Source organism: Loxodonta africana, chromosome 6 (genome assembly GCF_030014295.1).
Source record: "Loxodonta africana isolate mLoxAfr1 chromosome 6, mLoxAfr1.hap2, whole genome shotgun sequence".
Classification (NCBI taxonomy): Eukaryota; Metazoa; Chordata; class Mammalia; order Proboscidea; family Elephantidae; genus Loxodonta; species Loxodonta africana.
The window spans coordinates 2,314,018-2,454,417 of record NC_087347.1 but is presented as its reverse complement, the minus strand read 5'-3'; the positions used below and the strand labels follow the sequence as shown (position 1 = coordinate 2,454,417).

At 56.8% G+C, this 140,400-nt stretch overlaps 3 protein-coding genes across 4 annotated transcripts; 2 read left to right on the top strand and 1 right to left on the bottom strand.

Annotated features, from left to right (window-relative positions):
• Positions 1 to 29,013: 29,013 nt before the first annotated feature.
• Positions 29,014 to 59,334, top strand: GPC1 (glypican 1). The gene is made up of 9 exons (XM_064286418.1): positions 29,014 to 29,296; positions 51,488 to 51,646; positions 53,964 to 54,355; positions 54,900 to 55,065; positions 55,713 to 55,843; positions 55,938 to 56,057; positions 56,167 to 56,300; positions 56,713 to 56,888; positions 57,278 to 59,334. The coding sequence occupies exons 1-9, from the start codon at positions 29,131 to 29,133 to the stop codon at positions 57,508 to 57,510; spliced, it is 1,677 nt and encodes a 558-aa protein (XP_064142488.1). The 5' UTR covers positions 29,014 to 29,130; the 3' UTR covers positions 57,511 to 59,334.
• A 12,850-nt stretch (positions 59,335 to 72,184) lies between these two features.
• Positions 72,185 to 114,384, bottom strand: ANKMY1 (ankyrin repeat and MYND domain containing 1). The gene is made up of 18 exons (XM_064287380.1): positions 113,885 to 114,384; positions 113,118 to 113,261; positions 106,543 to 107,015; positions 104,323 to 104,539; positions 103,061 to 103,352; positions 100,912 to 101,021; positions 100,600 to 100,692; positions 98,446 to 98,948; positions 95,661 to 95,832; positions 91,424 to 91,564; positions 89,571 to 89,711; positions 88,740 to 88,847; positions 88,136 to 88,267; positions 83,830 to 83,943; positions 83,204 to 83,369; positions 82,419 to 82,497; positions 76,107 to 76,267; positions 72,185 to 72,207 (listed from the first exon to the last, which is right to left on the bottom strand). Exons 1-18 carry the CDS (start codon positions 114,050 to 114,052, stop codon positions 72,185 to 72,187), a joined length of 3,237 nt encoding a protein of 1,078 aa, XP_064143450.1. The 5' UTR covers positions 114,053 to 114,384.
• Positions 114,385 to 128,425: 14,041 nt separating this feature from the next.
• RNPEPL1 (arginyl aminopeptidase like 1) lies at positions 128,426 to 138,742 on the top strand. 2 transcript variants are annotated; one of them, XM_064286411.1, is made up of 11 exons: positions 128,426 to 128,974; positions 132,091 to 132,231; positions 132,667 to 132,818; positions 133,318 to 133,434; positions 134,239 to 134,474; positions 134,656 to 134,769; positions 135,051 to 135,163; positions 135,547 to 135,655; positions 136,428 to 136,658; positions 136,867 to 137,009; positions 137,735 to 138,742. In XM_064286411.1, exons 1-11 carry the CDS (start codon positions 128,441 to 128,443, stop codon positions 138,011 to 138,013), a joined length of 2,169 nt encoding a protein of 722 aa, XP_064142481.1. In that variant the 5' UTR covers positions 128,426 to 128,440; the 3' UTR covers positions 138,014 to 138,742. The 2 variants fall into 2 exon arrangements, with proteins under 2 accessions (XP_064142481.1, XP_064142480.1); XM_064286410.1 differs by having other exon boundaries at positions 132,652 to 132,818.
• The last annotated feature ends 1,658 nt before the right edge of the window (positions 138,743 to 140,400 follow it).

Genomic DNA, 140,400 nt, shown 5'->3' with positions numbered 1-140,400 from the left:
CAAAAGAGACGGATAGATTTACGGGGCTGGCAAGTCCAAAGAATCCCTGGTGTTGCAGCAGTTAAAGCACTCAGCTGCTAACTGAAATGTTGGCGGTTTGAACCCACCAGCTGCTCTGCAGGAGAAAGATGGTACAGTCTGCTTCTGTAAAGATTTGCAGCCTTTGTCTTGGGTATCTAGTGCTACTATAACAGAAATACCACAAGTGGATGGCTTTAACAAAGAGAAATTTATTCTCTCACAGTCCAGTAGGCTACAAGTCCAAACTCAGGATGCTGGCTCCAGGGGAAGACTTTTTCTCTCTGTCGGCTCTGGAGGAAGGTCTTTCTCGTCAATCTTCCCCTGGACTAGGAGCATCTCTGCACAGGAACCCCAGGTCTAAGCACTCTGCTCCCGGTGCTTCTTTCTTGGTGGTATGAGGTCCCCAGCTCTCTGCTGGCTTCCCTTTTCTTTTACCTCTTGAGAGATAAAAAGGTGATGCAGGCCACGCCCCAGGGAAACTCCCTTTACATTGGATCAGGAAAGTGACCTGGGTAAGGGTGTTTTAATCCTACCTTAATCCCCTTTAACATGAAATTACAATCACAAAAGGGAGGACAACCACACAGTACTGAGGATCATGGCCCAGCCAAACTGATACACACTTTTCTTGGGGGATGTGATTCAATCCTTGACAGCCTTGGAAGCCCTATGGGGCAGTTCTGCCTCTCCTATAGGACCATTGCGAATTGGAATTGACTTGACGGCAATGGATTTGGTTTGGTTTTTGGCAAATCCAAAATCCATAAGTCAGGCAACAGGTTGGAAATGCCAGCAGTCTGTACCCAAAATCTGGAGGCCCACTGGAGACTCCAGCAGGATATCTATGTTACAACCTTCAGGGAGAATCCTTCTCCCTTCCAGAAACCTCAGTTTTTGCTCTTAATTGCTTCCACTGATTGGATCAGGACCACCCACATTATCAAGGATAATCTGTTTTACTTCAAGTCAGCTGCTTACCAATGTCAATCACAGCTACCAAACAGCTTCACAGCTGCATCTGGACCAGTGCTGGACCACACGCCGGACCCTGTAGCCCAGCCCTGCTGACACATCAGATTCGACCTCACAGTTGCCAGGGCTTCTGGGCCTTTCCAGAGGACTGAGCCAGGAAGTGCATGGGTTTGAAAAAGAAAATAAATGAGTCTATCCTGATATCCGCAACTCAAAGTTGGTATTACAGAATTCTTACGTTACTTCTTCTAGACTTGAATCTCTTGTCTTTCACGCTAATAATCCTATTCGACAACATAAATACAAACGGGTACACACCTATGGGAGTTTAGATAATAATATACCACCCACAACACTTGGACGGCTGTAAGGCTGCTTACCCTCAGAAAATCCGATAATTTTGAACCACAGACAAATGTAACCTTAGCATTCCAACCAGAATATTCAAACTCCAGCATGTCTGAAAATCATGGGATAATGAAGCCTCAGTATTCTCAACTCCTGAATTTTGAGATATTGATGAGTCATGGGACTTTAAAAGAGCTGAGTCATGTGATCTCAGCCGGCTAAATCATAAATCTGACTATTCTTGCGTCATCCCAGCTTCACCTGCTGAGCCATGAGGACTCCAATCCCAGAATCCCGGAAATGGAGTCTTCTGACAGAGGAGACTCTTCCAGGGCCCTCAGAGCCTGACGCAACCCTCTCACTCTGGCTGGTTTGGCAGTGTCACTGCCCACCGGCACCCAGCCAGGCTGCTCTCCAGCCATGGGCCCAGGGCGCCATGTCCACTCTGAACACAGGGAAGCCTTTCTGGGGCGCAGTGCCCGGGGGGATGAGGCCATTCCATCCAGGGGAGAATGCAGAGGGTGAGTTCTGGAAGGCCAGGGGCAGTACCCTCCCTAGCATGCCTTCTACCTCTCTCTGGGGGGTCCTGGCCGCTCTTGGAGGACCTCACCTGCCAGCCCCCTCACCAGCACACAGGCGGGGTCCTCCAAAGGAGAGAAGCCACGTCCAAGGCACTCAGACCCGCAACCGAGTCTCAGAGTCAGAGCAGGCCCTGGTGCACAGGGCAGTGTCATGGATTGAATTGTGTTTCCTAGAATATGTGTCAGCTTGGCTAGGCCATAGTTCCCATTACGGTGTGGTTGTTTGTCCTCCATTTTGTGATCTGATGTAATTATCCTATGTGTTGTAAATCCTACCTCTATGATGTTAATGGAGCCCTGGTGACCCAGTGGTTAAGAGCTCAGCTGCTGAACAAAAGTTCAGTAGTTCTAATCCACCAGCTACTCCTTAGAAACCCTATGGGGCAGTTCTACTCTGTCCTATAGGGTTGCTATGAGACGGAATCGACTCGATTTTTATGTTAATGAGTCAGGATTGGAGGCAGTTATGTTCATGAGCCAGGACACAGTCTACAGGGTTAGGTTGTATTTTGAGCCTATCCCTTTCGAGATATAAGAGAGAGAAGTGAGCAGAGAGGAGAGGGACCTCATACCACCAAGAAAAAAGAGCCAGGAGCAGAGAGTGTCTTTTGGACCTGGGGTGCCTACTCTGAGAAGCTCCTCAAGCAGGGAAGACTGATGACAAGGACCTTCCCCCAGAAATGACAGAGACAGAAGGCCTTCCCCTGGAGCTGGCGGCCTGAATTCTGACTTCTAGCCTACTAGACTGTGAGAGAAGAAATCTATTTGTTAAAACCACCCACTTGTGATATTTCTGTTATAACAGCACTAGATAACTAAGAGAGATGGCGTTTAACAAAACGCTGGGCCTGGCCTCCCCAACATATGCACAGGGAAACTGAGGCTCACGGAAGTGGAGGTGGGACTCACCCAGATCACCTGGCAGAGGTGGTCGGGTTACAATTTGGAAGCAAGTATCCTGCCGCCCCACCTGAGTGAGGTGGCCAGTAGGGCAGCCTTAAGTGCTCACCACGTGGCGGCAGCAAAAGGGTGTGGGTAGAAGATAGAAGACTCAAAAGCCAGACCCCTGGGGGGCTGGCATGGGCCAAGAAAGGCTTGGATTGGGGACAACATGAAGACAGGTTGTGCCCACCCAGGTTACCAAGGGTCGGGCAGCTCTGGACTCTGGAGGGTGACCCAGGTGCAGGACATGCCAGATGGGCATTTTGGGGGGCCTCCCTGACTGCAGAGTCCCTGGGTGGTACAACAAGTTAACACCTTCAGCTGCTAACCGAAAGTTTGGAGGTTCGAGTCCACCAGAAACATCTCAGAAGAAAGACCTGGCAATCTACTTCTTAAAAATCAGTCACTGAAAACCCGACGGAGCACAGCTCTGCTATAACACACGCTGGGTCCCCAGGAGTCAGAGTCGGCTCCACGGGAACTGGTTCTCTCTGGCTGCAGCATGGGGAGGACTGGAGGCAGGGCCCATCAGGAGGCTGAGCGCTGATCAGACTGAGAGGGGCGAGGGGTAAACTGAGGCAGGAATTGGGCTGGACATGAGGAAAGCCGCAAAAGCAGGACCTGGCTGTCTTGGTGGCTGGTGGAGCTTGAGGGCTGTTAAGGGGCTCCTATGTTACTCTTCTGGTGGCTGGCCTGAGCAGCAGGGGTGGGGGCCACAGGACGAAGATGTCATCTGGGTTCCTGAGATGTTGGCTTCAGGCCCCGAGGGGCGTCCAGGAGAAATCCTGGAGATGTGTGGGCAGGAGGGGTGGTGTGGGGTCCTTGGCACTTGGCTGTCCTGAGGGATGTGGGGGGGGGGGTGCTGCCCAGGAGAGGGAGCCCTGAGGGACCAGGAGCCACCAGGCCCAGGCCTGCCTTGTGCCTGCGGTGGGCAGAGGGGCTGCAGGGACCTTGGCAGGGTGGACAGGGACTAGGTTCTAGAGGAGAGAGCCGGGAGGCTGGAGAAACGTCATTCACCAGGAAGGTAAAACGAGTCTGTCTCTGAAGGCCCAGGACAAGCTGAGCCCGAGCTAGTGGGGGACCTTCCGGAGGTTTCTGTCTGACTGCCGCCGTCCACCAGAGCTCCCAGGGCGTGTTCAGTTCTTTGCTCATGGCCTTCATCTGATCCGAAGCCACATGGCTGGGTCGGACACAGATGAATACCCCCCAGGCAATGTCTACAAAATTAGAAACAGCCACATAAAAAGCCAAAAACCTAAGATGTTTGGTCACACTGACTCTATTCTTAAAGACTGGAGCCTGATGTCTCGTAGACAGAACGTATTTTATCCTGATGTTTGGTCTTGAAGAGCTTAACAGATTTCCTCCTAAAATCACAGTGCCTAATACACCCCAATACCAGAGAGTCAGCCATGGTGGACAGGCTCCAGCACAGCTTCCAGTCTCACACAGGAGGAAGTAAGGCCTGGCAATCCACTGGCCAATGAAAACCCTACGGATCACAGAATATTTTCCAAGACAATATTCTGACTTTGGGCGCGTCATCAGGAGGACAGATTGCTGGAGAAGGGCATCGTGTTTGGTAAAGAGGAGGGCCAGCGCAGGCAAGAGAGACCCTTGGTGAGATGGATTGACCCAGTGGCCACAACAATGGACCCATGCTTACCAACTTACCCATCATCGTGAAGACGGGGCAGGAGGGCAGCTCTGCAAGGGGTTCAAGGTGTAGGGAGGGCTGCGAGGGAGGGACGCTGGGCGGTGGCATTTCCTGCTCACTTCAAAGGGCGGAAAACAAAGGCTGGGCTGTCAGGGGCGGAGTGAGGACCCACTCCTGGATCCCAGGCTGAGCTGCTCAACAGACAGGCAGGACTAGGCCCGTCCCAGGCCCTAGACAGCGGCCTCGTGGGGACTGGTAGTGGTCCCCAGCAAGGCGCAGAGCAGCTTGTGGGTTGGGGAGCGAAGGGGAGGAGCCAGGTATCTGTCCCAGTGACTAGTGAAGCCTGGGACCCTACCTGGGACCCTACCCACTGTCCACACCCTTCTCCCCTCCTCCAGCCTCAGTTTCCCAGTCTGAGCATCAAGGGCAGCGGGACAGGGGTCCTTGAGACTAGAGAAGTGTCTGGATCGGGGAGAAGAAGCCTGAAGCGCTGGGACAGTGTCCAGGCCCGTCCCTGCAGCTGCTGCACCTGCCCCCACCCACTCACAGGGCCCACGGCCCACAGGCAGGGCGTCGGAGCCTGCCCAGACAGGGCCCGGCCCACAGGACAGGGACTAGACATCAAAGAGGCCACTGCCGCCCGGGGGCCCTGCCCTCGCTCCATGAGGCAGGCTGCAGCTGGTCCCCAACCACACACAGCCCAGTCCACTTGGCCCAGAGGCGACAGGCCCCAGCAAGGGGCTCTGTCCTAGGGGGACGCTGCCAGCTTCAGGGAGGGGGCACATGTGCCAGCATGAGTTGCACAAGGATCACAGTCACACGCCTGCAGGGGTTCCAGGGAGGGGCAGTGTGTCACACGTGCACCTGCTGTGGGAGGCGGACGTGGCCCCCGGCCCTGACCAAGAGCCAGCACACACCCAAGCTCACGTGGAACAAACATAGGCCTGCAGACTGCACTCAGCCCACTGGTGTTCCGGGGGTCTCTGACACTCCTGTGGGGGAGCCCTGTTCCTTGTGGAAAGGGCCTGAGGCTGGCTGGGGTCACCGCAGTCAGACAAGGGTGAGTCTCTGGCCTTCTTACTCCCCACAACAAGGCAGTTACCCAACCCGTCCGTGGTGGGCAGGCCTGACACAGCACCTGCCTTCTGGCCAGGGGCTCCCCTAGGGGAGGAAAGTGGAGGGGATGAGGGCAGGGACACTGGAGGGGGAGGGCGATGCTGGGCAGTAGTACTGCCTCAACACCTTGGTTGCCAGACCCAGAACCCCATGGGGACGTAGTGGGCACTTGATGACAAGGAGGCTGAGACCAGGACTCTGAACAGTGTTACAGGTCTTTGACTCTGCAATTCCACCCCAGGGGACCCCCAGGACGTCAGCACAGTGTCCCCTACAACACAGGGCAAGGGTGCCCTCAGCAGACCTATTTGTAATGCCCTGTGTTTGGCAGAAGAGTGGCCCCCAAAGAGGTCCACGTCGTCCTCCCTGGAAACTGTGAGCAATAGCTTACGTGGCAAAGGATCTCCTCAGATGTGGTTACGTGAGGATGTTGATTCGGGAGATTGTCCTGGATTACCTGTAGACCCAGCGCCATCACAGGGCCCTTGTAAGGGAGGCAGGGGGTCAGAGAGAAGACACCTTGCCTGCAGAGGCAGAGGTCTGAGAGCCGAAAGCACTCGCCACAGGCCCAGGAGTGTGGGGCCACCAGAAGCTGGACGAGGCAGGAAGGCCTTCTCCCCTGACCCCCAGGAAAAGCCAGTCCACTGGCACTGTGATGGTGAGCCTGACCCAGGCCAGATTTGTGGCCCCCAGGATTGTGAGAGAGTACATGTGTGCTGTTTGAAGCCAGTAATTTGGTGATACGTTCTTATAGCAGCCACGGGGACTTATACAGCAGCCTCCATGGGAAGGAGGAGGAAGGCAGAGGGGCTGCCATCCTCTGAGGAGCCGCTCAGCATCCACTGAACGGGGGGTCTCAGGCATGGTACCCAGCCGCCTGCTTCTGCTGAAATAAAGCAATAATCAATTCCTGCGCCTCCCTGCCGGGTCAGGGGCAGGAGAGACTCCTTCTTTTTGGCCTCTGACCTGGGCCAAGTTTGAGAAGCTACAAAATGCAGGCATCACAGCACTGAAAGCCTACCCCTGCACCAGCGTTGACTCAAGGTGACCTTCTGTGCAACAGAACAAAACGGCACCCAGTCCTGCACCATCTTCGTGATCGCCGGCGTGTTCAAGTCCATGGTTTCTGCCGCTGCGTCAATCTGTCTCACTGGGGATTTCCCTCGTTTTCGCCGACCCTCTGCTTTGCCAACCGTGACGTCCTTTTTTAACAACTGGTCTTTCCTGATGACGTCCCTACACCATTAACCCGTTGCTGTTGAGTCAATTCCAAATCACAGCAACCCTGTAGGGGGTAGTAGGAATACCTCATGGGGTTTCCTAGGCTATAATCTTTACGGGAGCAGGTCACCAGGTCTTTCTCCCTAGGAGCGGCTGCTGGGTTCCAAACACCGACCTTTTGGCCAGCAGCCGAGCACTTAACCATTTCGCCACCGTTAACGGGGTTTAAATTTGGGGGACAAGGACGGGTGGGGGAGAATTACGAGACTTACTTTCTCCATATTGTTTGACTTTTCAACAAATTATTAGAGAAAGCAATATAAGATTTGTTTGAAAAACTACTTTGAGTCCATTTCCCTTAAAGTTGCGATTTGAGTACCACTTGATTCATTTTAAACAAAAGTGAGCATGCGTCGTGCACGTTAAAATGATGACCAACAGGTGCTGAGGGTGTGTTTACCCTTTTTCTTTTTTTGCCATTTTTAATGGCTTGATTGATACATAATTTACGTACCATAAAGAGAACCCATTTAAAGTGTACAATTCAATGGTTTTTAGCATGTTTACAGAGTTGTACAACTGTCCTCATAATCTAATTTTAGCACATTTTCATCACCCCATAAAGAAACTCCATGCAAATGACCAGTCACTCCCGTCATTCCCCAGCCCACCCCAGCCCTAGGCAACCACTAACTTACTTTCTGTCTCTGTAGATTTGCCCGTTCTGGGCATTTCATATAAAGGGAATCGCGCAAGATGTGGCCTTTGGTGTCTTCCTTCTTCGACTAAGCGTTGTGTTTTCAAGGTCCATCCATGACACGGCCTGTGCCAGACCTTCGTTCCTCTTTACGGTCAAGTAACACCCCAATGTACCAATTACCTCCTTTGGTTTATGCAGTAACTGGTGGAGACGGTGAGTTTACATCGACTTGGCTGAGCCACGACACTCAGCTGCCCGGCCAGCGCTCGACGAGATGTTGCTGTGAAGGTATATAAGTGTCATTAGCATCACCTTGGTTGGGCCTTGGAAACCCCGGTGGTGCAGTGGTTAAGGGTTGGCTGCTAACCAAAAGGTTGGCAGTTCAAATCCAGCAGGCGCTCCTTGGAAACTCTATCGGGCAGTTCTACTCTGTCTTATAGGGTCTCTATGAGTCAGAATCTATTCTGCGGCAATGGGTTTTTTTGTTTGTTTGTTTTAGCTGGGCCTTAAGGAAGATTACCCTCCATAGGGTGGGCCTTGTCCAATCAGTCGAAGGCCTTAAGAGCAAACACTGAGGCTTCCCAAAGGAGAGGAGTTCTGCCTCAAGGCTGACACAGACATCCCGCCAGTTTCCATCTGGCCCAGCCCGCAGATTTCACACACAGACTGCTGGAGCTGTCTGATCTCTGGGTTTTGGATTTGTCAGCCCCCCACAGCTCCGTGGGCCAATTCTTTAAAATCAATAGAGACAGAGAGGCAACACGCAGTGGGAGGTCCCTGCACTTTCCCTCCCATCCCTGCTGCGCCCTGGTTGTCAGATGGGGGAGCAGGTGGGAAGGGGCCAGGCCAGGCCTGTGGGCTAAGGGAGGGTCTGGAACAGCTGCACCCACCCTGGAGCATGCTGTCAGCTGGGGCTGGAGCCCAGGAATCCAGGCCGAGCCAGGGGCTGGGCAATTTATAAAGGACTTCAGAAGAATATGCCCCGGCCCAAGAGGCCCCATGCAGGAATGCCGGGTCTACTTTCCAGGAGCCCCAGATGCATCACGGCAAGCGGGCTCCCCATCCATCCGGGGGAGGCTCACCATCCATCTAGGGAGGCGCCTGCAGCTGCTCCCTGGGGGTGGAGGCAAGCTAGGCCCAGATAGGCCTCCCCAGGAACAGGAGCAGCTCCTCCGTAGTCAGGAGGGACACCTTGGCTGGTCAAGGATCCTTCTACTATGGCTGCTACTGGACCTTCTCCCAGCCCAGGGCTGTTTGTGGTGCCACCAGGACCAGTGCTGGACTGGACACCAGGATCCCTCTCCTGGCCAAGGTCAACTCTGGCCTGCACCTTGGCCCACCAGCAGCACCTACGAGGTCCCATGACTGCACTGTCACTGTGGTCCCTGGTTCTAGGCCCAGCCGCAGATGGCTTAGTGCCCAGGTCCTGATGGAGAGTCTGGCCTATTCCCTGATCCTGGTCCCTCCCGTTACCCAGGAGTGGCCCTCACTCCCCCCATGACCCTCACTCCCTCACCACGGCCCTCATTCCCCTCATGGCACTTACTTCCCGCCATGGCCTTACTCCTCACCTTGGCCCTCACTCCCCCCATGGCCCTTACTCTCCCCGCAACGGCCCTCATTCTCCTCATGGCCCTCACTCCCCCCATGGCTCTTACTCCCCCTCATGGCCCTCACTCCCTGCCATGGCCCTCACTCTCCCCTCCATGGCCCTCACTCCCCCCATGGCCCTCACTCCCCCCCATGGCCTTCACTCTCCCCATGGCCTTCATTCTCTCCCCATGGCCCTCATTCCCCTCATGGCCCTCACTTGCCCCCATGGCCCTCGCTCTTCCCATGACCCTCACTCTCCCCATGGCCCTCACTCCCCGCATTGCCCTCACTCTCCCCATGGCCCTCACTCCCCCCGCATGGTCCTCGCTCCCTCCCCCCATGGCCCTTACTGCCCTCCAGGGCCCCCACATCCCCTCCATGGCCCTCACTCCCCCGATGTGGTCCTCACTTCTCTCTCCTGAGCATGGGGAGGCTCTCCCATGGCCCCTCCAGAAGGTAGGCCCATTGCCTCTCTACCCTCATGTTTCCAAGGACCACAGACCATCCTGAAAGCCCAACTTCCCTGCCCTGTGTACACGAGGCCCAAGGCCTGGCAGCCCTGCTCAAGTGACCCCAGCATGCTCCCGAGGCTTGGCAGGCTCCTCCCACACAGCACCAGGTCCAGAGGTGGGTCGAGGTCAGGGAGTTTTGCCCACTGCCCACTGGGGCACTGAGAGGGGCCAGAGCATGGGGGGCACCAGGCAGAGATCGGCCGTTACAGGAGATGAGCACCCCCCTCTGCTCCCAAGAGCCTCAGTTTGGTCTATTCTGTAGACTGGAGACTGGCTCTTATAAGTTTTGTTTTTTTTTTTAATTAAGCGCTCACTGCTGTGTGAGAATTTCACAGTCAAGGTGCCTGATTCATATTAGATGTCCAGCCTATGTCTGAGCCTCAACTCCATCTTAAACCCCAGTGCCGTCAGTCGGCTCCAACTCATAGAGACCCTATAGGACAGAGTAGAACTGCTCTGTAGGGTTTCCAAGGAGCAGCTGGTGGATTTCAACTGCTGGGTTTTTGGTTAGCAGCCAATCTTTAACCATTGTGCCACTCTATCTTCAAAAAAAAAAACAACCCATTGCTGTCTAGACAATTCCAACTCATAGTGACCCTAAGGGACAGAGTAGAACTGCCCCATATGGCTTCCAAGGAGCGCCTAGCAAATTCGAACTGCTGACCTTTCAGTTAGCAGCTGCTTAACCACTACACCACCAGAGTTTCCAAAAAGCTGTGTCTTAGCTTCTCCTTATTCCCACTGCAACTGTCAAACCCTTAGAGGGACTTAAGTACATAACAAAGGAAATGTTTTTCTCTGTGGTTAAACCAAAGATATGCAAAGAATGTTCCTAAGGGAGGGTCTTGACACAAGACCCTTATCAGAAATACCTTTGGCAGGCCTCAGGAAATGTTTTAAGATGATAACCTTATGGCCTCCTGCCCCGGCCCCCTGAGAACACCCTTTTATTCGTGTATTTAAACTAATCAATCCAAATAGCCCGCCCTCACATTCCCAGCCAGTGACTATACAGGGTCCGCTTCAAGTTGTTCCGCCTCTTGCTTACGTAATCTTGCGATTTCCAATCAGAATACCGTATTTTAGGTCGTAAACACGTGTCTGTGACCCCACCACTGTGGAGCTTTCGTTTCACTTTATGAGACCAGGTGTGTCCCTGTTTTGAACTGTCTTGAGCCTTCAAGAAATCTCTTTGCCTTTATTTTTATGCGTTCTTACATGATGACCTGCTAACGCTAACATTTGAAAAGCACAGAACCACACTTCACCAATGTCCAAAAGGCAGAGCAGAGGCCAGGAGCTGGTAAAGGTCTGATCCCAGGGACCTGGCTTCCCTTCTCGCCACATGGCCTCCAAGGGTCCCGAGGTCGTGGCAGCCACTCCACCTCTCCCTGACCCCACCTGTCACGTGGGGGCAATGCTGGCCTGGGCTGTGGGGAGGCAGACGTGAGGACCACCCTGCACAGAGGACCAGGCAGGGAGCTCCCGGCAGCCCAGCTTCCTCCCACCAGATTGGTTCCTGGCAGAGGAGTCCCACCTCTGTCATCTTGTAGGTGGGTCCATGGAGCCTCACTCCCTGCTTCTCCTCTCTTCTCAAGGTCTGGAGGGGTCAGAGAGCTGTGGCCTCTCAGCAACCCAGGTGGTTTCCCTGAGGCTGCATAGCTCACGTGCAGCATCCATCCGGACTCTCAGGAGCAGTGTCTGCTGTGGTCCCCCCTGCAGACCTTTGGGGACGGGGCCTTGTCCTTGGGGATGCAGAGCTGGGTCCTCCATGCTGCCCTGGGGGCAAGCCGACCAGCTGCGCCCAAGACACCCAGGCCCTTTGAGCCCAGCACCAGTAATTTCGGGTCAGCTCTCCCATGACCTCTTTGCTTCCTGACTCCCTCACCCAGGACCCTGGGGGGTTCAGAGAGTACCTGAGGATGAAAAGTGAGAAATGGAGCCTGTTACCAGTGGTCAGGGTGGTGGACACCCCTGCCCCTATGCCTCCGGCAGGCTCCTCTCTGCCCCCACCCCAGGATAGTCCCGGGGGACCATCAGGAGGCTTGCCCTCAGATGTCCCCTCTAACTCCCACCTGAACGTGTCCATGGGTAGACAGGGTGGGGGGGATGTGGGCTGCTGACCCCTGGGGCTGGGGTTCCTTAGCCATGAACTGGGGTGGCAGAGGTCAGGGGGTCCTATCTGGCTGCCTCCCAAGGCTGTAGCTGAGGCCCCTGGGGAGCTGGTTCCAGGCTCTGCCCCCTCCTCGGGCCCCCACAGGGCTGTGTCTGCCAGCCTTGCCTCTTCAGCTAAATCAAAGGCCTTTTAGATTTTAGGCAAAAAATCTTGTGATTTTTTTTTTTTCCAAATAGTTTGGGCTTGGCGAATCCCAAGTCACACTTTGCCAAGCCCTCCTTCCTCCTATAATTTAAAGGCGAAAAAAAACAAGAGACGAAACCACCGTGCATTTCAAGTGAAAGTAAATCTGTAGGCCACCAATTCTGCCACCGTCATCAAAGTTCACGGTGGGGGACCCCCGCCACCCGCCCGCCCGCGCCTCCCAGAACTTTTTTTGGAGGTTTATTTTATTTTCAGTCTGTAAGGGAGGGGAGACCCTGCATGGAGCTGGGACACCCCCAGCCCACCTCTGTTACAGGTGAGTCTGCGAGGGCCTCCTGGTCCGCTGAGGCCGCCTGCCCCACTCCCTCGCTGTGCAAACCGGGCCTTCACATCATCCAGCAAACACCAGGCTGAGGAGGCCGCGAAGGGTTTGCACAGGTCTCTCAGGGCACAGAGGGCAGGGACCTCCTTGTTATGTATTGAATTGTATCCCCCCCCAAAATACCTGCTGAATTCTGGCCCTGGTACCTGTGGCTGTGGCCCTCTTTGGAAATAAGGTTTTTCTTTTATGTTAATGAGGTCTTACTGAAGCAGTGCGGGTCCTAACCCTAATCCCTTCCGCTTAGAACAAGAGCAGAACAGGCAGAGCAGGGCACATGGGATCAATGCAGGCAGAGGACTGGCAGGAGCCCTGGGGAACTCCTGGCCTACCAGCAAGGAAAGCTGCAGACTCCCAGCCCCAGAACTGTAAGGACATAAATTTCTGTTCTTTAAAGCCACCACTGTGGTGTTTGTGCTACAGCAGGAGATAGCTGGTGGCCAGGAGCACAGAGATGGCCTTGGGGACATGGCTGACGCTTGACCTGGGTTTTTGCCTTGTGGGGAGAGTCCCCAGGAGAGCTGGAGGGTCAGTGGACGGGGGTGAAAGGAAGGCCCCCAGGAAGCAGGCCCGGCATGGTGGGGCTCCGAGGGAAGGAACCTCTGCTGTTCCTCTGGGCAGGTGGGCAGGCGGGAGCCTCCGGCGACCTGCCTGCCGTCTGTCCCCCAGCATGTGCTGAGTGGGTTCCGCTCGGGTCTGTGTGCTGAACATTAGTGGTTGTCCACGGCCTCAGAGGAGGACCTGCCTGCCTGTGCAGGGCCCCACGCCGTCTGCAAATGGGCGCCACACCCTGGGGGCCGAGAAGCCACAGCTGAGAGTGATCACAGGCCTTCAACCCCGTTCCCGGGGCTGCAGCCAAGCGCCAGCCATTTCGAGCAGCGGTTTCTTCAAAGATGAAGGGGAAGGGGCGGGCTTCTCACACCCCCACGTGTCCTACTCTGTGGAGTGCCCAAAAGCACAGCCATGGTTCACGGGGAGTGGGGGGCGAGGCTGGGTCTGCTGCGTACCCGGCCCATGAGACCCCCAGCCCCCAGTCTCACACCCCCTACACCCCCAGACCTCGGGCTGCACCCCCTCTGGCCCCCCAAAGTGCAATCCTCCAAATGATCGGCTGTAAAAGCATTGTGGGAAGAGGGGCTACAGACCCCGGATTGCAGCTGGGAGGGAGGTGAGTGGGGTGGGGGAAATGAACCCCACAGGCAGCCCTCTACATGTCCGCTCATCCAAGAGATGCCCCTTTCCAAGCAGTCAGGACATGGAGTGCCACCCAGAGTGCCTCACCCACCACCAGGTGACCCTGGGAAGCCACAGCATCAGAATCCTAAGGCGGGATGGCCCAGTCTGTGGGACTGGACAAGGCCAACACAAGGAGACCAATCAGGCTGTGGGAATGCTGAGGATGGGCAGGCAGGAGGGCACCAGGCTGAAGGCGCACAGGCCAGCAGAGGCTGGCTGGGCAGACCACGCCCCACAGGTGCCCTCAGGACAGGAAGTCCAGGAGAGCTGTCGGCCCACCCCCATGGGACAGAGAGCAAGGGGATGGACGGTGTGTCTCAGTTATCCAGTGCTGCTGTAACAGAAATACCACAAGTGGATGGCTTTAACAAAGAGAAATTTTATCTCTCACAGTGTGGGAAGCTAGAAGTCCAAATTCAGGGTACCAGTTCCAGGAGAAGGCCTTCCCTCTCTGTCAGCTCTGGGGGAAGGTCCTTGTCATCAATCTTCCCCAGTCAAGTTGTTTCTCAGCACAGGGATCCTGGGTCCAAGGGACACGCCATTATCCTGGCTCTTGTTTCTTGGTGGCATGAGGTCCCCATTGTGGCAGCCACTGTGTCAATCCATCTCGTCGAGGGTCTTCCTCTTTTTCGCTGACCCTCTACTTTACCAAGCATGACGTCCTTCTCCAGGGACTGGTCCCTCCTGATAACATGCCCAAAGTATGTGAGACGAAGTCTTAACCCCTGCTTCCAAGGAGCACTCTGGCCATATTTCTTCCAAGACAGACTCTTTCATTCTTTTGGCAGTCCATGGTATATTCAATATTCTTCCCCAACACTGTAATTCAAAGGCATCAATTCTTCTGCGGTCTTCCTTATTCATTGTCCAGCTTTCACATGCATATGATGTGATTGAAAATACCACGGCTTCGGTCAGGTGAACCTTAGTCCTCAAGGTGACATCTTTGCTTAACACTTTAAAGAGGTCTTTTGTGGACCTCTGGTGGCACAGTGGTTAATCATTAGGCTGCTAACCAAAAGGTCAGCAGTTCAAATCCACCAAATGCTCCTTGAAACCCTATGGGACAGAGTAGAGGTGCTCACCTACCCTCCAGGCCCCACCACTGCCACTGCCCCCAGGGACGTGGACATCTGCCCTGAGCCGAGGGGGCGGTCGGGGTATAAGGAGTCTGACATGCATGTCAGGTAAGCTGCAGAGGAACCTGGCAGGAGAGGCAGGTGGGGCTGACACAGAGAGCACCCCAGCCCAGGACCACCAGCTCCCCACGGGCAGAGGAAGCAGTAGCCAGGCTCTGTGGGCTCCAGGGGGCGAAGGGAGGCAAGCAGGGCCAGGAGACCAGCCCAGGCTCTCCACAAAGGAGACATTTCTAATCATGGGGGTGAGGCCCTCAGGGAAGGGGGGTGTGCACACAGGGCTGGAGGCCCCAGGGACTGGCATGTGGAGGACACTGACCCCAGGCTGTCTGTGAAGGGGAGCCCTAGAGAGGTGGAGTGAGTAGGTGGGTATTTCCAGCACGGTGGTAGGCTGTTGGGGTGGCGTTGTGTAATGGGGCATCTTTCCTGGTTGCCATCTCTGGCCTCTCATGAGCTGAGTGTCCGGGACCATAACCGTTACAGAAAAGCCTCCTGGCAAAACCGCCAACCGGCAGCCAAGGGCACGTGCCCCTCCCCTCTCAACAGCCATGCACCCTTCACAGAGACTGCTGGGTCCATCCTCAGGGTGCTGGCTCCGCTCTCCATTACCAGCTCCTCCTGGGGTCCTCTCCAGCCTGGGGTCCTCCTGGCTCCGCCTTCTATGTCAGGGCTCACCAGGCTCCAGGTGGGCCCCTTGCCCCTCAGCCTCACTGGGAGGCAAAGGCCACTCCTGACACTGGTCACACTCTGCCTGCAGGCTTCTGCTCAGGATCCTCCTTCTGCGGGCACAATCTCCTCCCGTCCCCCACCCCCATCACCTTAGCATCTCATCCTCCGCATCTCGGCCCCCCTGGCAGAGGCGCCCCCCCGCCTCAGCTCTCTGAACGTCACCCACAACAGCATGGGGAGGGCTACGAGTGCCTCTTCCTTCTGGGTGCACAGCTGGACACATCTCTCTGGAAACTCCCCGTGGCCTTTCCCCTAAGCCCCAGCCACTAGGCTGCAAGCAGACATGACGTGAGCCCCTCCCTGGCTTATCCCAACGGCCCACACCCACGCCTCTCTTCTCGTTTCCCGCCTGCTAGCAGATTGTGGAGGAAGCTGAGGCAGGAGGAGGACAGAGTCACCAACGGAAGTGACTACCACCACTGAGGAGCACTCCTGTTGGCCCTCACACCACTCGCCGTGGCCTCCCACCCTAACACCAGCACCGGTCATATTGGGTGGTAATCATCCACCCACTTGTCTGACTCCCCCGCTTCTTTAGTTATCTAGTGCTTCTATAACAGAAATACCACAAGTGGATGGCTTTAACAAAGAGAAATTTATTCTCTCACAGTCTAGGAGGCTACAAGTTCCAATTCAGAGCATAACTCCAGGGGAAGTTTTTCTCTTCTCTGTCAGCCCTGGAGGAAATCCTTGTCATCAATCTTCCCTGGTCGAGGAGTTTCTCAGCACAGGAACATGGGGTCCAAAGGACACGCTATTCTCCTGGCTCTTGTTTCTTGGTGGTATGAGGTCCCCTTGTCTCTTTGCCCTCTTCTCTTTTATATCTCAAAAGAGATTGACTTAAAATACAATGTAATCCTGTAGATTGAGTGGTACCTCATTAAAATAACTGCCACTAATTCCACCTCATTAACATCTTAGAGGTAGGATTTACAGCACAGAGGAAACTCATGTCAGATGACAAAATGGTGGATAATCACAATCCTGGAAACCATGGCCTATCTGATTTGACACATATTTTGGGGGGATGCAATTCAGTCCATGACACCTGCTATCCTAAAACCCCTAGGGCAGACGCCTGGTCACCTCCACATTCCTGGTGCCTGGCACGTAAGGAGTAGGTGCTCATTGGGTATTTATGACATAGATGATTAGGCACATTTTTGTGGCTGGCTGGAGATGTCCTGTTCCTCACCTTTATCAATGGAAATCCAGGCTGCCCCAGGTCAGACACCCACTCAGCAGCTGAGAGACCAGGTCCCTCTCCCCATTTGCTCCCAGGCTCAGATAAAGGCAAATAAAAGCAAAAGTAACTTTGCAATGTGAAGTTTCAAGGTGGAACATTTGGAAGAAATCACCAGGACAGAGTCAAAGGCCAGGTAATTGTCCTACCTCCTCAAATGGGTCCACACCCTACCTACACAGTAGCTCTTAGCCTTACTGTCCATTTGGTGGTTTTTTTTTTTTGAGTGGATCAGCCACCTAAGTTACATGTTTTTATAAGATCTTCCTCAAAATTCTCCTTCCCCAGCGTCCTGTTAATTTATCTCTTCTTGGAATGGTGGGTCATCTCCGTTCACACAGAACAAGGGTCTACTGCATGGTTTAAAGTCAGAAAAGGTGTGTGTCAGGGTTGTATTCTTTCACCATACCTATTCAATCTGTATGCTGAGCAAATAATCCGAGAAGTTGGACTATATGAAGAAGAATGGGGCATCAGGATTGGACGGAGACTCATTAACAATCTGCCTAATACAGATGACACAACCTTGCTTGCTGAAAGTGAAGAGGACTTGAAACACTTACTGATGAAGATCAAAGACCACAGCCTTCAGTATAGATTACACCTCAACATAAAGAAAACAAAAATCCTCACAACTGGACTAATAAGCAACATCACGATAAACGGAGAAAAGTTGGAGGTTGTCAAGGGTTTCATTTTACTTGGATCCACAATCAACACCCATGGAAGCAGCAGCCAAGAAATCAAAAGACGCATTGCACTGGGCAAATCAGCTGCAAAAGACCTCTTTAAAGTGTTGAAAAGCAAAGATGTCACCTTGAGGACTAAAGTGCGCCTGACCTAAGCCATGGTGTTTTCAATCACCTCATATGCATGGGAAAGCTGGACAATGAATAAAGAAGACTGAAGAACTGATGCCTTTGAATTGTGGTGTTGGCAAAGAATATTGAATACACCACGGACTGCCAAAAGGATGAACAAATCTGTCTTGGAAGAAGTACAACCAGAATGCTCCTTGGAAGCAAAAATGGCAAGACTACGTCTCACATATTTTGGACATGTTGTCAGGAGGAATCAGTGCCTGCAGAAGGACATCATGCTTGGTAAAGTAGAAGGTCAGCGAAAAAGAGGAAGACCTTCAACCAGATGGATTGACACAGTGGCTGCAATAATGGGCTCAAGCATAACGACGATTGTGACGATGGTGCAGGCCCAGGCAGTGTTTCACTCTATGGTACATAGAGTCACTGTGAGTCGGAACTGACTCGACGGCACCTAACAACAGCAATAACACATACATATGTATGTATGTATATGTACATATTTATATATTTGTGTGCATATATGTATATGAGATATATATTTATAGTCATAGAGACTCCTAGTGACTGTAGGACAGAGTGGAACTGCCCCATAGGGTTTTCAAGGTTGTCATTTTTATGGGCGCAGGCTGCCACATCTTTCTCCTGTGGAGTGGCTGGTGGCCTCAAACTGCCGAACTTTTGGTTAGCAGCTGAGTGCTTTAACTACTGCACCACAAGGGCTCCTCAATATAAGGTCGTTATGATTTGGAATCGACTCAACAATAGGTTTGGTTTCAGTATATACATACATATATATATATATATATATACACATAGTTGTTGTTGTTGTTGTGGTTCTGTTAATTCAGCTCCAAATCATAGCAACCCTGTGCACAACAGAACAAAACACTGCCCGGTCCTGTGCCATCCTCACAATTGCTGCTACATTTGAGCCCATCGTTGTAGCCACTGTGTCAACACATGTTGTTGACGGTCTTCCTCTTTTGCTGACCCTCTACTTTACCAAGCATGATATCCTTCTCCAGGGACTGATCCCTCCTGACAACATGTCCAAAGTATGTGAGACATAGGCTCACCATCCTTGCTTTTAAGGAGCATTCCGGTTGTACTTCTTCCAAGACAGATTTGTTCATTCTTTTGGTAGCCCATGGTATATTCAATATTCGTTGCCAAGACCACAATTCAAAGGCGTCAATTCTTCTTCAGTGTTCCTTAATTCATTGTCCAGCTTTCACATGCATATAAGGTAATCAAAAATACCATGGCTTAGGTCAGGTGCACCTTAGTCCTCAAGGTGACATCTTTGCTTTTCAACACTTGAAAGAGGTCTTTTGCAGCAGATTTGCCCAATGCAATGCGTCTTTTGATTTCTTGACTGCTGCTTCCATGGCTGTTGATTGTGGATCCAAGTAAAATGAAATCCTTGACAACTTCAATCTTTTCTCCGTTTTTCATGATGTTGCTCATTGGTCCACTTGTGAGGGTTTTTGTTTTCTTTATGTTGAGGTGTAATCCATACTGAAGGCTGTGGTCTTTGACCTTCATTAGTAAGTGCTTCAAGCCCTCTTCACTTTCAGCAAGCAAGGTTGTGTCATCTGCATAATGCAGGTTGTTAATGAGTCTTCCTCCAATCCTGACGCCCTGTTCTTCTTCATATAGTCCAGCTTCTTGAATTATTTGTTCAGCATACAGATTGAATAGGTGTGGTGAAAGGATACAACCCTGACGCACACCTTTTCTGACTTTAAACCATGCAGTATCCCCTTGTTCTGTTCAAATGACTGCTTCTTGATCCATGTATTGATTCCTTATGAGTACAATTAAGTGTTCTGGAATCCCCATTCTCTGCAACGTTATCCATAATTTGTTACTATCTGCACAGTCGAACTTCTTAACATAGTCAATAAAACACAGGTAAGTATCTTTGGTATTCTCTGCTTTCAGCAGGACCCATCTGACATCAATGATATCCCTCATTCCACGTCCTCTTCCAAATCTGGCCTGAATTTTTGGCAGTTCCCTGTTGATATACTGCTGCAGCCGCTTTTGAACGATCTTCAGCAAAATTTCACTTGCGCATGATATTAATGATATTGTTTGATAATTTCTGCATTCAGTTGGATCACCTTTCTTGGGAAGGGCATAAATATGGATCTCTTCCAGTTGGTGGGCCAGGTAGCTGTCTTTCAAATTTCTTGGCATAGACTAGTGAGCACATCCAGCGCTGCATTCGTTTGTTGAAACATCTCAGTTGCTATTCCATCAATTCCCGTAGGCTTGTTTTTCACCAATGCCTTCAGTGCAGCTTGGACTTCTTCCTTCAGGACCATGGGTTCCTGATCATACATTACCTCCTAAAATGGTTGAAGGTCAATCAATTCTTTCTGGTATAGTGACTCTGTGTATTCCTTCCATCTTCTTTTGATGCTTCCTGTGCTGTTTAATATTTTCCCCATAGAATCCTTCAGTATTGCAACTCAAGGCTTGAATTTTTTCTTCAGTTCTTTCAGCTTGAGAAATGACGAGTATGTTCTTCCCTTTTGGTTTTCTACCTCCAGGTCTTTGCACGTGTCATCATAATACTTTACTTTGTCTTCTGGAGCCACCCTTTGAAGTCCTCCGTTCATCTCTTTTACTTCATCATTTTTTCCTTTTGCTTTAGCTACTCAATGTTCAAGAGCAAGTCGCAGAGTCTTTTCTGACATTCACTTAGGTCTTTTCTTTCTTTCCTGTCTTTTTAATGACCTTTTGCTTTCTTCATGTATGATGTCCTTGATGCCATTCTACAACTCGTCTGGTCTCTGGTCACTAGTGTTCAACGTATCAAATCTATTCTTGAGAAGGTCATCAAATTCAGATGGGTTATCCTCAAGATCATACTTTGTCTCTCTATGACTTGCTCCAATTTTCTTCAATTTCAAGTTGAACTTGCATATGAGTAATTGATGGTCTGACCCGCAGTCAGCCCCTGGCCTTGTTCTGACTGATGATTTTGAGCTTTTCCATTGTCTCTTCCCACAGATGTAGTTGATCTGATTCCTGTGTATTCCATCTGATGAGGTCCACATGTATAGTCACCATTTATGTTGGTGAGAAAAGTATTTGCAATGAAGAAGTCTTTGGTCTTGCGAAATTCAATTATATGATCTCTGGCATTGTTTCTATCACCAAGGCTATATTTTCCAACTACTGCTCCTTCTTCTTTGTTTCCAACTTCTGTATCCCAATCACCGGTAATTATCAGTGCATCTGATTGCATGTTCGATCAATTTCAGACTGCAGAAGTTGGTAAAAATCTTCCGTTTCTTCATTTTTGGCCTTAGTGGTTGGTGCGTAACTTTGACTAATAGTGGTATTAACTGGTTTTCCTTGTAGGCATATGAATATTATCTTATCACTGATGGCGTTATACTTCAGGATAGATCTTGAAATGTTCTTTTTTACGACGAATGCAACATCATTCTTCTTCAAGTTGTCATTCCTGGCATAGTAGACCATATGATTTTCTGATTCAAAATGGCCAATGGCAGTCCATTTCAGCTCACCAAAGCCTAGCGTATCAATGTTTATGCTTCCATTTCATTTTTGACAATTTCTCATTTTCCTAGATTCATACTTCATACATTCCACATTCCAATTATTAATGGATACTTGCAGCCATTTCTTCTCATTCTGAGTTGTGCCACATCAGCAAATGGAGGTATTGAAAGCTTGACTCCATCCACACCATTTAGGTAGACTCCACTTTGAGGAGGCAGCTCTTCCCCAGTGGTCTTTTACGTGCCTTCCAACCTGAGGGGCTCATTTTCCGGCACCATATCAGACAATGTTCTGCTGCTATTCATAAAGTTTTCACCATATGTGTGTGTGTGTGTGTATATATATATATATATATATATATACCAAACTCACTGCCATTGAGTCGATTCCAACTCACAGTGACACCACAGGACAGAGTAGAACTGCCCCATTGGGTTTCCAAGGAGCAGCTGGTGGACTGGAACTGCCAACCTTTTGGTTCCCAGCCAAGCTCTTAACCACTGTGCCACCAGGGCACTCTCTCTCTCTCTCTCTCTCTCTCTCTATATATATATATATAAAATATATAAACCTAAAATTTCAAAGGCCTAGGTGATAAAAATTGTACAACTTTACTGAAAAGCAATGGAAGAGCTGAACAAAGGGAGAGATTTGAAATACCCAGAATTCCTGGATCTGAAAACTCCATTCTGAGAAAACAGCATTCTCCCAGGACTAAGCTATAAATCTAGGGCAATGCTCATCCATTATTTACAGGACCTGTCAGGTTGCATCCAAGGTTCACAGGGAGGAGAACATTTGAATGAATAGCCAAGAAATGTTGAAAAACCAGGGATTAGATGTCCTGTAAGACTCCAGTATCTGAGGCAGTGTAGTGCTGGCCCAGGAAGGACGAGGGTCCAGAAGTCGACCCTGCTGGTCAGGAGGTGCATTTACTGGCATTTGACATAACTGGAGAGAGGGAGAGAAGATATTTGCAACATAGACTCCAGAAAAAGTGTCTGATCTTTGATCCATAAACAGCTCCTCAAAAATCAATACAAAAAAGACCAATAGAGAAGAAGAAAAATGCAACGGACTTGATAAATAGATCATAGAGAAACCTAACGTTGCTGGTGCATACAGGAAAAGATGCTCAACTTCTCTATCACTGGAGAATGGACGGGAACCAGCCTCTGGCCTCGTGTGAGCTTCCAGAGCTGCTGTAACAAAGGACCACTAACCAGGCGAGCTGTAGGGACAGAGGCTTGTTCTCTCACAGTTCGGAGGCTGGGAGTCTGGATTCAGAGTGTCAACAGGGCCATGCTCTCTTCTTCTGCTCTAGGGGGAGATCCTTCCTTGTCTCTAGGCTTCTGGTGGCCCCAAGGGTCCTCAGCTTGTGGCGGCAGCACCACTGCCTCTCTGCACCCTGCCCCCCACCTCACGTGCTGGCTGGGAAGTGCTCCTCACCAGGTGGAGAAAGACGGTCACGGGAATGCAGGCAGGGCCCAGGGCGGAATCCCTCCAATCCAGGTGCCAGGCATGCAGACTGGAACAGCTCTCAGAGGGGCTGTCTGCCAAAGCCCCTCCCCCAGGGCGCAGCCTCACCCTGCCGGTGTGGGTGGCAAAGGGGCTCTGAGAGCCCACTCCTTGCTGGCCCTGGATAAGAAGGCATGCTGAAGCTCCAGATGATCAAAGGGCCATGGGCAGAGCCAGGCAGGCTGCCAGAGAGGTTTGCCTTGAACTTGATGGCCTGAGGCAGGGGGCTTGCAGGGAGGTGGGAGGGTGGGGACAAGGTGGGACCACCCTGTGGGTTTTCTTGCTCCTGTAAACTCCATGCTCTGTGTCGCACCTCCTTCTGCCCCTGCCCTGAGGGGCAGCCCAGATTTAGGGATGAGGGGCAGTCTGCTTCTCAGACTTGGATCCTCGGGAACTGGCGTCCCATCCCAGTGTAGTCCCTGGAGGGGGATCTTGGGCTGAGGGTCCCCTGAGAGTGGGGGACCTGCCACCTGGAATGAGGGACCCCCAGATGTGCTTTCGTGAGGTGTCACGTCGAGAGGCAGGCACTTGGAGTACATGGGTGGGACCCACAAAGCAAAGCCAACGCTGGCCCAGGCCCCTCCTCCACCGGGCACTCTGAGCGACTCTGAGACCTCAGACTTCTGACCTCCTGGGACCCTGACTACCACTTATAGAAACACCTCTGGCTCTGTCCATGGAGATGGCCACCCTGCCCAGCCACTGAGGGTGGCCTGCCCCTCCTGGGATCATATTTCCCTCCATCAGTCACACCCTGTGGCACGTGCTTCCTCCCTCGGCTATTGCCCAAGGAGCCCCCGCCCCAGTGCAGAGGCTGCCGGACCCTGTGTCCTCTGCTGCCCCCAGGGCCCCATACCACCTCCCAGCCCCCTACCCACCTAGGCTCTGGACCACTGCTGTGTGTCTGCACCAGCCACCCATGCACCTACCTGCCCCAGGCAGGCCCTTGTCACCAGCAGGGCACAGGCGAGCACACTACTGTGCGTGGAGGAGCCTTTTTACCTGCCCAGGCTGCTCGGAAGCTTGCTTTCAGAGGGACCGAACGCCCAGCATCAAGCTGAACAGTTGGTCAGTCCTGTGAACCTGTCAGCCCCCAGCACCTCGGGGAAGGTAGGCCAGCTCCGAAGAAGCTGCCCAAAGAAAAGCTGATTCCCCTGACATCGAGGACCATCCCCTGGGTCTTTGGAGCAGAGTCGGGACCAGCACCCCCAGGCCGCCCCAGAGGCAGGGAGCACAAGGGGCCCTGCGCCAGCCGCATGTGCCTCGGGGAGCCAGGGTCACTCCTCCAGGAGACACCCACACCCCTTCAGTGGGCTAGGGCAGCCTCTGTCCTGGCCCCTTCCAGCCAGCCCCCTTCTGCCTGGTGCCTCATGGGTGTCAGGCTGGCCACACACCCCTCACCCAGGACAGGCCCAGAGTTTGACTTCTTAAGTATCTGCTCACTCGCTGACTCATCCCTTCATTCCAAGATCACACATTTAGGCCCTGGGTATCTGCATAGGCGAGGACACAGAAACGGGTGTGGGGGGTGGGCTTGGTGGCTGGGCAGGTGGTCTGTAGCATGTCCCATCCTCAGATCCACCACTGTGCTGTGGGCCAACCCCAGGGGCTCCTGCTGGCCATGACCACCTTGACTCCCTGTCTGGCCTGCGCCTGGCTACCTAAGACTGGATATGGAGTCCTGTCTGCTGGTGGGGGGCTCATGGGCAACATGTGGAGGGGGCGGGTGGGGTGCTGGGCCCTTTTTTCACATCACAGCTGACAATGCCAGGCTCTGAGGAGCAGCACCCAGCAGGCTCTACCCCCCACCCCCAGCTGCTACCCCAGCCCCAGCTCTCCAAGCTGCAGGCTACATGGGCCACACCGCACCCTGCCCTGGGCAGTCCAAGACTAGACCTGGTGTCAGGCTGCAATGGTGAATAGGGTGGGCCCGGCAGAGGCTGGGGGGCCCCAGATCTGTGTCTTGGGAGCAGTGAGGTCCCGGGGTCTGCACTCAGGTGGTGCTGTGGCTCAGCTTTTCCCCACATATGATCAGGGTACATCACCTCTCCCAGGAGCTGTAACCTATAAACCATCCTCCCCGGGGGCAGGGAAGGTATGCTCTGCGGGTGCGGGGAAATGGGAGAGAAGGTAGGGAAGAACTCGGGGAGGGGGGGTGTCGACTACTCCCACGGTGGGTGAAAGTTTTCTCCCTGCCCCAACCAGCCCTGTCACCTGCACCCCTCAACTGAGCTCCCCTGAGCCCCTAGCAGCCACTGAGCCAACGACTCCTCTACTATGCCCAAGAGGCCAGCCACCCCACACCTCACCACGAGGCCTTTCTGGAGTCAGGTGACTTCCCAGCTGGCTCCCTCGCTGCCCCTCGGTCTCAAGCCCTGACTGGTTCCTCCCTGGTAGAACCAAGACCCCCTGCCTCTGAGGGTGACCACAGGAGCTGGGTCCCATGCTCAGTCACAGTGGCACCAGCAGCTCCACATGTGGCCTGGGCCAGACACAAACCGAGGCAGTGATGGTTCAGTGGTAGAATTCTCGCCTCCCACGCAGGAGACCTGTGTTCAACTCCCCGGTGAGTCGGTTATCTGGTGCTGCTATAACATAAACACCACAAGTGGACAGCTTTAATAAACAGAAGTGCGTTCTCTCACAGCCTGGAAGACTAGCATTCCAAGTTCAGGATGCCAGCTCTAGGTGAAGGCTTTCTGTCTCTCTCGCTTGTGGGGGAAGGTCCTTGTCATCAATCTTCCCCGGTCAACGAGCTTCTCAGTATAGGGACCCCAGGTCCAAAGGACATGCTATTCTCCTGGCTCTTGTTTCTTGGTGGAATGAGGTCCCCACATCTCTCTGCTCGCTCTTCTCTTTTATATCTCAAAAGGTGTTGGCTTAAGATACGACCTGATCTTGTAGATTGCATCCTGCCTCCTTAATGTAACTGCCGCGAATCCCACCCCGTAAACATCACAGAGGCAGGATTTACCACACACAGGAAAATCACATCGGATAACAAAACGGTGGACAACCACACGGACTAGCCAAGTCGACACACATATTTTTGGGGGACACAATTCAATCCATAACACCTGCCAATACAGCTCATACGCAGCCATCACGTCTGCCCGTTGCTATGATGCTGAACAGATTTCAGTGGGGTTTCTAAAATAAGATGGGCTAGGAAGAAAAGTCTGGTGATCTGCTTCTGAAAATCAATCAACGAAAGCCTCACGGATCACAACAGCCTGATCTACAACCGGTCGATCACGTGAATGGTGCAGGACCAGGCAGTATTTCAATCAGTTGTGCAAGGGGTCTTCAGGAGTCAACTCAACGGTAGCTCACAACAATGATGACAACACGTACTAAGTGCTGTTTTTAGCTCCTCTTGGTAGATTCTCAAGGGAAGTAGGAGCAGGTAGGGAGGGAGGGAAACCGAGCCTCAGTCTTTGCCCACGGTTATACCTCCGCTGGTGAGTGGTGGTGCAGGATTGGAACTCAGGGCCTGGGCCTCCCTTTATTTGGGGCAGGGTCGGTAAGCGAGACTTCCCAGTGCTTGGAGACAGTGCCTTCACTATCTGTTTAAGTTCTTTGTTCAAGTCAGACGTTCCCTGTTCAAGTCAGGCATCTGTCACTTCCAGTCACAGGCCAGACCAAGGCCAACTGGAAGAAAAGCAGCACCCGAGGTGGAGGTGCAGACACACCCTGGCCTCCCCCAGGGAAGCCTGCGGCCATCCTGAGCCCCAGGCACCTGCTCCTCTCTCAGCCCATCCAACCCAACCCCTCCTTCCACCGCCTCATCCAGGCTGAGGCTGAGCTCCTAGAGGCCACCCACCACGAAGGTGACCAGAAAAGGGATGCACAGCGAAAGGCTGTCAGACCTTGGGCAGAGGGCACCGTGGGTGCAAAAGGCGTGGCTGTAGGCTGCACCCTGGGGTGCTGCACCCTGGGGTGCTGCGCTGTCCACATGTGCTGTCCGTGCTTTGGCTTGCAGCTGTCCTGGACGAGGGCTGCTCCCAACTCACCAGCCCCACTTGGCTCACAGCAGCGAGCGCTCAGAGCTAGGTAGGACCAAGGGCTCTCTCTGGGGAAGGGCTTGCCTGGGGGTCTTGGAACCCCTGAGCCGGGAGGGCATGTAGAGACTTCTTTGGGGGAGCTCCATCCTCCACGTGGGAGGCTCTGGCCCTCACATCCCAGACCCTGCCGTGGGGCCCCTCACACAACAGTTCTGGACACCTTGCCGTTGCTGCTGCCCCTGGGATGGGCTGGACGTCTGCAGACTCTCACAGCAGGGCTGGACGGAGGGGACGCACAGCAACAGTGACGGTGACGAGAATGAAAGCAGAAGCAGCAGACTGCCCACCTCCAGCCAGGCTTAACCGAGTCCAGGCTCCTGGGAGCATGCCCTGCTCACCACACAGACAGGGGTGAAAGCCCCAGCCAGTGCCCCCAACCCTAGCGGTGGCCTCAGCAGATCTTCAAGGAGGACGCGGGGTGAGCAGATGCAAGGGGGTGTCCAGGAGGCTGAGATGGCACCAGGCCGGGCATGAAGGAGCAGGCCCTCATGCACAGCAAGGGGTGAGTCACACAGCAGGGGAGCCAGGGGAGGCTCACCCATTGGATCGGCTCCCCAGTCTCCTCCATGAATGACTCACACCGCTCTGTGAGGGGAGCAGCCACTCCGGAGGCAGGGCAAGAGACCCCAGGGAGCAGCGGGAGTCCCAGGAGGCAGCAAGGGATACCCAGTGGGCAGCAGGAGACTCAGGCCCCTCTGTGGCTGCTGCATCGATGGCTGAGCCCAGGGCAGAGGGGACGAGCCACCCTCCAGCTCACAGCCGTGCACAGCAACAGATGAGAGGCACAGGGATGGGCAAGGGATGCTGGCACCACCCTGGAGGGCCTGTCCTACAGCTCTCACCCTCCACTGCCAGGTGAGACAAACCAGCTGCTGTTGAGGACTCTGACTCAGGGCAACCCATGTAGCAGAATAGAACCGTGCTCCATGGGGTTTCCAACGGCTGATTCTTTCATTAGATCACCAGGCCTTTCTACCGAGGCTCCAATCTCTTGGGTTAGCAGTTGAGTGTGTCAGTCATTTGTGTCACCTAGAGGCTCCCAGATGAGACCAAACAAAAAAATCCAAACCCGCTGCTGTGAAGTCGATTCTGACTCATAGGACCCTATAGGACAGAGTAGAACTACCCCACAGAGTTTCCAAGGAGTGGCTGGTGGATTCGAACTGCTGACCTTTTGGTTGGCAGCAGAGCACTTAACCACTGCACGACGAGGGCTCCCAGATGAGACCATGACCTGTAAATTGCACTCCACATGGTGGGTGTCTGTCTTTCGGTCCTCTGCCAGGATGCGGACTTACTCGCTTCTTCCCCATTTCCACCCTCAAGCATCTGGGGCCCGAAGGTGCACGGCCTGGCCCAAGCTCTGGTGGTCTTTGGGGCTGCGCCCACCCGGGAGGGGAGGGGGTAAGGGCAGGAGGTGGGGTGTAGACTCCGGGGCAAAGGCGCTGAGTCTCGCCCCTTCCACAGCCCACAGCCCCGCCCCACTCCCTTCGCCCACGTGCACCAGCAGCTTCGCTCAGCCCCTCTCCTGCGTTCTCACCAATGCCACGGTGCCTGCACTGCCAGCTTGCCTTCGGGCCGGTTCCTGCCTCCTCCCGAGGTCGCCTGCCACCGCCCCGCACCCGAGCCAACACACGTTTCTGCACGCCACTTTTGTTTCTGGAGCATCCGGTGGAAGGGACCAAACCCCCGCCGGCGATTTCCAACAATGAAGAGTCGTTGTTGCCTCCACAGCGCTGGGGGGTGGGGGCTAGGCCTTTGGCCAGGTCCCCCTGTGCACCCCCACTCTCCTGCACAGAAGCAATAGGTGGGACCTGGAGCCCCGAGGGCGCCCGGACAGGGCGTGGGCGCGGAGGGGTGTTACAGGGGTGCCGGAGGCGTGGACGGCGGGAGGACCGGCCGCTGCGGGGCGCGGGCGAGGCCAGCTGCCACAGTGCGGTTGGCGGCAGGAGTAGGCAAGGGAGAGGGAAAGATGCCGATTTAGGCTGGGGGCGGGGAAGCCCCCGATTGGTGGCCGGAAGGCGTGATGTCACGTCCGGCGGGGGAAGCCCTGCCTCAGCACCCCTTGCCACCACCCCCGCAGGTGGCGCCCCGCCCTGGGCGTGGGGGGCGCGCCCTGGGGACCCCGGCTGATCTGGGCCCACGAGCCGCCGGCCTCCTGCCCAGCCCGAGAAAGCTGCCGGGTCGCGGGCCGGAGAGAGTCCCGGCTCGGCGCGAGGGGAGGTGCGCCCCGCGCCCCAAGACCGCGCCCGCCGCCCCGCCCGCCCCGCCCCTCCCAGCGCCGAGGGGCCGGGCCGCCGGGGGAGGGCCGACCGGGACCGCGCGCCGCGCTCTGGGCGCCGGACCAACGCCGGACCTCGCGCCCCGCGCCGCCGCCGGCTTTGTTGTCGCCGCCGCTTCGACGCGCGGGCCGCGCTAGCCGGGACCTTGGCGCTGCCCTTCGCGGGAGCCGGGAGAGGCGCGGGGCGCCGGACCGCCATGGAGCGCTCGGCCCGCGGCTGGTGGCTGCTGTGCGCGGCCGCCGCGCTCGTCGCCTGCGCCCGCGGGGACCCAGCCAGCAAGAGCCGGAGCTGCAGCGAAGTCCGCCAGATCTACGGCGCCAAGGGCTTTAGCCTGAGCGACGTGCCGCAGGCGGAGATCTCGGGTGAGTGCGGCGCCGGGCCCGGCCGCCCTGCGCCTCCGTGCGTCCCCCGCTCTGCCCGAAGCGTCCACTCGCCCCGGCCTGGAGTCCCGCCTCCCGCCCCGGGCTCCGGGGACCCTGCGCCTCCGCTCGCTGGCACCCATGGGTCGTCTCCTCGGCTCCGCGTGTTCGGCCCAGCTCCTTCCCCCACGGGGCGTCACCGCTCGGGGCGCTCCTCCGGGCCACTGCTTGGCCCTTGCGCCGCGTCGGGCGTAAGTCCGAGCCCCACTGCGCCGGCCGCCCACGCCGTGGGCTGATCTGAGCGCGGGGCTGCGGAGCGCTGCTGACGGTGGCCGCGGGCCGGGGACTCATAAGGGGCTGGGGGGCCTCTCTGGGAGGCGCCTCTGGTTGCGCCCCGGGGATTCCCGCCGGGTCCCCACCGAAGGCAGACTCATTGGGTTTTATAAGAGGACCACCCCATGCCTGGCGGAAGTGCAGACCCCAGGGAGGTAGGAGCGAGCTGTGCATTTCGTAGGGAGAAGCGAGACCTCCACCACTGTGAGCGGGATTCCTCTGGGTACTTGTGCCCGCGCGCCCCCCGCCTGCGCACCGGCCCTCCGCCCGCCCTGCACTCTGGCCACCAGGCGAGGGGAGTCCAGCTGCAGGTGGTGGGCGCCCTGGATCCGCCCAGGCCGTGTCATTTCTTTGTAAGAGCGCGCAGCGGCCCTCCCGGCAGTGGCCTCGGCCCTGCGGCCTCCGCAGTGCTATCCATATCTTCCTCACAAGCCCCTGAGGAGCTGTGGGGCAGAAGTGGGTGTGAGAGGGAACGGTGGGGTGCCCCAGTAACCCGTATCTTTGGTATCCCAGACCGCAAGCCTCACCCTCAAACTGCGAACGTGTTGGAAGAGGGCAGGTCTGTGCAGGATGCCTGCACCACAGTGGGCCAGAGCAGATAGACTAGAGGTTTGCTGGGGGTTTCCCCCAAACTGGGGCGGGCAGGTGAAGGGTCCACTGACGTGGTGCCAAGGGAATTGTGACTAAGAAAAGTGCATCGGTGTGGGGTAGGGCCTTGGCCCTGCCTTGCCAGGGGCAGGTGGCGGAGCTTGGCTCTGGACTCCTGCCCCTGGACTCTGCCCGTGAAGTGACAGAACCCACAGACAGCTGCCCTGGGAGAGTCCCTGAGCCCCCGTCCCAGCCTGAGGTTCCAGCCCGGTGACAATGTGACCTGTTGGGGAGTGTAGTCTTGTCAGTCTCCTTGGGGCCCCTCATATGCCCAGCCTGTCCCCTCAGTAGGAGGCTGGGCCCACGGAGGCCACTTAGAGGTGTGAGCCCAGCTCTAGAATGGGGATCCAGGGGCCCCATCACAGCCTCCTCAGGGCAGGCCTTCCTGTGTCCTGCCCTTGCTGATGTACTGTGCCCAGGTCTGTTGGGGCTGCCCTGCCACACTGAGGTGAACTAGGGGCTGGAGGCCTGGGGCTAGCACAGGCCTTGCAAACATCCTGTCCTGGTTCTGCAGCACCCGCGCCCCACCTCTGCCCCCTCCCACTCACACAGAGAGGCTTTGACCTGCATGGCTGCCATTTAGTGTGTGCCCCTTTCAGGACACCAGGGTATCAGGGTGTCCTCCCGGGAGCCTTTCCATCCCACCCCCAGCACTTTTCCCACCAGCCCTTGGCACCACTTCACTCTCTGCCCTTGCACCCCCAGCAACCCTCCCACCCCTCTGCCCTTGCACCCCTGGTACACATCAGGCACCCCTCCTACTTCTCTGTCCTTGCACCCCAATACACCCACAGCACCCCTCCCACTTCTCTGTCCTTGCACCCCAATATACCCACAGCACCCCTCCCACCTCTCCTTGCACCCCGATACACCCACGGCACCCCTCCCACCTCACTGTCCTTGCACCCCATTACACCCACAGCACCCCTCCCACTTCTCTGTCCTTGCACCCCACTATACCCACAGCACCCCTCCCACCTCTCTCTCCTTGCACCCCGATACACCCACGGCACCCCTCCCACCTCTTTGCCCTTGCACCCCCAGTTCACCCACAGCACCTCTCCCACCCCTCTGTCCTTGCACACCCGATTCACCCTAAGCCTGGCCTGCAACCACAGGTATCTATACCCCGTTAGACAAGGGTTTTGGGCAACTAATTTTTTTTTACCCAGGATGAGGAGAGTCGGCTGGGCAGGTGGTCAGGGAGCAGGGGAAGGCAGAGTACATTGGCACCTGAGTGAGTGACGGGGAGCGTGGCCATAGCACTTGTCCCCACAGTGCCCTGGGCACGGCCCGCTGCAGCCAGGGCAGGCACCGCCCTCCCCAGGACTTCAAGGCCATGACTGCTGTCTGAGCAGGGTCATTGCCATCCCTGCCCTGCCCCGACAGCGCCTCTGCCCAAGTGCCCAGGGACTTTCAGGGTGCTCCTCCAGCCCCCCATTGCTGTACCCCACCATGTCCCCAGAACTTAAGAGCACCGTACAGGGCTCAGGATGCTGAGGAGGGTGCCGTGTGGGGCAAGGCAAGCAGGGTTATCTCCTTCTGGGATGGCAACGGTCATAGGGGACCCAGCCCAGGTCCCCTCCCACTTGGCACTGCTTGGCTGGCCTCCGCGTTCGGTGCGCCCTCTGGTGGCATTGCGGCTCATGTCAGCTGGGAGTGCCTGATCCTTTCCCAGCCCATCCAGCTCAACCCCTGGACTGGACCAGGCAGAGATTCCGCTGGGGCTCCGTGGGGCCCAGGACTCCTGGTGCTCGGAGGCAGGGAGGGCGGCCTCGAGTGCAGAGCCTTTGCCCATAAAAGAGGTGCAGACACACTGGACCGCCATTCGAATCTTCATCTAGTGGTCTGGACAGCCCAGCCAGGTGGCAACGACAATTGCTGTCCCATTTTACATATGGGGAAGCAGGCCTGGGGAGGCCACTCCGCCCCGTGCAGGCCACTGCACAGAGGGACGCCACACGGGGGGAGGGGGCATTGCTCTGGCAGAGGGGCGCTTTGCAGAAGTAAGGCTCTGAATAGAATCACAGGCTGCACCTGGGCAGGGCTGGTCAGACGGCGGCTCACACCGAGTCCTGCACACCTGCAGCGGGTTTTCACCTCTGCTGGAAACGTGGCTTCTGGCACAGGTGTTTTCTGAGCACCTGCAGCATGGCCTCCTGGCAGCCTGCTGTGCCTTCCCAACACACTGGGGCTTCGCATTTTTCCGTTTGCTCATTCCCTGAGTCCCAGGCACAGGGACAGCGTCTGTCTGTTTGCTCGTCCTTGGGACCCGGGCGCAGGGACAGCATCTGTTTGCTCATCTCTGGGTCCTGGGAGCAGAGATAGTATCTGCCCAGTGCTCTGTGATGTCGCAGAGTCCGCCCAGCTGTGGTACAAGCAGGCCCTCAGTAACCACGTGAGGAGCACGTCCTGCCAGTCTGCTGCAGCCGTCCTGGGCGGTGTGTGAGGCTCGGGCGGGTCTCTAGGGGAGACAGGCCTGGGGCAAGGAGGAGGGTTTGGAGCACCAGCCCTCAGGGCTGGAGGTCAGAGGGAGGCGTGCGACTGTCGGTACGAGCAGAGCTGACACCCCCGCCCCAGTGTCCCGTGGTGCCAGTGGCCATGGAGCTGGAAAGAGGCCCCACCTGTGGGTGGTGAACAACTGTTCTCAGGCAGGGTCCTCCCGAGTCCTGTAAAGGAGCATCTTGGCTGGGCCGAGAGCACTGCAGCATCTTCCCCTCAGCCGTGGTCAGCTCCCAGGCCAGAAGGTTATGTTGACCCTCCGGCTCACAGGGTCCAGCCCCTCAGGTGGGCCCCGTGGCTCTGCATGGGTCCCCAGTGTGGCCCAGGCCCTCCAGCCATGCAGCCTCCCTGTCCCCACACTGTACGAGGAGGCAGTGGTTTCGTCGTCCCCAGTGCAAGGGCCAGTTTCGTCCTGCAGGTGGGGGCACAGGAGGGGGACCCAGGGGAGCCACCTGTGTGAGGCAGTGTCCTGGGCCCCTTGCTGGAGTGCGATCTGCCATGGTGGACGGGACATCTCTTCCAAGCAGCGGGGTCCTCCCTGGGCTGGGGCCAAGTGCCTTGACACCCCACTCCACTGCTGCATGCTTCTGTTTTCCACGCGTGACCTGGGAGGGTGACGTGCCAGCACAGGCCCTGCAGGCAGAGAGCCTGGGACTCAGTCTCTCCTCTCCCGCCGCCCCGCAAAGCCGTAATTGAGAGCCTTCCTCATAGTGAACCAATACCCATTACCGTCTATTAATGGCACTGGGTAAGGGGCTCTTGGTAGACCCGTTTTGCAGATGAGTAAACCCTGGGCAGTAGAATCTGGAAGTCTGTCTGTTTGAAGCCTGTGGTGCTCACTGGTGCCCAGTAAGGCTGGGCCAGGCTGATCTGTTCCAGCCAAGTGTTCTGGAAGCCTTGTGCCATTTCCAGCTCTCTCGGGAGTCCCTGGCTATGGAGAGCTACTCCCAAGCACGCAGGAAGTGAATCAGGTGGCTGGGTGTGCCCCTGCCCTTCCCCACCCTGAGGGCCCTGGGTAAGGCCCCCATGGTGGGAGGCTGGCACACACACTGGGCCAAGTCTCCCAGACACTGCTGCCAGGCTGAGGTAGGAGACAAGGCGGATGGCCTGTGTAAATTACCGCCCACCGTGTCCTGGCTGGGAACCATGACACTCATGAGGTGTCAGCAGTGGGATGGCCCAGGTGGGGCCAGGCCGGAGAGTGCTCTGTCCAGGGTCACAGGGAGTCTGTACGGCGGACCCTTCTCCCCAGACTGGCCCCTGGAGTGTCTCAAATCGAGACTCAGGGCCTGTGTTGGGGTGAGGACAAGGGCCAGGCCTCCGTGGGGCCCTCCCAGTGCTAATCCACATCTGGTCAGCACAGCACTGTGGGGTGCATGGGGTCCATGGGGGCGAGGAAACAGTCCAGAGGGTGAGGGTCTCTGGGCTGACTGCCTGTCCCGGCCCTACTCGAGCCCGCGGTAGCCTTTCCTGCCAGCGTTTGTCTGGGAACGGGCCTGGGCAGGTGCTATGGGTGCTGGGAGGCCCGAGGGGGTGCAGTGAGGGAGGAGTTGGGGCCTCGGGGAGACACAGCCCTGCTGTGCCACAGCTCTCCTCTTGCAGCTCCACCCACATTCAGGCTAAAAGCACAGATTGAAGTTGGGCCCGAGCACCTGGCCGCCAGGTGTGGTGGGAGGGCTGGCTCTCCCCCGAGGCATGGCCCCTGTACCAGGAGAAGCACCTAGCTGACTTGTCATCCCCCAGGGTGTGGGGACCAGGTCCAATCTCCAGCCTCCTCAGGACTGGGCCGTCAGTGGGTGCCGGGGAAGCTCCAGGTGTGCAGGACACACACCTGTCCTTCCGGATTGGGCTCCAGGGGCTGGGGTCCTGCGTGGGTTTAGGAGCCTCTACACCATTGGTCCCCTCTGTCCCCTTCTCTGCCGATGGTCTCAGCTCCATCTCCCACTGGCCCTGGCTGGCTGCCTTCGAGCACACACCCCCTCCCTCCAGCACCAACTGCCCGGCTTTCTCAGGGCCTTTTACTGGATAGAGGTGGGCAGTGAGGGGGGCAGCCCCAAGACCCTGGACATGGCTCCTGGCTGGGAGCGCCATGACTCGTGGGTAGGTCTGAGGGACCTCCCAGCAGGGGACGCAGTGTGGGGGGAAGGGTGCCAGACCCTTCAGGTGACTTTCAGTACAGTGACGCTGAGGGGCTCGAATGGGGTGGGGTCTGGGGAGCAGTGGAGGCGGTTCAGGGTTGCTGCCAGCAGCTGTTTCCTGGCACCGTGCCCTGTCAAGGAGCTTGCTGCTCATTTCAACGCTCCCTGAGTCCCGAGGCTTGGCGGGGTGTCAGGGCAGCCCCGGAGGCTCCACTATGCCTGCTCTCGCTGCATGCTGGCCTCGGTCCCTGGGGCCCCAGGCTCTGCCCTCCAAACCACAGTGTCTGCATCCCAGAGAAGGGAGCTGGCTCGGCGCTGGCAGGGGCAGCTTGAGGACTGGCCCTGGGGATGAGGCTGGGACTGCCCGTATGTGCCATGGTGAGGACCACGCAGCAGGGCACTGGCCCCAAGATAGGCATGCCAGTATGCTGTGGGGAGGAGGGTCTGCAGTGGGGGGCCCAGGACACTGCAGGTGGACAGGGTGGGAACAACCCTGGGCCTGGGGCAGACGAGAGGAAGTGATTAGGGCCAGCTGATAGGGGGGACCCTACAGGCAGCCCTGCTCTGGGCCCTGCACCTCGCCCTCCTTCACACCTGCCCCGATGCCCCAGGAACTGAGCTTGGCCTCGTCAACTGCCCCCAGCATGCAGTGGCCCAGTGCCCAGAGGTCCCTCTGAACTCCCAAAACGGGTAGGACCAGGGCCCTAAGGGTAGCCTGGGCACCAATTGGTCCAACTGCTTAGTTTACACAGGGGGGAAATGGAGTCCCAGAGAGGGTATTAGAGAGAGCCAAGGCTGGGGGCCTTCTCCTGGCATGGCTCTGTCCCCATCACCTCGCTGCCCTGGCCAGGCACTGCCACCCACCTGCTGAGTGCGTCTAGCTCTCTCTGGCCCAAGTGAGCCACGTTTCGGATGTAGACATTGGTATGGCTCCATCTGCTAAGGAGGAGGGCGGGACCATTGGAGCCAGCACACTTGGGGCCTTGGTGGAGTATCCCTGTGGACTTGACCCCATAGGCACCGGGACACATGGCCCAGAGTGCAGGAGTGAGGTTGGGCCTGAGGACAGAGAGCTGGAGACGAGGCCAGGGATACTGACCTCCCATAGGTGCAAAGAGGAGAGAGAGATGGCTGAGGAGGCCCAGGGGGCCCAGGAAAAGGGGGTGGGGGTGTCAGCACAGCACAGCACAGCCCTCTGCTCAGCCCAGCATCAGGGCCACACGGGGACATGGGCTGGGAGAACAAGGGTCAGACCCAGCCCAGCCTCCACCCAGGCCCAGCCACTCAGCCACACCCAGGGCTTCACAAGGTTGGAGCAGGTTCTGCTGGTGGCACCAGACACTTGTGCCTGCTGCCCTGTCTCCTCGTGAGGGACAAGGGAGAGCTGGCCAGGCCAGGTGACACAAGACCTTCCTCCTTCTTTCTGTCCATCTATCCATGCATCTACCCATTCGTCATTCATCTCTCGTCCATCCTTTTGTCCATCTGTCCATCCTTTAGTCCATCCATCTCCCATCCATTCATCCACCAGCCATCCGCCCATCCATTTATCCATGCATCCTCCCTTCCACCTTTCCATCATCCATCCATTCATCTTCCCATCCATCGTTCATCTGTCATCCGTCCACCAATCCATTCGTCTATCCATCTGTCTGTCCATCTAGCTATCCTTCTGTCCATCCGTCATCAGTCCATCCATCCATTCATCTGTCCATTCATCCATTCCTTCCATCCACCCATGTGTCCATCTATCTGTCATCAGTCCATCCATCCAGTCATCCATCTATTCATCCTTACTTCCATCCGTCCATCTATCCATCCGTCTATCCATCCACCCTTTTTTCCTTCCAGCCATTCATCTGTCCATCCATCCATATGTCTATCCATCCATCATCCATCCACCCACTCACTATGTGCTCTTCCTGCTTCTGGTTTCTGGGTACAAGGATGAAAAGCTGCAGCCCCGTTCCCCACGAGTTCACTGTCAAGGGAGAAATTTAGCTGGGGCCGCCCTGCCCTCTCAAATCCAGCCACCTGGGGCTGGGCAGGCAACTTCTGTACCCAGGGCCTCGCCACTCCACCTGGTCAGCTCCAGGACAATGAGCATGGGCTGTGCTTTGCCCATAGCCTCCGAGGACCAGTACTGCGTGGCTTCCTTCTCGGTGAGCTGCTGAGGTCCAGGACAGGTGTCCCTGTGGTCATCCCAGCCCCCCGACGGGGGTGTTTCATGGGCTCACCCCCAGCACCAGCATCAGCGGGCAGATTGGCAGCCTGTGCGCATAGTTGAAAGATGTCTGCAGACACCAAGGACAGCAGCCTGAGCGCGTGGAGGAGCTGAGGCTGGTGGGGGTTGTTGAATAGTCAGTGACTGACCATATGGGGGGTCAAAAGGCATGCTTGGTGTCAGGGGCCACTGTGGCCAAACATGCCATCCCCGGGGGTGAGCCGTGTGCGACATATGAATGTGTCCTCAACGGCAGCCCCCACTCAGGAGCACATCCCCCACCTGTGACCATTTGCAGACCCTGGGGACAAAGCTGACGCCACCTGCTGCCGGTGTTGGCTCAGGTGTTCAGTCCTTGTTGTCATGGAGCTCGGGACACACCGGACCAACAGACTCTTTTAAAGGGATGAGGCTCTCAAGGGACTCAGCCCACCTTCCTGATCCCACCCCCTAGCCTGGAGAACTGCCCATGGGACACTTGGTGGCAGCTGCATGTCCTGCCTGCCTGCCAGTGGACTGGTTCATTTCATTCCTAGGACAGGCACCCTGAGATCCAGAGGTGGACAAGACACTGTGGTGGCCTCAAGAAGCCTCCCCATCCTGTGGTGGGGGGCTAGGGACAATGGGAGGGGGTCACAGGTCAGACTCACACTGCTTGCCGAAATCCCCTCCCTGGGGGGTAAGGTGGCTGCTCTCAACCAGGAGCAATTGCCCCCAGGGGCACTTTTGAATGTCACATGACTGGGGGGCTCCTAGAGTTTGGTGAGTACAAGACCCTCCTGAACAGCAAGGGGGCCCCCAGAGACACCAGCAGCACCCCCACGAGAAACACTTGAACTGAGGTTCCAGGCAGAACTGCACCAGGGCTGAGGGCACCCCTCTGGTTTGGGGGCCGGGAAAGGACTGATTGTAGAAGGACAGGTGGGCTGGGGGTAAACACAGGTGTGAGGTTGTTCAAGCCTGGGAGTTCTTGCTCGGGGTCCACGGAAAAGGCCCAGGGCTAGAACTTGGGCAGTTGATGCGCTTAAATGAGGAGGAAACAACACCCCATCCTTGCTGCCCTCCAGCTGGGGTTTGGCAGTTCCCGTTACTGGAAGCAAGGCTGCAGCGTGTTAGAGTTTCCGCCACGTGGTCACCAACAGCAGTCACTGACATTGCCCTCATTCCCTGCAAACGGAACAGGGTGCACGCGTATCGTTTACATTCACCAAACCTGGGAGTTCCAGCCGATGCCAGACCTGCTGCCAGGCCTTGTAAAGTGATACGTTTGTAAGAAGCACGCCGGAGTCGGTTCATGGCGTTGTGACCACCAGTGTGCCACAGAGGTTCGCTTTGTAACCCTCTGCGTGATCTTGCGCTTAAAACCAACGTTAGCCCAATCGGGGTCTGTGGTCAGGACCTCCTGCTCTGGCAAAGAGGTGGTAGACCTGGTGTATCCCACCCAGGAGTCCCCTCTGTGGCCTGAGGGCCTGGGCAGGGGAAGCCGGGAGGATCTCCACAAACCTCGGGCTGAGCTAGGAGCCTGGCCACCCACATACAGGTACAAATGGGGGGGACACTGAAAGATGTAACCAGCTAACTGCCATGGAGTCACCTCTGACGCATGGCGACTCAGTGTGTGCCAGTCAAAATGCACTCCATAAGGTTTCCAGTAGCTGATTTTTCAAAAGTAGATTGCCAGGCCTTTCTTCCGAGGCTGGTTTTGACTAGCAGCCCAGTGTGGGAACCGTTCGCACCCACCTAGTCATTCCACAGGTGTCCACCATGCCTGCCAGGCACTGGGCCTAGGTGCTGAAACAGCAGCGGACAGAACCAAAAACCAGCTGCCACCCAGTCCATGGTGACCCCACGTGCCCCAGAGCAGAAGTGCATGCCATAGAGTTTCTAATGGCAGGTTTTTTTTAAGTGGATCAGTAGGCCTTTCTCCCAAGGTGTCTCTGGGGGAACTTGAACCGCCAACTTCTTCAGGACTCCTAGTGAGCAGATCACTGCCCCTGAACAGCGTGCCTCAGGGATCACAAAGGATGGATGCAGTCAGCGCAGAGGCTGGTGTCAGGGCTCACATCGACTTTGACGTGGCTTGGCTACAGTGATCAAGTGTTAGTTTTGTGATTTAAAAATAGAGACAAATAGGATGCGTGAGTGTAAACATACTGATGTCATCTATAGTCGTGCCGTACGAGTAATGCCAGACACCTGGCCATAAAGACCCTCACCTGGGGATCGAGACCAGAGCCCCGGCGGCTCTGCCCACTGTTGGGCCACATCTTGCTTCTTCTTGGTGCCATCAAGTTTGCACGGCGTTCCTCCACTCCCAGCCCCCGTGTGTCCTCACAGACTCTTGTCTCAGGCTGGCCCTCTCCTGACCCGAGGAGCCAGGCGCTGCTGTCTAAGAGACTTTGGGGGTTTGCCCCCTGAGGCCAAGGGGTCCTGGAACGTCGGGGATGGCTTATGAGAGGAGGCACATGGGAAGGGCAGGGTGGGTAGGTTCCCACATCTGCACGTGGCACCGGAGAAGGGGGAAGAGCAGGTGGGCCGGTCTCTGGAGAGATGGAGAGGCCAGGAGGAGGCCCTGACTGGGAGCGCTGCTCTCGTCCGCCAAAGGGTGGACACAACCCCGTGTCCATCACAGGTGATGGGGAAACACATTGTGGCCCTCCCACACCGTGGAGTATTGCCCAGTGTGGAGAAGAACAAAGCCCTGATAACATGGTACAACACACGAAGTCAGTGTTTCACGAAAGCACAAACATCACGTGACCCCACTTCTGTGGAGAGTCTAGAACGGGCAAGTGCCAAGACAGAAGCAGATTAGTGGTGACTGGGGGCGGAGCGCTGAGAAGACCACTGAGTCTGTATGAGGACCAGGCTCCAGCTCCCTGGCCTTGGGGTGGATTGGGGTAGGGGGGACATGACCTCTGGGCCAGGGTTTCTCCATCCGTGAGGGGGATGAAGAGAACATCCATGAGGTGTGATGGCCAGCTTGGCGTCTGTGAGGCCCCCGGCCCGGGCCTGGCCCCCAGGGCTGCTCAGTAGGGAGGGACTCGCCCTGATGTGACATGGGGGTGGAGCTGGGCTGGCTCACCCTGACACAGGGAAGCAGGGGTGGGGGCCGTCCACGGGGCATCGAACTGCATCCTGGTTGGGCCAGGGGGCAGTGAGGCTGCAGAGCGGGCTTGAGCTCAGAGCAGAGGGCATCTGGCAGGACCCCAAAGCAGGGACAGGCATGACCTGCAGTCGACCTTGTGCGAGGGTGGGTGCCTTAGAGCGCTGCACCCCTGTTTCTCCTTGGAACAGAGGTTGTGTGGCAGGCACTGTCCCGGTCACCAGGGTGCAGCCAGGGCCCTGCCCTCGGAAGCTTCCGTCTGGTGGGGCTGGTCAGCAGTCAGGGCAAGATGCCAGGAATTGAGGGTGCGGCTCAGGAGGGGTCAGTGAGGCCACTCCAGGGAGGGAAAGTTGGGCAGAGGCTGCACGAAGTGAGTTGGTGGGGGGTTGCTGTCACAGTGACCACTGGGCCCTGAGGGCACATCCTGCCAGGGCCAGAGGGTGAGGCCACACCTTGGCCAAGGGCACATCTTCTTGGAGACAGTGGCCATTTCAGCACCGGTCATCTTAGGGGAGAAGGGGGTCCTCAGGAAACCCTGCCCTGTGGACCTGGCCAAACCACCAGGCCCAGTCCCACGGCCCGCTGGCTGGCCGTGTGGCCCCGGGCCTCTGGTGCCTGTTCCTGAGGAGAGAGCAGTAAGGCCTGCCTCACAGTGGTTCACAGGCAACTGGGATGCTCAGCACAGCGTTATGGTGAGGGTGGGGCAGTCCCTTGGGGAGGGGGCCCTGCCCTTCCTCAAGTCTGGTCTCCAGAAGGTTGTCAGTGGGCGAGGGTGCCCCCTTATGGAAGGAAGGCAAGCTTGCAATGTCCAGGCTGAGGACCCCCCAGGGCCAGGTTTAGGGAGATCCAGGCTGTAGGGGGAGCCTGAGTACCACCCCTCCGCTGTCACAAAGTGAGGTATGGGTGTGCCCTGGTTATGGGAAGTCAGGGGTATTATAGGAGGGGCCAGGTACCCTGAGCCGCAAGGCCACCCTGGAAGGTACAACAAGGGAGCACTCCCAGGGCACTCGGACAGGGCCACACTGTGCAGGCCAGGGCCAGGATATGGGGACAGGGCCACGCTGTGCAGGCCAGGGCCAGGACGTGAGGATGGGGCCACCCTGTGCCGGCCAGGGCCAGGATGCGGGGACGGGGCCACGCTTTGCAGGCCAGGGTGGGCTCTCCCAGCCAGCCTGAGAGCGGGCAGCTGACCTGTATGACGGCAGACGGTGGAGTCCCTGGGTACTGCAGACCTCGCAGAGGTGGGTGAAGACAGAGACCAGTGCCTGTGAGGGCCCTGCTCCTGGTCAGCCTGCACTGGGCCATATCTGGGCAGCCCGAGTTGGAAGGGGCCTCTCCTTATCCAGGTCGTCTGGGGCCTGCCACTGTCCCCCTGGCCCCTCCAGGGACAGCTGACCCATTGCATTGCTGCCAGCCCCAGGGACCTGGCTGTGTCTGCCTGTTGGCCCCACCCCAGCCTCTGCCCAGAGCAGCCATGTTGGGCCTAGGGCCAAGCTATCTCCCAGCCCAGTCTATACTGGGCAGAGCTGAGCCGTGGCCCGGTGTCTGGTGAGCGGACTTCCTGGCTCCTTGGAGACCCAGCTTGCACATCTGGGACACTGGGTGAACATCATCAGGGAACAGGATGGTCCTCACATTCCCACCTGCTCCAGGCCCTATATTTGAGGAGCAGGCAGGCAGGCAAACCATGAGGCCACCTGCTGACTCACAGAGGCTGGGAGCCCTCTGTGCCCGGTGGGGCCTTTGGGGGCCCTTGCAGGTGGCGGGTTTGTGCTACTGGCAGGAGGGGGGATGGGGCAGGGGTCCCCCACCTGGAGCTGGTTGTGGCTTGCTGGCCCCTCAGGTGTCAACAGAAACAGTGCCAGCCAGCTGGGGTTGGTCTGTCCCTCCTTTTCCAGGCTAGGCCTCACCTTTGTACCTAGGTCCCCTGTGCTTGCTGGCAGGGCCCCAGATGCCCCCCGCACTGGCCAAGCCTGGCCTCTCATCTCCTGTTTAGTGAAGGCAGCCTCTTGGGCCAGGAGAATTGAAGCATTTGGCAGCAGGCCTGAGACATCAGCAAGTCAATGAACCTCTCTGAGCCTCAGTCTTCCCAAATGGGGATGATTGTATCTACTTAGTAATTGAGACTGCACTTGTAAATTTCAATCCATGGAGGGGGTCCACTGCTTCTCCCAGGATGCTGACACCCCGTTTCTCCTCCTGCTGCTGGTCTGGGCAGGGTTGAGGCTCCCAAGCCAGGGAGCCACAGAGAGGAATGTGTGTGTGTATGTGTGTGTGTGTACGCATGAGGAGGCCTCTCTCGCCTCAGGCCTCTCCCTGACCCCACACAGGGATGCCAGATTCGGCAATAAAAATACAGGACACCAGGTTAAATGGGAATTCAAGACACACAACGACATAATTTTTTAGCATGAGATGTCCCAGGTATTTTAATTTCAGATAACAACAAATAACTTTTAGCATAAGTATGCCCCAAATATTGAGTACACGTGCATCCCAAGTCATTTTCCAGGAGAGAATAAATTCTGAAATTCAGACGTTCTGGGTGTCCTGTTCTGGACCTGGCAGCCCGTGGGGTGCCCCAGGGGTGTCCTGTTCTGGACCTGGCAGCCCGCGGGGTGCCCCAGGGGTGCCCTGTTCTGGACCTGGCAGCCCGTGGGGTGCCCCAGGGGTGCCCTGTTCTGGACCTGGCAGCCTGCGGGGTGCCCCAGGCTGGGCTCAGGCTCTCGGCTCACCCACACCTGCTGCTTTGGGTGGAGAGGCACTGCCTGGCGGCTGAGCCGAGTCAGCAAGGCCCCAGAGAGACCTTTGCCAGGTGGGCAGGTAGTGCCTGCAGCCCGAGTGGTGAGCATGCCCACTCCTGCCCCAGCCTCTGCCCTCCTGCTGAGGGGTTCCCTGGGGAGCAGAGTCAGGGCGGCCGTGTGGTGAGAGAGGCAGGGGAGGGAGGTTGTGGTCCGTGTGGCTGCAGCTGGCTTGGCCTGTGTCCCTTGCCGCCACACCTGGCACAGTGGCCTCCGGCACAGGTCCCCTTAGTGCCCCGTCAGCAAGCAGCTGTGGTGCCTGTGATTTAGGGCATGTAGGGGACTTGGCCCCTGGATCAGCACCGAGCAAGCGCTCAATCGTATCAGGAGTGGGGACCTTGTGGGCATGATGCCCCCCAAGCCCACCCGTCTCCTTGTCCTGCACACTACTGGCTTCCCAGGGGAGCCAAGGCCCTGGCTCCTCTCGCCAGCTGTGATGGCCTTGGGTCTTGTTTCCTTGAATTCTGAGGCCAGACAGCGCCTCTCCTGTGGCTCTGTACCTGTGGATTTATTCAGCACAAGGCCTGGCCTGGGGGCTGGGCAGACAGGTGAAAGGAGGGCTTGGAGACCACCAGGTAGGAGGAGGGAGGACAGTAAACAGGAGCTTGGGGAAGTCCCCCGAGAGGTCAGCCACTGGGCAGGTGCTGTGGCCTGGACTGGTTCCTGGATGGGGGCTGGGAAAGGCAGGGGCTGGGTGCCAGGCAGCCTAGACACAGGGTCACAGGAGCCGCAGACCCAAACCCAGGGCCTCTCCCAACTGCACTTTGTTTCACAGCACGGTAGGGGCTGGAACCCTAAGGTAGGCTGACAGCTTGGGTGGAGGGGCAGCCAGAAGGAGCCGGGCCCTCTGACCAGCGCGCTGAGCAGCACACATCCATCAGGCCCCTCTGCCAAGCCGCACCCCCAAACCCGATACTAGTGGCCAGGATGGCCTGCCCAAGGGGCCCCTGAAGCAGGGACCAGGCTGCAGAGAGCAGCTGTTGATTGGCTTCTGCATGTCACCTTGTAAGCCGTATGCCCTTTAGGTTTTTTGTTAAAGAGCCCCGTTCAGCAGGGCTGGGCGTTGCTGCGGCCGAAAGGGCATGGGGGACACAGGACCACAGCACTGTCTTGGCCCATTGAGGGGAGTCTGGAGCCACCCTGTGCAGAGGGTGTGGTGCAGGGCCTCCACAGCAGGGATCTAGGGTTACCGTGCTGGCCAAGGGAAGGGGGTGCAGCAACAGCACCGACTGGATTGGCCTCTCCCGCCAGGACCAGGTGTGCTGGATGTGTGGCCAGGTAGGGGTTGGTATTTCAGAGGAAGCCGGTCAGGATGTGGGAGCGGGTGGTTTTGGGGATAGAGGCCTCGTCACTGGAGGTGAGAAAGCCAAGAAACTGGGGGACTGGAGGGGCAGGGAGAGGACGTGGAGCAACAGTGGCACGGAGGGGGCTGGTGGCCTTTGTATACCTGGACAGCAGTGGACAGCTGGTCCTCAGCAGGAGGGGGGACTACCAGGTGGCCCCTAAAAACCTGAACTCCCCCCCTACACACAGACCCCAGCCTTGGCACCACCCTGGCTCCCCTAAGGACCTCTCCTGGTTAGAGCAAGGCACCCTGTGCGCCCCTGCGCCCCGACCTGTACTGCGGGAAAAACGTCGGGCGCCCGGCAGCGGGGAGGGAGGGTTATGTGCGCCATGGCCCAGGGGCTCCTGCGGGGGCTGCGTACAGGTCGTGTGGCAGGGACCGGGCGCGCGCCGGGCGCCGCCTGCGGTTTCCAGGGGGACGGCGGGGGCGCGAGCGCAGGGCGGGCTGTGGGAGGCGCGAGTGCGCGCGGGGAGCCACCGCCCCTCGGCCGTGCGCGCCAGTGAGGCTGCGGCGCTGCCCCGGGCCGCGACGGCCACAGAGTTCTCCACGCGCAGACCCGACCGCAGTCGCCCGCGTCGCTCGTCCTCCCGCCAACCTGCCCGCGCCGTCCTGCCCCCACCACCCCGCTCCTCTCCCGCCAGCCCGCCCCGCTCCTCCGCCTCGCCTTGGCCGAACCCCTGCAGCCCCACGCACATGCACCGGAGTTGGGCGCTGCCCGGAGCACCGCCGCTGCCGCAGCTGGGGACGCCGTCGCTGGAGCCGCCGCTGCGTAGGGGTTTCCAGGCCACGGCCGGGTGGCGCCTGCGGAGATAGGACCGGGGCTGGGTGATCGTGCCCCACTGTCATCTGCATGTCCCTTGTCGCCACCGCACGCCGTCCCTGGGCGTACCACCCATCGTCACCGGCCCTCATCGCTCGGGCCTCTGTACCCGCGTCCCCATGGCTTCAGTCCCATGTTCGGCTCCATCCCTGCCCCATCTTCATCTCCCCACGACCTCGAGCCGCCAGTCCTCCCATCCTTCTCATCAGTACCCCACTTTCATCCAGGCCCATCTCCATCGTCAACCTGTCCTCGCCACCCTTCCCTTCCCTTCCCCCACCTTCCCCCACCTTCCCCGCCCCACTCGCCTGCCGCAGCCCCCTTCCTGCGGCAAGCCCCCCTTCTTCCAGCCATCAGTCCTATCCCCCTCGCCCCCGCCACCCCCTCCCCACGCCCGCCGCACCCACTGCGGCAGCCCCTTGCCCGCCAATCGCGTCGCCGTCTCCCCTCCCCCCTCGCTTGCCGCAGCCCCCCGCGGCGCGGCCCCCTCCCCTCGCGGCCGCGCCCACTGCACCAGCGCCAGGGCGCTGCACCGCCGAGGCTGCCCGCTCCGCCGCCGGCACCTGGCACCCCAGGTCCCCCAGCCTCCCCGCAGCAGTGGGCGCGGTAACGTTCGGGCAGCCACCGAGCCCTTTGTTCCGCAGATGCCACCCGCGGCCCTGGCCATTTCGCGCTTGTCGCCCGCGTGGACACCATCGGGTGGCGAGAGCCCTGCGCTGGCCTGGGGGGCGGACCTGCCTCGCCCGCCGACCGCGAGGGTGTTTTCGGGGTCGCAGTGCGTAACAGAGGCTCTGCGGCAGCGGAGGGGCTCTTTGGCGACGCTGCCATTTGGCTGAAATGGTAGAGGGTGTCGTTGGTGAGGTTGTGGTGAGGGGCAGGGAAGCCTTGGGGAGGGAGCGCAGCCGGGACGGGTTACCCTTGGTGTTTGTGGTGTTAGTACAGAGCTAGAGAGGGTGGCAGAAATGTGCACCTTGGAGGTGGGGCTGGGACTGCCGTCTGGACGGGCAGTGGGGACTCAGGTGTCCGCCCTGTGACAGGGACTCGCCAGGAGTGTGGCCTTCTTGGGGTCAGAGGAGAGATAAGAAAGTCTGGAGTTCAGACAGGGGTGGTGCCCAGGGAATCTCCGGCCATTTGTCCACCCTACCCCTCCCCACCACCACCCCCCCCCCCCCCGCCCCCAAGCAGGCTGATGGGAATTCTGGAATGGTCTCCAGCCCTCTGAGTCCAGGTTCCGGCATGCGGAGGGCATGGTGTCTGGGAGAAGGGTTGGTGGCAGGAAAGCCTCCTGTCCCCACCCTCCCCCCAGCCAGCCAGTAGAGGGGAGGGGTGGGGAAGTGCAGGTCCTGTCCTAATTTTCCAAACCTGGGCCTCTCTCTGCTGCCTTTGCTCTGGAAGGCCCTGTGCCTGACCTGTCCGTACAGCTGCAGCCAACACAGCCCAGGCAGGCGGCTCAGGCAGAGGGTCTGGACTGAATTAAGGGGACTTGGGGAGTGGCTGGGCGGTGAGTGGTGGGCGCCTGGGAGGTGGCTTCACAGGCAGGTTGGGTGTGTATGAGCAGAAGTCTGGAGGAATGGGGCTTGGTGTGGTACCACTGTCCCTCCGCAGTCTTCTTGGGTGGGCTCGGAGCCTCAGGTCAGTGTCACCTCGGGGCCGTGCCTGGACAAACGGGTCTGTGTCCACATCTCAGGTGGTGTCTGCTATTGGAGTGGGGTCTGGACTGCAGTGTTGGGTGACTGCTGATGACAGAGTGGGGACACTGAGAAGGTACCCCACTAGGAGCCTGCTCACCTTCTAAAGCGGGGTGGGGCGGGGGGAGGACTTGTTGCCACAGCTGTTGGTGGGTGGTGGGAGGGAGTGAGTCAGAATCCTTTAAGACATAGAATGGTAGAAGGCTTAGTGAGGAAAGGGGGTTCTGGGGTGACTCTGGGGGTCTGAATACTGAACACAAGGGGTGAAGAGCCGAGAGGGCAGGTGGGCTTAGAGAGGCAGCCTGCAGGCCACCCCAACCCAGGGCACAGCCAAAGGGCATCCAGGAGTCTGGGGCCTGGGAGTATAGAGGGCTTGGAATTTGGGGGCACAGGACAGCCGTGCTCCAAAAGAAACCCCAAGAGCCTCAGGGGAGGACAGTGTCTCCAAGGCTAAGGAAGGGTACAGCCACCTCAGCGGATGCAGCAGAGGGAGGTATCCAGGAAGGAGGAGGGAACTGGACTTAGCTGCTGGCAGTCCTAGGGACCAGGCCAGAGCAGCTCAGGGAGAGGTCGTTGGGAACAGGGGGCACCAATACAGAAGGGCAGGAGGGAGGGAGGGGCTGCTGTGAACATGTCCTTTAGAGATGAACATGCACCGGTGTGGGGGGAGGACCCCTGGCAGCTCTGGGGTGGAGGGGACAATGGGAGCCTCATTTCTCTAGATGCTGTCTTGAGAGAAGGGGTGGGGGTTTGGGGAGTGGGAGATTTGAACTGGCAGAGAGTAGAGTCCATCGGAGATGTCAGAAACTTCTCCAGCCACAAGACAGAGCTCTCCAGCCCGTCTTGCACACTTCCAGTGTCAGGAAGCTCATTCCCTCCAAGTAGACCTCCTGGCACTGCTTGGCTCTGATGAGGAGGGGCGGCTGGCCATTCTGGATGCCTGGCGTGTGACCTGCAGGATGGGCGTGTCCCACGGTCCCGAGGGCTCAGCAGCCAGAAGCCTCTGTGCCTTCGACCCACCCCCACTGCTAGTGACCCTATATCTGACCTGCCACGGCCTTGGGGCCACCCCTCGGCCCAGCCTGCCCGGGGCCCCAGGCCGGCGCCCAGGCTCTGGCTCCGTGTCTTCACTCCCGTGACTGTCCGAGGAGGGAGGGAGGGACGGGGGCTGTGCTGGGGCGGCCGGAACAGCACAGGTCACCGGGCCGGCTGGGCGAGGTGGCCAGGCAGCAGGGAGGCTCACAGGGTGGGGCCTGCTCATACCTGGGAGTGGGTGGGTGGGCTGGCAGTGTCAGAAGCTGGGGGGGGTCCCTGTGGGTGTGACTGTCCCCTCCAGTGTCTTGGCTTTTGCCCACACCTCCTCTCTCACCCCTAGGCCTTTCTCCTGCCTGCATGGATGGGAGGGTATTTGGTTCCCCAGGGAACCCCAGGAGGGCTCAGGAGGGAGTGCAGGGGTGCAGAGAGCCTTGGTGGGCCTAATCCATCCGCACCCCTCCCGGCTCTCGATTCTGGGCCAGCCCAAGGACACGGTGTCTGCCCAGGCAGCCAGCCAGTGCCACCTGCCCACCGCCTCTGAGTCAGCAAGCCTCAGCCTGGGCTACCACACAGCTGGAGCCCCAAGACCCAGCACCCCCACCCCCAGCCCAAGATGTCACCTGGAGTGTTAGCTGGCTCCTTCACTCCTCTTGAGGCAGGCCTGTAAGCTCAGCCCTCTACCCCTCTACCCCCTCAGCCCCCACCCCACAAGCTTGGCCGAGCCCCACTGCCAGGTTCCAGGCCCATCTGTGCACCTGACCCGCCCCTCCCCCCCCTCCCCCCGCCATTCCTGACAGCTCTTCTGGCTAAGAGGCCTATAGGCCCATACGCCCACCTGCTTTCTCTCTATTGCTGGACAGCCCCCTGGTGAGAGGCGCCTCCCACCCCACCCCAGGTGCCTCATTGCTCTTCCTGCGCTTTCTCACTGTAGCATGCTGACTCTCCCACCCCCAAAGACCTCATCCTGCCTGTTGCCCCAAGGCTTTCATAGGCCAGGTACCCAGGTGGGGGGCTCTGGCAAGCATGGGTGGAGTGAGTTCCAGTCCCTCCCCCTTGATGTTCAGAGCCCGCTGACACCCCCAGGGTGCCGTTGTGGGGATGCTGATCCAAAGACATCTGCCCAATCCTGCCCTGGGTCTGGGGGCTCAGGGCCCCACGACAGTCAATAAACGCTGCTGAGTGAAGGACGGTCCCTGTGGAATGTTCCCTGTCACGCCGCCCTGCCTGCAGGCAAGAAGAAAGATAGGGAGGACCCTTCTCGCTTTGATGGACAGCTGTCAGAGCTGGGGTGGACTCCCACCCCGGTGCCCCCTGAGAGCCACGTCTCCCTTGAAAGGACCTGACCTGCTCCTCCATGGTCAGGTCCCAGGGCCCTGATGCCCCCACCAGCAGGCCTCTGGGTCCACCCTTCCTGCCCCAGGTCAGCCCTGTCCCAGGCCGGGGGCAACAGCAGCCCCTCGGATGGACGTCCCCAGGATCAGGGTCTGTAGCTGCCAACATGCAAGGGACCAGGACTCTGGGGGTGTGAGAGCGGGACCTGCCGTGGGTAGGGGGATTGGTGATGGCCATCAAGCACCTCTCCCTTCCCCCACTGCTTCTCCTGCCCTCAGCTAGTAGCCCCCTTCCTGCTGACCTTCCCTACCCTCTTTGGGACGGCCTTTACCCAGGACACCACTCCTCCTGGCCTTGGGCCACAGTCCCAGGCCTTTGGTCCACAGCTGCCTAGCAGATGCAGACCTTCAGATAAGCCCCAGGACCATACTCTGGTCAGGGTCATGTCTGCCTCCCGTCTACCCCTGGTCCCTCGGCCTAGACACACATGTGGCCCACCCCCTCCTCCCTCGGCCTCCTCCACCTTAAGGACCCCCAGGCTGGGGGTGTGGGCGTTTCCCCTCCGGGTGCTATAATGATGGACCTGCAGGTGGTATGGAGGGCTGGGGACCGACAACCTCGTTGCCCCCTCAGCCCTGACACCTGGGGGCTTCCTGCTAGCTTCTCCTGCAGAGAAGTGTTTCTGGAATCCACACTGATCCCTCCGTGGACCCCAGCCCTTCATAGCCTTGGTCCCAAGCCAGGCCCTCCCCACCTCTCCATGGCCCCCAGCCCAGGCTTGGAGGCAGGAGGTGTGGCCTGTGAGGAAGGACCCTGAGGGCCATGGGAGGACAGCCTTGGCCATGGGGCTGGACAGGCCCACGGGGAGCATGGGGGAGGTCAGGGGGTGGGACCCTGAATCAGGTACCTCTCTGCACCTCAATTTCCTGGTCTACAACATAATACTGCTTTTTGGGAAATGGGATTAAAACCAAAACTCAAACTAGTTGCTGCAGTAATCTCCAACTCATGGCACCTTCAGGTGTGTCCGAGTAGAGCTGTGTTCCCTGGGCTTTCAAGGCTGTGTCCTTTGGAAACATTGCCAGGCCTCTCTTCTGAGTTGCCTCCAGCTGGGTTGGAACTGCCGACATTTTGGCTGGTAGTCGATCGCTTAACTATTTGCCCGTTTGTGACACCCTGGGACTCCTTGAAAGTGGTATCAGTACATGTTAAATGGGGGGCGTGCCCTGCCGTACCCCTCCCACGGCCAGGTCCATGGACAGCCTTCTTGGTCCTCCATAGAGCCGCCCTGGGCTTCTCTGTAGGACTGGTGCACTGTCAGGGCTCATCCTCATTCCCTGTGTGGGACATGCCGTGTGTGACATCACTGTGAAGCTGCTGCAGGAGATGTGACATCAGCCACCTGATGACACGGTGGCTTCGGGTAGAAAGGAAGGGACTCCAGCAGAAGGATGGGGCACGCCTGTGTCCCAGGGCACCCAGAAGAAAGCACAGGGCATCCTGCTGGAGGGCAAGGCATTGGCCCACTGCCTATCCAGGATGCACCTGTCCACCCAGTCTTGTGGTGGGCCCTGTCCTGACCCACAGGCCATGCCCAAGGGACGGCTCCCTCCAGCCAGCCCAGAACTGTGCTCCCAGGTCCTTCCGTCACTTTCCATCATGGCCACCCCAGCTTCGGGCTGAGTCTGACCTGGGCCTGCTGTGCTCACAGTGGGTGCTGTGAGGCGGCCCCCAGGGCTGAGGAGAGGCCCTGGGCTGCCCTGCCCCTCAGGGATTCTCCCCTTCCCACTCAGGCCTCAGGGGTGGGTCTGAGTGAGGGTGCGCTGTCAGCCTGGGGCTTTGGCCATTGAAACCTTACACTAGCAGGACCAGGGGCCAGCCTTCTGCCTCAGTTCGCATGGGCTCCAGGCTGCTCTGGGCCATGGTGGCACCCTCCTCAGGTGTGTGGGGGCAGCAGGGAGCGGGCACTGGGCTCAGCCCTCTGCTGTGCAGGAGCCCCCTGCCTTAAGCCCCCAGCGTCACGTTCTGGGCTGCAGTGGGGCCCACCCTCATCTGCACCGTCACCTCGGGCCCCTCCAGTCAGCAGCTGCCTGAACTGTGCCCCATCCTGTCCAGGGTCAGCATCCACTCCCCAGGCAAGCCCGCTGGGGCCCTGAGGCCCTTCTCCCAGCTCTCCCTGCCCCATCCATGCCCACCTCCTTACACTGCCCCTCCCCCTACAGGTGAACACCTGAGGATTTGCCCCCAGGGCTACACCTGCTGCACCAGCGAGATGGAGGAGAACCTGGCCAACCGCAGCCGTGCTGAGCTGGAGACCGGGCTTCAGGACAGCAGCCGCGCCCTGCAGGCCATGCTCACTACGCAGCTGCGTGGCTTCGATGGTGAGCCGGGGGGTCCCACAGCACAGGGACCCTGGAGAAGGGTGCAGTGGGGTTGGGTGGCACAGGGCCTCACCCAGGGAGGTTGGAGTCAGAGGCTTGGGATTCAGGAGAGAAGGGTGGGCAGGTAGGGCTGGGGGCTGGGTTGAAGGCACCCCTGAGATCTGGGAGTACAGTCAGAAGAGGAGCCTGAACAGGAGATACGTGAGTCCTGGAGTCACCTGCAGAGCTCTGTGTCCACTCACGGGGGTGTGCACGCCCCAGCACGTTTGGGGAGAGTGGGCCTGCCCCTCCCGCCAGCCCCTCAGAGGGACCTCTGCCCTCAGGTGGCTCCTCTGTCATGGCGAAGCCCCCAAGCACCTGCCATGCCACACACCTGGTGCCAGGTGTCCTGGCTCATTCAGCCTCAAATTTTTGAGACATGCTCAGGAGGCCAGGCGTCCAGGAGCAGCAAGGCTCCCTCCCCAGGATGGGGTCTAGAGCCCAGGAGCTCAGGAGAAGGCTGACCAGGGTCTGGGGGCCAGGCTTCACAGCAGAGCTTGGGTACCCAGTATGGCCGACAGGAGTTGGCACCCAGGGTAATCAGCCCCAGGTGTGTGGCAGCTGCAGTGTCCAGGGTCCGTGCTGGGCACTGACGGAGTGTGACCACAGCCTCAGGACCGCAGGGCCCAGCCTTCCTGGCCCCTCGCTGTGCCAGGCGGCGCGTGCCGGCCCTGAACAAGGGTGCTGGATGACAGTGATACCCGCAGGGGATGCCACGGAGGGGTCGTGCGGGGCCAAGGAGGAAGCCCAGGAAGGGGCCTCTGTGCTAAGCTCAGGCTTGAGGGTCGGTGAGAGGAAGGAGCCCTGGGCTGAAGTGTGGCTCATGCCTGTGGAGGGTGGAGGGACCAGCGGCCATGAGCCTGAGCAGGGAGAGAAAGGAGGTACCCAGAGCGGTGGGCTGCTCTGGTGTGGCCTCAGATCCTTTCCTTGAGTCAAAGGCCACATCAGCAGGTGAGTGTGGGGAGGTGGGCTGGAGCAGGCAGGTTCAAGGGGCAGAAGAGAGGCAGGTGGCAGCAGGTGTGGCCCAGCCAGGTGCGCACATGGCTCTGCTTTGGGGAGAGGGACAGGTTGGAGAGATACCTAGACTGGGTGGGGTGGGGCACCCCACCACATGGGTCATCAGATTCGTGTGGTCACAGCAAGCCCGTACTCAGCCACTTCTTTCTTCTTTGAGGAAAAGGAACACAGCTCAGTGTGTCCCTTTTTGGGCCGGAGCCCTGGTCAGCCAGAGGGAAGTGCCAAGAGCCAGGGGGCAGGGTGGCCCACTCACCGAGCCACTCAGTCTGCTCTGCCCACATCCTAGCCTGGCCCTGCCTCTCGTCCCTCCTCTGGCCGTGGTAGTGTTCTCAGTGCCACCGCTGCCCCCAGAGTCCCCACACTTGTCACCTCCTGGTGCCAGGACAGGGTGCCTACCTGACCTCCTGCCCACAGCAGCAGGACCCCTCCCTGAGACCCCCAGGGAGACACGGGCCCCCTCCTAGAGGGACAGGCAGCTGGACTGGGGAGCCACCCAGGTCACCACATGGCTGCTGGGCCCTGGGCTTTAATTGGCCAGGTCCTACAGCCCCTCACCTAGCTAGTGCCAGGCTTCTGTGATGATGACACTCAGAGCAAGACCTCCCTCGGCACCCGGGTGATTGTGGTGGCTGCAGGCAGTCCTCCCCAGGACCTACCCTCCTGCCCAGCAGGCCCTCAGGCTGCCTGTGAACATCTCAGCTGGCTCTGAGGGGCAGCCCAGGACCCAGGCCATCCTTAGGGGCCAGGAGGTCCATCGTCCAACTACCTGCAGCCTGCAGAGCCGCAGCTGTGCCCAGGGCTGGACCTGAGAGGCTGTGCACCCCCAGACCAGGGCACAGGCAGCAGCATGAGCTGCTGGACAGCTGGCTGCAGCCACAGGGGGTCTGAGGTCACAGTGCAGAGAGGGCTTCCAGATCAGCTTTGAGTTACGCAAACGTATGGTTTATAAAAAACCCTTGCCGTCGAATCAATTCCAACTCGTGGTGACTCCGTGTGTCAGAGTAGTAACTCTCCTCGGTAAGACTTTCAGTGGCTGATTTTTCAGAAATAGATCTCCAGGCCTCTCTTTCAAGGTGCCTCTGGGCAGACTCGAATCCCAGCCTTTCAGTTAGCAGCCGAGTGCAGTCACTGTATGCAGCACCCTTGGACTGCTGAGGACACAGCAGGGGGCTGGGGATTTTCGGCAGTGGCCTCTCCTGGCGGAGGCCCTGAGTTTCAGCCCCCCGCCCCCAGCACCTCACACCCCCTCCCTGTGCTGCAGACCACTTCCAGCGCCTGCTGAACGGCTCCGAGCGGGTGCTGCAGGACACCTTTCCCAGCGTCTTTGGGGACCTGTACACACATAACGCCAAGGCCTTCCGCGACCTGTACGCCGAGCTTCGCCTCTACTACCGCGGCGCCAACCTGCACCTGGAGGAAACGCTGGCCGAGTTCTGGGCCCGCCTGCTGGAACGCCTCTTCAGGCAGCTTCACCAGCAGCTGTTGCTGCCGGATGACTACCTGGACTGCCTGGGCAAGCAGGCTGAGGCCCTGCGGCCCTTCGGGGAGGTCCCTCGTGAGCTACGCCTGCGGGCCACCCGCGCCTTCGTGGCAGCTCGGGCCTTCGTTCAGGGCCTGGGCGTGGCCACCGATGTGGTCCGGAAGGTGGCCCAGGTGCGCACTGCTGCCAGGGTCTCTCAGGAGGCCCTGGAGTCCCCGTGCTCTGCCCTGTGCCCTGAACTATGGCCCAGCTCCTGACCCTCGGCCCCCAGCTTTGGTTCGGGACCAGCCTGCTGACAGCATGTCCAGATGTGTGCCCTCCTGGGGCAGGGATGGCTCCAGGCCAACCCCCACTGCCCAGACCCGTCTTCCAGCTGCGTCCTGGGCTGGGAGGGAAGGGGCTGGCAGGCCTGGGGCTGGGGGGTGAGGATGGACAAGAGACGGGCCAAGCAGGCCTTTCCAGACCCGCCCGGTGTTTTTAGGAAGTCACCCCCACCTTCGAGCCTCAGTTTCTCCATCTTCATGGCAAGGTGGTCATGCTTCCCAATCACCGTGACCTCGGTGATTATTGGGACTAGTGTCCCTGGGACCAGGCTGAGTCGGGCAGAGCTAAGGTCACCTCCTGACCCCTACCCGGGCCCTCCCCAACCTGGGGCAGTTGGGCCCACAGCACACGCGGGATTTCCACCGCAAGGAGTCAGGCTGCCTTCACCCACAGGTCCCCCTGGGCCCGGAGTGCTCGAGGGCTGTCATGAAGCTGGTCTACTGTGCCCACTGCCTGGGGGTGCCTGGCGCCCGGCCCTGCCCCGACTACTGCCGCAACGTGCTGAAAGGCTGCCTCGCCAACCAGGCCGACCTGGACGCCGAGTGGAGGAACCTCCTGGGTGAGCCATCCCAGGCACCCTCACCCCACACTCCAGGCCCTGTCGTCGGGGGATGGGACTGGGGTGGGGATCGTGGGGAGACACAGGTCCGGTCTGCACAGCCTCAGTGGGGTAGAACATGGAGCTGCACTGGGGCAGGGGCCTGGGAGGGCCAGAGCACTGAGTGAGCACACCGACACATGACACACACGGACCAGCATGTGTGCATGCCAGCGTGAGTTGACATGCACGGCTCTGACACACAGTGTCTCAGCACACTTAACATGCTAACACGTGAGGTGACGTACTGTGTTCACACAGTGGGCCAACATGTATACATGCCAATGCACAGGAGAACTAACGTGCACATGCTGACATGCATGCACACGAACACGTGTGTGAGCTAAGGTGTACATGCTGCTTTGAGGTGAGTCAGCACACGTACGTGCCAGCAGACACAGAAGCTAATGTGGACATGTACTGACACGTCGTCAGCAAATGTGTGCATGTGTTTTCAGAAGTAAGCCAACGTGATAAAAGGATGGGTCAGCCTGAGTACACTCCCAGCTCTCCTGGCTAGCCCGGGCCTGTGCCCTGTGCTGTGGAGCGTGTGTTACCGGTGTGCACACATGGTGACATGTGCACGCGTGTGCTTACCCTCATGTCAGATTCCATGGTGCTCATCACTGACAAGTTCTGGGGCCCGTCAGGCGCGGAGAGCGTCATCAGCAGCGTGCACATATGGCTGGCGGAGGCCATCAACACCCTCCAGGACAACAAGGACACGCTCACAGCCAAGGTGCAGCAGGAGGGGTGGAGGGAAGGGGGGTGTCCCAGATGTGGCCCCTTCCGGGCCCAAGGCAGCCTCCTGGGCCCCTGTGGTGTTTCCCCAGGTCATCCAGGGCTGCGGGAACCCCAAGGTCAACTCCCAGAGCACCGGGCCCGAGGAGAAGCGACGCCGGGGCCAGCTGGAGCCACAGGAGAAGCCCCCCACAGGCACATTGGAGAAGCTGGTGAGTGTGCTCTCCATCCCAGGGGCCCCAGTCCGAGGCCTTGGCTGGGGGTGGCAGGCAGGCTGGCAGGCTGGGCCAGGACTATCCAGCAGCTGCCTGCTGCTCTCAGGTCTCCGAGGCCAAGGCCCAGCTCCGCGACATCCAGGATTTCTGGATCAGCCTCCCGGGGACGCTGTGCAGTGAGAGGGTGGCCATGAGCACTGCCAGCGATGACCGCTGCTGGAACGGGATGACCAAGGGCCGGTGAGCTCCCCGCCCTGCTGCACGGTGCCCGCCCCCCTCTCTGGGGACTCGAGGCAGTCCCTGCATGCCGAAGGCCCCGGGTATATGTGTGAGTCGTGTGACGAGGCTGAGAGAGAGGGACAGCTCTCCCGGCACTGCATGGGGCCGCCACCTACAGGAGATGGGGCCAGTGCTGGGGGCCACCTCCCCAAAGGGGGATCAGTGCTAGAGGCTGGTCCTCCCCGAGGTGGGGGGAGTACTGAGGTGCCATCTATCCAAGGGGGGCAGTGCAAGGGGTGCCGCCTCCCCAAGATGGAGTCGGTGTGGGGCGCCTCCTCCCCGAAGTCAGTGCAGTGCCGAGGTGCCACTGGGGGGTTGTGGTAGAGGCAGGGTCCTTGTCTTGGTGACAGGGCTTCTGCCCGTCTGGGCCCAGGTACCTCCCGGAGGTGATGGGCGATGGCCTGGCCAACCAGATCAACAACCCCGAGGTGGAGGTGGACATCACCAAGCCGGACATGACCATCCGGCAGCAAATAATGCAACTGAAGGTCATGACCAACCGGCTGCGCAGCGCCTACAACGGCAAGGACGTGGACTTCCAGGACACCAGTGAGCAGGGGCCCTTCGCGGGGCGGGGCGGCCAGCGCGCACGGGGCGGGGGTGGGGTGAGAAGCTAGATGGCGGGGGCGGGGCCGCGGCGGAGGTGGGGGCGCGGGGCGGGGCGAGGCCGGTCAGGCCCCAGGGAGGCGGGGCCCTCTAGGGGGAGGGACGCCGCGGCTCCCCGCCCGAGACCAGGACGTGGACGCCAGATCCACGCGTCTCCGCGCAAAGTTGTGTGTCCGGCCTGGGCTCCAGGTGGGGACGACAGCGGCGGACCCGAGAGCGGGGTCTGCTGGCCAGCCTCGGCGTCCGGGGGGGATGGCAGGGTGGAGCCGGCTCGGGCTGGGGCGTCGAGGACACGGGCCCGCCCGGCATGGCCTGAGCCTGCGCCTCACCAGGTGACGACGGTAGCGGCTCCGGCAGCGGTGGCGGCTGCCCTGACGACGCCTGCGGGCGGAGGGTCAGCAAGAAGATCTCCAGCTCACGGACGACCGCGACTCACGCCCTCCCCGGCCTGTCCGAGCGGGAGGGACCGTCCTCAGCCGCCGGCTGCCCCCGGCCCCATGCGCCCTTCCTGCTTCTGCTCCTCCTCACCTTGGTCCTCGCAGCCGCCAGGCCCTGGTGGCGGTAATGCCCCCGATCGCAGGGACTGTGGCCAAGGACTGACTTTGCCAAAACGGGAAACAGACACTATTTAATTACCCTGGTGGAGGGGGGGCGGGGCGACCCGGAGGGGCGGCTCTGCGTCTGCGCTGAGGGAAGGGTACATGGGGGTGTGACCCCCAGGCCTGGCCTCACCACCCTGCCATTTCATTTACTACGAGGCCCTCAGGTGAGCAGGGAGCAGGTGCCCCCAAAAGCCATGTATTTCAGGAACCTCAGGGGCACGGTGGCTGCCTCCCGTCTGCACGTGCCCACCCATCACCCTGGCAGACACATCACCTGCCCTCCGGCATCTCTCCAGAGAAGATGCTATCAGCAATCCCCTCCGAGAGGACCTGTGCCTTCCTCTCCCTTCCTCCTGCTGCTGGGAGCTGCCTCAGAGCCCACCCTCGACCTCCCCAGGAACCCCACAAGGTGGGGGACTCGGTCTTCCAGGGCCTAAGCGGGCCTTGAGATTGTGCATGACACCTTGAAGCTCAGTGGGGACTCCACCGTAGCACCAGCCTCGGTTGGAACCCCCCCCAGGGAGGGTGGTCCCGTGAGTCTGCAGACCTGGTTCTCGGCCAAGACCTGGTGTGAGTGAGACCTCCATGCAGATACAGCTTCAGCTGTCAGCAGGCCACAGCCAGGCCCAGCCAGCCACGTCCTGGCCCAGCCAGCCAGGTCTGGGCTCAGCCAGCCATGTCCAGGCTCAGGCTTCTGTGGGTGTTTCTTGGGGAGTGCTCTTCCTGCACAGAGCTTCTTGCAGCTGTGTACCACCCCTCTCACCCGTAAGTGCATGGAGGCAGACCTTGCCAGGGTCCACGGCTGGGCTGAGACAGCCTGACCACTGTCCTGCCCACCCCCCATTCTCACCCAGGGCCAGCTCCAGCAGTGCAGGCCAGGGCTAAAGGTGACCTGAGCTGTGAGCTGGCCACAGGGACACTGGGTGGCTGGGTGGAGCTGCAGCTCAGCAGGCACTGCAGGCCAGAGGGACCTGCGCCTGAGTCCCTTCCCTGACCTCAGCCAGCTGCAGGCGGCAGGGAGTTGAGCAGAGTGTGGACAGTTAAGGGCTTTTACAGATGTGCATCCATTTACAGACCCTCTCGGCCGCCTCAGACCCCAGAGCTGCTGTCTCAGCTCCCCCCAAAGAGCTTTTTGGGGAGTGGGCTGATCTTTGGCCCTGGTGTCCTTCCCTGCCCCGGGATGTGCAGGGACCCCAGGCTCACTCACTGTCCCAGTCCCCTCCCCAGCTTGTGCAGGCCCTCCCTCCTCCTAGGCCCTAGTTGCTGGCAGGCTCTGGGAAGTGGGGCGGCCCCCTGCTGGGAAGGGCCCCAGGCAAGGGGAAGGAGGCTCTCAAGGGGTCCTAACCAGCACGAGGCCCCAGAAGGCCACTCAGCACTGCTTTGCTTCTCCCCTCTGGTTTGGAGGTCAAGGTCTCCAGTCTGTCGTCAGATTTCCTGGGCGGGACCAAGTGTTCTCTGGAATTGGGCCCAGTCCCCACAGGGGAGCCCACCCAGTAACTGTGGCTAGTTCAGTGGCGGGTGCTGGGCCTGGGTCCTCCTTCCCCCAGGCTGTGGGGGCAGTGGTGGCTGTGTGCCAGGAAGGGCAGCACTTGTTTCTCCATGTGGCCGGCAGATGGGGCCAGAGCGCACCAGGTATCTGTGCATCAGGCCAGCTCTGACTTGGCCGCTGACCGTGGGGTGGTCTGGCCTGCGTGTCCTGTCTGTTCTGAGGTACCCGTCCCCCATGCTGTCTGTCAGCAGGTGAGGTGTGTACTTATATGAATAAAAGACTGGAGACTTGCACCCGAGCCAGGCCCCGTGTCACAGATGTGCTCACAAACAGCCCCGCCTGCCCTTGTAACCCCAGGATGGGGGGGGGAGCGTGTGAGCGCGTGTGAACACATGGGTGGCTGACTGTTCACTGGGAAACCAGAGGCTTGGGCACCGGTTGCGCCTGGCGGTGTGGCCCAGGACCTCTGTGTTTGGGATGCACCCCTTGTGGGTACATCATTCTATCGGTATCTGCATCCCATCCGGATTCGGGCTCTGGCCTTGACGAGCAGCCCACATGGGTGCATGCCAGAAGAAGGGAGAAGCCAGGGCAGGAGAGATCCCAGACGCCCCTGCATGCAGGGCCCACACAGTCCCTGCAGGCCCTATGTTTAGCCAGCCACTCTCCCCCAGGACAGACCTGAGCAGAGATGGCCCGGGAGTCCGGGTGCAGGGACCAGTGCTGTCCTGAGGCCTCAAGGATGACCTGATGGCCCTGTCCAGCCCCAGTGTCAGCAGAGCCCCACCGTGCATGCCACTGCTCACCATAGTGGGGACCTCAGAAGTCTCATCCGGCCACTCGGCCTCCCCAAGCAGAGGGGACTCGCATCAGGTGGCTGGCCGGCTGCAGCCCCATGCCTCACCCCGCGGGGTGCCTACAGTCCCACCCATCTGCATCCTTTGGGGTCCCACACAGGAGCAGGGTCCTCACTCCAGGCATGTGCTGAATGTGGGAGGGCCACTTTATTTGGGATTCGAGGCCCACAGTGGTCTGCCTGGCAAGGATTTTAACAGCATTTCTATTCCCCAGAAACCCCAGTTGCATTCTACACCCGAGCTGTGGACGCCCCTCCCGGGGCCCACCCCAACACAGGAGTGGGCACTGTACCCTAGAGAGTACAGCTGCACAGAGAGGGGCTCCTCAGGCGGCTGTAGCCTGAGCAGGGACCCTGACTCCAGATGGGGCTTCCCAGGACACCTGCTGCGTCCCCACCCATTCAGCCCCCCAGAGTCCTGGGGCCCCGTGCCTCCACTGGGAGATGAGGTGGGGTGCAGGACCCCTCCACTGGCAGGTCCTGTGGTGCCTCTCAGCCTGGATGAGGGTCATGTCAGTGGCAGGAGATGTGGATCACAGAGCTGCAGCCGAGGGCCCAGGCTCACCCCTGGCTGCAGGTAGCATGTCCTCAGGCACAGCCCAGGGCCCAGGTTCACTCCTGGCTGCAGGTGGGATGTCCTCCAGCACAGCCCAGGGCCCAGGCTCACTCCTGGCTGCAGGTGGCATGTTCTCAGTCACAGCCCAGGGCCTAGGCTCACTCCTGGCTGCAGGTAGCATGTCGTCAGGCACGGCCCAGGGCCCAGGCTCACCCCTGGCTGCAGGTAGCATGTTCTCAGTCACAGCCCAGGGCCCAGGCTCACTCCTGGATCCAGGTGGGATGTCCTCTGGCATAGCCCAGGGCCCAGGCTCACTCCTGGCTATAGGTGGAGTATCGGGTTCTCTGGAATGGTGAGGGGTGCAGGTTCAGGGGCTGCCAGCTTTCCTTCGAGAGTCTTCTCACTGTCGGGAGGGAGGGCACAGGTGAGGCTGGCACCCAGCACAGGACTGGCTCCACGGAAAGAGGCACCCCCTAAGGGACCACCCTGGAGCTCCCTAGCCCAGCCCGCCCTGCCATCACAGCTCTCGGCCTCCTCAGCTCCTCCAAGAACAGACAGACAGGAGAGCCGAGAGGCCAGCCCTCCCACGCCTGCTGCCAGCGTTCCCAGCCCAGTGGCCATGGGTGGTCTCCAGTCCAGCTCCCAGCAACACTGCACATTGTATGGGGATCCTTGGCAGGCCAGCTGTGGGCACCCGCAGCATGCCAGGTATGGGTGGCTTAGGCTCACAGGACGGGACCTTGGCACCCTGGTAATGGGTGGCCACACGTACACACGCTTGTGCACATACACTCATCTGCATTTTCACACTCACACTGTCACACCCCCATGGACACACTCATGCAGACACAGACACGCATGGACGCTCATGCACATGTGTACACATGCACACACATGCATATTCACACAGGCATCTGCACACACACGCACTCACCCCCACAGACACACACACACATGCTGTCTCTGCCCCACTCAGCCACGCCAGGCACTCCTTTGACTGGAGATGGTGCCCTCTGTCTAGGAACCGAGTTTGCTATCAAAATACTACCTCAAGTTCAGAATGGAAAACTGGCCCCAACACACCCCGATCCCCCTCCTTCAGCCCTAAATCCCCCCTGGGGTGCTGGAAACAGGTAGAGGCCCCATCTCAGGGCCATCAAAAAGTGGGGCAGGATTGTGGGGCGGAGGTAACAGCTGAGAGAAAAGTTCCTGGGGGCACATGGATGGGACCCCGAGGCCAGCAGCCCCATGACAAAGGAGCCTGGGTAGTCACTGCCCCAGCAGCCCGCCCCTGTGCAGCAGGAACCTCTTAAGGACAGGACCCCCATACCCCACAGGCAGAAGGTCTCTCACCCCGCAAAGTGAAGCATAACCCTAAACGCTTCCCTCCTTCCTTCATTGGGCCAAAATTTCTAGCAGAGCCCATTTATCTTCCCCACCTGGGAGAGCACAGAGGTGAGCCAACAAAGGTGTCATGGGAGATCTCAACACACAGGATTTGACAGGAGGAGCGTCAAGGTGGGGGTCAGACCAAGCGCCCTGACGTGGGAGTTAGGAGGGACTGGAGGAAAATGCCTTTAGAAAATCTCCCACAGATGCTGAAATGGCCTTTTCCCTACAAACATTGAACTGCTTAACAAAACCCAGCAAATACTCAAAGTCAGTGTGCACCTGAGCTCGGGAAGAGCAAACCCCCTGTGCTAAAAAGAAAAAGGGAGCTGGGACCCTGAGGTTGCAGCGAGCCCCCCGCCACCCCAAGACTGAGGTGCAATGGGGGGTGCAGACCCAGTGGAATGGGGGGAAGGGGCTTGGGGTAATGGGTGCACAGAGGTCAGGCAGGGGGCTGGGAGAGGGGCTTGGGGTAATGGGTGCACAGAGGTCAGGCAGGGGCCTGGGGGAAACACTACCGGTGACCTGGGAGACCCCCTCCAAGGGCAAGAGGGCCCTGTCCACTGGCCTGCAGAGAGGCCTGCAGAGCTGCCTGCCCAGGGCTTTGAGTGGAAAAAAGGTCTCCATGAAGACTCAAAGTCCCCAGACTGAGCCACACGAGGGTCTGGCATGTGCAACAGGAATCCTCGATGGTACCACTGGTCCCTGTACACTCAGTCCTCGGCCGGTGACAACGGGCATGAGCAGACACACAAGTATCCAGAGGCTTCACCGCTTGAGACAGCGCGGGGGTCCCAGGGAGATGATCTCCAAGGAAAACCTTACAATGTGCCCACAAAGCCCACCACCCAGAGGCAGCCCCGGAACTTCAGGCAACAGGTGGGCTGGAAGAATGGAAATGAGATGAGTATGTTTTAAATTATCAAAGAGAAACAAACCCCCCCACACAAAAAAAGGAATTGGAGCCATAAGGTTAGAAGAAGCCTATTTTTAAAAAGAAGACAAAAAATAAGGAGATTTGAAAAAGCATCAAGAAGCGCTGGTGCCCCCCCTCCCCACCACAGGAGGTGGCGGGGAGGGTCTCACTGCAGGCGAGCAGGCTATGAAGGGGCACAGGCCCTGGACTCCCAGGAGGCGGAAGCTGACATAAAACACTTAGGGATTGAATTTACCTCCCCAAAAAAGTGACCTTGTTTGGAAATCAGGTCTTCAAAGGTGTTACCAGTTAACATGAGGTTGTACTGGAGCAGGTGGGTCCTGACCTCGTCTGAGCTGTGTCTTATGAAAGAGCAGGGTTAGAGGACAGACAGCCTCCCGGCAAGGGAGGCACCGAGAGCCAAGGATCGCCCGGAGCACCAGGAGCTGGGAGAGAGGCCTGGAACGGATTCTCCCTCAGAAGGAATCCAGTGGCTGACGCCCTGATTTGGACTTCTGGCCTCCAGAACTGAGACAATAAATTTCTGTTCTGATAAGCCACTTGCTTATTGGTATTTTGTTACAGGCAGCCATGGAAGACCAATACGGACACACACACACACCCCATAGAAAAGAAAGTGCTGCAAGCCCCCCTCCCTGCTGCAGGTTGACGGCCTGAACACAGCCCCCAGGTGACAAGACCACACGCTGACTGAGCCCCTCTAGATGACGCCCTGGAAAAGGCAGACGTACAGACCAGAGCAGATCAGTGATGCAACGGCTAGGGGAAGAGGCTATAAAATAAATGGCCCCAGACCGTTGGCTACCCAGGTGGAAAAGATAAAACAAATACTGTAACTGGAATAAGGACCAGAGTGTGGAAAGCAACACTTCAAAACTTGGAGAGGACCACGGAGGCTGACAGGTAGGGCCTCAGGGCTTCACATCCGGAGAAGATGGAACCACGGAGGCTGAGAGCTAGGGCCTCAGGGCTGCACATTAGGAGAAGATGGAACCACGGAGGCTGAGAGGTAGGGCCTCAGGGCTGCACATCCGGAGAAGATGGAACCACGGAGGCTGAGAGCTAGGGCCTCAGGGCTGCACATTCGGAGAAGATGGAACCACGGAGGCTGAGAGGTAGGGCCTCAGGGCTGCACGTCCGGAGAAGATGGAACCACGGAGGCTGAGAGCTAGGGCCTCAGGGCTGCACATCCGGAGAAGATGGAACCACGGAGGCTGAGAGGTAGGGCCTCAGGGCTGCACATCCGGAGAAGATGGAACCACGGAGGCTGAGAGGTAGGGCCTCAGGGCTGCACATCCGGAGAAGATGGAACCACGGAGGCTGAGAGCTAGGGCCTCAGGGCTGCACGTCCGGAGAAGATGGAACCACGGAGGCTGACAGGTAGGGCCTCAGGGCTGCACGTCCGGAGAAGATGGAACCACGGAGGCTGACAGGGCCTCAGGGCTGCACATCTGGAGAAGATGGAACCACGGAGGCTGAGAGCTAGGGCCTCAGGGCTGCACATCCGGAGAAGATGGATAGGAGGGGCGTCAACATGAAAAGTTGCAAGAAGGAGACCAGACACATGAAATGCAGGCCACAGAGCATACAGGACTCCCGGATAGACGGCTAAGGAGTCCTGGTGGTGCAATGGTTAAGTGCTTGACTGCTAACTAAAAGGTTAGCAGTTTGAACCACTTAGCAGCTCTGCTGAAGAAAGACCTGGCAATCTGCTCCTGTAACGGTTAAACCAAAACCAAACCCATTGCCATTGGGTCAATTCCGACTCATGGTGACCCTACAGGACAGAGTAGAACTGTCCCATAGAGTTCCAAGGAGCGCCTGGTGGATTTGAACTGCTGACCTTTTGGCTAGCAGCTGTAGCTCTTAACCACTACGCCACCAGCGGTTCCCCGTAAAGCCTAGAAAACCCTGTGGGGGGGTGCTACTCTGTTACATCAGTATCGACTCAATGGAACCTTACAACAACAACGGACGGACGGACGGACGGATGGATGGAGACATTTGCCATTGCGTCAGCTCCAACTCATGGTGACCCCATACAGAACAGAATGAAACACTGCCTGGTCCTGCTTCATCCCGTTTCATCCTCCCCATCACCAGCGTGTTCAAGTTCATCTCTGCGGCTACGGTGCCAATCCACCTCACTGAGGGTCTCCCTCGCCCTTAGTACTACACCAAACATCTAGCGACTGATCCCTCCTGATGACATGTCGAAGCCCTGCTAGTGCAGTGCTTAAGAGCTCACGTGGCAACCAAAAGATCAGCAGTTCAAATCCACCAGCCACTCCTTGAAAACCCTACAGGGCAGTTCTACTCTGTCCTGTATGGTTGCTATGAGTCAAAATCTACTCAATGGCAACAGGTTGTTGTTGTTGGGTTGATGGCATGTCCAAACAAGGGACTTCAACAATGTTCTGTTTCGATCCATAAGGTTTTCATAGGCTAATTTTTGGAAGTAGGTCCTCAGGCCTTTCTAGTCTGTCTTAGTCTGGAAGCTCCATTGAAACCTATCCACCATGGGTGACCCTGCTGGTATTTGAAATACCGGTGGCAAACCTTCCAGCATTACAGCAACACGCAAGCCACCACAGCACGACAAACTGACAAAAGGGTGGTGTAAAGGACTTTTGTTGTTGTTGTCAAGTACCATCGAGTCGGTTCCAACTCATAGAGACCCTAGGTACAACAGAACGAAACACTGCCTGGTCCTACTCCATCCTCGGAATCACTGCCATGTTTAAGCCCATTGTTGCACCCACTGTGTCAATCCATCTTGTTGAGGGTCTTCATCTTTTTCACTGACCCTCTACCAAGCATGATATCCTTCTCCAGGGACTAGCCCTCCCTGATAACACGTCCAAAGTACGTGAGACGAATTCTTGCCATCCTTGCTTCCAAGGAGCATTCTGGCTGTACTTCTTCCAAGACAGACTTGTGCATTCTTCTGGCAGTCCACGGCAAAGTCAATATTCTTTGCCAACACCATAATTCAAAGGCATCAACTCTTCCTCACTCTTCCTTATTCACTGTCCAGCTTTGGCATGCATATGAGGTGATTGAAAACACCATGGCTTGGGTCAGGCTCACCCTAGTCCTCAGAGTGAGGACTTGCTTTTCAACACTTTAAAGGGGCCATTTGTCACAGATTTGCCCAACGCAATACGTCATCTGACTTCTTGACTGCTGCTTCCGTGGGCGTCGATTGTGGATCCAGGTAAAATGAAATCCTTGACGACTTTGATCTTTTCTCCATTGATCATGATGTTGCTCATTGGTCCAGTTGTGAGGATTTTTGTTTTCTTTATATTGAGGTGCAATCCATACTGAAGGCTGTGGTCTTTGGTCTTCATCAGTAAATGCTTCAAGTCCTCTTTCAGCAAGCAAGGTTGTGTCATCTGCATAACACAGGTTGTTAATGAGCCTTCCACCAATCCTGATGCCACGTTCTTCTTCATATAGTCCAGCTTCTCAGATTGTTCGCTTAGCATACAGATTGAATTGAGTATGGTGAAAGGATACGACCCTGACACACACCTTTCCTGATTTTAAACCACACAGTATCCCCTTGTTGTGTCCGAACAACTGCCTCTTCATCTATGCACAGGTTCCTCATGAGCACAACTAAGTGTTCTGGAATTTCCACTCATCGCAATATTATCCACAATTTGTTATGATGCACACAGTCGAATGCCTTTGCATAGTTAATAAAACACAGTCACTAAAGCATCTTCTGGCGTTCTCTGCTTTCAGCCGAGATCAGTCTGACGTCAGCAGTGATATCCCTGGTTCCACATCCTCTTCTGAATTCGGTTTGAATTTCTGGAAGTTCCCTGTCAATGTTCTGCTGCAACTGCTTTTGAAGGATCTTCAGCAAAATTTTACTTGGGTGTGATATTAATATTATTCAATAATTTCCGCATTCTGTTGGATCACCTTTCTTGGGAAGAGGCATAAATACGGATCTCTTCAGTTGGTTGGCCAGGTAGCTGTCTTCCAAATTTCTTGACATAGACGAATGAGCACTTCCAGTGCTTCGTCCATTTGTTGAAACATCTCAATTGGTATTCTGTTAATTCCTGGGGCCTTATTTTTTGCCAGTCCCTTCTGTGCAGCTTGGATTTGTCACACGTCTGTCAGTGTGCCGTACTGTGGTGACTTGCGTGTTGCTGTGGTGCTGGAAGCTATGCCACCAGTCTTTTAAATGCCAGCAGGTTCACCTGTGGTGGACAGGTTTCAGCAGAGCTGCCAGACTAAGAAAGGACTTCTACTATCAGTAAAAAAACAGACAATAGAAAAACGGGCAAGGATTCAACGCGCACACATATGGGTCATTCACAGAAGTGGACACCAAACAGCAATAAACAGATATGTGAAAAAAATGCTCAGCTTTGTCATCAAGAAACTTTCCAAAGGATCGTACAGTGTGAGGCTCTGACTCTGAAAACCTTAAAAGGGAAAACAGTTGTGCATATCACAGGGAGACCTAAATGAGAGCAAAATCACAGAGCGGGGTAAGACTTGTGCGTTCTGCTCAAGACGTCTGAGCAGTCCAGCAGGTGGGGCCCTCAGTCCATGAGGTGGCAGCTTAGGGGCTCCTTTTACTATTTTGATCTTTTATTAAAATGTACAATATTACACCCAAGTTGGGTCCAGGTTTTGTAGGGCCTTGACGCTTACATGGGGCTGGGAGGGAGAGGGCGGTCTCTTCCAGAAAGGAGCACAGATTCCCGCCAACATCAAGAAGGGCAGCCCTGTGCTCTGAGTGTCCACTCTGCCTCATCGGAATCGATGGTAGCATGGGAAATACTTCATTTCCTCTGCTTGAAGAAGACAGCCAAGAGGGGGCTGGGGAGGTCAGGCAAGAGGGTGGGGAGAAGGTGGTAGGGAGGGAGGCACAAGGCGGCCCCCCAGGCTCTGAAGGTGGCCAGGGAGAAAGCTGAACCTACCTTATTGGCATCTTTCTCCCGTCCCCACCATGGACACACCCACCATCTGCTACCCTCTCAAGAGAGCACAGGCACCCCCCACTTTGGGGCGGAACCGTGAGGCCCTCATGTTCCAGGCCCTTTCTCTCCCTCACCAACATTCCAGGCCGGAATGACCACCTGTCCCACTTCACCCCTAGCTCCTTCTCCCCTGCCTGTGTCCCCGTGGACTCTGGCCCTCTTCCACTCCCAGCTTCCCCAGCCTCCAGAGGGTTACCTGGCTGCTCCCCCGAGAAAGTCCAGGTACCGAGGGGAGTAGAGGGGCCGGGGGAGGGGTGGTGGTACCCTCCCCATCTCCATGCCAACTTGTTCCACTCCCTCCCTGTCCACCCCAGTGCTGCACCCTGCCACCTCTCTGTCCCCTGAGGATTTGAGCCCCTTTTTTTTTTTTCACAGGCCACGAGTCTGAGAGGGGCCCATCGACCCTTGGTACCCTGCAACCCCACATCATGGCCCACATTACAGCCCTGCCTGGACCCACCTCCCACCAGCCCCTTCCCCGTCACCTCCCTCCTCCCCAGCCCCTCCAGGCCTCACTGCTCCTCTTAAGGGAAACTGACTCCACGCTGCCTGTCTGCCCCACGGCGCAGGGCCCCTTCTCCAAAGCTGAGGGCCTCAGGAACAGGTGCTGGATCCAGTCAAAGAGGACCCTGCGGGCCACCGAGGGGCAGAGAAGACAAGAGCGAGGGCTGCAGGGACATGGGGAGTGAGGCACATTCATGAACCCAAGGGGCCGGCTAGACTGAGACCCACCCTCAGCAAACGAACACTTGAACACCTGACTGAGCTGTACCCCCCCAGCTAAACCCAGCCCTCAACAGACTCTGAGATTACACACACACACACACACACACACACCTGCCTGTGGCCTTGGGCCCTAGGTGCTGTAGGCAAGCACCCCTCACTTCTCGCTGCCTAGCCCACCTTCCTTCCTCCTCAAGTGCCCTCCTCTCACTCTCTGCAGGTGATTTTGTCTATTTCCCTGAGAAAACTGATGCCAGAATTCTTGCCCCCAGGTGTGCCCAGGTGCGTCCAGGTGCACCCAGCTGATGTTCCCTCCCTGGCAGGTGGATCCGACTCCATTCACATCTCAGAGATTCTCAGCTCGAAGCAGGACTAGCACACAGCCCTTCTGTCACCCCGCCCTTCCCTGTGCCTCCAGAGTTCCTCAGTGGAGGGTTGACAAGGCCATCTCTGGCCATTGCTCCACCCAGGGACACCTTCCACCCAGGCCCAGGGACCTCCACACAGCAAAGCCCAGAAGCTGGTCATCAAGTCCCCTGACCCCCGCGTCACACGTGGTGCTTCTCTCCAAGCATCGTCACGAGGGTTTCCAGAACAACCTGTCCGTCCCCAGGTCTGCCGCCTCCCCAGGCCACTCGCAGTTACTACTGTGCCATGTCCTCCAGCAGCTCAGTCCTCATGCCACCCCACATCAGGGGCCAGAAGCCGCAGCTCTGCCCCGCTCCTCCTCCCTGTCTTTCTAGCCCCTCAAGCCCCTTCATCTCACACCTGCCATCTGGTGGGGAGCCTGCTGGCTCTGCTTCAAGGATGCCCTGGACCCCTCTCCTACCTCCCTGGGCCTCCCCTGGATCCCCACCTGGACCCCCGCCCAGACTGCTGCCTGGGCTGCTGCACCCCTTGCTGGTCACTGTTGTCCTGACCATCCCCACTTTGCCCTCACTCCCCCAGGATTCTCAGTATCCCCACCAGAATGAGCTTGTTCAAGGGCGAACACTCTACCCTCAGTGCCAGACCTCCAGCCCTTCCGCCTGAGGGCCCTCAAGGCCCCACAATGTCACCAGCCCCTCCCCCATCACCTCTGACCTGGCCCCCCACTGCTCTGCCCAGCTGCCCTGGCCCCAGCGGCCCCCAGCACATAGGTCCTGCACTGCCCCCACACCAGAGCTACTGGGGGCTCAGCTCAGGCCTCTCCAACCTCAAGTCTCAGGGAGAGCCCCCATTCACAAGTGGGTGTGGAGCCCACGCATGATGACCCGAGGCAGCTTTATACACTGGAAGGGCCCACCCAGAAGGGGAGGGAGCCAGCCTGGGTGCTGTCTCCTGGGGGTGGGGCCTCCCTGGGGGCTGCAGGGACCCCACCCACACCAGGGCATCTGCACCAGGACCACATCTGGGTGGGGGCCAGGCCAGGCACAAGGCAGGCGGGGGAGCCTACTTCCAGACAGGTATGGTGGGGCCAGGGTGGCCACACCCAGAGGACAGCGGTGGGCACTTTGGGGCCTGGTGTGGGGTCTGCAAAGTGCCCTGGTAAGGCAACTCTGGGGCAGGGGCCACACTGAGACCACCAGGCCCATCCTGACCCGGGTCGCACAGGCCCATGTGTGAGGTGATGTCTGCGAGGGCCCTGTGGAAAGGGCCCAGGGGCTGAGTCCCCAGACGTGGGACATCTTGGGGCCTCGTGTCAGCTGTCAGGTCATGATTCTCGGGGGAAAGGAGCACTCCCCCTACTGCCAGGTGCCTCAGACCACCAGTGGGCTGGCCGCTGCATCCTCACATCCTCTGTGTCCCCCCTGCAGTCCCCTCCTCTGCTCCCTCTGCTCCTCCTCCCCCTGCCTGCCCCTCCCTCTTCCTCAGCTCCATTTCAGGGGTGGCGTGTTGTCTCCTTCGCTCCCCACTCATCTCCTTAGCCTCTGTCAGACTGGCTGTCCCTCCTCATCGCTGGCCAGGGCAGGGTAACAGCAACCTGGGCACGTGGGGAACTACCAGGACCACTCACAAGCCACAGGATGCCCCCCAGAGCCACACCCCAAAGCTCCCTCCCTCTGTCCCCTTCCTGGCACCTAGGTTGACAGTAAATGGTCAAGAACAACAGCTCATGTGCACCCTTGCTTAGGCTCACGTCTTTCTGGGACAACTAGGAAGTCCTTGGTCTGGGGCTGTCCCTGCGCACCCCACCTCACAGCGCCTGGTGTTCAGCCTTGGAGGGGTGGGGGTACTGGCGCCCTCCATCACCATGACCCAAGACACCCTTCTTAAGCCCGGGTCCCCACGGCCACAGCAAGGTCCTGGTCCAGCTGCCTGGCCCCTGACATTGACTCCGACTGGCCCAACCGGAGCCCTACCTGGACTGCACAGTCGGGGGCTGAGAGCTGAGAGGAGCTGCTGTCCCCTCACCAGCCAGAGGTGCCCACCTAGAGAAGGGGTGGACCCCAGGTATGGGTCAGGCACTATGTGCCTGAGGAGGGCACTGAGGCCAACTTCGGGTCCCAGGACCCAGGGATCTGTGAGCCCTGACCTTCAGGCACAGGTGGCTGCCCCTCTGAGCTCAGAAGGGGGAAGGGGGGACTATTTGTGCTTTCAGCAAACCCGTTGTGATTTGGGTGGGTACGTAAGCTCAGACCCCTCCTGCCCCAGCTCTAGGACCTGCTGAGCAGCCAATGTGAGGCTCAGGGCAGCCGGGCTGCAAGCTGGTCTGAGCAAAGGCTCACACCCACCCTCCCCCACCCCCCCCACCCCCCCATCTGTGTGTGACCCCAGGCAAAGACCTGCCCTCTCTGAGCCTGTTTCCTCCTCTGAGAAGTGGGACTTAATGTCCTGGCCGCTTCCTGAGACCCCGTGCCCCTGGCTGCCTCCTGAGGCCCCGTCCCCCCAGCCACTTCCTGAGACCTCGTGGCCCCGATCACCTCCTGAGGGAGCAGGAATGGGGACTTGGCATGCCTCCGTTGGGGTGGCTGGTGCACTGCCCACCTTACCCACCCAGAGAGGTGGCCACCACAGAGGCCCTGGGCTGCCAGACACCTTCCCGGGGACAAGAAGGGCTGAGGGACTGGCTTCCTTCTCTCCACCCATCCTCAAAAAGAGTAGACACCCATGGACCACCAGAAACTTCCCTGGCTGAGTCTTTGCCCAGGGCCGGGTGCAGGGGCCCTCAAGGTGGGCATCTGGGGGGTGCTGACCCTAGAACAAGATGTCTAGAAGTGCCATCTAGCAAGAAGGGTTCGCGATCTGGGCTACAGGTACAGTTGGCCAGGGGTGGCGCGGGCAAGGCAGGTAATCAATGCCCTCTGCTGTAGCTCACCTAGATGGCGCCTGGGGAGAGGGAAGCATGGAGGGCACCACGGGGGCAGAAATGGCTCAAGCCACACTGGCCTACGGCCCCCACAGCCCACCAACCCAGCTCAGAGGGTTGCTGCCGGGGAGGCCTCGAGGTCAATCACTGGACACGCACATGGACGCTCTTCCCAGGGACACCGGGTGGGGGGCACATGGTCTCCGGGTCCCTCACACTGGCCCCGCACAGTCCCCGCCCCAAGCACGGCAAGCACACAGAGTGACCAGCACAGTGTTCGCAGGCCGCTCGTTCCAGAGCTCCATGTTCAAGAGGGCCGGGAGTAATCTGACCCAACCATCCTGTGAGAGCTGGGTAGACTGGGCCGATCCGCTTAGAGCAGCTGGACTTTACGCGTACAGGTCCTCGGGCACTGAAAGAGCAGAAGAAGGAGGCAGGGGGTCTCAGGGGTCTCAACACACAGTCACTCTAGAACTTTCCCCGGGGAGCCGGCCCTCTTTGGAAGCCCCAAGGACAGATGCCCCAGGGAGGACGTCGCTGGCTCTGCAGAGTTCCGCCTCCAGCTCCCTCAGCTACAATGAGGCATAGGTGTTCAGCGGTAGAATCCCTGCCTTCCACGTAGGAGACCCAGGTTCGACCCCCGGCCAGTGCGGCTCATACACAGCCACCGCCCGCCTGTCGGTGGAGGCTTTCGTGTTGTTATGATGCTGAACAGGTTTCAGCAGAGCGTCCAGACTAAGACAGACTAGGAAGAAAGGCCTGGTGATTGACTTCTGAAAATCAGCCAATGGAAATCCTGTGGGTCACGCAGTCTGACCCGAAACTGATCATGGCGATGGTGCAGGACCGAGCAGCGTTTTGTACCATTGTGCAGAGTCGCCGTGAGTCGGGGCCAAGTGACGGCAGCTAACAACAGTGATAACCTTAACTGCAACAGCACAGTCTATGTAACTGAAGGGACACCTGAAGGCCCCATGCGGTTTCTGAGAGTCTGGGGGCCTGTCTGCTCCCGTGGGGCGGCAGCCTCCACTCTGATGTCTCAGTTGACGGCATCATGGAAGGGAGGGTCCAGGGAGACAGCCACAGCCTGGAGGACCTCCCAGAGGCCTGGGTTCACCTATACCTGGAGGTGTGTCACATGGACGGTGCCTAGCACAAAGCCAGGTACCGGGTGGGTGCTCAGTGGGGTGCTTGGCCTCTGTGTTCCCTCTTCCTTCCTCCCCACAGACACTGCGGCAACCGCGAGGGGGGTGGTAAGCCGCACCGGGTTCTGGTATATTCTGAAGAGACAGGGAAGTCCCCTGAGGAACGGGGTGGGCCGGCTGTGAGCGAAAGCTAGCAAGGTGGGCAGGATGATGGCATGGCTGTGACCAGAGACTGTGGCAAGGCAGGTGTGTGGAGCCCCTGCCAGGTGCTTAGAAATCCATCAAGTTGCAGCCATCAAGTTAGAAAGACAAACTGAAGGGACAGAGTAAAGTCCAGAGGAAATTAAGGAACTAAGTGTCAAAAAATTAAACCACAGAACGACTAGATAAAAACCTGAGCGAATTTAACTTTTGAACAGAGAAGGATATTTCTGACCATGATACCCAAAGCAGAAATCATAAACGAAAAGATAAACAGGTGAATTTTGAACGTGTCCATGCATCAAAAAAGGTGAGCAAAACGGGAGAACTTCAGAAAGGAAAAATGTGTGACATGTCCTTATGTAATGAGCTTCTACAAATCAGCAAGCAGAGTGAAAGTAACAGACATCTACAGGCTACACCCCAAAGAATTACGAACACCATAAACATATAAACATATTTTTACCCTCACCAAAGGCATGCAAATCAAGCCAAGACGGCACACTCTCGCATTAGCCATCGCCCCGTTAATACCGGTGCCGAGAAGTGGATGCTCTGCCTACACAGCTGGCAAATTGATTCTCTTTAGAGGGCAACTTGGCATAGCTCCCAAGCCTCAGAATCCCCATGTGTTTTGACCATTCGAAGTCTCTGATGGCACAAAGGAGCCCTGGTGGCGCAGTGGCCAAGTGCTCGGCTGCTAACAGAAAGATCGGTGGTTCGAACCCACCAGCCGCTGCAAGGGAGAAAGATGCTGCAGTCTGCTTCTGTAAAGATTACAGCCTTGGGAACCCTATGGGGCAGGTCTACTCTGTCCATAGGGCCACTATTACTGATAATCGACTCAACGGCACACAACAACAACATATACATAAAAACCAAAAAACCAAACCCACTGCCGTCGAGTCGACTCTGACTCGTAGCGACCCTATAGGACGGAGTAGAACTGCCCCATGCGGTTTTCGAGGCTGCTGTCTTCACGGAAGCAGATCGCCAGGTCTTACCTCCCTTGGAGCCGCTGGTGGGTTCAAACCGCCAACATTTTGGTTAGCACCAGAGTGCTTAACCACTGCACCACCAGGGCACTTGACCACTGGAACACTTTATATACATATATACACATACGTACGTTACACACATTCTCTATATCTTATACAATTAACAAGCGTAGCTTTTAAACTAAGAAACGCCCACTGGGCACTCTTTCCTCTCTGGCAGGCATGGCGGATGCTATGGTTGTCTTGGGTCCCACACTCACCCCTGCTGCCACTGTCCCTCTCCAGGAACTGCCCCCTACAGGCCCCCCACATCTGTCGAGGGCCCTCCTACCACACGCTTACAGGAGTGTCCCACACGGTCCCCGTGACCCACCCACCCCAGAGCCCCATCTTCCACAGGAGACCCAGGATATCAGGTAGAGTGACCGCTGACCCTGGGGCCTGCTGTGACCTGCAAAAAGCCACCCTCCCCTCTGCCATCTCTACGAAAGCAGATTTGAATCTGCCACTCACGACCCCTGACAGCCACCAGGACCCACTGCAGCTGCCCTTCTTCCCTGGACTCTGGTCTTATCACTGTCCCGGCCTCCAGTCTCTCTGTGATTTCCACAGGCTCCATCACCCCAGGGACACACCCAGCGTGGGGGGACCCTCAGGGATGCACGTGGGAGAGGCAAGCAAGGGAATCAACCTCTTGAATGCAGCCTGAGGACCTGGGGGAGGAACGTCAACAGGCCCCAGCTGCTTCTTGGGAGCAGGGGACAGAGGGATGGGGAGGCTGGGTGACCCTGGGCAGGTTCCAACAGTCCCCAGAGGTGCAGGGGCAAGTGTCCTCGAGTCCTGGCCTTTGTGCACCCAGCACCTCCTCCTGACGAGTAGTCACACAGTGTGGAGTGGGGATGCCTTCAAGGTCAGGCTCCAGGGCAGAGGTACCCACAGGCTCGGACACGGAGCCCAGAGCCTTTGGAAGCTCCTGGAGGGTGCCAGGTCTTGTGTGCCGGGCAGAGAGTGTTTAGACACAGCCTCGGTGCAGCTGCTGAGCAGACAGAAGGGGCATCTGCTCTGTGAGCCCAGCAGAGGAAAGGCCCCATCAGGCAGGAGACAGGCAGGCTGGAGGCCAGGGCCCCAGGACTCTGTTCTACCCAGTGGACACAGCTGTGTGGCACGCCAGATGAGGAACAGCCAGGGAGAGGAAGTGCAGGCCTGGAAGGTCGGCCAGCACAGACTTCAGGGTGGACAGAGGTGTGACCCCAGAGAGGACCAGCCGGCTAGCCCATTAGGAGCTTGGACCCTGGAGCCCTAAGTCCCCTCCAGCCTGGCTTGCTCCACAGTCCGTGCTTCTGCTCTCCATTCTGTTGAATGAGGTGAGGGGTGTCTATCTCCTGGGCCAGGTATGTCCTGTGAATGCTCAAACGGGGCTAGCTGTGTAGCAAGTGCTAAGTGTTAGCTGTAATTAATTGTTCAATGGGTTGGGCCCTGGAGCCACCATTCAGAAGCAGGGTTCTGTGGTCTGGGGTTGTAAGCGTCCAGCACAGAGGACCCTCCCAGTGTGCAGAAGAGAATCCACCCAGGTGTGGAGGAGAGACCCCCCTAGGTCCAACAGAGAGCCCCCAGGTGTCCAGCAGAGACCCCCCAGCTGTCCAGCAGAGAGCTCCCCAGGTGTCCAGCAGAGAGTCCCCGGGTGTCCAGCAGAGACCCCCCAGGTGTCCAGCAGAGAGCTCCCCGGGTGTACATCAGAGTGCCCCCAGGTGTGGAGCAGAGAGCCCCAGGTATCTGGCAGAGAGCCCCCAGGTGTCCAGCAGAGAGCCCCCAGATGTGCAGCAGAAAGCCCCCTGGTACCACGTCCCACGTCTGTGGGGACCAGGGCGCCCTCTCCCAGGGGACAGTGGCCAGGCTGGCTCGGCGCCCTCGCTCCCTCCCGCAGGCCTGAGTCGGAAGGGATCCTGGTCGCCCTCAGGGACACATACTCATGGTCAGGGCGGCACCACAGTCCCGCTTGTGAAACTCGTTCCAGGCTCTGGTCTTGCAGAACTTGCTGCAGGTCAGGATGCCGTAACAGCGGGTGCAGGGTGAGAGGCGCACCCCGATGGAGCGGCCGCACTGGTGGCAGAACTTGAAGAAAGGGATCCTGCCGGCAGAGCGTGCGGTCAGCCGGTGCCCCACGCCTCTGCCCGTCCCATGCCTCATAATCCGTGCCAACCCCGGGATCCCACGCAGGGGCACATCCACCAGGCAGGACGGTGGTACCAGCCTCCAGCCAGCCCCTGGCCCAGGCCGTTGCCGGGTGTTCATATAAGGGGTGCTTGCTGGACAGGCACGGGAGACCTGAAGGTGCCTGCCCCACGGACGCTGAGAACAGAGCTAGAAGAACAGTTAACACACACAGCGCCCAGGAGCCAAGCCATTCTGGGGACAGCCATGCTGCCACAATCACGGGAGTTGGGACAATTTTTAAAGTAACAAGTGACAAGGTCTGTGATGTAATGTTGAGTGAGAAAAGCAAGTTATGACTAAGTATAGAATAATACGAATTCTGCAAGTGTGTGTGTATCTGTGTGTGTACTCCCAGCTGCTGCTGAGTCGATTCTGATTCATGGCACCCCCGTGTGTGTGAGAGCAGAACTGTGCCCCAAAGGGCTTTCAACGGTTGATTTTTCAGAAAGTAGATTGCCAGGTTCTTCTCTTGAGGGGCCTCTGTGTGATCTCAAAACCCCAACCTGTGGTTAGCAGCTGAGTGCTTAGCCATCTGCACTGCCCAGGGACTCCTGTGTATGTACACACACACAAATACATAAACACTCATACATATGGGCACATGTACACACACATATACATAAACACACACACAGGCACATGTACACACACACATACATAAACACACAGGCACATGTACACACACATACATAAACACACAGGCACATGTACACACACATATACATAAACACAGGCACAGGTACACACATACATAAACACACAGGCACATGTACACACATACATAAACACACAGGCACATGTACACACATACGTAAACACACAGGCACATGTACACACATACGTAAACACAGGCACATGTACACACATAGGTAAACACGCAGGCACATGTACACACATACGTAAACATGCAGACACATGTACACACACATACATAAACACAAGGCACATGTACACGCACATACGTAAACACATAGGCACATGTACACGCACATACATAAACACACAAGCACATGTACACACACATACATAAACACACAGGCACATGCACACACATATACATAAACACACACACAGGCACATGTACACATATACGTAAACACACAGGCACATGTACACACACATACATAAACAAGCATACATATAAGCACATGTACACACGCTTATCACACACATGTTCCACATGTGCCCATCTGCACAGGGACGGGCTGGAGGGAAACACCACTGTGTCAACAGTCTATCAATGGAAGGGAGAAATCCAGTAACTCCTCTTGTTTATTCCTCCTACATCCTCCAGGCTTGCACAGTGAAGAACGTTTATGACAAACAGCGTAACTGCCACCACCACCCACACACAGCAATTTCAGGCACAGCCAGTCTTCATTATTCGCAGATTCCATATTTGGGAATTCGCCTACTTGCTAAAACATGTTTGTAACCCACAAATTAAGGCTTTATGCTGTCGTGGTCATTTGTGGGCATGCTTCCAAAAATAAAACCCAAACCCATTACCTTCAAGTGTTCTGACTTAGAGTGACCCTGTAGGTCAGAGTAGAACTGCCCTATAGGGTTTCCAGGCAGTGATCTTTATGGAAGCAGATGGACAGGTCTTTTCTCCCATGGAGCCACTGGCGGGTTCTAACCACCAGCCTTCCAGTTATCAGCCAAGCACTTAACCCCTGTGCCACCGGGGTTCCTTGTGGAGCTCCTTAAGAGCAGCAAAACGTTGAGTCGCCCAACACATGTTCTCAGCTGAGGTCCAACAAGGCAAAAGTCTACCTTCTGCTTCCAGTTGTCACGTTGTAGACACGGGTCCTCTCTGCGGTGTGCTTAGTGCCCCATTTTCCATGTTTCTGTGCTACGTGTAAGTAAGGTGCTGTTAAGTGGTCCCAAGCATAGTGTGGAAGTGCTGTCCGTGTCCCTAAGGGCAAGAAGGCTGTGCTGTGCTTCAAGCAGAAAATACGTGTGTTCAATAAGCTTCATGCAGGCACCAGTTACAGTGCTCTTGGCTGTGAGTTCAATACTAATGAGTCAACGATACATATTCACTGCTGATGCTATGTGCTGTCGGGTCAGTTCTGATTCATAGCAACCCTATGTACAATAGAACAAAACCACTGCCTAGTCCTGCTCCATCCTCACAATCATTGCTATGCTCAACCCCGTTGTTATAGCCAGTGTGTCAATCCATCTTGTGGAAGGTCTTCCTCTTTTTCACTGATCTAATTTACCAAGCATGATGTTCTTCTCCAGGGGCTGGTCCCCCTAATATCCAGGGGCTGGTCCCCCGAATAACATATCCAAATTATGTAAGACGAAGTTTTGCCATCCTTGCTTCTAAGGATCATTCTAGGTGTACTTCTTCCAAGACAGGTGTGTTTGTTCTTCTGGCAGTCCATGGTATATTCAATATTCTTCACCAACACCATAATTCAAAGGCATCAATTCTTCCTCAGTCTTCCTTATTCATGGTTCAGCTTTCACATGCATATGACCTTAGTCCTTAAAGTGACAGCTTTGCTCTTTAACACTTTAAAGAGATCTCTTGCGGCCAATTTGCCAAGTGCAGTGTGTCTGTGTCTTTTGATTTCTAGACTGCTGCTTCCATGGGTGCTGATCGTGGAGCCAAGTAAAATGAAATCCTTGACAATTTCAATATTTTTTCCATTTATCAAAATGTTACTTATTGGTCCAGTTGTGAGGATTTTTGTTTTCTTTATGTTGAGGTGTAATCCATACTGAAGGCTGTGGTCTTTGATCTTCACCAGGAAGTGCTTCAAGTCCTCTTCACTTTCAGCAAGCAAGGTTGTTGTCTGCGTATTGCAGGTTGTTAATGAGTGCAGTGTAATGGATTCCTTCTGTGTGGCCTTTTCTCTCCTTGGTCTTGTAACTCCCACCCACGTGACTGGGCGGGACTGTGCAAACAGGGTAATTGTAGCCCGCCAAGGGGATTGGTCAGTTTTGCCACCCTGCTGGGCTTGAAATGAGCCACCCCAAAAGTGGAAAAGAGAAGATACCACACCGCCACCACCAAAGAACAGCCAGGAGCCACCACGTCTTTTGGACCCCAGATCCTCGCGCTGAAAAACTCATGGAACCAGGAGACCAAGAGAGAAGGAGAGCTGTAGCACTGAAGACAGTGAGAAGCGGTGGCAGAGACCCAGCAGCAGGAGACAGCATGATAGGCTTCCTGGCCCACGGAGAGAGAAAATTGAGTGCCCTTGGGCAGGGAGAGGCACGTCTGGGAGCACAGCTGGGAAGAGGCTGTCCTGATGGGAGAACTGTATCCTGAGCGTTCCTGAACCTGAACTGTAACCTGTTACTTCCCTAATAAACCCCATAATCGTGAGTGTGGTCTGTGAGTTCTGTGTGGCCACTGCAGTGAATTATCGAACCCAGCAGAGGAGAGAGTGACGTGGGAGGAACCGTTGGTGTTAGAATTGGTAAAGATGGCAGAGAGAGGAGGCCTATTTGACCTCACTTCACAGGAAACAGCCATGGGCTCTTGATATTGATTTCCCCTTCACCCTTATAAAGTTAGAGGAGGTTAGACAGCACCCCGCTCGGTTTTTACAATGAGTCTTCCTCCAATTCTGATTCCCCATTCTTCTTCATATAGTCCAGCTTCTCAGATTATTTGCTCAGCATACAGATTGAATAGGTCTGGTGAAAGGATGCAACCCTGACACACACCTTTCCTGCTTTAAACCACACAGTATCCCCTTGTTCTGTTCAAACGACTGCCTTTTGGTCTATGTATAGGTTCCGCATGAGCACAATTAAGTGTTCTGGAATTTCCATTGTTCGAAAGGTTATCCATAATTTGTTATGATCCACACAGTTGAATGCCTTTGTATAGTCAATAAAACCCAGGTAAACATCTTTCTGGTATTCTCTGCTTTCAGCCAGGATCCATCTGACATCAGTAATGATATTCCTGGTTCCATGTCCTCTTCTAAATCCGGCTTGAATTTCTGGCGGTTCCTTGTCAATATACTGCTGCAGCCGTTTTTGAATGCACTTCAGCAGAATTTTGCTTGCGTGTGATATTAATGATATTTTTCTATAATTTCCAAATTCGGTTCGATCACCTTTCTTGGGAATAGGCATAAATATGGGTCTCTGCCAGTCAGCTGGCCAGGTAGCTGTCTTCTAAATTTCTTGGCATAGAAGAGTGAGCACTTCCAGAGCTACATCCGTTTGTTAAAATATCTCAATTGGTATTTCGCCAATTCCTGGAGCTTTGTCTTTTGCCAATGTTTTCAGTACAGCTTAGACTTCTTCCTTCAGTACCCTTGGCTCCTGATGATATGCCACCTCCTGAAATGGTTGAACACTGACCAATTCTTTTTGATACAGTGATTCTGTGTATTCCTTCCATCTTCTTTTGATGCTTCCTGCCTCGTTTAATATTTTCCCCATACAATCCTTCAATATTGCAACTCGAGGCTTGAATTTTTTCTTCAGTTCTTTCAGCTTGAGAAATACTGTGTGTTCTTCCCTTTTGGTTTTCCATCTCCAGCTCTTTGCACTTGTCATTATAATACTCTGTCTTTTCGAGCCGCCCTTTGAAATCTTCTGTTCAGCTCTTTTACTTCATCATTTCTCCCATTCACTTTAGCTACTCTATGTTCAAGAGCAATATTCCATAAGGTGTCTTTAAACAGAAACACGCATAAAACAAGGTTATTATTGACTGGTTGATGAAAATGTTGTGATCACAGGCTTACAGGAACCTAACCCTGTATTTCCCCCAGGAGCAATGGTTCAGTATCCGCTAATTCAGTGTTTGCAGCAACTTTATAGAACACAACTACCATGAATACTGAGGACGTTTCAGAAATACGCTTTCAATTAAACAGTCCATTCTCCTAGGGAGAATGCAGGTTTGGGTTCCTTCCAGCCTCTGGTCATGACGTTTTTGTGAAGCAATCAATACACCAACTAGGGGAGCCTAAGAGTGGGGAGGGGGGGCTGTGCCCCCAGGGATGCCCTGCACTCAGGTCCCTTGATGGCCCACCTAACCACTGAGGCCCTCACCAAGTCACAGAACTGAAGGGAGAATCTAGAATACAGAGACCAAGGCTAGGGAAAGGAGCCCTGGTGGCGCAGCACTTCAGCACCCGGCTGCTAACAAAAAGATGGATGGCTCAAACCCATCCAGCGGCTCCACAGGATAGAGACCGGGCGGTCTGCTCCCCGAGAAACCCGACGGAGCGGTTTCTGTCACACGGGGCGGCTGTGAGTCAGAATCGACTCGATGGCACCCAACAATGACAAGGCTAGGTAGCTGATGCCTTAAGCTTCCCCGGCCCCACAGCCCTCTCCATGCTTCTTAGAAAGTGAGGTGGGAGACACAGTGCAGAGTTAGAAGGCACGGCTGAGACAGTGCTCTCAGGGGAGCCCGAGGCCTCGGGGCTGTGGCCCTGACGGGGGCAGACACCTGGGGCTGCTGAGAAGACCGAGACCCGCAGCAGACGTAATTGAGACCCCCAAGCCTGTTGGGAAACGCCTTCCCGTCACAGAAGCACTCCTCTGATTATTATTATTTTCTCTTCTCTGCTTGTAATTGGGCATTTTATATAACTCTATTTTCTCTCCTCTCTTAGCATATCAATTATAAAAAAAACACTTCTTGCAAAATTTTTTTTTCTTACTCTTTGCCCTTCTTGTTGTTACCTGCCGTTGAGTTGATTCCAACTCATGGCCAACCCGTGTGTTACAGAGCAGAACTGCCCCATAGGGTTTTCTTGGCTGGAATCTTAACGTAAGCACTTCACCAGGCTTCTCTTCCTGCTGGGTGGGTTCGAACCACCAACTTTTGGGTTAGCAGCAGAGTGCAAACCATATGTGCTACCCAGGGACCTGTGGTATACATTTACAACCAACCTAAGTTGTCTGTGGCTCGGACACTCCAGCCTTGGGCCCCAGTGCAGCGTGACCTGTGGGAGGCCACCTGTCTGGCTCGGGTGGGCAGGGGCCGTCTTGGGAGGGTGGAGGCCCCAGCTGGGCCCAGCTGCACCTTCCAGACCCCAGGCCCAGGTTCTGAGCACCAATGGCCCACTTACAGCTCTGACTCGTCCGTGTCCAGACACCTGGCAGGCGCAGAGCACTTCTTCTTCAGCCTGTGATTGGGGGCCAGCTCCACTGCAGAGAGGGTGGGGTAGTTAGGGCTGGGAGCAGGGCTCACTACAGTACCGCTTCCTGTGCCCCGAGTTACACTGTGGAGCCACTGAGGTGCTGCCCAGACTGGCAGCCCACAGCTGCCCACCCAGTTCAGCAGGAGAGGCAGACGTGGGGACCCCCAGCCTCTGACCGCCCAGCAAACAACTGCCCGCAGCAGGCCCAGAGGAGGCCAAGTGGGTCTCATCCTGGAGAGGGGAGGAGTCCACAGCCTCAGGGAACAGGGGCTGCTGAGCCGCCATGGGTAGGTCAGCACTGGTGCCCCCATGGTGTCGTGTCCCTCCCCAGCGCAGCACAGACATGGTGCCCCTCGGTAGTGCTCTGTGGCGGCTGGGGCCTGTCCCCAGCTGGGGTCCCCGCACCACCATCTCCAGCAGCGCCTCCTCAGCAGGCAGGAGTGAAGGAGCTAGGGGACCGGCCAGCAGGTGGCTGGGCAGCAGCAGGAGAGGGCTTCTTATGCCCACAGCCCCACAGCATCCAGATTTCAGGGAGCAGCGAGCACCCTTAGGGGCTCTTCCACAAGGTGGAGACCCCATTCTATGTCACAGGGCAGAGCAGGTGACGCCGGTTGGCTCAGAGGGGCTGATGGATGTAAACGGGATCTGAATGGCACTGGCGCCTCATGGAGCCCCAGGGACCTGCCTGCCCACCCACACTGGTGCCCACCTACCTCTCTTGCTCAGATACAGCAGCTTCTGGTTCCACTGGCTCTCCTTGGCAAAGACAGCACGGCGCAGCTGGAAGCCCATGTATTCCAGGACCCTCTTCCGGGCCAGGAGTGTCTCCCGCTCGGATGGCATCAGTGCGTGGAAGGGGCAGTGAGCAATCTTCCGGTCCTGCAGCACCCGGGGGGTCGGCAAGGGCCCAGCCCACCCTGCCCTGGAGGGCAGACTCCCACTCCCAGCCCATCCTGCAAGTTCCCCGTGGGGTCAGTGCCAGGGCTGCCCCAGAAAGGCACAGCCTGGAAGCACCCCATGGGGTCAGTTCTAGCACTGCCCCAGGAGGGCAGACACCCACTCTAAGCCCAGCAATGGTCAGGTGTCCAGGATCCCAGTCTCAGTTCTGCCACTTGGTAGGACACCAGGTGAGTTAGCAGGCGGCCTGCCCCTCCTACACTCACATGACAAAGACCACACTGAGCTCACGGTATGTGCCACAGGGGTGCTGGCCTCCATACTGGGGGGAACCTCTGGCCCAGTCTTGCCCAGGAAACACTGAAGGCCTTGGCTAGGGCGGCTGTGCCCACGTTGCAGCCCCCCACCAGCGCAGGCTGGGCAGCGAGAGTCCAAGCTTCACCTGGAAGAACTTGAAGTACCCGTAGTCAACAGCAGTGCCCACGGCCACCTTGTCCCCCTGTATGAGCGTCACAGGGTTCAGGATGTCAGCCCCGTAATTGATGAGCCGGTCAATCTGTGGGAACAAAACTCTGCCATTGGTCCTTGCAGGAACCAGGACACCAAAGAGGGTGCCAGGCCAGATGGGGCACCAAGAGGACACAGGCACCAGGAGGAGGAAGGCGCCAGGAGACACAGGGCCCCCACCCGGAAGAGGGTGCACACCAGGGCACCCGGGACATCCCCAGCTGCACCTGCCCCTGGACCCAAGGGCAGCACGATTCTCCATACCCTGCCCACACACTCACGGGCTGGCCGAGGGCAGACAGGACCCTGCTCACCTGTGCCACCCCAGGTGTGCAAGGGAGTCGGCCAGACAGGAGAGTAGAAGCCCTGGCTTTAGGGACAAGGTGTTAGGGCTGGGCCATGCTAATGACCGTTCCAATGACACACACCCCAGGAGGTCTGGACTCTGCCTTGCCCAGCACCATGCAGCTCCCCCTCGGAGCCTTGACCACTGGCTGCGTTTGGTTACAGGCCTGCTGTAAGTGACACGAGGGCAAACACCAGGCCTGCCCTGTTCGCTGTCACAGCCCTGACACCCCACGAGGGTACGGCAGAGGCCTCCCACTCCTCAGATCCCCCAGAGGCCAGGAGCTGCTCCTTTGCACTTGGACCCCATACTGCTCTGTCTTCTCTCTCTGGACCAAAGTCCAAGGAGAACCCTTTATGGATAGAATGTGAACCCAACTGACATCATGTTGAAGTCCTAACCCTGTACCTGTAACTATGACCCTATTTGGAAATAGAAGTTTTCTTTGTTTTGTTAATGAGGCCATACTGGAGTATGCAGGTCCTACTCCAGATGCCTGGTCTCCAGACACCTCCCTCCTGCCCTGGCTGTTGCTGTCCTTGGCGACCACATCACCCACGGTGAGAACAGAAGCCACATGCCCTGCTGTTCGTGGGCTACACCATCGCACACACCTGTTGGCATCGAGTCAATTCTGACTCATAGTGACCCTATAGGACAGAGCAGAACTGCCCCATAGGGTTTCTAAGGAATGGCTGGTGGATTCGAACTGCTGACCTCTTGGTTAGCAGCTGAGCTCTTAACCACTGCACCACTGGACACCATCGTAGAACCAGCAAATATAACCAAAGACGTGCCCCAGGAAACCCTTGCCCCTAGAAGCTCCCACTGTGCAACAACAGAGAGAGCTTCCTTACCAGGACTGCAGCCACTCAGCAACCCACTCCCCAAACCCCTCGCCTCCCCATGCCCACCCACCCAAAACTGCAATGTCATAAAGTCTGCCCAGTGCCAACCAGTCCACCCTCTGCTCACAACACCCACCTTAAAACCCCCAGCCAGGCCCTGAAACCCCTCAGAGGTCCCTCAAAGCGGCTCTCTCTGCCCAGAAAGTCTAGTGGACTCAGCTGTGCTCACTCCACAGGCTTCTGTTGGTGTCACAGCTGACAGTTGCCATCAGCAGCCCCCATCCCTCAACTCCACACCTCTGCAGTGACCCGCTCCTCCATGCCACTTTTGCCCTGATGCCATGGGCACACTCTAGACATCCCCATTGTCCAGAGGGCTCAGCCTCTAAGATCCTAAATTCTGCTGTGAGGACTCTGACCCCACCTACTACCACTCACAGATGATTGCAACCTTCCATGCTAGAGGAAGGGGTAGCCTGGGGTGACTGGTCCCCAAATGTGGCTTTGAAGAACTCTTGAGGGACCAGTGGGAAAGTACTATTGGTCCTTCTGTGAGACATTCTCTGCCCTGGATTCTAAGTGGGGCCACCCAACCAGCCCTGGTGGAGCCCCTACACTTCCTGAGTTTTACCTCCAGGAGCCTCATCAGGTTCTCATGGTGAAGCTCGGAGAAAAATCCCCTCCTGCTTCTGGGGGACAGTAAAAAGAACCATTTTGAAATAGTTTTCCTTAACAATGGCCTGCCTTCAGGGGAAACTGCTTTACAAGATCCTAATCAAGGTGGGTTTTATCAGAGTCTAGAGAGGTCTGGTGATCTGCTTTCAAAAATCAGCCAGTGAAAACTCTATGGATGACAACAGTTCGATCTGTAACCAAATCATGGGTATGGTGCAGTACTGGAAAGCGTTTTCTTCCATCGTGGCAGGGTTGCCACATGTTGGAGGCTGACTTGATGGCAGCAAAGAACAGCAACCACCATAAAACAAAAAACCCCAAACCCATTGCCACTGAGTCGATTCAGACTCATAGCGACCCTCCATGGAGGAAGGGTAATACCCAATGCCAACTCCCTATAGCTTTCTACGGGGGAAGGGGAATACCCAATGCTAGTTGACAAAAAATCTGAGAAGCACCTGTGAAGGTCACAACCCAGGGGCACAGGCTTGTGAAAAGACTGAGACCTAATCACAAAGTTAGAGAATGTCCCCCTACACACACATTACCACCAACCACATCAACAACAACAGGGCTTTATGGGCGATCACAACTAAAAGAACCTCAGTTCCTCTTACCAAATGCATGATGTCTAGCTCTCAACAAAAAATGACAAGGCACATTAAGAAAGCAAAAAAATACAATCTGAGGAGACAGGGCAAACATCAGAACCAGACACATACCACAGAGATTTTGGAATTATCAGACCGGAAATTTAAAAAACAAAGAAAAGCCATGGGTTCATATTGATATTCAGAAGAAGGAAGATGGCAGAGAGAAACAAAAACAAAACTTGCTGGGCGTACACCAAAAACCATGCCCACTGCCATCAAGTTGGTTCCAACTCACAGCAACCCTACAGGACAGAGCAGAACTGCACCACAGGGTGTCCAAGGCTGTAAATCTTTACAGGAGCAAACTGCCACACCTTTCTCCTGCGGAGCAGCTGGTGGGTTCGAACCACCGATCTTTCGGTAGCAGCCGAGCTCCTAACCACTGCACCATCAGGGCTTCTTGTTGGACAAATAACAAAAATTAAAGGGAAAGGATCATGCATTGATCCATCCAATCCGAACTGTATTTCGGAGTAAGCAAAGATCCTAGGGGAGGAGGCAAGGTTCCGTACAGAATTTCCTATCCCTCTCCCTCCTCTCCCTTCCCCTCATGCTTACAGTGAGGAGGCAGCCAAAGCACGTACCAAGATAGAGTGAGAGGGGCAAGAAGCCCACGGGGCCTGATCAGCTCAGTGGTGCCACAAGGCCAGTACAGAACAGGGGCCATGAGGCACACAGAGGGACTGCGCCACGGGTATGGACAGCGGCTGCCAGGGGCTGGGGGCCACAGACAACAGCTCAGAGGCAGGGAGGCCCTGACTGAAGTTGAGCTGCAGAGGGAGAGTGCCCAGAGTCTGGGGGATGGGAGGGTAGGGGGTGGATGAGCAAGGAGGGAAGAGATGCTCAGAAGGCCCAGCTGAGATGTGTCTACAAAGCAGGGCTCCGGTTCAACCAACAAGTCTGCCTGGATAAGCAGCTCCTGGGATGCTGAGTGCTGCTGCCCGTGAGCAGGAGATCCACCACCTCTTCCTCCCCAGCTGGCCCTTTGACCAGGCCCCTAACCAAAGCCTACCCCCACACAGAGAAACGCACCTTTTGTGCGCCAGGCCAAAGTGATGGCACATATATTCCTTGGAGGCTATTTCCTCTGAGACAGACAAGCTTCAGGGAATTTTGGCTGAGTTGTGTAGCGACTTCACATTTTTTAAGGCCCATGAAATAACAAAGGCAAAACATAGCTGTCCTTTGCCAACACACAGTAAGATGAAAGAACAACCTCTCTCCCTACCAGAAGTGGGCACCAGATCAAGGGCTTACCCAGGACCCCACTCACCAGGGTCAACTTGTCCGTGCTCCCCCATGCCCCAGACTCCCCTGGACCCCACTCGCAAGGACCAACTTGTCTGTGCTCCCCCATGCCCCAGACTTCCCTGGACCCCACTCACAAGGACCAACATGTCTGTGCTCTCCCATGCCCCAGACTTCCCTGGACCCCACTCACCAGGACAAGCTTGTTGTCCATGCTCCCCCCAGGCTCCCCTGGACCCTGCTCACCAGCGCCAGCTTGTTGTCCACGCTCCCCCTGCCCAGACTCCCCTGGACCCCAATCACCAGGGCCAGTGTGTTATCCATGCTCCCCCGCCCAGACTCCCCTGGACCCCACTCACCAGGGCCAGTGTGTTGTCTGTGCTCGCCCCGCCCAGACTCACCTGGACCCTGCTCACGAGGGCCACCTTGTTGTCCATGCTCCCCACCCAAATCCCCCTGGACTGCACTCACCAGGGACAGCTTGTTGTCTGTGCTCCGCTGGTGCTCATAAGTCAGGTCACAGGCCATACACAAGGCATTGCCCAAGCCTTTGGTCAGGGGCAGATTTGGGTCAGCTCCATGGGACAGAAGCTCCCTCACAATCTGGACAGACAGATAGGCTTGTTGGCAACCACTGGGTCACCTTCCTTACATGGAGAAAGTCTCCAGAGCCAGGCCATGCTGGTACTGACCACAGTGGTGGCCCCTAGCCTGGGTGCCTCGCTGAGGCACCACCTGGGCACTGTCATGGCCTCGTTGTCTGGTCCCGCAATGCCCCATAGGTCCCACTGCCACCCCATCTCACAGAGGGGCACACTGAATTGGTTCCTCTGGGAGGGGCTGAGGTTATGACCCAAGCCCCACTCTTCCCAGCCCAGCTCTCACCCACTTTCCTTTCTGTGCACCTTGCCCTCCCTAAAGAGCTCCATCCAAGCTGGAGTGGCCTCTTCACGCCCCTTACACCTTGCCATGTTCATGCCAACAGCAAATCCCAACAACAGATGTGGGGGGGGGGCAGGCATTACAGACAGGAAGACCACAAGGTGCAGGGGTCAGAGGGTGCAGAAATGCTTACCATGTCATTACCACTGACAATGGACAAGGAGAGTGGAGAGTGGCCACTCCACAGGGTGTTGGGATTCGCTTTGTGGGAGAGGAGGAGTCGGACTATGTCCCTGGCACACTGGGTAGGGAGAAAGGGAAAGGTACAGCAGGTTAGAGGGGCACCCCCACTCCCAAGGAGCACCTGACTGTCATCATGCACTTACAATCACAGAATCTATTCAGTCAACAATTGTTACTCTTTCCATACCAACCCTGTCCTGGCATGCAGAAGTTATTCTAAATATTGGGTGGGTGAGTGGGTGGATGGGTGGGTGGGTGGGGGATGGATGAGTGGATGTGTGGATGTGTGGGGGGATGGACTGTAGGTAGATGCAATCTCACACTGAGAAGATGAAGTGTTTTCCAAACACGCATCATTTCCAGAAGAAAAATGGGAAGGACAATTGATGCACAAACTGATTTAAGGGGATAGTCAGGAGGCATGACTGTAGCAGCAGTTGTGACTGGAGGAACATCCACCTTCACCAAGGCTCAGCGATCACAGAGGACGACCAGAGTATAAGAGAACACTAACCTGGGATGGACCCGCCCTGCCCTCCACTGAAGGAGCATTGTCTGGACAGGAAGGACAGCCCCATCCTGCCCTCTTCACCTCCTGCCCTCCTGCCCTTCACCCCAGGTGGGAAGGCCCGAGGCACTGACACTACAAGCTTCCCTCCTACCCTCTTGCCCATCCCCTCCCCATCTTCACCCTGAATCCCCCGCCCCAGTTGTGCTTCTTGAGCAAACAGGGCCCTGAGCGCACCTTGCTGTTGTCCCGTCCCCACCCCCCACGCATCACCTTGTTGTCATCCTCACGCTCGCAGGCCACATGCAGGGCTGTCCGGCCACCCTCAGGGGCCGGTGCGCGGTGGGTGTAGTAGATGCTGGGCGGGCCGGGCTCATTGTTGAGCTTCAGGCTTGAGGACGACAGCGCGTCCATCTGTGTGCACACAGAGGGGTCAGGGGCTCGTCCCCCAACCCACCCCTACACGACCTTCAGGGTTCCCCCCCCCCACCAGTGCAGCATCTGTGGACCAAGAGTTGTCCCCACACCACAGATCTCAGGAGATTCCTGTAGCTCCCAAGGGCTAAGGCCTGGGACTTGTGTGCAGTGTCCCTCGTGTCCCACATCCACAGGGGCCAGCATCCTCTGCCCTCCCCCACTTGTGTGCACAGAAGTGCCCAGGAGTCCCTGCCCATGCGGGGCTGCCTAGGGCTCGGTGGGGACACAACAGCAAGATGACAGAGCCACTGCCCTGAGGACCTTGTCCCTCGTGGAGGAAATAAGAGGCAGCCCCGTGACCTTGCTGGCGTCTGTGGGAGCTGTGGCCGATGCACTCTGTCAGGGGCGGGGGGCAGTCATGGCAGAGGTGGCTTTGGAGCAGACCTGGGGTCAAGGATACCAGGTCCCACATTCCCTGGCTATCTCGCCTCCAAGACCACCATGTCCCACCTCTGCCCAAGGACATGCCCCACAGGACTCTGTGGCCCCACCCCCTGGAGGCCCCACCCAGGACTCTGCTCCATTCCTGCTGGGCCCCCTCCTCCCTGTCACCTGGCACAGCAGGGGTCCTAGCCACCCACCTCTGGGTCTCCAGAGCCCTGGGCCACGGCTGCTGCACTGTCCCTGGGAACGCAGAGCTGTGGATGGGGGGCCACGCCCAGTGAGGACAGGACTCTCTCTGAGGGGGCCATGAGGGTCTCTCCTGCCAAGGTCTCCAGCTTCCCCAAGGCCAGCAGCCACCACAGGCCAACGGTGGGACTATGTCTGGCACCAGCCCCTTCCGGCGTTCCTGGAGCTCAGAGCCCATTAGGGACATGGCACCGAGGTCCGGAGCAACACCCAGGTCACTCTAAGCAGGGTAGGCCCAGCCTCTCAGACGGCAGCAGGTTAGAGTCCCGAGGGGACAGGCTGGCCAAGGCTGCACAGAGTGGAAGGGTCAGGGCGAGGTGCAGGGCTGGGTCGGGCGGGGAAGCCAGCCCAGGTGCTGCCACTCGCAGCTCTGTAGCCCTGGTGACCCATGTAGGCAAGATGCCCCTCGACAAGGACGGACATTCAAGGAGGGGCCCCATTATCCCCACAAGGACCCCCCGGACTCCCATCCGGGCTCCTCAGACCCCGACACTTTGCTGAACTTCCTGAAAAACAGGTTCTTCACTCGCTCATTTTAATCCATTATTTCTACCTCGAGGCACGAGAACAAGTTGCCTGCTAAGCCTCCCTAGTCCTGGGCTTGCTGTGCTCAGCTCCTGTGGCATTTACCGTGCACGGCCCGAGGCCCACACGGCCAGTCACAGACCAGGATGGGGGCCAGACCAGGAGCAACCCCAGCTGGCTGCAGTAAACTGACAGTGACCTTGCCACAATGGACAGTCGCTGTTGCTGGTGGCCATGGAGTCGATTCTGACTCACGGCACCCCACATGTACAGAGTAGAACTGCTCCTTAGGGTTTTCAAGGCTGTGACTTTTTGGAAGCAGATTGCCAGGACTTTCTTTCACGGCACCCCTGGGTACGCTCGAATCCTCAACTTTTAGACTAGTAGTCAATCACTTACCCACCTGCACCACCCAGGGACAGATGAATCCCAAAAGAGGATTCCTGGGGCCTCCAGCAAACACTCCAACTGCCTTGAGGCCCCAGAGGACGCACCTTGCGTGGCCGGTACTCCTCGTCCTGGTCGGCCGCCTGGGCGTCCACATCGGTGATGGCGTGGAGCAGCAGCTCTGTGATCCGGACGCCCTCCTCCCCGGGGAGCGCAGCAGCAATGTGGAGGGGGGTCAGTGACCGCAGCTGTAGGGGAGACACCAGAGGGAGTGAGGCCTGGTGCTGGAGAGACGCCCTGTTACGGAGGGAACTGTGTCCCCCAAAACAAGGGAGGTCCCGCCTCCTGCACCTTCAGATGGGCCCTGCTTGGAAACGGTTTACTTTTGTTAATGAGGTCACATCGAGTAGGGTGGGTCCCAAACCTAATCCCTTCTATGTGGTATCTCATAAAGGGGAGGACAGACATGGGGAGACAGACCATTTACAAGCCCCGGAGCAGCAAGGGTTGCCAGGAGCTACTCGAAGCTGAAACAGAAAAGGAAGGACCTCCCCCTAGAGCCGCCACCCTGAATTCAGCCATCCAGCGCCTGAATTATGAGCACTTAACGTTTCTGTGTCTTAAAGCCACCCACGTGGGGCATTTTTCTTACCCAGCACTAGGAGACTATGACACCCTTCAGGCACACATTTCCATAACATGGCTGAACACCCACCATGCGAGATGGGGGACTGGGGGTGAGCCAGGCAGGCGAGGCCCCTCTCAGGGTCCCCAGATGCAGGGCGTCCTGACCTGGGGCAAGAGGACGGCCACTGCTCCCCGTGGCTATTGGAGTGCCAGAGGGCACCTTCTCAGTCCGGGACCCTCAGAACCCAAGATCTGTGTGTCAAATGGAGGCAAGCACAGGCAGTGACTTCAAGAGCGAGTGAGGGGACCCCCTCAGAGAAACCACATGTACCAAGTCCAGTCTCAGGGATCCATCGTCTGCCAGTACACAGGCACAGTGCTAATCCCGGGCCAACAGGCTGTGTCCGAGCCGCCGTCCCTGTGTCTGAGCTGCTGTCCCTGGGTCCGAGCCGCCGTCCCTGTGTCCGAGCCGCCGTCCCTGTGTCTGAGCTGTCGTCCCTCAGCCCTCATCCCTGTGTCTCAGCCCTCGTCCTTGTGTCTGAGCCCTCGTCCTTGTGTCTGAGCCATCACCCCTGTGTCTGAGCCCTCGTCCTTGTGTCTGAGCCATCGTCCCTGTGTCTGAGCCACTGTCCCTGTATCCTCCAAGAAGACCCCCTTCCTGTGCCCTGCCCAGCCCTCACTGTGTCCACCTGTAGGGACTGCCTGGGTGTGGCCACTGGCAGCCCCGGTGACCCACATAGGAAAGACTCCCCTCCACAAGGACTGGCATTCAGGAAGAGACCCTTTTATCCCCACGAAGACCCCTCTGGAGTCCCATCTGAGATCTTTAGACCCTGATGCTGAGCTAAACTGCCTGAAAAACAGGTTCTTAACTCACTTACTTAAATCCTTAATTTCTGCCTCTTGACATTACAGCCCACAGGAGAAAGACGTGGCAGTCTGCTCCCATAAAGATTACAGCCCTGGAAACCCTATAGGGAGTTCTATTCTGTCCTATAGTGTCGTTATGAGTCCAAATTGACTCGACACCAGTGGATTTTGTGGGACATCAGAACGAGCCCGCCTACCAAGCATTTTCATGGAGACTGGCTGTTCCCCCAGCCCCGGCCCCAGATGGTCCCTTCTCTACCCTCCCACTGAGCGAGGCCTGTGAGGCCGTCCCTGTGGGCGGTGCTCAGTCAGCTCTAGTCACATAGAATAAACGGAGGGACCAGCCCTGGGGGGCACAGACAGCCAGAGTGGGAGCCAGCCTTCCACCTGCCCCTCCCAGCTGAGACAGCAAGAGGCTCTCGGGGAAGCAGCCCCAGGGGGGTCCTCTGATGTAGGAGCCGGGGGGGCATGACCCCATACAGAGCCACGACAGGGGAACCAGCCACAGTGACTGAGTGGGGGCGCTCCCTGCCATGTTTCCATTTCTAAACCATGTGGATTACTCACTCAGCCATTTTAATAGGGCAGAACTTCTGTTTGGAAGTTGCTGTTGTTAGGAGCTGTCGAGCAACAGAAAGAAACACTGCCTGGTCTTGAGCCATCCTTACAATCGTTGTTATGCTTGAGCTCGTTGTTGCAGCCACTGCGTCAATCCACCTCGTTGAGGGTCTTCCTCTTTTCCGCTGACCCTGTACTCTGCCAAGCATGATGTCTTTCTCCAGGGACTCATTCCTCCTGAAAACATGTCCAAAGTATGTAAGACGCAGTCTCGCCATCCTTGCCTCTAAGGAGCATTCTGCCCACACTTCTTCCAAGACAGATTTGTTCATTCTTTTGAAAGTCCACGGTATATTCAATATTCTTCGCCAACACCACAATTTAAAGGCATCAATTCTTCTTCAGTCTTCCTTACTTGTTGTCCAGCTTTCACATGCATATGATGGGACTGAAAATACCATCGTTTGGGTCAGGCGCACCTTAGTCTTCAGGGTGACGTCTTTGCTTTTCAACACTTTAAAGAAGTCCTTTGTAGCCAATTTGCCCAATGCAATGAGCCTTTTGATTTCTTGACTGCTGCTTCCATGGCTGTTGATTGTGGATCCAAGTAAAATGAAATCCTTGACAACTTCAAACTTTTCTCCGTTTATCATGATGTTGCTTATTGGTCCAGTTGTGAGGATTTTTGTTATCTTTATGTTGAGGTGCAATCCATACTGAAAGCTGTGGTCTTTGGTCTTCATTAGTAAGTGCTTCAAGTCCTCTTCACCTTCAGCAACCAAGGCTGTGTCATCTGCATATTGCAGGTTGTTAATGAGTCTTCCTCCACTCCTAATCCCCTGTTCTTCTTCATATAGTCCAGTTTCTTGGACTATTTAATTTAATAACAATCCAAGATGCTGTTTGGAAGAAGATTGTGTAAATAACATACTCCTGGCCATGATGAATGAATGAATGAAGTCTTCAAGAACCCACTGCTGTCACATCAATTCCAACTCATAGAGACCCTATAGGACAGGGCAGACCTACCCCGTAGGGTTTCCATGGCTGTCAATCTTTACGGGAGCAGACTGTCACATCTTTCTCCCACAGATTGGCTGGTGGGTTCTAACCACCGACCTTTTGGTTAGCAGCCAAGCTATTTACCAAGGTTAAAGGTTGCAACCTTAATCAGTTTCCAAGATGGAGTCCAATCATTAAACCTGAAAAGCTATTATGAAATTATCCTGGCGCATAGATCAGTAATCCTGGCTTTCAGCATAACCTTTGGGAAAAGCTTCATTTCCAGGCTAGCAGGCGGGGCTGAGAGCCGAGCTGCAGCCTGCCCTTCAGGCACTAGAGGGCGCCACCGAGCAACGACGCGTCAGTAACAACCACTGAGGCACAAACCTGTCAGCTGTTAAATCAACAACAACAAAAAGCCAAAACCATCGCCCCGAGCGGACTCCGACTCAGGCGACCCCGTGTGTTCCGGAGCAGAACTGCTCCACAGCACTTTCTTGGCTGTAATCTTTATGGAAGCAGGTTGCCAGGCCTTTCTTCCACAGTGCAGTTGAACAGGTTTGAGCCACCAACCTTTTGATTAGCAGCTGATCTCAAACAGAACCAAACTGTCAGCCATTAAAAAAAAAAACCATTGCCATCGAGTCGATTTTGACTTATTAAAATAAATAAATAAAAGAGTTGCCGTGGAGTCGACTCTGACTCTTGGTGACCCCACGTGCGTCAGAGTAGAGCTGTGCTCCATAGTGTTTTCAGTCCCTGATTTTTCAGAAGTAGATAGCCAGGCCTTTCTTCCGAGGTGCCCCTGGTGAACTCGAACTTACAGCCTTCTGGTCAGCAGTCGAGCGTTTAACTGTCTGCACCACCCAGGGGCTCTATTAGAACATCAGCGTCTTCGCAGTAAAGAGCTTCAACAGCTGATTGAATACGTCTATGTAACCAGAGCAGAGAAACAGAGCACCCCAAGTCAATTTCAGAACACAGAGACTGGACTGTCCACCCACAGCGGGTCTGAACTGGGGTCCCCAGCGGTGCCCCTGATGCTGGGCTCTGTCACCCATCTGGGGCTTTACTGCCACTCGTGGTATTATAAGCACCCGTTTTCCAAGTGTGGACTGATGCGTAGTTTCAGTCTCGATTTTCAGTTAGAGAAATACCTGCACGGCCCTTCAAAACAGTCAGAGAAATACAACTAGGGTGGACAAACAGATAAAGCCCAGCATACTCTGCCATGTGAAAGCCTTCATGCTTTCTCAGGTACACCTGCCTGTGCCTCCCCTGGTCTACCTGCGGGGGGAGCTGGACGTCAGTCCGCGCCCCGTTCTCCAGCAGCAGCTTCACGCCGTCCACGTCTGCGGCCTTCACGGCGAAGAACAGGACCTGCATGGGCACGCGGCACAGGTTGGGGTCAGCGCCTCGGCGCAGCAGCAGCTGGATGGTCTGCCACCTCTTTCTGTGTCTGAAAGATCACAGGTTGCAGGGGAGCACAGAAGGCTTCAGCACCGGCTGCCTGGACAGCACCCCAGGACAGGACAGTCCACACCCTTTTCTGAAAACGCCCAGGGCCCTGCCTTTCCAAGGACAGTGGTCCTGCCCAAACCAAGCCTGCCCGAGCCAACCGCCACTGTCAAATCCAGCTCCGGCCTTCCTGGGCTGGGGGCCTGGGTGGATCTGCTATCCTCACTGAGGTCACCTGTGAAAAGTGGCAGGGACCACCCACCCGCCGGGATGCTGTGAGATAATTACATACCACACACACACCTGCAAATACACACATACACCCAGCACACATGCATACATGCACACGTGCGCACACGCATGCACACATGCAGGGACACGTCACACAGACATGCACATGTGCACACACAGGGACACGCATGTGCACGTACATGTGTGCATGAACACACCAGCAACACGTGCATGCCTTGCACATGCATGCACACATACCGAGACACACATGTGCACATGTGTACATGTATGCACACACATACATGCACGTGCACACGCACATGGACACACACCAGCACCCCTCTTACTCTGCCCAGGGAAGCACATGGTGGGGCAGAGTGGAGGCCCAGCCGGCCCCAGTGAGGAAGCTGTGCCAAGACACGGGTCTGAGGTACAGGAGGGTGGGTAGGGACGATGCCCCCCGCGTGGGCTGAGAAGGGAAGGAAGGAGGGGAGTGTGCTGTGGGTAAGGGGCTGAGGAGACAGGAGGGTCTGGCTAGCCTTGCTGACCACACAGCCAGCATGGCAGGGGGACAGGAGGCAAAGGGGGTGAAGAGGAAGGGGCACCGGAGAGATGCATCCGTCTAGAGCAGTGGTTCTCACACTGGCCTCAGGACCCCTTTATACGCTGAAGAAATCTTGGGGACCCCAGAGATCTCTTGTGCGTGTGGTTTCTCTCAATGTTTACAGATTAAAACTGAGACATTAAAAAATGTTTTCTAATTCCCATAAAAAGTGACAACAGTAAACTCATCGCACGTTAACACAAATTACACGTTTCTGGGAAAATAACTATATTTCCCAAAACAAAAACAATTGGTGGGAAGAGGAGCATTGGTCCGTATTTTTATAAAACTCTTTACTGTCTGGCTTCACAGTAAATCTATTTCTTTTATAATTGTGGGTATTCTCCTTTGTTGTTGTTAGAGACCATCAAGTCAGCCCCCAATTCAGTGACTCCATGCACCACGGAACAAGACGCTGCCCGGTCCCACGCCATCTCCATGACCAGCTTCGAATCAGGCTGTTGTGATCCCTAGAGTTTGTGCTGGCTGGTTTTCAGAAGTAGATCTCCAGGCCTTTCTTCCTAGTCTGTCTTAGTCTGCAAGATCGGCTAGGAGCAGTTCACTTAGTCGCAACATAGATCTTGAGACCCGTATCAGTGAACCATTTGGACTTGGCCACGTTAAAACCACCGGACTACCCTGCGCTGTGACAGGATCTTTGCCTACCCGTGACTGCATAACGTCAGGCCTTGGTCACTTGTAAAAAACTAGTTCACTGAGGCGTACGGATCTTCTCAATGTTGACACACGTCATTAGACAAGATCAGAAAATCGCATTTGCAAATAACATCGCCCATCTCGGGGGAAGAAGCCTTTCAGTCACAGGATCCAGGGTCTCTGTGGTGGATGCAAGTTTTCCCAAACATGCACGTGAAAGCTCGTGTTCATCACTGGTAGCCAGCACTGCCGGAAGCTGTCCTTAAGGAGACAGGCTGTGTTCACGTTCAGGTTCAGGAAAACATCTGCCAAACACCCAAGGATGAATCACCACGGTTAGCCAGTGGGCCATTCGTTCAAGAAAACAATGGTGCCGTGGGGGCGTGGCCAGTTCAGTCTGCACCTGCAGCAATGGGAGATGGGCTTTGCCTGCAAAAACCACCACCCGGGTCTGCAGCAGACAAACTCCGTGCGTCCTCCCCGTTTCATCAGCTCTGGGCTCAAGACTTAGTGGAATTCATTAGTTACAGCTTTTGCTTCCCTGCGTGCATGGCGTTTTCCTGCTGCTCGTGCGTGGGGGTGAGGCTGACCCTGGCTGCCCGGGGCCGTGCCCAACTTCTGCATGGCACTGCCGTCCTGCTCACTGCTGCTTTCATAACATCAGTGCAAAGGTGAGCACAGTGAAGAAGGTGAGGGATGTCTTCAGGTGACTACGAGAATAGTTGGGACCTCACAGACCCCCCAAAATGGTCTCGGGGATCCCCAGGGGTACATGAGCTATGTCTGAGAACCACTGGTCCAGCCAAGGGGTGGCAGGTGTGTGGGGGTGGGGAGGTGGGTGTGAGCACCGGCGTGATGCCCAGCACACACCTGCATGTCTCTCAGGACATGTTTCCTGGGCTCCCCATGCCTGTCATTACAGATACCACCCAGGGGACGACCACCTGAGGCCCCATAAAGATCCCCCATGGCCCGTGCCCAGATGTCCAGTGGACTCTGCTGGCTTTACAGAGTGTGGGTACTGATCCGGCAGACGCTCAAGCAATCAGACACTTTTCTAGAAACACCTTGACCGTGGCCCGCCCTGATGCAGTGCTCTGCCCTGCCCACTTGGTGACTCACTCGATCATGGACAGCGCCATTTTCCTCATGGTCCCCTTCTCGGAGCCACCGGCACCCAAGGTCCCCTTCTCGGAGCCGCCGGCACCCAAGCATGGGGCCTTGAGCAAGGTGTAGGCCTGGGCGCTCCGCTCCAGGATGTTGAGTGAGAGCTGGATGGAGAAGCTGTGGACACAGAGGTTGGAGTCGAAGGAGGTGTTGCTGCCCTGCATGCCCTTGTCCTCAGTCCCCAGTGCATCGTCCGGGCCTTTCAGCAGCTGAGAACGGCTGCTCTGGCCCTGTGCAGGGCCCAGCCTCTGGGACACGCTCCTCACATCGGCAGACTCCCGGGACAGCTGGAGGAGTTTCTGAGGGGCAACGTCGTCCTCACTGCCCGGCACCACCGGCTTCAGGTCCTGGTAGCTCTGGCTCAGGAGGGCCTGCTCACGGTAGTAGAGAGACTCCACAGCGTCCTCAGCTGGCAGGAAGGAGATGCTTGGCAGAACTGGAGCTTTTGCCGCCACGCCCTTTGGAAGGTAAAAAACATACATACACCCATAGATATACCCATACATATACACATACATGTACATGGAGCCCTGGTGGGGCAGTGGTTAAGAGCTCAGCTGCTAACGAAAAGGTCAGCAGTTTAAATCCACCAGCCACCCCTTGGAAACCCTAGGAGGCGGTTCTACTCTGTCCTATAGGGTCACTATGAGTCAGAATCGACTCAGAGGCAAAGGGTTTGGTTTGTATAGAGAGAGACAGAGAAAGCCCTGGTGGGGCAGTGGTTAGGTGCTTGGCTACTAACCAAAACGACAGTGGTTCGAACCCACCAGCTCAGCTGCTAACCGCAAGGATGGTGGTTTGAACTCCACAGGAGAAAGACCTGGCCATCTGCTCCTTTGAAAATTACAGCCTTGGAAACCATGTAGGACAGTTGTACCCTGTCCTATAGGGTTGCTATGAGTCGATAATTGACTCCACAGTAATGGGTTTATATATATATATATGTATACGTATATATACATGTATGTGTACACAAATATGGAAACTCTGGAGGCCTAGTAGTTAAGTGCTAACCAAAGGGTCGGCAGTTTGAATCCGCCAGGTGCTCCTTGGAAACTCTATAGGACAGCTCTACTCTGTCCTATAGGGTCGTTATGAGTCGGAATTGACTCGACGGCAGTGGGTTTGGTTTTTGGTTTGGGTACACAAATACGTACATACATATGTACATACACACATACGTACATACATACGTATGTACATACATACATATAATTGCTTCTCCAGACGTTGGGTATTGTGAATCCTGGCTCCATGCTTGTAGATGTAATCCCATTTGGGAATAGGGTTTTGTTCATTAATGAATCCATATCAGTGTAGGGTGTATCTTAAACCAATCGCTTTCGACACATAAGCGAGCAGATTAGGCACAAAAGCAAACGAGCAGGACAAACAGGGACGACAGATGCCACGAGGAGCTCCCCAAGGAACTGAGGACCAGAAGCTGAAAGAGACAAGGACCTTCCCCCAGGTCAACAGAGAGAACCTTCCCCTAGAGCCAACACCCTGAATTCAGACTTCTAGCCTCTGTGAGAAAGTAAATTCCTGTTTGTTAAAGCCACCCACTTGCAGTATTTCTGTTACAGCAGCATTAACAAACTAAGGTATGATATACCAAAAAAAAAAAACCAAACTTGTTGCCGTTGAGTTGATTCCAACTCATAGCAACCCTATAGGACAGAGTAGAACTGCCCCATAGGGTTTCCAGGGAGTGGTTAGCAGCCAAACTCTTAACCATTGTGACAGCAGGACGCCAAGATATGTATACACATACATTTATACACATATATATATGTTTGTTTATTTACATCATTAGACAGGTCCCTGGGCAGTGCAAACGATTCGCACTCAGCTGCTAACCCAAAGGCTGACAGTTCAAATCCACCCAGTGGTGCCGCAGAAGAAAGGCCTGGGGACCTACTTCTGAAAATCCAGCCACTGGAAGCCCAATGGAGCACAGCTCTCCTCTGAAACACGTGGGTTCACCATGAGTCAAGGTCAGCTCGACGACAATGGGTCTATTATCATCATGAAGAAAGAAGCAAGGAAACCGATAGTCCTGTTAGACAACTCAGCACCTTCCACAAAAAAAGCAGAAAGGATGCTTACGGAGTCATCGCGTAGAAACCCGAGCCTGGCTGGGTCACGCCTCTGGGTAGCGCTGTCCCACACGGCAGCCATGGGCCACAGGTGGCCACTGAGCTTTTGAGAGGAGGTTCATCAAGAATCGGGGCATACCGTGCGTGTGGAATACACAACAGCTTTCAAAGACACCCAAAAAGAGAAGGGAGCAGGTCTCCTTCACATTTTCGTACTGACCCTGCACCGGAAGGAAAGTGCTTTGGATCCACCACAACGGCTATTCACCCACCACTGATGGAAAGACACCTCACGACACCCAGCTCTCTGCGAGGGGCCCACCTCCCTCGGCCTCAGTGTGGCCAACATGTGGGGTCTAGGGTCCGCTTGGTAGGCAGTGGAAACACCCACGCTCAGGTGCTGCTCAGAGGCCATCCCACCGCTGTCCCCACCTGGAGAACAGGCCTAGTGAGGACAGGAATCTACCCCACGCTGGGAGGGCTGGCCCTTGGCTAACAGTGAGGCCCCAGGAGGGGCCACTCACCAGGGCTGCAATTCACCCCGAGCCCACACAGGAATGGGGTGGATGTAAAGAGTGCAGCCACCATAAACAGGCTGGTGGTCCCTCCAGAGGTTAAACGTGGGGTTACCAGATGACCCAGCAGCCCCACTCCTGGATATACACCCAAAAGAACTGGAAACAGGTGTTCGAACAACCACTCATACACACATGTTCACAGAAACAGGTGTTCAAACACTTGTACACACATGTTCACGGAAACAGGTGTTCCAACACTCATACATGCATATTCACAGAAACAGGCATCCCAACATTCATGCACACATGTTCACAGAAACAGGTGTTCAACTCTTGTACACACATGTTCATGAAAACAGGTGTTCAAACACACATACACAGAAGCAGGTGTTCAAACATTCACACACGTTTACAAGAACAGGTGTTCAAACACTTGCACACGCATGTTTACGGAAACAGGTGTTCAAATACTTGTACACGCATGTTCACAAGAACAGGTGTTCAAACACTGGAAAAATGTGTTCATGGAAACAGGTGTTCAGACAAACACTAGTACACACATGTTCACAGAAACAGGTGTTCAAACACTCATACACACATTTACAAGAGCAGGTGTTCAAATAAACACTTGTACACGCATATTCATGGAAACAGGTGTTCAAATACACACGAATGTTCACAAGAACAGGTGTTCAAACAAATACTCGTACGTGCATGCTCACAGCAGCACTCATTGCTCCACTGAAAGGTGGACCTCATGGTCAAATCGATCATGTGCACACTGTCATGGACTGAACTGTGTCCATAGGAAAGCTTTGTGAAGGCCCTAACCCCTGTTTGGAAATAGGGGTTTTCTTCTGTTATGCAAATGAAGTTATACCCAAGTAGGGTGGGTCCTAAACCTAATCTATTCTGAGTGGTGTCTTATAAAAGAGCAGAACAGACACAGACACACAGAGGAAGACAGATGCCAGGCGAGGACCCTCTATAAGCAGCCAAGAAATGCCAAGGAGCCACGTGAATCAGAGACTACATCAGCCTGAGACCAGAAGAACTAGATGGTGCCCAGCTACAACCGATGACTGTCCTGACAGGGAACACAACAGAGAACCCCTGAGGGAGCAGGAGAGCAGTGGGATGCAGACCTCAAATTCTCATAAAAAGGCCAGAGTTAATGGTCTGACTGAGGCTGGGGGTCATGGTCCCCAGACCTTCTGTTAATCCAAGACAGGAACCATTCCCAAAGACAACTCTTCAGACAAGGATTGGACTGGACTATGGGATAGAAAATGATACTGGTGAGGAGTGAGTTTCTTAGCTCAGGTAGATATGTGAGACTACACGGGCAGCTCCTCCTGTCTGGAGGGGAGATGAGAAGGCAGAGGGGACAGGAGCTAGGTGAATGGACACGAAAATAGAGAGTGGAGAGAAGGAGTGTGTTGTCTCATTAGGGGGAGAGCAACTAGGATATATACCAAGCTGTATGTAAATTTTTGTATAAGAGACTGACTTGATTTGTAAACTTTCACTTAAAGCACAATAAAAATTTTTTAAAAAGAAAGAAAGAAATACCAAGGACCGCCCAGGTCTACAGACACAGAGAAAGACCAGGCTCTTCCCCCAGAGCCACAGAGAGAGAGCCTCACCCTGCATTCAGACACATAGTCCCCCTAACTGTGAGACAATAAATCCTGGTTCTTTAAAGCCACCCATTTGTGTTAATTTTTGCCATGGCAGCTACTGGCAGCTTCCCTCCGTCCTACTGCACCCCCTTTCCCAAGGATGATGGGGGGTGGATCTCAGGGCCTGCAGCAGTGTGCGTGTGTGTGTGTAGATGACACATATGCCGGCATCCTGCCCGACACCCTAGTGAGTGTGCAGGCTCTGTCCTTCCTCAGTCTGTCCCCACTGGACCTGACGCTGACTCCACCCCATGGACCCTGCACCCAGGACAAGGGAGCTGGCTGGGGGCCGAGTGGTATGGGTGGAGAGTAAGCAGAGGGAAGGAGGGACAGACCGATAGAGGGACGGACAGACGGAGGGACGGGACACCAGTGAAAGAAGGGCTCCGGGGGCTGACCTGGGGCGCTGGCACGGTCCTCTCCGCGATGTTGGGCTTGAAGGACTCAGCAGGGTAGTATAGGAGGAAGCACATGCTGAGCGGCGTGAGGCCCTCGTCTGAGCATTTGTTCACGTCAGCCCCGCTGTCCAGCAGGAGGTTGATGATCTGTCTGTGGCAGTGGACCTGGGACACATGGCAGACGCGGCTCAGCAAGAGACAAGGGAGAGGCAGGCTCACCCACCCTGAGTGAGATGGGGGGGGGCAGACCTGCCCTGAGTGAGATGGGGGGAGGGTAGATCCATCCTGAATGAGTGAGACCCCTGGTGGGAGGGCTGAGACGGGGACTTGGAGGGCACTTCTCCCTCTGCTGTCATCGGTACAGACCCCCGCCCCGAGCTAATGTGTGAGACCACTGGATGGCAAGTGTTAGGAGTTGAATTGTGTCCCCCAAAAGATGTGCTGAAGTTCCAACCCCAGCACCTGTGAACACGCCCTTGCTTGGAAATAGGGTCTTTGAAGGTGTCATCAGTTAGGTCAACATGAAGGCATACTAGCGTGGGATGGGCCCTAATCCTATATAAATGGTGTCCCAAAAAAGAGAAGAGACACAGACAGAGAAAGGACGCCAAGTGAAGACACGTCTACAAGCCAACAGAAGCCTAGGGTCACCAGAAGCTGGGAGAAAGCCCTGAAACATTCTTCCTCAGAGCTTCAGAAGGAGCCAGCCCTGTGGACACCTTGATCACAGACTCTGCATCTCCAGTACTGTTCTCTGAAGCCACCGGCCTCATGGTGTTTTGTTGGGGCAGCCATGGGACACTGACACCAAGCAGTCACACTCAGGTTGGGGGGACAAGGCCATGTTCTTGGTCGGAGGGTGAGAAGAACCAGTGCACCTCCACCCTTCTTTCTCATGTGAGCTCACACACCTGGGCAGGTGGGTTTCTTGCTGGGGAGGCCTGGGATCCCTAAACAGACAGAGGGAGCAGACACGGAGCACCAGACGTGTTCCTCTGCTATGATGGTGCAGAGTGGGAGAGCAAGTGCCCCCCACATGCGAGAGCGTGGTCCCCCCTGGGACCCTCATGGGTCAGCACTCTGGGTGGGATGAGCCTGTGGTCCCACAAAGCACCGACAGGAGGTGGGGGCTTACAGCAGCCGCAGCAAGTGCGGTGTAACCCTTGGCGTCAGCCACGTCGGCACAGACCAGGTTGTCCCGCAGGATTTTGTAGATCCAGTCATGGTCCCCGTCCTCGGCCTTCAGGATCATCTCCTTGGCCAGCCGCTCCCTAGGCCCACAGCGCGCAAAGCCTCTGCGGTCACCCTGCACAATGGCGGCCATGTTCCAGCTGGTGTAGGCCTTCTTGTTCCTGCAATGCAGTGGGCCTCAGTGATGGCAGGCCAGCCCCAGACACCTGTAGGGATGGCCACCTCCCTCACTTTCCCCTTCTCGCTCCTCACGCCCTCCACCCTCTACCCTGCCAGGCCATCCCTCAGGCACCCTGGGCCTCGGTGGCTGCACTGGCCACCAGCCCTGGTCAGCGTGGATGCAGAGTGGTCATCAGGCTGAGCATCCATGTGCCCTGGGCAGGTCTGTTGGCAGAGAGAAGGATCATCTGGGTTTGTTGAGAAAGGGGCTCTCACCGCAGGGCCCTTGGTGGAGAGGAGGCTGGGCACTCATGTGGGGCACAAAGCTTGGCGCCCAGCTCCCACAACACTCCGCCTGCTACTCCATTCATTTCCTACTAGAACACTCAAGTCCCACAGTGCATTCACCGCACAGTCCTGATGTATGCACGCAACTTGTTCTCAGTGATTAGGGGTGGATGGATGATGGGTGGATAAATAGGTGGGTGGATGGGTAGATGGATGGATAGATGAGTGGATAAATGGGTGGATGGATGATGGATGGATAAATAGGTAGATGGATGGATAGATGAGTGGATAAATGGGTGGATGGATGATGGATGGATGGGTGGATGAATGGTAGATGGTTGCATGGATGGATGGGCGGGCAGATGGTAAATGGGTGAGTGGGTGGTGAATGGATGGATGGATGGGTGGGTGAGTGGGTGGACGGATGATTGGATGAATGGGTGGGTGGGTGACTGATAAAGGGTGGGTGAGTGGATGATGGATGGATGGAGGAGTGGCCACTTGTGCTCATAAAATACACATTTACACATTCTAAACAATTTAGGGCTATCTGAAGACAAAGTGTAGAAAGAGAATTAAAATATTCCTAAATATTTTAATTAAAAAAATTAAAGTTTTCTCCTTAAGTGGATGTTAACTTTCCTGGGTTTGTGGGGAAGTAGGTGATGTTATTTGTAAACCAACAGAAGCAGCACCACTCTTCACGGCCTTCCTTGGAGAAGTGAGGAAAGCCAGCCAGCCCCCAGGCCCACTCCCTGCTCTCCTGTCCTTGGCCCTCTGCCCAGATCCCGTATTAAAACATCACAGTAATAACAGCCCCCTTCATTTAACATCCACCAAAACATTTCATCATAGATCACCCTGCAGGGGTGGGGGAGGAGGCACTACAGAAGAAACAACATCTACAGAAGAAACAACACAGAGTCACACAGCGGGATTTGGACTCAGCTCCATCAACTCCAGGACATCTCCTAAGCCCTGTTTGCTTTCACTAGCCTGGCACCACCCTCACCCAGCAACCTCCTGGCCACTCCTTCCCCCCGAGAGCAGGTGGTGGGCTCTCGGGACCCCTGCTTCCCTGCGTATCCACAGATGGCCCCACAGCCTTGCCTGGCTTAGATCCCCCCAGCCTCCCGCACTCAAGGAGTGTCCCCGGCTCCTGGGCTCTGGTGAGGGCTTTCCTCGCCCTTCGTTGTTAGACCGTGTTGTAGTTGTTGTTAGCTGCTGTTTAGTCAGCTCTGACTCCTGGTGACTACACGCACAATGGAACAAAACGCTGCCTGGTCCTGGGCCGTCTCCGTGATCGGTTACCAATCAGAGCCTTGAGATCCACAGGGTTTTCACTGGCTGATGTTTGGAAGTAGATCGTCAGGCCTTTCTTACTAGCCCATCTTAGTCTGGAAGCTCTACTGAACCCCATTCAGCATCACACCAACGGAAGCCTCCAATGACAGGTGGGTGATGGCTGCAAGTAAGGTGCATCGACCAGGAATTGAACCTGGGTCTCCCATGGGGAAAGCAAGAATCTTACCACTGAACCACCACTGCCTCATATCAGGGGAGGACATTTATGTTGGCCCGACAAGTAACCTTGACCAGTTCTTGGGCACCGAATGGCAGCTGGCACTGACGATTTCAGGAGCACAGTCCTTATGTGCACAACTGGCCAGTGGGGAGAGAGGTGAGGATGGGCAAGGAGGAGCGGCCAGCTGATTACCTGAACTTGTACGTCTGCCTCTGGATCCTGACCATCAAAGGGGTCTCATTGGTGATAAACCAGGGCTCTCCGTCCTCCACGAAGGGCGGGATATCGTCCATGAAGAGCCGGGCATCCAAGTCCTTGCAGAAGGAGTAGGTCATGGGCAGGTGGCTGTTGTCAGTGGAGTAGACGTGCATGTCGGGGGGCAGCGTGAGGTCGTCATTCAGAAGGAACCGCTTATACTCGTAGAAGAAGGGGTCCTGGCCCTCATCCAGGCCCCACTCCATCTTCTCATCGTCTGAGAGACTGAGCTTGGCTGGGGTGTGCGTGAGGAAGTGGGCCAACTCGGGGTAGCTGAGCAGGGAGAAGCTGCCAGGCGTCTCCGAGCACAGCTTAATGAGGTGCTCATGGAACCACAGTCCCACGTCCTGGCTGCCGTCGGGGTAAGTCTCCACGCCTGGCCCGAACCGCCTGTCCGCCTTGTACAGCCCCTGCGGGAGCAAGTCCAACAGGGTGGAGACAGCCTAGCTTTACGCATAATAACTACAGACCTGAAATAACTTTACTGGTAATCAATTTTTAAAATTGTGTTCTGTATTAATGGTTACCAGAGGTGGGGGAGGGGGGGAAGGGGACGTTTTTGCTTTGGTGGGAGGCTCAGTGAGTTTATCTTAATAGTGGTCTTTGTCATCTAGTGTTGCTATAACAGAAATACCACAGGTGGATGGCTTCAACAAAGAGAAATGTATTCTTCACAGTAAGATAGGTTAAAAGTCCAAACTCAGGGTGTCAGCTTCCGGGGAAGTCTTTCTCTCTCTGTTGGCCTTCTCATCTATTTTCCCCCAGACTAGGAGCTTCTCTGCACAGGGACCCTGGGTCCAAAGGCCGCACTCTGCTCCTGGTGCTTCCTTCTTGGTGGTTTGAGGTCCTCCATTCTCTGCTTGCTTCTGTTTCCTTTTACCTCTTGTAAGATAAAAGGTGGTGCAGGCCATGCCCAGGGAAGCTCCCTTTACACTGGATCAGTGATGTGACCTTAGTAAGGGTGTTACAATCCCACCCTAATCCTCTTTAACATAAAATACAATCACAAAATAGACGGCAACCACACAATACTGGGAATCACGGCCCAGCCAAACTGATACAGGCATTTTCAGGGACATGATTCACTCCAGGACAAGAGCGGTGGGGTGTTTGGAGGAGAATAGCGAAAAGGCTGCACCACGTGAAGAATGTAACCAGTGTCACTGAATTGTAAATATAGAAATTGTTATATGGTCACACGTTTTCATGCGTATTTTTCACCACAACAAACCAAAACGAAGCCAAACCCATTACCGTCGAGTCGATTATGACTCACAGCGACCCTATAGAACAGAGGAGGACTGCCGCATAAGGTTTCCAAGGAGCAGCTGGTGAATTCGAACTGCCGACTTTTTGGTTACCAGCCGAGCTCTTAACCACTGTGCCACCACAGAAAAAATAAAAATAAAAAATTTTGTTATATCCATACAATGGAATAATACTCTTTTAAAAAATAAGTGAACTATTTAAATATGTAGTACCTAAAAATTTCCGTTCTGATTTAAAAAAAAAAAAAAATCAGAATGGAAACCCTGGTGGCAAGTGGTTAAGTGCTACGGCTGCTAACCAAGAGGTTGGCAGTTCAAATCCGCCAGGCGCTCCTTGGAAACTCTATGGGGCAGTTCTACTCTGTCCTATAGGGTCGCTATGAGTCGGAATCGACTCAACGGCAGTGGGTTTTTTGGGGTTTGAAAATCAGAAGAAGAAAGTACATGCAGCGGCATCACTAGGGGGTGTGGCCCACCTGGGTGACACTGTCAGGGGGGTGACCCCAAAATGGCCATCTCTAAAAATATCCAGGTAGTTAGTTATAACAACAAAAACAATTTTGTAAGCCCAACTTACATGTATCAATATACCTGCAAGGCTAAAACTCTTTGCTAATTTACTTTTTGAACCTGCTAATTTTTTTCATGCCCTCTGGTCAGAGCTGTGGTCATTACCCAATTACAACGATGCTCCCGTCACCTGGTTTTCTCTGCACGTGCTACAAGCTGCCGGTGTTTTTACGGTGCTGATTTTGTCAAGTTTTCCAGTGTTTGAGCTACAATATTGTGGGAATTAGTACTTGTGAAACTATATCAATAACTTTTTTGAGAATGAAGTGGTAATCAAAGGAAAAGGAGTGATATACTGGAATTACGATTTATGACCTTAACGCAAAAAACACTACTAAGGATTCTGTGTGGTCTGGAAGGGAAGAAGGTCCATGGGGGGGTGACACCATGAGTTACCACACTGGGGGACACCAACCCTGGTGACCCCACTGAATATAGGTCTAAGAAATGGATTCATTCATTCAACAAAAATTTAATAAGACCTAGTGTGCGCCGCCTCCACCTGTCTGTCGGTTTGTCCTACTGTGGGGGCTTGTGTGTTGCTGTGATGCTGGAAGCTATGCCACCAGTATTCAGGTACCAGCGGGGTCGCCCATAGAGGAGAGGTTTCAGCTGAGCTTCCAGACTCAGACAGGCTAGGAAGAAGGACCCAGCAGTCTACTTCTGAAAAGCATTAGCCAGTGAAAACCTTATGGATAGCAGCGGAACATTGTCTGATACAGTGCTGGAAGATGAGCCCCCCAGGTTGGAAGACACTCAAAAGATGACTGGGGAAGAGCTGCCTCCTCAAAGTGGAGTTGCCCCTAATTATGTGGATGGAGTAAAGCTTTCAGGACCTTCATTTGCTGATGTGGCATGACTCAAAATGAGAAGAAACAGCTGTAAACATTTGTTAATAATCAGAACCTGGAATGTATGAAGTGTGAATCTAGGAAAAGTGGAAATCGTAAAAAATGAAATGGAACACATAAACATCAATATCCTAGGCATCGGTGAACTGAAATGTACTGGTATTGGCCATTTTGAATGAGACAATCATATAGTCTACTATGCTGGGAATGACAACTTGAAGAGGAATGGTGTTGCATTCATCATCAAAAAGAACATTTCAAGATCTATCCTGAAGTACAACACTGTCAGTGATAGGAAAATATCCATACACCTACAAGGAAGACCAGTTAATACGACTATTATTCAAATTTACGCACCAAACACCAAGGCCAAAGTTGAAGACACTGAAAGCTTTTATCAGCTGCTGCAATCTGAAGTTGATCGAACATGCAATCAAGATGCGCCGATAATTACTGGGGATTGGAATGCAAAAGTTGGAAACAAAGAAGAAGGATCAATAGTTGGAAAATATCACCTTGGTGATAGAAACAATGCTGGAGATTGAATGATAGAATTTTGCAAGACTAACGACTTCTTCATTGCAAATACCTTCTTTCACCAACATAAACAGCAACTAAACACATGGACCTCACCAGATGGTACACACAGGAATCAAATTGACTACATCTGTGGAAAGAGACGATGGAAAAGCTCAACATCATCAGTCAGAACAAGGCTAGGGGCTTACTGTGGAACGGACCATCAATTGTTCATATGCAAGTTCAAGCTGAAACTGAAGAAAATCAGAGCAAGGCCACGAGAGCCAAAATATGCCCTTGAGTATATCCCACTTGAATTTAGAGGCCATCTGAAGAATAGATTTGATGCACTGAATACTAGTGACTGAAGACCAGACAAGTTGTGGAATGACATCAAGGACATCATACATGAAGAAAGCAAGAGGTCACTGAAAAGACAGGAAAGAAAGAAAAGACCAAGATGGATGTCAGAGGAGACTCTGAAACTTGCTCTCAAACATTGAGCAGCTAAAGCGAAAGGAAGAATTGATGAAATAAAAGCACTGAACAGAAGATTTCAAAGGGTGGCTTGAGAAGACAAAGGGAAGTATTATAATGACGTATGCAAAGAGTTGGAGATGGAAAACCAAAAGGGAAGAACATGTTTGGCGTTTCTCAAGCTGAAAGAACTGAAGCAAAAATTCAAGCCTCGAGTTGCAATAGTGAAGGATTCCACAGGGAAAATATTAAATGACGCAGGAAGCATCAAAAGAAGATGGAAGGAATACACAGAGTCATTACACCAAAAAGAATTAGTCGATGTTCAACCATTTCAAGAGGTGGCATATGATCAGGAACCAATGGTACTGAAGGAAGAAGTCCAAGCTGCACTGAAGACATTGGCAAAAAAACAAGGCTCCAGGAATTGATGGAATATCAATTGAGATGTTTCAACAAACAGATGCAGCACTGGAGGTGCTCACTGTCTATGCCAAGAAATATGGAAGACAGCTTCCTGGCCAACTGACTGGAAGAGATCCATATTTATGCCTATTCCCAAGAAAGGTGATCCAACTGAATGCAGAAATTATAGAACAATACCATTAATATCACACACAAGCAATATTTTGCTAAAGATCATTCAAAAGCGGCTGCGGCAGTATATGGACAGGGAACTGCCAGAAATTCAGGCCGGTTTCAGAAGAGGCTGTGGAACCAGGGATATCATTGCTGATGTCAGATGGATCCTGGCTGAAAGCAGAGAATACCAGAAGGATGTTTACTTGTGTTTTATTGACTATACGAAGGCATTCAACTGTGTGGATCATAACAAACTATGGATAACATTGTGAAGAATGGAAATTCCAGAACATTTAATTGTGCTCATGAGGAACCTTTACATAGATCAAGAGGCAGTTATTCGGACAGAACAAGGGGATACTGATTGGTTTAAAGGCAGGAAAGGTGTACATCAGGGTTGTGTCCTTTCACCATACCTATTCAATCTGTATGCTGAGCAAATAATACAAGAAGCTGGACTCCATGAAGACGAAAGGGGCATCAGGATTGGAGGAAGGCTCATTAACAACCTGTGTTATGTAGATGACACAGCCTTGCTTGCTGAAAGTAAAAAGGACTTGAAGCACTTACTAATGAAGATCAAAGACCACAGCCTTCAGTATGGATTGCATCTCAGCATAAAGAAAACAAAAATCCTCACAACTGGGCCAATAAGCAACATCATGATAAACAGAGAAAAGATTGAAGTTGTCAAGGGTTTCATTACTTGGATCCACAATCAACAGCCATGGAAGCAGCAGTCAAGAAATCAAAAGACACATTGCATTGGGTAAATCTGCTGCAAAGTACCTCTTTAAAGTGTTGAAGAGCAAAGATGTCAACTTGAAGACTAAGGTGCGCCTGACCCAAGCCATGGTATTTTCAATTGCATTATATGCATGTGAAAGGTGGACAATAAATAAGGAAGACTAAAGAAGAATTGACACCTTTGAATTGTGGTGTTGGCGAAGAATATTGAATATACCATGGACTGCCAAAAGAACAAACACATCTGTCTTAGAAGTACAACCAGAATGCTCCTTAGAAGCAAGGATGGGGAGGCTGCGTCTTATATACTTTGGACATGCTGTCAGGAGGGACGAGCCCCTGGAGAAGGACATCATGCTTGGCAGAGTACAGGGTCAGCAGAAAAGAGCAAGACCCTGAATGAGGTGGGCTGACACAGTGGTTGCAAAAATGAGCTCAAGCATAACAACGATTGTAAGGATGGCGCAGGACCGGGCAGTGTTTCATTCTGTTGTGCATAGGGTCGCTATGGGTCAGAACCGACTCGACGGCACCTAACAACAACATTATGTGCTGCATGGTGGGACGAAGACAGGACAGCCCCTGCCTCCTGGGGACAGGAAAGCAAATGCATAAACAGCTAAGGTATCAGGTAGAGGACAGCGTGTTGCAGGGGGTGGGGAATGGCGTGAGGAGATGGGGCTCCGAAGCCTCTCTGAGAAGGTGACGATGGGACTGAGGGTCTCAAGGTGGAAGCCTGTCGGGGACTTTGTGTGCAAGCACATTTCAGGGAAGCTCCTGCAACTCTGATGTCACAGGCCCAGCCCAGGTGCCTGCAACAAGGGGGCGGCAATGTAGGAGGCGGCAGTGGAAGGAGAGGGTCAGACAGGTCCCGGCAAACGGGAGCCCAGGAGAAAGACGAGGAGGAGGAGGAGGAGGAAGGGGAAGAAGTAGAGAATGAGGGGGATAAGGAGAGGGAGGAGGGGGAGGAGGAGGAAGCAGAAGAGAAGGAGTGGAATCTTTAGATGATATCTTTAGTGAGCTCGAGAAAACTAACTGGCAACCCAGAAGTCTACATCCTGTAAAAATACCCGCCAAGAGTGAAGGTGAAATACACAAATTTTTTCATAAGCAAAAGTTGACAGGGTATGTCATCTGGGATGCTCCCCCCAGGGACTCCAAAGGTATCTGTATCTGCAAAACCGGAGCGTTGTTCAGGAAAAGGGCAAGTTTTGAAACAATATTTGTAGAATGAGATGGTTTATATATTAAAAAATAAATATTTACAGTGAGTGTTTTAAATCTGAAGGACATACAACAATTTTTTTCTCTACTCTGGGGGAGAGAGTAACAAGGCAGCTTTCCCTGTTTATTTATACCCTGATTATTGACATAAGATTACTATACCAACGATTGATTATTGATTGCTTTTATAATCAGGAAAAGTACGACAGCACTCTCTAGTTAAACAAGCGCCTGTGTCCACTGCCCAGACACACCAGCGGACCTGCCCCCTCACCTGAAAGAGCCTCGACTTCAGGTACATGGTGCCATAGCCTTCTCGGTGGCTGAGGGAGAACATGCCAGTGAAGCTGGAGCCATCAGGCCAAGTGTAGGTGCCTAAGCCGTGGCGGTGATCACGGTAGAAATGCCCGCGGTACGTCTGCAAAGAGGGGCAATTGGCAAGGCTCTGTGTCTGAGAAGCCACTCCTCTCGGTCACCTTACTGGATGTCCTGTGAGCCGAGGCATCTGATTGGCAAGGAATGGTGACCCCTTGGGGCTGTCTTCAAGTTCAGGTGGCCAACGTGATGCTAGGGTTGGTCACTCACAGCACCTGGAGTAGGTGCCCAGCAGACAGCTCCCAGAGAACCAGGGACTCCCCCAAACACACCCCAAACCAAACCCGCTACTGTCGAGTCAATTCCAACTGATAACGACCCTACAGGACATAGTAGAACTGCCCTACAGGGTTTCCGGGACTATATTCTTTACAGAAGCAGACTGCCACATCTTTCTCCTGTGGAGTGGCTGGTGGATTCAAACCACAAACCTATCAGTTAGCAGCTGAGCACTTAACCATGTGCCACCAAGCCTCCCGCATACCACAGACAGGACCCATGAATTTTTTCTGGGGGATTTCTCAAGTAGGAATAACATTAGCCTCGTTAGCTTCCTGCTGTCCATGGATCCTAATGTTCACATAGCATCCATCTTAGAAGGACAGAGACCTACCGCTGAGCTTGGCCGTGCCCTGGGGGAGGAGGGAGGAGGCAGGTAGTGGTTACCTCGCCCGTGGGCCAGGAGAATTCACCAAACCCGAGCTTCATTTGCAGCCCAAACTCGCCCTGGTAGGTGCAGCCGTCCCGCCACTCCTGTGTGCCCTGGACAAGCTGGATGTAGGCCTCCTTCAGGCTCTGCTCCCTCGGGGCTCCCTCAGACTGCTCGTCTTCCATCTCCAGGGCAGATGCCAGGTCCCTGGGAAGAGGCAGGAAGAGGAGGGAAGGTGACGAAGGCCAAAGTGTTTCAAGAGTGACTACGCCTAGCCCCCCCCCCACACTCTCGTTTCTTCCTCACACCACCCGGGAGGCAAGTGCTGCTGTTATCAGCATTCTGCAGAAAGGGAAACTGAGGCACAGAGGGTGCGGGGACTTGCCCGGGGTCACTCAGAGAGTGGTCAGAACAGTAAGAGTGTAAACCTGCATCTGTCTGGCTGACAAGGTAAGTGGCTGCTGGTCCGTGGAGGCAGAACTCCTCCAGCCCAGGGCAGGCTGGATCCACTGCCTGGGGCCCCATGACCAGTTGCCACCTAGGCCAGACTGCATGCCTCCCCACCCCCTCTGGGCAGGGCCTTCTGTCCTGTGAGCAGGCGCAGCACCACCCAGAGTAGGCAGGAGCAGACACTCAGGGACACAGGTGGGCTGAGAAAGGTCTGAGCAAGGAAGGGGACCTTCCAGGCCAAGGTGGGCCTGTGAGCAGCTTAAGGGGCAACAAGCAGACCAGCAAGCTGGACAGACGGACAGAAGGATGCAGGGATGGGAGGCTGCACAGCGGCCGGGGAGAGGACGACAGCGGATTTGCCTCTTTTCTGCTCTGGGTATGAGAAGTACTGCTCCTGCACCTTTTGGGGAAGAAGGCAGAGCTCCCCTGGTCTTCTAAGTCCTCAGCAGCACTGGACTCACTGCCCGTCCCTGCCAGGCGCTCTTTGGGGCCGTGAGCCTTCGATGCTTCAGGGCCAAAGGCCAAGGCCGAGCCTGCACCTTCCATGCCGCTCTTCTTCGAACCTGTAAGCAAAGCCGAGGAAGGGCTTCTGACTGCCATCAGCAGCACGTGGGCGCCTGGGGACGGGCCCCTGCCCCATGAGGCCAGGAAACGGAGCTCCCTCCCCTGAACTGAGCCCCGGGTCCGTTCTCAAAATTCTGTCCGGGCCTGTGGAATCCCCAGGGTAAACCTTCGCCACTGCCCGAAGGTGACCCTGTCCCCTCTGTGAGAACACCCTACGAAGCCCTCCGTTTAGGGCCAGGTGGCCAAGGTCCTGGTCAAAGGGGCTCCACGGACAGCGGGGTCGCCATTCCCCCGCAGGCTTCAGGAACCAGGAGCGAGAACGGAGGGGACAGCGGGCGCACCGTCCCCCTGCCCACCCGCAGGGTGGGCTCCCAAATTCTCTCCCTGATCCCACTCTCCTCGGGGGGACAGGGGGCCAGGCTCGGAGACCCCGGATCCGCTGACCGGCCGGCTCACCGCGTCGCACCGCCCCTGCCGCGGAGAATCCACCACCGCACCCCGCTCAGAGAGTTCGCACAGAGCGCACAGGGACCCCAAGGCCGCAGCAGGCAGCGCAGAACCGCGCTCGCCGCAGCGCCCAGACGGCGTCCGGTTTCCCTGGAGACGTCCCATGTGCGCGGCCGCCCCGGCCTCCGCCAATCGCCGCCAGGGCCGCTCCCCAGGCCCCGCCCCCTGCTCCCGCCCCGGCCCCGCCCCGGCCCGGCCCCTCCCCAGGCCCCGCCCCGGCCCCGCCCCGGCCCGCTCCCGGCCCCGCCCCAGGTCCCGCCCCTCCCAGGTCCCGCTCCCGCCCCACTCCCAGACCCGCCCCTGCCCGGCCCCGCCCCAGGCCCGACCCCCTCGGCCCCGCCCCGGCCCGTCCCAGGCCCCGCCCCAGCCCCCAGGCCCCGCCCCCAGGGAATCCTGCGGGGCGTCCTCGCGGCGGCACCGCCCCTCTGTGACCTCACACCCCCTGCCCTGGCTGAGCCCCTCCCTGCGCTCCGCCGACCCCCACACCTGAAACGGTGAGGACGGCGCTCAGACCCCAACGCCGACCTCGGCGTCCTGCAGCTGTCAAAGCTCAACGCACCCGTAGAGAGAGTGTGTGTGGGTGCTGGCGTGTGACACCTGGGGAAACGGAGGCACAAAGGGTTAATCAACTTGCCCGTGGTCGCGCGCTACTATGTGGGGGAGTCCAGACTTGACCGCGCTCAAAAAACCAAACCCCCTGCGGTCGAGTCGATTCCAACTCATAGGGACCCTATAGGACACAGTAGGACTGCCCTGTCGAGTTTCCAAGGAGCACCTTGCGGATTCGAACTGCAGACCTTTTGGGTAGCAGCCCTAGCACTTAACCACTACACCATCAGGGTTTCCTGACTGCACTCTGCGGACTCTAAAGCTGACTTTTGTCAGTTCCGTGAATGTTGGTGGAAGGCAGGGGAGGGGGACTCACGGTCTTGGGGGGAAACAGGCAGGTAACGACAAGGTGGAGGAGGGCGCGGGGGTCTTCTGGAAGGAAGAGGGATTAGCTGTCTGGACAGAGAGGTAACAGGTTAGACTAGGGAGGGAGGATTCCTGAGCGGAGTTTCAGAGTATGCGTAGGAGCCCTCTGAGCAGTAGAGGGGAGTAGATTCAGGGCACTGGACTAGGATGTGCCATGCTCAGACCCACCCCATCCCACCCCCCGCAGCTGGATTGCCAGGGTTTAAGGTGGTGGTGTTGGGATTCTAGGGGCAACTCCTCCTCGCTGCCCCACAGTCTCAGTCCTCATTTGGCTCCCCCTTCCCCGTTGGTCCCCTCTCAGCCCTTCAGTACCGCCTTGCTCCCTTGAGGCCCCCTGTCTTGACCCTCCGTCTTTCCTCCTCAGGTCTCCTCTCTGCACCTGTTCCCTCCAAGGGCAGGTGGGGAGCTGAACAGAGGCAAACTGAGCCATCTAAAATCACATTAGGGAGAGAGGAAGAAAAACAGCCAACAAAAACTCCCAAATACCCTGCAAACCTGTTAAACCATGCCACCTGTGGGCTGAATTGTATCCCCCCCAAAAGATATGTTCAAGTCCTAACCCTGTGAATGTGACCTTATTTGGAAACAGGGTCTTTGCAGGTGTTCTCAAGTTAGGGTGGGTCCTTCTAAGAAGATGTGGAGACAGACTGACACAAAGAGAGGGAAGGCGGCCCTGTGAAGATGTAGGCAGAGACTGGAGTGATGCAGCTACAAGCCAAGGGTTTCTGGCAACCACCAGAAGCTGGAACAGGTGAGGAAGGATTCTCCCCCAGAGCCTTCAGAGAGAGCAGGTTCCTGCCAACACCTTGACTTCAGACTTCTGGCCTCCAGAACTGTGGGAGTGTACTTATACATTTTTAATTACTATTTTCTAAATTAGCAACTTGAAGAACGCACAAGAACTACAGCCAGGGTGCTCCTTAGGAGTGAAAATAGTGAGACTCCGTCTTAGGTACCTTTAGACGTTATCAGGCAGGACAAGTCCCTGGAGAAGGGCATCATGTTTGGTAGAGGGTCTGGTGGGTGGGTAACTCCGTTTGTTTGTTTTGGAATGTCTGCATTAAATGGCTTTAGAATCACATGGAGGGCTTGGTGAAGCAGATTCTTGAGCCCTGCCCCCAGAGTTTCTGATCTTTGGGTCTGGAGTGGGCCCAAGAATTTGCAATTCTGTCAAGTTCCCAGATGCTGCCGCTGCTTGCTGGATTATGGACCACACTCTGAGAACCAGCGAGCGACTGTGCTGTGTGCAGTGGAAACAGAGAGATGATGGTGGAGGGGCAGGGCAGGGGGCCCTGAATGCCAGGCCAAAGACGGAGCAGCAAGATGGCTCCAACCAGGAGCAGGACGGTTTAGCTGAGTGGTTTCCACACTGTTTGCCTGGGACCCACAGTAAGATACCACTTTATGCTGTGACTGACCCAGTACAAATAAACCTAGAAATTTTTCATTAACAGCTGCCCTCCACTACATACATGCACCCTAATATTTTCATGTAGTCTCCCTGGCAGGGCAGTGGTTAAGCACTCAGCTGCTAACAAAACATCGGCAATTCAAATCCACTGGTCGCTCCTTGGAAATCCTATGGGGCAATTTTCTCTGTCCTATAGGGTCACTACAAAAATATATATATTTTTATAGGGTCACTATGAATCGGAATTGACTCGACAGCAATGGGTTTGGTTTTTTGGTTTATTTTGTTCTCTACCATTTTGCTAAAAAATAAAATGCTAGTTGTGACCCCCAAAACTGATTTCACAGCCACTAACAGGTCACAAATTGTTAATGAGTCAGGACGGACATTCAGAACAGCTCATTACAGAGTGTGTATTCCCACTACTGCGTGGAAGCCTGGTGGGAAGGCCCCTGGGGCAGTGCCAAGCCCAGAAAGGAGAGGGTGGCTCAAACGAAGTGTAGCAATGGAGGCGGAAAGATGGATTTAAGAGATGCAATGATTTGGTTACCGGTTTATTAACTTGGGGGGCTAAGGACCATGAGGGATCAAGAAAGAGCTTTTGGAACAGAAAGCCCGCTTCAGGCACATGCCGACAACAAAGGGCCATCTGCTGGCCCGTGAAGCACGAAGCCGGCCAGTCCAGGGGGAGGAGGGACTTGAGGTTTGGTGTGATTCAGTGCTCCATGATGTCACACAGGGATCAGCCTCTCCCACTGCCTCTACCCTAACCCCAAGGCTGGCTTCCTCTGGGATCATGGGAGAGAAGGAGTCTTCCAAGCTCCTTCCAAGCAACCTCTTATGGGTTCCCATTGGATCCCAACCAATTCCTGAAGGAAGCCTAGAAGCGGCTTCATGGATTGGCTGGAGGCAGCTAGTGCCCACCCTGGAGCTGGGAGCCAGCGAGTCTCTTCCTAATTGGATAGCTCCCATGAATCCAAGGGAAAAGGGAAATTCCATCCCTTCCACATCCCAGGAAAGTTGAGGCCCTTTACAAGGCAGAGGAAGAAGGAAATGGATGCTGGGAAGACCTCCACGTGGGTGCTGTCTGGACCTTCAGATGGATGTTCGAGTCTTTCCGTCAAGAGAGCCTCAGGTTGTGGTAAAGATGTGAGTTACCAGCTTGGTGGGTGCTGAAACTGAGAAGCAATCACCAGCCAGAGGTTGTTCAGAGGGCACCCTGCTGAAGGCAGGTATATTTTATCAGATTTATCTGGTAGTAGGTTGGGGTGGGAGCCCTGATGGTGCGGTGGTTCAGAGTCGTACTGACCACAACTGGACTAAACCAAAAGCAAAGAAGTTTCCTGAATACAACGGAATGCTTCGAAGGCCAGAGTAGCAGGGATGAGGGCCTGGGGACTATGGTTACAGGGGACATCTAGGTCAACTGGTATAACAAAATCTATTAAGAAAACGCTCTGCATCCGCTTTGGAGAGTGGCGTCTGGGGTCTTAAACGCTAACGAGTGGCCATCTAAGATGCATCAGTTGGTCTCAACCCACCTGGAGCAAAGGAGAATGAAGAACACCAAAGACACAAGGTAATTACAAGCGTGAGAGACAGAAAGGGCCACATAAACCACAGACTACATCAGCCTGAGACCAGAAGAACTAGATGGTGCAGGGCTACAACCAATGACTGCCCTGACAGTGAACATAACAGAGAACCCCTGAGGGAGCAGGAGAGCAGTGGGATGCAGACCACAAATTCTCGTAAAAAACCAGACCTAATGGCCTGAGACTAGAGAGACCCCAGAGGTCATGGCTCCAGGATCTTCTGTTAGCCCAAGACTGGAACTATTCCCAAAGCCAACTCTTCAGACAGGGATTGGACTGGACAATGGGATAGAAAACGATACTGGCGAAGAGTGAGCTTCTTAGCTTAAGTAGACACATGAGACTATGTGGGCAGCTCCTCTCTGGAGGCAAGATGAGAAGGCAGAAGGGGACAGGAGCTGGCTGAATGGGCATGGGGAATACAGGGTGGAGAGGAGGAATGTGCTGTCTCATCGGGGGAGAGCAACTAGGAGTACACAAAAAGGTGTATAAATTTTTGTATGAGAGACTGACTTGATTTGTAAACTTTCACATAAAGCACCAAACCAAAAAAACCCAAACCCACTGCTGTCAAGTCAATTCCGACTCATAGCGACCCTATTGGACAGGGTAGAACTGCCCTATTGAGTTTCCAAGGAGCACCTGGAGGATTTGAACCACCAACCTTTTGGTTAGCAGCCATAGCTCTTAACCACTATGCCACCGGAGTCTCCACATAAACACACACACACACACACACACACAGAGTGGTGCTGACCAAAAGGTCAGCAATTTGAATCCACGAGCTGGGCCTTGGAAACCCTACCGGGCAGTACTACCCTGTTCTATAGCGTTGCTTTGAGTCGAAATCAGCTCCATGACAATTTTTTTTTTTAAGGTTGCATTGGGTATTGGGGGGTAATTTCAGCTAGAGATTGATTACAAACTCTTAAGTAAGGATGGAAATGAGTCAAAGGTGTGTGCGTGTGTTTTTAACCAATGTTAGAAACTGGAGCTTCAATAACAATGTCTGCAGCACGGCAGCTGGGCTGCACCAGTTCCTCTTCACTGGAACCATTCCAATAGATTAGTCTTCTTAAATGGCAACTTCGTGGGCCTTAGATGATATTAAATAAATTCAGAGTTTACAGTGCCAACCCAGTAATTAAAAAATAAATACTGGTCTCTGGACAAATGATGGAAAGTTACCGGGAAACAGTTGTTTTATATGAACTTTATTTTACAATAAAAAGGAGAATAAAATGAAGAAATTACAAAGGTCAATTTATTACGAAGCAGATAACAGAAGAGAATATACAGTTGTATTAAGAGGCACCTCAGCCAGCAATGCAGCTACCGGGATCATGAACAGAGGTATTCGGGCCACCCTAAGAGAAGTGCTGATCGTCGTTGTTCGCTGTCTCCTCAGCCGACTCATGGCGACCCCACGCGCAACCAAGGAAGCACTGACTCCTGGTCCTGTGCCATCCCCACGATCGAATGCAGAGCAGACCCTTGTGACCCACAGGGTTTCCACTGGTCCACGCGGACCACCGGGCTTTTCTTCGTACTCCACCTTAGTTCAGCGTTGCAGCAACACACAAACCTCCGCTGCCAGACGGTTGGCGGCTGTGCACGAAGTGCACTGGCTGGGAATTGAACCCCGGTCTCCTGGATGGGAGCTGAGAACGCTACCCCTGAACCCCCACTGCCTCCCCGACATGCTCATTAGGAACATAACCAGCGGCCTTCTTTATCACGGCGACTAGGGACGAGCCCAGCTGCAGCCAGGTGGCCCTTACGAAGCGACAGGGAGGAGGCCGGTCAGTGTGTGGACTCATATCTGTGACGCAGCCTGCCCTGCACCAGGTGCGACAGCTCAGGGACACGTGGGCAGCCAGCCACCGGGTCCTGCCCCTCGCACCTGCTCCCGGGCTCCGCCCACCCCGCAGCGGCCAATCCAATACTGGCGGCCTCAGCCCAGCCAATGGCCGCCCTCCGGCCTGCAGCCAATCGGAGAAGGGGCGGCTCCCCTACACCCGGCCTGGCAAATGGGGAGGCAGCCACGGGCTCTGTGGGCGGGCCCTGTTGGTACACAAACCGCCACGCGGGCGGGAGGGGCGGCGGGGCGGTGGAGGAGGCAGGTGGCCCGGGAGCCCCGCGCCCGCTGGCGCTTGGCCGCAGCGACTGGCCGGCTCCGGGGTCCAGCGACCGGGGCCGAGCCACGAGCGGGGCTCCCGCGAGGGGCCCCGAGCCTGCAGCTCAGGCCTCTAGGACCCGGAGGCGCCGGCGCGCCCGCCCGCCTTCAAACAGGCCCCACGGCGCCCGAGCCCAGTCCGTCATGGAGCCGGGCCTCGCGCCCGGGAGCCGGCCGCCGCCGTTCGCGCGCGTCGCCCCCGCGCTCTTCCTCGGGAGCGCGCGCACCGCCGGCGCGTCGGAGCTGCTGGCGCGCGCGGGCGTCACGCTGTGCGTCAACGTCTCCCGCCAGCAACCCGGCCCGCGCGCGCCCGGCGTGGCCGCGCTGCGCGTGCCCGTGCTGGACGACCCGGCCGAGGACCTGCTGGCGCATCTGGAGCCCACCTGCGCCGCCATGGAGGCCGCGGTGCGCGCTGGCGGTGCCTGCCTCGTCTACTGCAAGAACGGCCGCAGCCGCTCGGCCGCCGTCTGCACCGCCTACCTCATGCGGCACCGCGGTCTCAGCCTGGCGCAGGCCTTCGAGGTGGGTGGGCCCAGGCGCGGGGCGGGCCTTCCGGGAGGGCGGGCCTTCCGGGGGTGGGCCTTCTGGGAGGGCGGGCCTTCCGGGAAGGACGGGCCCAGTTACGAGAGCGGGCCTCCCGGCGGGGCAGGCTCAGTGACGGGGATGGGCTTTCCGTGAAGGGCGGGCCCCATCGCGGGACTGAAGGGAGTGTAGGGCCTGATCTTAGGCGCGGGCCTTTGCAATGGGGAGGACTTGGGGACCGGAAGATGGACTTCCGGGTACGGCGGCGCTTTAGGCTGGAGGCGGGCCTTCCGGTCAGGACGCGACCCAGTCATTGGGTGGTCTCCGGGAGGGGCGGGTCCTAGTCTTAGGGGGCGGGCCTTTCCGGCCTGGCGTCTCTGGTCCAGGGCTGCCCTGAGGCTTCTTTCCTCACCGCCTGCCTCCCTCGCGTCCCATGGTCCCGTGCAGTGTGTGCTTTGAATAGCATCCGTGTGCCGTACTGCTAAGTTTATCCTTCAGCCATGTCCCCAGAGCCCCACGCTTGCAGAGCTGCCTACTCTCCGTTTGCATGCCTAACAGGCACCTGGCAAGAAACGTTTTACTTCTCCCCCAAATCTGCCAGTCCTCCCCCACCTCTCCGCTTGACTCGGTCATTTTTTACTTTCTTCTCCCCCAAATCCCACCTCTTCTCCGCAAAGCTGGTCAGCTCTGCCTTCAACATGTAAGCAGAATCTAAGTCTCTCCGACCCGCCCCTCACTGCTGTGCCCAGCCTGCCTTTGCCCCAGGCCAGATTTTTGAGCTCCTGTTGGCGCCTCTGCTTTTGTCCTTGCCCCTACAGCAGCCAGGGATGTCCTTTTAAACGCAAGTACTAGCCCTGGTGGCGCAGTGGTTAAAGCACTTGGCGCAGTGGTTCGAACACACTAGCCACGCCGTGGGAGAAAAATGTGGCAGTTTCCGTAAAGGTTACAGCCTTGGAAGCCTTATGGCTCAGTTCTACTTGGTCCTGTAGGGTCGCTATTAGTTGGAATCGACTTGACAGCAATGCGTTTGTCTTAGTTTTATACTAGCAAGATACTCCACTGCTCTATCCCTGTGGGGGCTGTGTGTCTCTGAAGAGCCACGGTCCTCACCGTGGCCTCCTGGCTCTCTGAGATCTGGCCTTGTCACCTCTCCAGGCTCACCTGCTGAAAGGCTGCACTGTGTTCACTCACGTCACTCTTGCCAAACCAGCCTTGGGCCTTTGCGCTGGCTGTTCGCTATGCCTGGAGCACTCTTCCCCCTGGATTCTCCTTGGCTTCCTCATTTGGTTCTTCCAGCCCTGACTGAGTGGGCTTCTCAGGGGTGTTCTTTCTGGCCTCACTCTATAACGTAGCAGTTGCTTCAGCCCACCAGGCTCTAGCTTGTCTCTGAAATGTTATATAGTCACTGGCTCATTCTGGTTCCCACACTGGAGTGTGTTTTCCATGAGAACAGGAATGGTGTTGTATTGTTCAGTGCTGTGTCCCCAGCGCCTAGGCACATATACCGAAACCAAACCAAACCCCCTTCTGTTGAGTCAATTCCAACTCAGAGTGACCGTACAGGACAGAGGAGAACTGCCCCATAGGGTTTCCAAACCTGTAATCTTTAAGGAAGCAGCCTGTCACATCTTTCTGCCATGGAGCGGTTGGTGGGTTTGAACCACTAACCTTTCAGTTAGCAGCCAAGCACTTTAACCACTGGACCACCAGGGCTCCTTGGCACCTAGCAGGGATCAGTAAATATTTTATTGTCAAGTGAAATATATAATTAACTAATTACAATCTATATCAAGACCCCACGTCCTTTTTGAAGTGCCCGCAGTGAGTTGATGCTCAGTAGATGTTAAAGGCTGGGTTTATTAACGAGTCCATCAAACAAAGGCATTAGGGGGCTCGTCATTTCAGCTGATCCGGTGAGAACCAATTCATCCTTCCATTTTCCTAACGCCTAAAGAAAAGCCAGAGCGGGCGTCTGCTGGGGTTTCCCAAAGCCGCACGTGGCACATCTTCTAGGGCTGCCCATTTAAAAAAAATATATATATATATATTTTTTTTACGTGACATTAAATAATGTAAAAGTGTTTTATTCAACCAGGCATAAATGCAGACTCAAATGCAGAAGTGGAATGACTTTTTAAGATAAGCCCCAAAAGACGTCTCTCCTGTAGCTGCAACTTCAGACACTAGCAGCCTCGATCGCCCTCCGCCGCCAGCAGAGGTGACTGGAGGGACAGTGTCAGCAGCTCTGGCAGGACCGCTGACTTGTCTCTTGTTTGCAGGCAGTGAAGCAAGCCCGCCCTGTGGCTGAGCCCAACCCAGGCTTCTGGTCTCAGCTCCAACAGTATGAAGACCAGCTCCGGTCCCAGCCCAGCCCACCCCAGGCACCTCCAGGGACAGCTCTTTCCAACGAGGACCGCCCCGTGGGGTGCACAGAGAGCCTCTAGAGTATGTTTCAGCCTTTGGGGATGATGCCCTTGGGGCACCCTGTGTCCTCAAAGCGGGGACACTTGGGGTTTCTATGTCAGCTTTGCAGCCCTGCAGCTCCAGGTGTGAGGGGACATTTGGACACTGGTCAGAGGGTGGCCCTTCCTCCCTTTCTCCCTGTCAGAACAGTTCCTTCCTCCCATCCCGGACCAGTCTTCATTTCCCCTTTAAGCTTTGTCTTCCTGAAATGTAGCTCAGGAGGGTCTTCGGATGGTGGTGCAGGGAGGTAGCCACTGAGAAGGGGGCTGGGAAGCCCACTGCTGCCCAAGACAGACTCTTTCCCTCTGATCAACCTCGATTTACTAGACAGTTTTTTTTGGTCAGGAAAATCAAAACCACTTTAAGAATTTTAGGTAGAAAGAAATTTAACTCAGGGAAATTGAGGCTGGGGGAGCCAGGGCCAGGAGAGCCACTGTTAGCCCTTGGGAGATCTGGAAGGACCTGAGAGACCTGCCACCCTGAATGTAGCCACCTTCAGCACTGGCGGAGGCAGCTCTCCAGAGGACCCCAGAGGTGCTGGCAGAGTTTTGAGCGTGCCAGCTGCTCCAGCAATCGTGGCCTCTCTTTCCTCCCACCTCCCAAATCTCACACTTATCCCATCGCAGAACCTAGCACAGGGTCCGACAACAAGGTGACAGGGACATGCGGCTCCCAGCAGCTACAAGATGCAGGTGAGGGCAGAAGGGTGGGCCGCCCTCTGGCTGCTCAGTGGGCAAGCCCTCCTTCTGCCTTATTTGCCCTCCCACTGTCCACAACAGCAGCCGCGTGCTCCGGCCTAGCGCCACGTCACCTCCTCCAAACCGGATGGTGCAGGGATGTCCCAGTCCCCTAGGAGTGGGGGACCCCTCCCGTTGCCACTTTCATCAGAGTATCTCGTTCAGACATGGCATCACCCGGACACCCAAGGACCTGAAGACTGTCTTAGAAACCAGCCATCACCCACACACTTAAGTTAAGACAGTGGGGAGAGAGAAGAGCAAAGAATGTACTGTATGTGAATCGTAAATAACATTTTGTGGTTGCTAGGTGCTGCTGAGTCAGTTCCGACTCCTAGCGACCTTATGCACAACAGAGCGAAACCCTGCCCGGCCCTGCGCCGCCCTCACAGTCCTTGTTATGCTTGAGCCCTGTTGTTGCAGCCACCCCGTCAGTCCATCTCGTTCACAGTCTACCTCTTTCTTCATGATCTGTGGATAATATGGTCACTGACTGATATATTCAAATGTATACAAACAAGGCAATGAATAGCATACCGAGGTTGGTGTCATTTCCTTTCAGCCTTCGGGGACAGCTTATTCTGCATTCCCTCCACCTCAGCTAGGGCCTCAGTTGCCTGGGGGTCTTTTTCTGGTGGGGGACCCACACCTTCTTTCCAGAAGGGCCCATGCCCTGAGTGGTCCACCTGCACTGGGTGCTGTAGTCCCCGTTACCTCTGACCACAGAGCCTGGGCGTGTCGGTAGGCAGCCAGGCAATGTCCTGGGTGCTAGGTGTGCTTCTCCTGGCCCTACTGCCCCCTGAAAGCCAGGGCCAGTCACCCACTCAGCTTGTTGTGGCCCTGACTCATGGCCCCCCCATGCACAACGCCGTGACCCACAGGGTTTTCACTGGGTGATTTTCAGAAGTCAATGACCAGGCCTTTCTTCCTAGTCCATCTTCACTAGAAACTCCACCGAAACCTGTTCAACATGACAGCAACATGCACGCCTCCACTGACGGATGGTGCTGGGCACCCAGCAGAGCAGCCCGTTGTCTGCCTGACAGATGGCTCTGTGCCCTGAGGAGCCCAGTGTGGCTAAGCAGGGTGTGCCCCAGGCAGCAGCATCCTTCCTCTGACCCAGCGGAGCCCAGATTAGGAGTCCATTAGGCAGCAAGAAGACAGGACCCTGCAGGCGGCCTCCCGCCAGCAGGACCCCCTTTGTCAAGATCTGAAGGCAGAAGGAGGGGCCCACGCTGGGCTGACAGAGGTTGGCAGTGATGTCTGGGCGTCCACCGTGTTCAGAGCCAGTGACACGTGGATGGCTGGCCATCCTCAAGGGCATCTGTCGACCTGGTCCATCTCGGTGGGATTTACTCAGGAAAAGGTGGGGTGTGCACATGCCCGGCTCCCCGGGATGCTCAGACTCGCGGTTCCTCGTACCCCGTGTGGTGGGGTGGGGTGACAGGAGGGCTTGACCCTCCGCCTCCCGCCCCCACCCACCTTGAGGCCCCCCCAGCAGCACCCCAGGTCCCAGGGTGTAATGCCGCCTCTTGCCGCCAGGGGGCGTCTCAGGCTAGGAGCGGGCGTGGGGCGTCTGAAGGCCTGTCCCCGGGGGCGGTTGAGGGGAGCGTGAAGACAACCACACGCCCTCCCCCTCTGTGGATCTGCAGGTCACAGAAAACTGGCTTCACAGCTCTCCCCCTCCTGAGTCAGGGCACAGGAGTGACCTCCCACTTGGGGTGACTCTGTGAGTCCCCCTGGTGAGTTTGCCTTGGGATTCCCAAGACAGCATGTCCCCTGAGGACCCTGTGGGTGGACACGTGATCAGCCCCCTCCCCAGCCCCTGGGCGGGCATGACCACCTGTCTCACACCCCCATCCCCACAGGCATGGTCACGTGTCCCAGCCCCTCCTCCCCCACAGGCATGGTCCTGTGTCCACTCCCCGCCCCACACCCGCAGGATCACGTGCCACCCCCACAGGAGTTGTCACGCGCCCCCCCTCCAGCAGCCCCGTGTGACAGATGAGGACACTGAGACCGGCGAGCATGCACGTGCTGCTCCGAGACCACGCGGGGTCCAGTGTAGTGTTGATTGCGGCCGTGGCTTGGCCACACCACGCTGAAAAGAGGTGTAGGGGGTTCTTGGGAGGTCTCCCCGGCCAAAAGGCCCCTCTCTCCAAGAATCCAAATTCTTATGTGATGATGCCTCTTGCTCCAGGCTTCCCGATCCCACCCCAGCAGCCCATCCTGGTCTGCAGCCGTCCTCTCCCTGGCCAGGCCCCCGGGTGGCTCCGCTTTGGGCAGCCACCACCTCCTTCTAGAGGCCATCAGAGAACAGGCCCCAGAAGAGTAGATGGGCCCAGCGGAGTGAGGGAGGCAGGCCAGGGCCCATTGGCTCCAAACTGGCCTCCAAAGCAGTCCGACCTCCAGGGCGAGGCACTACAGGCCAACAGAACTTCCTGCGCCGATGGCCAAGTTCAATATCTGTGCTCTCCGCTGCAGCCACCAGCCTCACGGGCCACTGAGACCTTGAAATGTGGCCACTCCAACTGCGGAGCTGCGCTTGTAATTTAACTCGCTTAAATCTGAGTAGTTGCAGGTGGCTGGTGGCGCTCGTAGTGGGGAGCACAGCCCAAGGTCCTGAGCTCTGCCTCGCTCCAGGCGCCCACAACACAGCCACTGGGCTCGTGGGTGGGCGTGGGTGAGGGGGCACCATGTCCGGGCCTGAGTGCCTGACCTAAGCTCCCCGGGTCTACAGACCGCGCCGGGAGGCAGCCCACCCTGAGAGGCAGCAGCAGCAGCAGCAGCGTCCGGAGTGAGCCACCACGGCGCCGTCGGGGGTCTTGGGGCGCGCCGGTGCCGGAGCGGCAGGACGCGCGGCGCGCGGGGCGGGGAGGCCGCGGAGCCGTCCCCGCGCGCCCACGGCCCAGCCCGCGCGCCCAGCACAGCGCCCCCGGCGGCGGCGGCGGAGCGGAGCCCAGGCGGGGCGGCGCACGGCGCGGGGCGGCGGGCGGCTCCCGGCGCGACTTCCTGTTGTGCCCGCGCCCCGCCGCCGCCGCCGCCGCCGCCGCCGCCGCCGCCGCCGCCGCCGCCGCCGCCCGGCCCCTCGCCGCCGCCCGGCCCCTCGCCGCCGCCCGGCCCCTCGCCGCCGCCCGGCCCGCGCCGCCCATGGATGTCACCTAGCGCGCGGCATGGCGGCGCAGTGCTGCTGCCGCAAGGCGCCCGGGGCCGAGGCTGCGCCCGCCCGCCCACCGCCGGAGCCGCCGCCCGCCCTGGACGTGGCCTCGGCCTCCAGCGCGCAGCTCTTCCACCTTCTCCACCTGCAGTTGGGCCTGGAGCTGCGGCCCGAGGCACGCGAGCTGGCGGGCTGCCTGGTGCTGGAGCTGTGCGCGCGGCGGCCCGCGCCCCGCGCGCTCGTGCTCGACGCGCACCCGGCCCTGCGCCTGCACTCGGCCGCCTTCCGCCGCGCCCCCACCACTGCCGCCGCCGCCCCGGACCTGCCCTGCGCCTTCGCCTTCGCCGCGCCGGGGCCCGGGCCCCCGCCGCCTCCGCTGCCCGCCTTCCCCGAGGCGCCCGGCGCCGAGCCCGCCTGCTCCCCGCTGGCCTTCCGGGTGGACCCGTTCACCGACTATGGCTCCTCGCTCACTGTTACGCTGCCGCCCGAGCTGCCGGCGCACCAGCCCTTCCAGGTCATCCTGCGATACACCTCCACCGACGCCCCCGCCGTGAGTCCGCAGGGGACCCCGGGCGTTCGTGCGGACCCTGAGCCCTGGCAGTGTTTGGGGGGCCGGGCACCTGCAGAAAGGGGCGGGCCTCCCGGCTGGCTCGCCCTCATCTGGCCCAGGCTGCGGCTCTGCCTTCCTGTCCCAGAGTCCTGCCCGAGTGCCTTCCGTGAGGCTTGGCTGATGTCTGGGGAGCTCTTGGACTCTGGGTCGGTGGGCAGGAGGGACAGGGAACAGCATGTCACCCGGGAGGGCCCTCCCTGTTGAGGAGACACCTGCTGAACCTCCCCCTTTACCAGTGTCTGGCAGTGAGGGCAGCAGGGGTAGGAGTGGCTGGGCCTGCGGTGGCAGGAAGGCAGCCAGGTCTGTTCTCCTGTGTTGGAGATGGGTATGATACTTGGCTTTGGACTCCCCTGGTAGGGGCTGGGGGTGCTGAGGCCAGCGGCCCCCACAGACATACATGCTGGCTTGCAGGGCTGTGGGGATGGGTGCCCCCTCCCTAGAAACCTTGCCAGAGGCAAGATGGCCAGGTCGGTGCTGTGGCTGCTGGGTACCCCCATGGTGAAGCTCGCAGGCAGTCAGGATGAAGCAGGGCCTTGCTCAGTCCCACAGTGTGTGGGTTCACCCTGCGTCCAATGCGGGCTGCACACGTGACCCCCCACCCCCCACATGCATGAAGCTCTGGGAGGCCCAGGAGGTTGCAGCGGTCACTACTGATGGCACCAATGGACGGCGTGACAGACCGGGGCATAGAGGTGTCAGGCCAGGGCCCACAAAGGACCCAGGTGAGAGGCCAGGTGCAGGCTGTACAGGTGCTTTCTTTGCGGCAGCCTCCTCGCCACTCTGATGCTCGGGGTGCTGGCAGACAACAGGTATGCCCCCAGCACCGGCAGCGTGACAGGTGAGAAGGGACCTGTGGACTTGGAGCCCTTGAGCTAGCCCACTCACAACCACAGCTGGCATGTGGTAGGAGCAGGCCCTCAGCAGGCTGCAGGCACAGGCCCACATTATTGGAAGTGGTGTGGTATGTAAACATGGCGTGGCGGGGCCGTCTAACTTCCTCTAACTCCACAAGGGGGAAGGAGAATCACCATCAGCGACCCAAAGCTGATTCCTATAAGGCGGAGGTCAGACATACCCCGTCTGTCCAACCTGTTTACCAGTTCTGACGCCAGCCATCCCCCTCACGGCACTCTCTACTTCTCTGCTGGCTTTGGTAACTCATTGCAGTGGCCCCGCAGCACTCACAGACCGTACTCAGAGTTGTTGGTTGTCTTAGGGAAGTAACAGATTACAACTCAGGTTTAGGAATGCTCGGGATACAGTTCTTTGATCAGGACAGCCTCTTCCAAGCCATGTTTACAGGCAGGTCTCTTTCTGGCCCTCGGCCCCTTGGCCCCTTGGCCCCTTGGCACAGTGTCTGTCCTGCTCAGGCAAGTGTTACAAAGCTCTTTAGTTCTGCCTCAAAGTGCCTGGAGACGCCCCACTCCACCAGGAGCCCTTGGCCCGAAGGCACTCAGTTCTCTCGCTCCCTGGGTTGGCACATCCACTGTAGCCACCTTGCACTGGTCTCCTGGTTCTGCTGCTGCCATTTCTCTGCCACTCTTGCTGCAGCTTTTCATGGTCTGCAGTGTTACAGCTCTCTCGCTGTCTCCTGGGTCTAGAAGGTTCTCAGCGCAGGGATCCCAGGTCCAAAGGATGCGCTCCACTCCCATCTGTTCTTTTTTAGTGGTGGAGAGGTTCTCCTCCTCCCCTTTCCATGTCTGGGATGGCTTATTTTAAGCTTAGTGGGATGGCAGTCCAACCAATCCTCTCATTAGGGTTCCCTACACCTCATTTGCGTGGTCCTACCCCCACGAGGGTGCCATGCACCCCCATGAGGGTGCCATGCACCTTTTTTGCGTTGTTAACAAACCGTCTTTTTAGTGGGTCAGGAGTGCTTTATTTGCGTATTCCCACTTAGTCGTCTGGTGGGAGTTACAAGAGCATGGTGAGAAAGGCAATATAAACACGATTTCTTGCACCTCACGGAGCCTCACCCGTGGCCACGGGGCATGCCCACCAGCCTCTGGCCCTTTGGCGTTGCTGTATGTGGGCCACACCGTTGCCAGGCCCTGCAGGGTCAGGAGCGTCCTGCTGCCTGGCCCGTGGGCTCCCCCTGCAGCGGGAGTCTTCCAGCCATGCCTGAATGGGTAAGGGTCCCAGCCCTCTGTGTTAACTCCTCTGGAGGGTCATGGAGTTGACTTTAGGCCCTGGTGGCAGGCAGAGCAGTGCAGGGAGACCACTGCAGTAGGCACACCTCCGTTCCTCTAAACCTGCCACCTGAGTTAGACCCCAGGTGTCCCCAATGCCCCTGACACCCTGTATCCCCTTCAGAATCCCTACAGGTCCTGCCCAGCAACGGGCCCCTCCTGCTGCCTCCAGGGCATCCCGCCTCCCAGCGTTCCCCTTCCACCTTAGCTCTTCCTGGAGCCCTGCAGTGCCCAATCACTTCCCAGGCCTGGTGTTCCCTGCAGCCTCTGGCCCACCTTTTCTCCTGGTTTTCCTTCCCCCCTACCACAGGCGCTCAGGGCACATAGACAGTCACTTCAGGCTGGAGAGTGTAGCAGGGGTGTGAGGGGATGAAGGTGGAGGCGAGGGGGCGTGGGGAGCCTCTATGGGCAGGGCACGCACCAGACCTGAGTACTCAGCAGCCTGATGGTCGTCCGTGGGGGGCAGGAGCAGGGCCCTGGTGTCTGCAGAGTCACCTGGAGGGGAGGGGGGAAGGGTGCGGGTTTGGTTCGGAGGCCCTACCGGAGTTTGGATTTTCCTCAGGGTGACAGATCAGGCCCTGAGGCCCTGCGAGAGGCAGCTTTGCCATGGCCTTATCCTTGCACCCTCAGCTCCACCAGGCAGCACCAGCCTCCCGGTGTTTCTCACCCCAGCCTCCTCGAACCACCCACCTTCTCGCTGTCCTGACTGGCGTCCACTTGTTTCTCTGCCTGTGGACTCCCTGTCGCCTTGGGGTGCTTCCTCCCCTCTTTCTGGCCTGCTGGGGGATGAAAGCCCCCAGGGGCAGATCTTGTGGGACAGGCTGTGCTCTCAGGGGTGGCTGTCTGCTGATGCCCACCCACCCACAGATCTGGTGGCTGGAGCCGGAGCTGACCTACGGCCATGAGAAGCCCTTCGTGTTCACCCAGGGCCACTCCGTGTGCAACCGTTCCTTCTTCCCCTGCTTTGACACACCAGCTGTCAAGTGCACCTACTCGGCCGTCGTCAAGGTGAGCCCCCAGGTGGCTCAGCCCCCAGGCCAGACAGCCATGCCTGCGCCTCCTCCTCCTCCTCACTGTTACCTGTTACCTGCTTGGGTCTGCGGCTGGCATCTGCCACCAGGTGCGCCCTCTTCACTACGGGGGGAGGGACGCTCTGTAGGAGCTGGGGGAGTGTGGGGCTCCACACAGACAGGCCTGACAAGGGATGGGGTCCCTGGACCCAGGGTAAGGCCCCCGATGAGGACATAGAGATCCCTGACATGGGGGAGCTCTCAGATGAGGGAGATGGGTCGCCTAGTGGGGACCATGGGTCACCCGACCCGCAATGGCTGAACCCCCTGACTGGAAGCAGGAGGTTCCAGACTGGAAGCTTGGGGTCCCCTGACCTGGGGTGCGGGGACCCTGATGGGTGAGTCGCCTGCTTCTCAGTCTGGGGTCCCACAGGCTCCCTCAGGGGTGCAGGTGCTGATGAGCGCCACCCGGAGCACGTATGTGGAGGAGGAGGGTGTGTACCGCTTCCACATGGAGCACCCCGTGCCTGCCTACCTCGTGGCCCTTGTGGCCGGAGACCTCCAGCCCGCGGATATCGGACCCAGGTAGGGCCTCTGCTCTGCCTCCCGCCACGCTGCTGTTCTGTGGGGCTCAGGCCTGGCCTCAGAGAGCCCCACTGCGGGCCCAGTCTGTGGCCTACGTCTTCTGCTGTGCTGCCAAGGACCCCCACCCAGACTGGGATGCTCACGGCCTGCGCCCCACTGCAGGAACAGCCCTCCACCTGCCTCACTGCCATGGCCAGGGTCACCCCTGCCAGACCCTCTGCTTACCCCATGGCCCTCAGACACCAGCAGCAGCCTTGCTGCCTGCTGGCCCATCCCCCTGCTGAGACCACGGCCAAGACCACTGGTCCTATGCCACATCCACTCGGGCTCCTACAGATCAGAGACGACAGGGGTGGGGGCTCTCCTCGAGGTGCCACGCGGTCCCTGCGGGGTGGGAGCGGCATGGCTGAGGGCAGGCAGCAGGTGGGGCAAAGGCAGGGGAGCAGCAGGGGGCTTTCCAGGACGCCAGGGGTCCTGGCTCACCCTCTGCACACTGCAGGAGCCGTGTGTGGGCCGAGCCGTGCCTGCTGTCCACGGCCACCAGCAAGCTGTCAGGCGTGGTGGAACAGTGGCTGAGTGCGGCTGAGAGGCTGTACGGGCCTTACATGTGGGGCAGGTATGTCCTGGGCTGGGGGTCCGTACACGTGGGCAGGTCTGTTCTGGGATGGGAGTCTGGTCTGCACATGTAGGCAGTTATGTCCTGGGCTGGGGGCCCATACGTGTAGGCAGATGTGTCCTGGGGCTGGGGGTCCGTACATTTGGGCAGGCGTGTCCTGGGGCTGGGGGTCCGTACACATGGGCAGGTGCGTCCTGGGGTGGGGGGTCCGTACACGTGGGCAGGTGCGTCCTGGGGTGGGGGGTCCGTACACGTGGGCAGCTATGTCCTGGGGCGGGGGGGTCCGTACACGTGGGCAGCTATGTCCTGGGACAGGGGGTCCGTACACGTGGGCAGTTATGTCCTGGGGCGGGGGGTCCGTACATGTGGGCAGGTGTGTCCTGGGGTCGGGGGGGGTCTGTACATGTGGGCAAGTGGGTCCTATGGTCGGGGGGGTCTGGTCTGCACATGTGGGCAGGTGTGTCCTAGGGTGGGGGGGTCTGGTCTGTACACGTGGGCAGGTGCGTCCTGGAGTGGGGGTCCGTACACATGGGCAGTTATGTTCTGGGGTAGGAGTCTGTACGTGTGGGCAGTTATGTCCTGGGGCAGGGGGTCTGTACATGTGGGCATGTGTGTCCTGGGGTGGGGGGGTCTGGTCTGCACATGTGGGCAGGTATGTCCTGGGTGTGTCTGGAGCGCTGGTTGCCTGGGAGAGTGTACTCCTATGGGATCCCTTGAGTTACCCATGCCCACCCTACCTTTTTGGGGTACAGGGTGGCATGGATGTTCCAGGCCAGGCCCCTCAGCTGCTCACCTGCCTGGCAGGTACGATATCGTCTTCCTTCCGCCCTCCTTTCCCATCGTGGCCATGGAGAACCCCTGCCTCACCTTCATCATCTCCTCTATCCTGGAGAGCGACGAGTTCTTGATCATTGACGTCATCCACGAGGTGGCGCACAGCTGGTTTGGCAACGCCGTCACCAATGCAACCTGGGAGGAGATGTGGCTAAGTGAAGGCTTGGCCACCTACGCGCAGCGGCGCATCACCACCGAGACCTATGGTACTGTCCTTGGGGCAGGGGGAGGGGCCCAAGCCAGGGGCCAAGAGCCCAGCCGCCTCAGGTGCCTACCCTGGCCATGCGGTCACAGCCACTGCCTGTGGCTTGCCCGGCTCAGGGCAGGCTGCTATCCCAGGCCCTGTCAAGGGTGCTCAGCTCCCCCTGCCTCCCTGTGCCTGCCCAGGTGCAGCCTTCACCTGTCTGGAGACGGCCTTCCGCCTGGATGCCCTGCACCGGCAGATGAAGCTGCTGGGAGAGGACAGCCCGGTCAGCAAGCTGCAGGCCAAGCTGGAGCCAGGTAACTGCCTCCTGGATGACACCCACCTAGTTGGGTCCCTGGAAAGGCCGCCTGGCCACCCACCCACCCCTGCCCCAGGAAGGCCCCCCAGATCCCCAGGCCTGCAGCCACCCCTCGTGGGCACAGAGCACCAGGCTGTCAGTAAGTATTTAGGTGTGTGAGGACACTGGTGGTTCTTGGCCCTTCCTGCTCTGTGGCCCAGACCACTGTCCCTTCCCCGTACCAGGAGACACAAGAGGGTCCCAGGTGCGGCCCAAGAGCCAAGGTCTCTTTTCTATTAGGAGTGAACCCCAGCCACCTGATGAATCTGTTTACCTACGAGAAGGGCTACTGCTTCGTGTACTACCTATCCCAGCTCTGCGGAGACCCCCAGCGCTTTGACGACTTTCTCCGCGTGAGCAGCCCCCTTCTCACTACAGACCCTGCTGCCTCTTGCCCCAAGTCCCTCCCTGGTTCACGGGCTCCTGCTGGCTTGGGGACTGGGATGGTGGTACAGGAAGTCCTTCTCTCCTGGCAGTAGGGGGATGGAGGACAGGGATGGCGTGGTGGGGGTCTTGGTGCCCACTGGGACCTGGCCTGCCTTTGCTCAGGACAGTGCCTGGATGCCACCTCCCTCACTTTCCCCTTCCTGTCCCTCAGCAGGCCCCATGTGGCAGCAGTGGCCCTGGGCCATGCAACCCCCTGGGCCCAGCCCCCTGGGTGCAGGCAGGCAGCTCTGGTGGGTGGGTGTGCACCCAGCCCCTCCAGGCCCGCTGAGGCCCTGCCTCTCTTTTGCAGGCCTATGTGGAGAAGTACAAGTTCACCAGCGTGGTGGCCCAGGACCTGCTGGACTCCTTCCTCAGCTTCTTCCCAGAGCTGAAGGAGCAGAGCGTGGACTGCCGGGCAGGTAAGGCGGCCAGCTGCAGGCTCATGGTGGGGGAGGGGGTGGGGGGGGTGGCCGCCCGGCACAAGATATCAGCCCCTGACCTTTGCTTAGTCAGCCCTCACTGGGCGCCATGGGGACAGAGAGGGGTTGCTCTTCCAAGCTTGACAGAGAGGCTTCCCAGAGGAGGTGACACTCGGCAAGCTGGCTGAGTCCAGTGGTCTCAGAAAGAAGGCCAAGGAAACAGGGCGTGCAGAGGGCTTGCTGTGAAATGCCCATGACAGTGTCATGGGGGTCTGAGGGCTTGGGGACCAGAGAAGGGACCGGAGGGTAGTGGGTGTGGTGGAGATCTGGGCATGGCGACCCTGTGTTCTGGATGGTGGGTGAGTGGATCAAGGTTGTTTTGGGGCTGGGGGATATTTGAGATCTGCCCCACAGGTGCCCGCTCTGGGGCTATACGGCAGGAATGTCATTTTTGGAGCTTGTCGCCCCCCCCCTGACTCATGGGGTACAGGGCACCTGGCCTGAGGTGGGTTAAAGTGTCCACTGTCTTAGACCCAGGAGGGGCGTGGGATGGTCACCGAGCCTTCCCTCCCATACTCCTTTACAGAATCTTTTCCAGTGGCTTTCGCTGGCAGAAGCCGGGGCTGGTCTCTGGGAGCTGTGTTCGGGGACAGCAGGGGCTTTCAGGTCTGGGGAGGCCCACCTGCCCAGGGACAGCCCTCAGGGTCTGGGTCTCCTGGGCAGGCCTCCCAGCCCAGCATGGACCCCAGGATTGCCTCCCCCACCCACACAGGGCTGGAATTCGAGCGCTGGCTCAACGCCACGGGCCCTCCGCTGGCGGAGCCGGACCTGTCTCAGGGATCCAGCCTGACTCGGCCAGTGGAGACCCTCTTCCAGCTGTGGACGGCAGAGCCCCTGGACCAGGTGGCCGCCTCGGCCAGCACCATCGACATCTCCAAGTGGAGGACCTTCCAGACAGCGCTCTTCCTGGACCGGCTGCTGGACGGGTCCCCGCTGCCCCAGGGTGGGTCCCCGCTGCCCCGAGTGGGTCCTTCTGCCCCGAATGGGTCCCTGCTACCCCAGGGTGTGTCCCTTTGTCCCCAGTGGGTCCCTCCACCCTGATTGGGTCCCTACTTCCCCAGGGTGGGTCCCACCTGCAGGGGAGAGGCAGGGAGGGATGGTTGGCTGGGGAGGAGCAGCGCCTGGATGGTCCTAACGTGTCCTTCCCACAGAGGTGGTGACAAGCCTGTCCAAGTGCTACTCGTCCTTGTTGGACTCGATGAACGCCGAAATCCGCATCCGCTGGCTACAGCTGGTGGTCCGCAATGACTACTACCCTGACCTGCACAGGGTGCGGCGCTTCCTTGAGAGCCAGGTGCGTCACCTGTACTGCCGCCTGGGGGCAGGGCCCCTGCCTGCCCCCACTTCTGCTGTCCCTCCCACTACCTGCCACCTGCCCCCGTACTACCTACCTTTGCCGTCCCTCCCACCGCCCGCACTTTCCCCCCACCATTTCTCGCACCACCTGCCCCAGCCTCTGCCAGCCCTCCTGCCGCTCTCCCCCTACCATCCCGATCACCACCTGTCCTCTCCACCATCCCCCCAACCTCGGTCTCTGCCATCCCATCCCAGCCCCGGAGTCTGATCCACGGGCTGGGGGCCCAGAGTATTCCAGAGAACAGGGTAGGAAGAAGTGGGGTCTGGACTGGGTGTGGGGAAACAAGCCAGGTAAGAATGGCATGGGTTCAGGGTGTCACCCTGCCAGTCTTGGATAGGCTGTGGTGGGGAGGGGACAGGCTGGGAGCAGGAGTCAGGGTCTAGGCTAGGCCCACCTTGGGTCCTAGGCCTGCAGGGGTGGGCATCCTGGTCTGGGCACTAAGGGGCATCCCAGCTCCTCAGACAGAGGCCTGGAAGCACCCAGGCCTGCCGCTGCACACCCTCAGTCCTGGGCAGCGCCTCTCCAGCGTAGAAGTTCTGTGGAGTGGGGTGGGGGCTGACAGTGGTTGTATAGGGTGGGGTGGGCTGACAGTGGTTCTGGACACTTGGTTGCAGCAGGGGTGGGGGCAGGGAGACTGAGTGCCAGCCTGCTGCGGTCTGTAGATGTCACGGATGTACACCATCCCGCTGTACGAGGACCTCTGCACCGGCGCCCTCAAGCCCTTCGCCCTGGAGGTCTTCTACCAGACACAGGGCCAGCTGCACCCCAACCTGCGCAGAACCATCCAGCAGATCCTGTCCCAGGGCCTGGGCCCAGGCGTGGAGCTGGCTGCAGAGCCCAGCACCGAGCGGGACACAGGCGCTGATACGCCGGCCCTGCTGCTCAGTGACGAGGCCCCCGGCAGTGCCATCTCTCTCAGGGACGTCAACGTGTCTGCCTAGCCCTGTGCAGGCTGCCCACAACTTCCCAGACATCACGATTGTGCCTTCTGCGGCGCGGGCCCTTGGGCTCTTCTAGGCCAGCAGGGAGCCAGGCAAACGCGAGGCTTCCTCTCTGGCTGGCCGGCTCTCCTGCACTGCAGGCTTGAGCGGCAGCTCCCAGTGCACCCATGCCCTCCTGTCCCCACACTGAGGCCGCGCCCAGCCTGGACTCCAGCAGGAGGGGCGGGCGTCCACACCAGGCTCTGCAGGGTGAGGGCCTCGCGGCCTCAAGCCACCGCCACACTGTGCCTTAAGTCTGCAGGCTGCACGGGCTGCGCTTCCCACAGAGCCTCTTCGGCAGGGCCCGCCTGGCAGAGGCCGGGGATGTATATGTGCCTTCTGTCCCTGTGCAGCATGGGGACAGGGGACACCAGGGAGAGGCCACATGTCCCTGGGGAGGGGCCCAGGGCCGAGGAAAGCCTTAGCCCCTCAGGGAACCAGGGTCCCAGCCCCGGGGAGCATGGGGCTGCCTGGGTGGGTGGGACGGGAGGGGCGCAGGGGCAAAGCAATACCACAGGGAAGGGGTAGGTGGCACCGGTGCTCTCCTTAGGCCACCATGCTGCAGTGTGCTGCAGTGTCACCCAGATGGGGTCTCCAGGGACCGCTGGGATGAGCACCTCCACTGGGCCCCGCACTGTGCCTGCGGAGTCACTAGGACGGTCCCATTAAACCTCCACTCTGCAAACCTGACCTCCCTGCCCCTGCGTGTCCTGACTTACGTCCTCTGCATCCACACAGGACCCTAGGGGTGGGGCTGGCGGGTAGGGGACTTGGGATGACAGGTGGTCACAGCCAGGGTGGGGGACATGTTTGTGGAGGCCCTCTGATGCACAGGGCCCTGGTGACGGCAGGGAAATATTGAATGGGGCTGAACATCTTCCCTGCAGTGCAGCTGCTCCAGGGCCTCTGAGAACAGAGTCCCTGTGCTGTCCCAGCAGCCCGTGGGTGTATGAAGACCAGCAGCAGGCCTTTGTTGTCCCCCACCACAGGGCTTGTCAGGGCCCTCCCCCAGCTCCTAGCAGACTTCTTGGGGCCGGGCCTGGCCTCCCCTGGATTTTTACCCAGGTCAGACCAGATGGGGCTGCTTGTTACTTTCTTGTTCTGTGACTTTGGCCAAATCCTGGTCTCAGTGATGGCCTGCGGGGCCTGTCCTGAACGTGTGCTTTGCATCCCCTTCTAAGAGCAATGACCTGACTCTCACCCCTGGGCACCCTGGCCAGGACCAGGCCAGTTTTCTGTGGTCATTGCTGTACTGTCACTCAGTTTGGCTTTCCCATCTGGTGGAGAAAGACAGACCCTCAGCCTCCGTGGGTTGAATGAGGAGAAAACGAGGCCCCAGGCTCTGGGCAGCCCCTGGACAGCTGGCCCCAATCCCCAACCAGGCCCAAGGGGCTCCCCTGGGATAGGAGTGGATGCAAGCACCCCAGCTCTGAGACGGAGTCCCGCTGGTGGCACTGGCAGAGCATTCCCACACCCGAGGGGTCCTCCTTGCAAGTGTCCAACAGCAGGGCTATTTGCTGTAAACCATAACTGACACTCTCCGTTTAGAAAGAATAGAATAAACAGGAATCACAGAGCCAGTTTTATTTGTAGGTCAGGTTGGAGGATGTGGCTTAGACTCAAGCCAGCGTGGCCTTCCTGCCAATCTGTCAAGAGTGGCAAGATGGACCCTCCCTGTCACCAACAGAGCAGGTGTCCCAGAGGCCTGCCCTGGAACCCATCTGAGGTTGGGAGGGGGCCAGAGACAAAGGCCAGGGCTGCCCTCACAGGGCCCACAGCCTGCTGGGAGAGACAGACTTGAAGGCCCATGGGGGTGCTGAGCTTTACTGAGGTAAGTCCTTGCATCCCAGAGAAGAGGTGTCCAGCTATGCGGTCCTCCCCTTTTCTGGAATCCCATCAAGGAGATGAGAGGCCCTGGGCTCCCAAACCAGGAGGCTGGGGCTGGTCGGGTCACGGCAGCAGTGTCATGCCATTCACAGATGCCACCCGTCTGGGCCCTGCCTCTCAGAGGGAGGAGCTGCAGGTGCCACTCCGAGCAAGCAGAGGTCAGGGTAGGACCTCCAGGTCCAGCGTCTTTCAGCAGGAGGGACTTTAGCACTTGGTGGCAGAAGAAGGGCTTTGATCCGACCTTCCTTTCTCAAGGCTGGGTAAAAGTACCCTGGGGATGCAAACATCTCAGAAGGCCCCAAGAGTTGGTGGAGAGCTACCCCTCCCTCCCTCCCAGGCCATCTGTGCATGCTCCTGCCACAAGGGAGCAGGCTTGGAGAGGCCAGCGGAGAGTTAAGTCGCTGGCTGGCTGGCTGCCTTCCTTCCAGCGGGGACGGGGAAACACAGGATCCCGCAGTAAG

Coding starts and splice junctions, on each gene's coding strand:
- GPC1 (XM_064286418.1), top strand. CDS start 29,131: ATGGAGCGCTCGGCCCGCGGCTGGTGGCTGCTGTGCGCGGCCGCCGCG. Junction 55,066..55,712: donor CGAGTGGAGGAACCTCCTGG/GTGAGCCATCCC, acceptor CCCTCATGTCAG/ATTCCATGGTGCTCATCACT. Junction 55,844..55,937: donor AGGACACGCTCACAGCCAAG/GTGCAGCAGGAG, acceptor GTGTTTCCCCAG/GTCATCCAGGGCTGCGGGAA.
- ANKMY1 (XM_064287380.1), bottom strand. CDS start 114,052: ATGGAAGACGAGCAGTCTGAGGGAGCCCCGAGGGAGCAGAGCCTGAAG. Junction 98,949..100,599: donor GGTTTCTACGCGATGACTCC/GTAAGCATCCTT, acceptor TACCTTCCAAAG/GGCGTGGCGGCAAAAGCTCC. Junction 91,565..95,660: donor ACGTCCAGCTCCCCCCGCAG/GTAGACCAGGGG, acceptor TCTCCCCTACAG/CTGCGGTCACTGACCCCCCT.
- RNPEPL1 (XM_064286410.1), top strand. CDS start 128,441: ATGGCGGCGCAGTGCTGCTGCCGCAAGGCGCCCGGGGCCGAGGCTGCG. Junction 132,819..133,317: donor CCCGCGGATATCGGACCCAG/GTAGGGCCTCTG, acceptor TGCACACTGCAG/GAGCCGTGTGTGGGCCGAGC. Junction 135,656..136,427: donor GAGCGTGGACTGCCGGGCAG/GTAAGGCGGCCA, acceptor CCACCCACACAG/GGCTGGAATTCGAGCGCTGG.